The sequence below is a fragment of the Carcharhinus amblyrhynchos genome, chromosome 35 (genome assembly GCF_965287045.1).
Source record: "Carcharhinus amblyrhynchos chromosome 35, sCarAmb.v2.hapA, whole genome shotgun sequence".
Taxonomy (NCBI): Eukaryota; Metazoa; Chordata; class Chondrichthyes; order Carcharhiniformes; family Carcharhinidae; genus Carcharhinus; species Carcharhinus amblyrhynchos.
In genome coordinates, this window is record NC_137358.1 from 11,112,583 (window position 1) to 11,256,761 (window position 144,179).

A 144,179-nucleotide genomic window follows, 5' to 3' on the forward strand; every position below is an offset into this window, starting at 1 on the left:
ATTGCCCCTTAGTGTCCAAAGATGTGTGGGTTAGGTGGATTGGCCATGCTAAATTGCCCCTTAGTGTCCAAAGATGTGTAGATTAGATGGATTGGCGATGCTAAATTGCCCCTTAATGTCCAAAGATTAGTGAGGTAAATAGGTGGAGTTACAGAGCAAGCCTGGTAAGCATCAGTGAGACACAATGGGCCGAATGGTCTCCTTCTACACTCACATTCTGTGTTACTACCCGGCTAGTTTTGAAAACAGCATTGGAATGGGCATTGTAGTGAACAGTACTCATTCACAGCACTCCACCAGAAACATTAGTGTAAACGCAGTGCTGCCCGAGAGGGTTAGACAGTCACCAGGCACAGCACGGTCCAAACAGGCCCTGACATTCTCACAAGATGATCAGATCATATCGGTGTTTACACCACTGAATATTTCTCTGATCAGCTTCGAGATTGTTTTATCGAAAGCTCTGTCGGATTTCCACATCACAGAATCATGGAATTCTCTCTGTCCTTGGAGGCAAAGGACTCGGTTGCCCCAAGTTACCCCTAAAGGGTTGACAGTCAACCACATTGCTGTGGCTCTGGAGTCACATTATTTTATTTATTTATTAGCCATTACATTAACGCTGCAATGAAGTTACTGTGAAAATCCCCTAGTTGCCACACTCTGGCACTTGTTTGGGTACAGTGAGGGAGAATTAGCACGTCCAATGCACCCTAACCAGCGCGTCTTTCAGACTGTGGGAGGAAACCGGAGCAACTGGATGAAATCCACATATGTAGGCCAGACCAGGTAAGGATGGCAGATTTCCTTCCCTAAAGGGATATTAGTGAACCAGATGGGTTTTTCTGACAAGGTCTCATGATCATCAGTAGATTCTTAATCCCAGATTTTTTTTATTGAATTTCAAATTCCACCATCTGCCGTGGTGGGATTCGAACCCAGGTCCCCAGAGCATTAGCTGAGTTTCTGGATTAATAGTCTAGCGATAACACCACTAGGCTATCACCTCTCTGTGACGACAGTAAGAAGTCTCACAACACCAGGCTAAAGTCCAACAGATTTATTTGGGAGCACTGGTTCTTCATCAAGTGAGTGGCTCACACTCAGTACTCCGGTTTCCTCCCACAGTCCAAAGATGTGTGGGTTAAAATAGAATAGAATAGGATCCCTACAGTACAGAAAGAGGCCATTCGGCCCATCGAGGCTGCACCGACCACAATCCCACCCAGGCCTCACCCAACACAGCCCTCTTTACCCACTAATCCCTCAAACCTACACATCTCAGGACACTAAGGGGCAATCTTTAGCAAGGCCAATCAACCTAACCCGCACATCTTTGGACTGTGGGAGGAAACTGGAGCACCCAGAGGAAACCCACGCAGACACGGGGAGAATGTGCAGACTCCACACAGACAGTGACCCGAGCCGGGAATCGAAGCCAGGTTGATTGGCCATGCTAAATTGACCCGAGTGTGAGCGGGGTGGGGGGGGGATTGGCAGGGTAAATGTGTGGGGTTATGGGGGTAGGGCCTGGGTGGGATTGTGGCCGGTACAGACTCGATGGGCTGAGAGGTCTCTTTCTGCACCGTAGGGATTCTCTGTGTTGAAGGCAGACAGTTCTATGAGAGTTGAAGTGTTGCCATCTCAATGGAGGAGACAGCTTCCCTTCATTTCCAATGCAGCTAATAGAAAGCTTTCCAATCAGGAAAGATACCAGCTAAAGCTGACAGTTCAGTCCACACCGCCTGCTGTGTTCAGCTTTATGTGCATCCTCGCTGTATTTCTTAAGCATATGCCTCAGTGCACAGCTGCAAACTCACTCCCATATGGCACTCCATGACTCATGAATATCTTTCCTCGCCTCCTTAGCGCTTCTGATACAGAAACAGTGGATCAAATTCATTGCTTTCGGAGAAGTCAAACTATATTTCCTGAGATGTTGTGGGCAGTTGTGGGCGGCGCGGCTGGCACAGTGGTTAGCACCTGCTGCCTCACAGCGCCAGGGACCCGAGTTCGATTCCCGGCTTGGGTCACTGTCTGTGCAGAGTCTGCACATTCTCCCCGTGTCTGCGTGGGTTTCCTCCGGGTGCTCCGGTTTCCTCCCACTGGTTAGGGTGCACTGGCCGTGCTAAATTCTCCCTCAGTGTACTCGAACAAGTGCCAGAGTGTAGCGACTGGGGGATTTTCACTGTAACTTCATTGCAGTGTTAATGTAAGCCTACTTGTGACACTAATGAATAAACTTTGAAATAAACTTCAGGTGGATTGGCCATGCTGAATTGCCCCTTAGTGTCCAAAGATGTGTAGGTTAGATGGATTGGTCATGCTAAATTGTCCCTTAGTATCTAAAGATGTGCAGGTTGGATGGATTGGCCATGCTAAATTGCTCCTTAGTGTCCAAAGATGTGTAGGTTAGGTGGATTGGCCATGCTAAATTGCCCCTTAGTGTCCAAAGGTGTGTAGGTTAGCTTGATAGGCCTTGCTAAATTGTCCCTTAGTATCTAAAGATGAGCAGGTTAGATGGATTGGCCATGGTAAATTGTCCCTTAGTATCCAAAGATGTGCAGGTTAGGTGGATTGGCCATGCTAAATTGCCCCTTAGTATCTAAAGATGTGCAGGTTGGGTGGATTGGCCATGCTAAATTGCCCCTTAGTGTCGGCAGATTAGCTTAGGGCTAATGCATGGGATTATGAAGATAGGGCTTGGGTGAGGTTGTGATTGGTGCAGACTCGATGGGCCTAATGGCCCTCCTTCTGCACTGTAGGATTCTATGATCTAGGAGCAGGCCATTCGGCCCCTCAAGCCTGCTCTCCCATTCAATGGGATTGCGGCTGATTTGTTTGGGTTGAGTTTCACATTTCCCATCGACCCCCCTCGATGACTTTTGACTCCATTTCTGAACAAGAATCTATCAACCTCTGCCTGAAAAATATTCTGGGAACTTGCTTCCTTTGAGGTAAAGAATGAGAAAGTTCAAGAAAGATCAACTAGGCCTCTGCAATAAATATTGGCCTTTCCAACAATGCCCACACCCTGAGGAACAATGCAGCGAAGCAATGTTCTTGCTGCCTTGACACTGGTATTTCATACTAGCGATCTCACAATGTAGGGCCCAATTATCCCATCACGATCCACAGCTTTTCTCGTGTGTCCGGTTGGGAGAATCGCATCCGCCTTTTTCCAGGATTTGTGCATACACCAGGAATGCATCTCCCGGAGCCGGAGAACAGTCAGAGTCCAGACCACGCTGGAAACCAGGGTAGGGAGGACAGGTAAGTAATTAGAATCTTTTTTTTCAATATGTTTTGCATGTGATTGCCGGGTCTGATTCAGTCTCCCACCCTGCTCGGAGTATATAACTCCAGCGGGGTTCCGACTAGCTCCCCATGTTCGGGGATCTTGTGGGAGACCCTGCCGGAATGAAGGGACGGGCTATCGGGGCCTCCCAGGAGGCGAGCGGGCTGTGTAGGAGGAGAGGGGGGAGGGAGTTCTGCCAAGAGTGGGGCCTGCCTCACGGGTCTGACCCCAGGGTAGGGTCAGCGGGTGTGGGGGGGGGGGGATGTCTGCCCGGGTGAGTGGGGGATCTCCACTGCTGGGGAGGGGGTGGGCTGGACATTGGGACGCTGCAGGGCGGAGGGGTCAGGGCTGGTCCAGGGGTTGCTGTGGGGGCCACGATTGGGCACTGGGGGAGGGTGTTGGAGGGGCAGCACTGCGGGGGGTCCCAGGCTGCCGCGAATAGGCCCCGACCCCTGGGCTTTTAATGAGATTCAGGATTGTGATCTCTGCAAGTGCACAGAGTGCGGAGATCCAAGTCTGAAGCTTCACTGAAATAGATCGAGAACAGTTTTCCCTTAGCACTTTTGGAAGAATTACTCCCGTTATTTCCTGTCACATGACTGGTAGATTTGACTCCTTCTTGGGACATCTCTTGCTCTGTTGTATCCAGAAACACAAATCTGTTGAACTGCGGGTTAGACATAGCTCTCATTACTCTCAGTTAATGGTCATTCTCTTTGAATAAAGTCCATTTATTTGGTTGATTAAGACATCAATAGCTCAGATTCTGCTCGAGCAAATGGCACCAGTGTTTAGTTAACACTTGCGCACGTAACGTGGGTTCCCAAGATTTGGCCAGTTGTTGAAAGTGCACACCTCTACTTTCTCCCCGAGGGAAACCGGGAAGTAGAGACCAGAGGGACCAGGTCGAGAGCCAGCTTTCCAATTCAGCCAATCTGTTTGCGTAACTGAGAATTAACCACGCAAATTCAAGAGAGGGGCAAGTGTAAGGTCACAGCAGGTAGAGAAAGAGAACTAAAAGGAGGGAAAGAAAGAGAGTCGTTGGTGATTAAAGAGATGGCATGAGGAAGGAAAAGTGATCGCTCGACTGAGGATAGAATGGTGCACTTTATGCCCTTTACGCCTGCCATCGGTTTAGCTCAGTTGGCTGGACAGCTGGTTCATGATGCAGAGTGACACCAACATAAAATCAGAGAATCCCTACAGTGCAGAAAGAAGCTACTCAGTCCTTCGAGAATGCACTGACCACAATCCCACCCTATTCCTGTTACCCCATGTATTTACCCTGCTAAACTCCCTGACATTGAGAGACAATTTAGCACAGCCAATCCACCCAACCTGCATATCTTTGGACACTAAGGGGCAATTTAGCATGGCCAATCCACCTAACCTGCACATCTTTGGACACTAAGGGACAATTTAGCACGGCCAATCCACCTAACCTACACATCTTTGGACACTAAGGGACAATTTAGCATGGCCAATCCACCTAACCTACACATCTTTGGACACTAAGGGACAAGTTAGCACGGCCAATCCACTCAACCTGCACATCTTTGGACATTAAAGAGCAATTTAGCATGGCCAATCCACCCAATCTGCACATCTTTGGACGCTTAATTATGCTGTCTGCTCAGCCGAGGCAGTGGGAAGTGTAGACCAAGTCAATGAATGGGAGACTGGTTTGCGTGATGGATTGGGCTACATTCACGATCTTCTGTAGTTCCTTGAGGCCTTGGGCAGAGCAGGAGCCCATACCACATTGACAATATTTAAAAGGCATTTGGACAGGTACTTGGATAGGAAAGGTTTAGAGGGATATGGGCCAAATGCAGGCAAATGGGGTTAGCTTAGATGGGATTTTTGGGTGGCACGGACAGTTTGTGCCGAAGGGTCTGTCTCTGTACTGTAGATTCTATGAACAACAAGAATCAATGTGCTCTAAAACTCCAGTGGAACTTCAACACATATCAATGTTCCTGTGTTATAATTATTATTGTTAGATACATCACTGCTTTCACCTAAATCGCCTCAGATTCTGCACTTTTTTTGTTTGCGTGACAATTGTTAGGTTTGTATCTCAAGTTTGTGCTTTGCAAAGGAATTGTCCTGAGGTCCATGTCTGAATCAATTCGGTTTGCAAATTGCAATGCCTGGGACACAAGTCATGTCAAACACGGAGGCCGTTGCCATGGTGACACTTCAGTGCTCCCTGAGGTGCGTAAGACCCCCAAGAGCCAAGAGGCCACCTTGTAGCTGGAGGAGGTCTTAGTCATAGAGATATGCAGCACTGAAACAGGCCCTTCGGCCCAACTCATCCATGCTGACCAGATTTCCTAAACTGAATTAGTCCCATTTGCCTGCGTTTGGCCCATATCCCTCTAAATCTTTCCATGTACCTGTCCAAATGTCTTTTAAATGTGGCAATTGTACCCGCCTCTACCACCTTCTAAGTATCATAGAAAGTATCATAGTACAGAAAGAGGCCATTTGGCCCATTGAGTCTGCACCAGCCACAATCCCACCCTGGCCCTACCCCCATATCCCTACACATTTACTCACTAATTCCTCTAACCTACACACTAAGGGCAATTTTTTTTAGCAAGGTCAATCAACCTAACCCCCACATCTTCGGACTGGGAGGAAACCGGAGCACCTGGAGGAAACCCATGCAGACACGGGGAGAATGTGCAGACTCTGCACAGACAGTGACCCGAGCCTGGAATCAAACCCAGATTGGGTCGCTGCCTGTGTGAAGTCTGCATGTTCTCCCCGTATCTGCATGGGTTTCCTCTGGTTTCCCCCCACAGTCTGAAAGACGTGCTGGTTAGGGTGCATAGGCCGTGCTAAAATTCTCCCTCAGTGTACCCGAACAGGCGCCAGAGTGTGGCAACTAGGGGATTTTCACTGTAACATCTGAGTTTTTTTTAGTGTCACAAGCCGGCTTACATTAACACTGCAATGAAGTTACTGTGAAAATCCCGTAGCCACCACACTCCGGAGCCTGTTCGGGTACACTGAGGGAGAATTTAGCACGGCCAATGCACCTAACCACGTCTTTTGGAGTGTGGGAGGAAACCCACGCAGAGACGGGGAGAATGTGCAAACTCCACACAGACCATGACCCAAGCCGGGAATCGAACCCGGGATCCCCGGCGCTGTGAGGCAGCAGTGCTAACCACTGTGCCACCCGTGCCATCTCAGTGGGACGGTTCCAAATGGCCCATTAGATAAGACAGCCACCTCCATTCCCTGCTGTGAACTATTCAAGGGAGAAAACACAAGATAAACTTGTAACTTTGAAAATGCATATCAGCTTAAGCTGAACAAAATGCCAGAAGTCTAAACATCACTGCATTAATATTAAATATGAAAAAGGGCCCTCAGGTCATGAAGAACAAACTCTGGCAACAAATGCTTCTCCAACGCTGCATCTTCACCATCTCCATACCATGAATCTTTCAAACATTCCCCCCCCGTGCTGTGTTTCCAAGCCCATCATTAATTGACATCCTTGTTCTATAAACACGGAGGATGTCTCTTCCATGAAGTGTGTGCAGTCAAATAATGTCAGCCCAGAACCTCCCTGAAGAGAAAGCAGCGTTCTTCAGAGGTCAGGCTTGAGTTCAGACAATTCGAGAGCAAAATAGATCGCTTCCAGTTTAGAAGTGGGTCACATACGTTGGAATCATTGGGTGTCCTCGAGCCGAAGAGTGAGAGGAAGATATTAGAGGTAGAGGTTTGGGGAGAGAACTGAATTGAGGGGGGGGAGGGCGCTCGGTGGCACTGCTGCTTCACAGCGCCAGGGACCCAGGCTCGAATCCAGAAACCTTAGGCACACTTTGACCGTCCTGCCCACCATGGGGATTGTAGCGGGTGTTTCACAGACACGCAAAGGTCCATTGACTTCAGATAGGATGTTCTGGCCTCGGGGTGGGGATATCCTGCCCCTTCTCTGTTTGGAGTTTGCATGTTCTCCCTGTGGGTTCCCTCTGGTGTTCCGGTTTCCTCCCACAGTCCAAAGATGTGCAGGTCAGGTGGATTGGCCATGCTAAATTGCCCCTTAGTGTCCAAAGATGTGGAGATTAGGTGGATTGGCCATGCTTAATTGCCCCTTAGTGTCCAAAGATGTGGAGATTAGGTGGATTGGCCATGCTTAATTGCCTCTTAGTGTCTAAAGATGTGTAGGTTAGGTGGATTGCCCATGCTAGATTGCCCCTTAGTGTCCAAAGATGGCTGGTTAGGTGGATTGCCCATGCTAAATTGCCCCTTAGTGTCCAAAAATGCTCAAGTTAGGTGGATTGGCCATGCTAAATTACCCCTTAGTGTCCAAAGATGCTCAGGTTAGGTGGATTGGCCATGCTAAATTGCCCCTTAGTATCCAAAGATGTGCAGGTTAGGTGGATTGGCCATGCTAAATTGCTCCTTAGTATCCAAAGATGTGCAGGTTAGGTAGATTGGCCATGCTAAATTGCCCCTGCACGGTATTAAGAACATAAGAACATAAGAAATAGGAGCAGGAGTAGGCCATCTAGCCCTTCGAGCCTGCCCCGCCATTCAATAAGATCATGGCTGATCTGTCGTGGCTCAGTTCCACTTTCCCGCCCTCTCCCCATAACCCTTAATCCCCTCTCTTATCAAGAACCCATCAACCCACTTCTTAAAAATATTTAGCGAGGCAGCCTCCACCACTTCAACGGGCAGAGAATTCCAGAGATTCACCACCCTTTGAGTGAAGAAGTTCCTCCTCAACTCCGTTCTAAACCGCCTCCCCTTTATCTTGAGGCTGTGCCCCCTAGTCCTACTGTCTTTTTTGAGCGGGAAGAGTCTCTCCACCTCTATCCTATCCATCCCATTCATCATCTTATACGTCTCAATGAAATCTCCCCTCATTCTTCTAAACTCCAACGAGTACAAGCCTAGTTTATTCAGCCTCTCCTCATAGCTCAATCCCCTCAACTCCGGTATCAGCCTAGTAAACCTCCTCTGCACTCCCTCCAGGGCCAAAATATCCTTGCGCAGGTGCGGCGCCCAAAACTGCACACAGTACTCCAGCTGCGGCCTCACCAATGCCCTATACAGCTGCAGCAAGACCTCCCTACTTTTATATTCAATCCCCCTCGCTATGAAGGCCAGCATCCCATTTGCCTTCCTGACCACCTGCTGCACCTGCAAGCTGGGTTTTTGCGACTCATGCACAAGGACCCCGAGGTCCCTCTGCACCGTCGCCTGCTGCAGTTTTTCGCCTCGTAAGTAATAGTCCTTCCTACCATTTTTCCTACCAAAGTGGACCACCTCACACTTGCCAACATTAAATTCCATTTGCCATTTCCTGGCCCATTCGCCCAGCCTATCTAGATCCTTCTGCAGACTCTCCACACCCTCCGCACAATTTGCCGTTCCCCCAATCTTGGTGTCATCAGCAAATTTCGACACCCTGCACTCGGTTCCCTCCTCCAGATCATCTATATAAATGGTAAAAAGCTGAGGCCCCAGCACCGACCCCTGGGGCACCCCACTAGTCACCAACCGCCAATCCGAATAGCACCCATTGACCCCCACTCTCTGCCTCCTATTTGACAACCAATCCTCTATCCACGCTAACACCCTACCCCCAACTCCATGTCCCCTGACCTTCTGCAATAACCTCTTGTGAGGTACCTTGTCAAACGCCTTCTGAAAATCCAGAAAGACCACATCCACCGGCTCTCCTCTATCCACTGCCCTAGACACATCCTCATAGAACTCCAGTAAATTTGTCAGACACGACTTCCCTTTAATGAAACCGTGTTGCGTCTGCCCTATCAAGCAATTCCCTTCAAGATGCCTCGCAATTTCCTCCTTAATGATGGATTCTAACATTTTACCTACCACAGACGTTAAACTAACCGGCCTATAATTCCCCGCCTTTTGCCTGGCACCCTTCTTAAACAACGGCGTAACATTAGCCATTTTCCAATCTTCCGGCACTTCCCCGGAATCCAGCGACGTCTGGAAAATAACCACCAAGGCATCCACTATAACCTCCGCCATTTCTTTCAGAACCCTCGGATGCATTCCATCCGGTCCTGGCGACTTGTCCACAATCAGCCCCTCCAGTCTGTCGAGCACCACCTCTCTAGTAACAGTAATGTCATTAAGACCCTCCAGTCCTACCACCTTTCCATCGCTAACACCCGGCAAATTATTCACGTCCTCCTCCGTGAAGACAGAAACAAAAAAGTTATTCAAGACCTGAGCCATATCCCCATCCCCTACCACTAGCTCCCCTTTCTCATCCTCTAAAGGACCAATGTTCACCCTAGCCAGCCTCTTCCTTTTTATATATTTATAAAAACTCTTGCTATCCTTTTTTATATTAAGTGCTAGCCCAGCCTCATAGCTTCTCCTACCCTCCTTTATCAACTTCTTTGTCAATCTTTGTTGACATTTAAACCTTTCCCAATCCTCTTCTCGCCCACTGCTCTTAGCTACTCTAAATTCCTCCGCTTTTAATTTAACACTTTCCTTCACCTCCTTCGTTATCCACGGCTTATTACCTCTCCTCCTACTGTCCTTTTTGACCATCGGAATAAATTTCCGTTGAGCACCAAGAAAGATCTCCTTAAAGATCCTCCACTGCTCCTCAGCAGACCTACCTTCCAACGCGCTCCCCCAGTCCACCTTCGCCAATTCTTCTCTCATCCTACCGTACTCCCCTCTATTCAAACAAAGGACACGTGTCCGGGAACCCACTTTCTCCTCCTCCATCTGCAACAGAAACTCCACCATGCAATGATCACTCTCTCCAAGAGGATCCTTCACCGCAAGGTCCCTAATTCTACCCGCCTCATTACATATTGTGGTTGGTGTAAACATGATGGGCCAAATGGCCTCCTTCTGCACTGTAGAGATTCTACGAACTCTCTGCTGACGCTCTTCCGATTCAGCCCTCTCCCAGTTTAAGGGGGAGGTGCTGGAGCCGGGGTATTGTCACTGGACTAGTAACCCAGAAACCCAGGGTATCGCTCTGTGGACCTAGTTTCAAATCCCACCATGGCTGATGGTGAAATTTGAATTCAATAATAACCTGGAATTCAGAATCTGCTAATGACCATGAAACTATTGCCAATTGTTGGAAAAACCCATCTGGGTCACTAATGTCCTTTAGGGAAGGAAATCTGCCGTCCTTACCCAGTCTGGCCGATATGTGACTCCAGAGCCACAGCAATGTGGTTGATGCTTAAGGTTAATTAGGGATGGACAATAACTATTTGCCCAGAGACCGATATCCCATGAAAGAAATTTTAAAAACTTCGTGGGGGTGATTCTCCCATCCCAGTGTGCTGCTTTTATAGCACAGCGAGCCAGGAGACACTAATTGAGGTCATTCCGCAAGCTCCCCTCTTGACTCAATGGCCTCCATTGGAACATCACAGTGTTAGAGACCTGGGTTCAATTCCCGGCTCAGGTCACTGTCTGCGTGGAGTTTGCACATTCTCCCCGTGTTTGCGTGGGCTTCCTCCGGGTGTTCCGGTTTCCTCTCAAAGTGTAAAGATACGCAGGTTAGGGGCATTGGCCTTGCCCCTGTGTGTCACGGGGACAAGCTAGGGTAAATGCACAGGGCCTGTGTGGGATTGTGGTTGGCGCTGACTCGACGGGCCGAGTGGCCTCGTTCCGCGCTGCGGGGGGTCCTATGAGAGGGGCAAACGAAATGGAAGTGATTTTCGAAAACAACCCTTCAAAGAAACCTCCCTGCGAGATGGAGACTGGGGTCTGTACAACAACGATAAGTTAATTGCATTCCAGTTTCCAGATGGGTGCCAAAATATACCCTCAAGGTGTCTGTTATTCGATTTGGAAAGGTACAGGATTCAGTGAAGTGAAGACAAAAGGAGAGGACGGTTTATTAGAGAAAAATGAACCATTCGCTGTTGATTCATATCAATCCCAGGCAGTGTACTGCTCTGACAGCAGAATTGGCTCGTAGGGGCTTCTGAGAGAGTGTTGCCTCGCATCCTCCTGAATGAGATGCATCATTCATTCTTTGAAGAGGGAAGCGTGCACATTAATTCTCTTTCCTCTCTGTCCTATTTAAAATGTTTATTCGGAGCCCTGCGGTGGAGTTTCCGTCGGGACTTTCGCAAGGGAGTTGAATAAGTGGGAAAGAGGGGAATAAAACGCAGTTGTAGGACTACTGGGAGAGGACCGGAGTGTGGGATTACACTTCCTACAGGGAACCAGGGCGGTTCGAGAATCCCTCCATGAGATTTTAGGGGAGGCGATGGCTTAGATTATTAATCCAGAGACTCAGCTAACGTTCTGGGGACCCGGGGTTCGAATCCCGCCACGGCATTTGGTGCATTTTGAATTCAATTTAAAAAAAAATCTGGAATTAAGAATCGTTGGTGGCACAGTGGCTCACTGCTGCTCACTCCCCTGTCTCCCCTCAGCATTCTCTGCTCTCGAGACAGCGATCCAGGTCTCTCCTTATATTTCAGATGCAATGCCCCAGGCAACAGGCGGCGCAGTGGCACACTGCTGCTTCACAGCGCCAGGGATCCGGGTTCGATTCCCGGCTCGGGACGCTGCCTGCGCGGATTCTGCGCATTCTCTCCGTGTCTGCGTGGGTTTCCTCCGGGTGCTCCAGTTTCCTCCCAGACTCCAAAGGTGTGCAGGTTAAGTGGATTGGCCATGCTAAATTGTCCCCTAGTGTCCAAAGATGTGCAGGTTAGGTGGATTGGCCATGCTAAATTGTCCCCTAGTGTCCAAAGATGTGCAGGTTAGGTGGATTGGCCATGCTAAATTGTCCCTCAGTGTCCAAAGATGTGCAGGTTGGGTGGATTGGCCATGCTAAATTGTCCCTCAGTGTACCAAGGAGTGTGGCGACTAAGGATTTTCATAGTAATGTAATTGCAGTGTTACTGTAAGTCTACTTGTGACACACATAAATAAACTTTAAACTTACATAAGTCTCTCTGCAGAAAATTCGGATGTTGCCAAATTTATGTTTCGCCACACATCTCAAGTGTCGTCCGGCATCTGCTAACAAAAGGCTGGCAAGGAGCTCCCTAAGTACTTAACTGGCATCTGCCAGTGAATAGGGACAGAAAGACGTTGCTTTGCATTTCCTGTTGCTTGTCACTGGATGAAATTAGAGAAAGGAATTTATGGTAAGGAACAGATTTTGAACAAGTGTCTGGGGAATTAGATGGAAGTTGCTTGGCACTGATGTGAAATGAGCTGGAGGCACTTTTCAAGGAGCCAGACTCCTAGCTTGTCAGGAACGGGCACTAACTTGCTCCTCAAGTTTACGGGCGATGTGATCAGCTGCTTGTGGGGATTAGAAGGGGGTCGCAGAGACAGCAGCACGAATCTGGATGTGCCTCAAAAAGGATGCGCAATAATTGGAGCTGTCAAGACGGCGAGTGCTAAACTTTAAAGGATATTGTTTATTTATTGGTGTGACAAGTAGGCTTACATTAACGCTGCAGTGCAGTTACTGTGAAAATCCTTGAGTCACCACACTCTGGCGCCTGTTTGGGTACACAGAAGGATAATTTAGCATGGCCAATGCATCTAACTAGTACATCTTTGGACACTAAGAGGCAATTTAGCATGGCCAATCCACCTAACCCACGCATCTTTGGACGCTAACGGGCAACTTAGCATGGCCAATCCACCTAACCTGCACATCTTTGGACACTAAGAGGCAATTTAACATTGCCAATCCACTTATCCTGTACATCTTCGGAAACTAACGGCTAATCTAGCAGGGCCAATCCACCTGTCCCGTATATCTTTGGACGCTAAGGGGCAATTTAGTGGAATGGTCATGATAAATTGCTGCTTAGTGTCTAAAGATGTGTAGGTTAGGTGGATTGGCCATGCTAAGTTGCCCCTTACTGTCCAAAGATGTGCAGGTTAGGTGGATTGGCCATGCTAAATTGCCCCTTACTGTCCAAAGATGTGCAGGTTAGGTGGATTGGCCATGCTAAATTGCCCCTTAGTGTCCAAAGATGTGCAGGTTAGGTGGATTGGCCATGCTAAATTGCCCCTTAGTGTCCAAAGATGTGCAGGTTCGGTGGATTGGCCATGCTAAATTGCCCCTTAGTGTCCAAAGATGTGTAGGTTAGGTGGATTGGCCATGCTAAATTGCCTCTTAGTGTCAGGGGATTAGCAGAATAAATAAGTAAGCTTACGGGGATAGGGTGGGATGTTGTCAGTGCGGAGTCAATGGGCTGAATGGCCTCCTTCTGCACTGTAGGGTTTCTATGAAACCCATAATATCTTGAGTGCATAATGTGAGATTGTGAAAACCAATCAATAATGCTTTTAATGAGAATGAGCTTGCAGAGCACCTCAGTCATGGTCTCGCCCTTGGAGAGATGGTCAGAGCAAGGGAGGGACCATGGGGAATGGGTTTATCCATACCCGACACGGCTCGGGTTGGGCGCTTTGGAGTTTTGAGTTGGATTTTTCACGAGGCGAAAATTCACTACAAACTATTGATGCCTCCAGATGTTCATACATTTTCCAAGGCCCCTCTCTGCAACCTGCACAGCTGGCAGCCAAAGTCAAGACAGCTTGTCAGAGGGAGCAAAGGGAGCAGAGCAGGCTAGTGAAATTAATTAGTGTTTGGCTTAGAAAAATCAACTCGGCTGATTTTCAACCTCTGTTCGGCTTCAGGTCAGTGAGTGCAAATCAATATGTCTGTATATGTAACTGTCTTTATGAGTGTGTATGTGTGTGTGTGTGAGAGTGTGTGTGTGTGTATGTGTGTGTGACAGTGTGTGTGTGTGACAGTGTGTGTGTGTGTGTGTGAGTGTGTGTGTGTGAGTGTGAGTGTGTGTCTGTGAGTGTGTGTGTGAGTGAGTGTGTGAGAGTGAGAGAGTTTGTGTGAGTGGGAGAGTGTGAGTGTGTGAGTATGCGTGTGTGTCTGTGTGTGTGTGTGTGAGTGAGTGTGTGAGAGTGAGAGAGTTTGTGTGAGTGTGAGAGTGTGAGTGTGTGTGAGTATGAGCGTGAGAGTGTGTGTAAGTGTGTGTGAGTGTAGGTGCGTGTGAGTGAGAGTATGTGTGTGATTGTGTGTGTGTGTGTGTGTGCGTGAGAGTGTGTGTGTGAGTGTGTATGTGTGTGTGAGAGTGTATGTGTGTGTGAGAGTGTATGTATGTGTGTGTGAGTGAGTGTGAGTGTGTGTGTGTACGAGTGTGTGTGAGTGAGTGTGTGTGTGTCTGAGTGTGTGAGTGAGTGTGAGTGTGTGTGCGTACGAGTGTGTGAGCATGAATGCGAGTGTGAGCGTGTGAGAGTATGTGTGCGGGTGTGTGTGTGTGACTGTGTGTGTGTGAGTATGAATGTGAGTGTGAGTGCGTGAGAGTATGTGTGTGTGTGTAAGTGTGTGTGCGTGTGTATATGTGTCCATGGTGCTGGGGTCAAGAGATGATGAGCAGGGCTTACAAAAACTGGTGTTTGGAATGGGTGTGGGCTGGGGGAGGAGGGGGGGTTCCTGTGACTCCCAGCTATCCAACATTCTTCCCACCAAGAGACCAGTTACTGGCAGCCACTAACCTTTAATTATTAGTATTTATTTATTAATAACAAATAACAGTACAGCACAGGAACAGGCCCTTCGGCCCTCCAAGCCTGCGCTGATCATGATGCCCTGACTAAACTGAAAAAAACCTTCTGCCCTTACTCAGTCTGTGTCCCTCTATTCCCTCCCTATGAATGGACCCATTCAGATGCCTCTTAAATGTTACTAATGTGTCTACCTCCTCAGGCAGCACGTTCCAGGCACCCACCACTCTCTGTGTGACAAACTTCCCCTACACATCCCCCTTAAACTTTCCCCCTCTCACCTTGAACCTGGGCCCCCTTGTAACTGACACTTCCACTCTGGGGAAAAGCCTCTGACTGTCCGCCCTCTCCATGCATCTCATAACTTTATAGACCTCTATCGGGTCTCCCCTCAACCTCCATCTTTCCAGTGACAACAACCCTAGTTTATTCAACCTCTCCTCACAGCCGACACCCTCGGGGCCAGGCAACATCCTGGTCAACCTTCTTTGCACTCTCTACACAAGAGAGAGACTGTGTCACAAGGAGGCTTACATTAACAGTGCAATGAAGTTATGATGTGGAGATGCCGACATTGGACTGGGGTGGGCACAGTAAGAAGTCTCACAACACCAGATTAAAGTCCGACAGGTTTATATAGAAACTACAGCACAACACAGGCCCTTCGGCCCACAAAGTTGTGCCAGACATGTCCCTACCTACTAGGCTTACCTATAATCCTCTATCTTATTAACTTCCTTGTACTTATCTAAAAGTCTCTTAAAAGACCCTATTGAAATCTTGGAATTTTTATTTGGAATTATTGGAATCACGAGCTTTAGGAGTGCTGCTCCTTCATCCGGTGAGTGGAGAAGTAGGTTTCACAAATCTTTGTTGCAATGAAGTTACTGTGAAAATCCCCTAGTTGCCACACTCTGGTGCCTGTTCGGGTACACGGAGGGAGAATTTAGCACAGCCAATGCGCCCTAACCAGCAAGTCTTTCCAACTGTGGGAGGGAAACGGAGCACCCAGAGGGAACCCACTGTGGTGACTTCAGCCAGGCTAATGAGGTTGGCTTGCTAGAGTGTGAACTACCTGATGAATCCTAAATGATGGTTAAATCAGGGAGCCTCATGCTCCCTGTTTAAAGCAGGTGTGTCAGACTCCAAGCCTGCAGGGGGCAGCTGGAGAGCTGACAGATGTATGGTGTAAATAAAGTAACTTGGTGACGGGACTTTCACCTCTGTGGAGTTATTACACCCACGTGGACACGGGGAGAATGCGCAGACTGCACAGACAGTGACCCAAGCCGGGAATGGAACCCGGGTCCCTGGCGCTGTGAGGTACAGGTCTAACCACTGTGCCACCGCGCCACCCTAAACATGTTGGACGGGGAGACAGAAGGGGAGCACCTCAGAGAGAGGCGCAATTGATTGATGCCAGTGTGAAGTAAATGAGGTTATTTTTCAAACTGGATCACTTTACATTTATAGAATCATAGAATCGTAGAATCCTACAGCGCAGAAAGAGGCCCCATGGCCATCGAGTCTACAGCGAACACAATCCCACCCAGGACCTATCCCCATATCCTTACATATTAAACCCACTAATCCCTCTAACCTACGCATCCCTAGACACTAAGGGGCAATTTCTTAGCATGGCCAATCAACTTAACCCGCACATCTTTGGACTGTGGGAGGAAACTGGAGTACCCAGAGGAAACCCACGCAGACATGAGGAGAATGTGCAAACTCCACACAGACAGTGACCCGAGCCGGGAATCGAACCCAGGACCCTGGAGCTGTGAAGCAGCAGTGCTAACCACTGTGCTACCATGCCGCCCAACTCAGATAGTTACACGGGTACGATGGGTATAGACGGATATGGGCCAAATGTGGGCAATTGGGATTAGATTAGGGGTTTTAAAAGGGCAGCATGGACAAGTTGGGCCAGAGGGCCCGTTTCCATGCTGTAAACCTCTATGACTCTAACTTGTGCAATCAAGATGCCTAAATGATGCATTCGGGGCGAACAAGATCTTTCGAAATTCTCTTAAGGAACCCTTCTAAGTGGTCACAGAAATGTTGTGATTGAACAGTCATTCAAAAACTACTTCAGTGCTCATAAAAGTGTCAAAATAAACAAAATCTTAGTTCCCACTTGAACTGACTCCATTAGTGGGGGTGCAGCCCAATCCAACATGTATGATGAGATTTTATTGAATAACTGTATCAACAACCCCTGCTGAGCTGACTCCATTGTGTTGTTTGAAACTTGCATTCATAATGGGATTTTGTTATGCCCCATATAATCAGAATCTTCAGAGTTGAACAAATCAAAACTTTTGAAGTAATTGAAGAAACTCTGCAATCTGTTCAAGTTAATCAACAGCTGAATGGATAGTGGAACCATTGTCTGATTATAAGATTAAATCACAGCGGGCAATTGATACAGTCTAATCTGAATGTCATTGTTGTTCATGAGAAAAGAGCACTTTATCCACTGGATAAGGTACTCCAATGCATCAAGACAATTTTAAACGCTAGTCAATTTAATCATCACTTACCTTTTAAGAACAAAGACTTTTCATCAAACACTATATTAAAATCACAATTAACTCATTACACAGCAGTGGTATTGTGACATGTGAAGTGTTCAATACCTTTAGAAATTAACTGTCAGAATTAAAATTAAATGTTAATTCAAATTAAAAATCAAATTAACCAGCCTGGGCTTCCCCCATTGTTTTGTGACACCTCTTTGCTGCAATGAACCATGCCCCCTTCAGAACGTGGCTCAACTCCATCAAAGCTGTAGTGGGAGCACGTATAAAGTGTCTTGTCCCACAATGGAGCCAGCAAGGTTGAGATGGTTGGGTACAGGCTCATGACTTACCCCATTTCAAGATTAAACCACAGAGAGCAATTGATCAAGTCTAATGTCATTGTTGCCCAATAGAAAAGAGTACTTTATCCAATGGATAATGTACCCCAATGCATCAGAATAATTTTAAACCCTGAAAATTGTTAGAAATGGGATGGAGTCAAGACTTGTACATGACAGGACTGCCTGCCTCTTTTCCAATCTGTTTGAGACTGGTTTGCCCTGAAATGCACGGGGCAAAGAAAGGCCTCACAACAGACTAATTCTGCCCTTACTCAACACCATGCTGACTATCGGATGCCCATTGAAGCTAAACAAAGGAAGGAAATTGGAACACTAGGCCAGTGATTAACACTGCTGCCTCACAGCGCCAGGGAGCTGGGTTCAATCCTGACTTTGGTTGACTGTCTGTGTGGAGTTTGCACGTTCTCCCAGTGTCTGTATAGGTTTCCTCCGGCTATTTCAGTTTTCTCCCACACTCCAAATATCTATGGATTAGGTGGATTGGCCATGCTAAATTGTCCCTTAGTGTCAAAAGATGTTCAGGTTAGATGGATTGGCCATGCCAAATTGTCCCTTAGTATCAAAAGATGTTCAGGTTAGGTGGATTGGCCATGCTAAAATGTCCCTTAGTGTCCAAAGATGCGCCGGTTAGGTGGATTGGCCATGCTAAATTGCCATTAAATGGATTAGCCATGATAAATGTGTAGGGTTATGAGGATAGAGCCTGGGTAAGATACTCTGTCAGAGAATCATTGCAGACTTCATGGGCTGAATGGCTTCTTTTGCACTGTAGGGATTCTATGAAATAAAAAAAAATAGAATTCCCAAACATAAGAACATAAGAAATAGGAGCAGGAGTAGGCCATCTAGCCCCTCGAGCCTGCCCCACCATTCAATAAGATCATGGCTGATCTGAAGTGGCTCAGTTCCACTTTCCCGCTTTCTCCCCACAACCCTTAATCCCCTTGTCTATCAGAAACAGAATCAGAATCAGAATCAGATTGATCAAACAGTTAATTACACAGTGAAATATTTTACTCTGAATCCAGGCAATCCCAAGTAACAATTTTATTTATTCTTTGACCTGGTTACATCTGAATGATGTATTCTTTGACACCCTTCAGCTGAAGGACGTAAGATCCATAACACCATTAGATACAGGAGCAAAATTAGGCCATTCAGCCCATCAAGTCTGCTCTGCCAATCAATCATGGCTGATAAGTTTCTCAATCCCATTCTGCCACATTTTCCCCATAACCTTTGACCTCCTTACCAATCAAGAGCCTCTCTATCCCTGTCTTAAATACACTCAGTGACCCGACCTCCTCTGTGGCAATGAATTCCACAGATTCACCACCCTCTGGCTAAAGAAATTCCTCCTCATTTTTGTTCTAAAAGGTTGTCCCTTTACTCTGTGCCCTCGGTCTCTCCCTCTAACTTCCCCACGTCCACTCTATCCAGACCTTTCATAGACAGGTTGATTCTTCCTGCCATCGAATCCTTACAGTACAGAAGGAGGCCATTTGGCCCATTGCCTCTGCGCCGGCCACAATCCTACCCACCCTAATCCTCATTTACCCTGCTAACCCTGCTGACTTTAGGGGCAATTCAGCAATGGCCAATCCACCCATCTTTGGAGCGTGGGAGGAAACCAGAGCACCCGAAGGAGGGGAGAAAGTGCAGACTCTACACAGATAGTCACACGAGACGGGAACTGAACCCGGGACCCTGATGCTGTGAGACAGCACTGCTAACCATTGTGCTACCCAAAGCATATGCCTTCCGGGCACCCGACAGTAACGAACTGTTTGCAGAAGATAAAATATGAAATCCTTGAGTCTTAACAAACTTCTCTCATCCATCAAGGGGGATTTGGAGCAACCCACAATTTGACAGCACCTTTTATGATCCCAGGACTTCCTGACACACTTTACAACCAATGAAAGACATTTGACGCGGAGTCAGTGTTGTAATGCAGCAAGCATTTTCATGTTTATGAGAATATTTATTGGCGAGATGCCTGAGAGGTACTTGAGTAATCAAAGCTTCTTTGTCATGAAGATAATGATTGCTCTGATAGCGTGTTTTACACTGAAATTACAATCTGTGAACGGCTTTTTTTTTTGCTAATTTGTGTTTTTGTTCCACAGATCCCTTGCTACCAGCTTTCTGTACACCCCACTGCTGCTTGCTCCAAGTGGCCATTCAGCCTCCCTTGATCCGCACTGGATCTCTGAATGAGTAATGTACTTAGATTAAGTTCTAGGTGCCCACTGGTGAGCAACTCACCTCTTGATTCCCCAGAGCCTGTCCACCATCTACAAGGCACAAGCATGACGAAACTTGCAGCTGGAACAACACTCAAGAAGCTCGACACCATCCAGGGCAACGCAGCCCCGCTCCATTGGCACCCCATCCACAAACATCCTCTCCCTCCATCACTGACGCTCAGTAGCAGCAGTGTGTACAAGATGCACTGCAGTAAATCACCAAAGATCCTTAGACAGCACCTCCCAAACCTCGTCCTAGAAGGACAAGGAGAGTAGATACCTGGGAATACCCCCATCTGGACGTTCCCCTCCAAACCAAGCTTGCAAGTTTCGAGTTTATTTATTAGTGTCACAAGTAAGCTTACATTAACACTGCGATGAAGTTACTGTGAAAATCCTTTAGTTGCCACACTCTGGTACACTGATGGAGAATTTAGCATGGCCAGTGCACCTAACCTACACATCTTTGGAGTGTGGGAGGAAACCAGAGCCTCCGCAGGTTACCCACGCAGACACAGGAATAATGTGCAAACTCCGCACAGACAGTGACCCAAGGCCAGAATTGAACCTGGTTCCCTGGCGCTGTGAGGCAGCAGTGCTAACCACTGTGCCACTGTGAGGCCCACTGCAAGTCCCGTGATGGATGGGATAGGAAAATCTTGCCCAAGGCGTGGGGAGCAAGGCAACACTTGAAAAGTACTCTATTGGCTATCAAGCACCATGGTGGCACAGTGGTTAGCACTGTTGCCTCACAGCACCAGGGTCCTGGGTTCAATTCCCAGCTTGGGTCACTGCCTTCATACGCATTTTCCTCGTTTCTGTGTGAGTTTCCTTCCACAATCAAAGATGGGTGGATTGGCCGTGCTAAAATGCCCCTTAGTGTCAGGGGATCGGCAATGATATAATTGCTCTTTAGTGCCCAAAGATGTGTGGGTTAGGCGCATTAACCATGCTAAATAGCAATGATATAATTGCTCCTTAGTGTCCTGGGGTGTGTAGGTGAGAGGGATTAGCAGCTTAAAGAAGTGGGATTATGGGGATAGGATCTGGGTGAGATTGTGCAGACCCAATGGGCTGAATGGCCTTCTTCTGAGCTGCAGGGATTCTGTGATTCTATGAAAGGGCGCTACATAAACGCAAACCTTTCTTTCCCGCTTTGAGGCATTGATTTTGGCATTGGGAAGCGGCTGTTGATGAGAACGTTGATTGCACCCGGCAGCCTTAACACACAACATCTTTCCCACTGCTGGGCTGGCCGCGATCACATTAGTCCAATTTAATTACAAAAATAACCAAATTAATTACAAAGAGCTTCCGTGGCCAGTGTCCATTATTAACTGGGTAACTAAGCGCTGACAGTGAATTACAAGGCTTTAGTTCAATCACACTGCTCTCATCAAGTCACACTCCATAAAAATCAAGCCTTAACACTGTCAGGGCAATCTATCCTTTGAAATGAAGTCACAAGTTTAGCGCTAGGTTAGAGGTGTGACTCGTAACGGTTTTTGGCCAGGCTCTGAATTCCAAGCCCCCTCCCTCCCCTCCTCCCAATCACCCTCAGGATGTCCCGGCTACCGCTGTGTACCCAGGGCTCCCCTGGAGGGAGCTCCCGGTACCACCCTTCCATCCCCCCCGCCCTCCACCACCCCCTCGTCCACCCCCCAATAACCCCCTCCCCCACCCCCACCTCCACCCCCCAAATCCCCCCTCCCCCACCCCCACCTCCACCCCCCAAATCCCCCCTCCCCCACCCCCCAAATCCCCCCTCCTCCACCCCCCCAAATCCCCCCCCCACCCCTCCATCCCCACCACCCCTGCCCTTCATCACCCCCCACCTCCCATTCCCACCCCTCCATCCATCCCCTCCCCGCCAAACCCTCATTCCCAGCACCAAAACCGGAAACAAATCCTTAGAATCCCTTCAGTACAGAAAGAGGCCATCGCGCCTGCACCGACCACATTCCCACCCAGGCCCTACCCCCATATCCCTACACATTTACCCACTAATTTCTCTAACCTCTGCATCTCAGGATACTAAGGGGCAATTTTAGCACGGCCAATCAACCTAACCCACACATCTTTGGACTGTGGGAGGAAACCGGAGCACCCGGGGGAAACCCACACAGACATGAGGAGAATGTGCAAACTCCACACAGACAGTGACCCGAGCCAGGAATCGAACCCAGGACCCTGGAGCTGTGAAGCAGCAGTGTTAACCACTGTGCTACCGTGCCGCCCGTGAAGCCATTTCAAAACTCATCGTGTCACACCTCATCCTGAGAAACACAACGGAACTGCCAAAAAAAAAAATTCAGGGACAGTGGCATAGTGGTTAGCACTGCTGCCTCACAGCACCAGAGACCCAGGTTCAATTCCGGCCTCAGGTCACTGTCTGTGTGGAGTTTGTACATTCTCCCCGTGTCTGCATGGGTTTCCTCTGGGTGCTCCGGTTTCCTCCCACAGTCCACAGATGTGTAGGTTAGGTGGATTAGCCACGCTAAATTGCCCCTTGTAATTGAAAATACGAACTAGACCATTTCTAGACTGTTTGGGGGAGTCCAGAAGTAGGGGTCATAGTTTGAGGATAAGGTGGTAAACCTCTGAGAACTGAGCTGAGGAGAAATTCCTTCACCCGGAGAGTGGAGAATGTGTGAAATTCACTATCACAGAAAGTAGTTGTGGGTGAGAGGGATCAAGGGATATGGGGGGGAAGGCGAGATCAGGATATTGAACTTGATGGCACTGGGCATAATTCACCATCCAGCCTGTAGAGGGAGCTATTGCACATGTGCAGACCTCTGATGCTGCGCATGCGCAATTTCAGTGGCAGAGCTTGAGTTCAAGCGGGAGTTGTCAGGCCCCTGCTACTGCAGGCAGTCCAACTAGCTTTGCCCCCCCCCCCCCCACCTGCACTCGCAGGGACACATTGCCAATCGTGAAATATCCAACCCCCAGGCCCAGACTGATCATGCCCCCCCACCCCCCACAATCCGATTGTAGCAGAGTGTGCAGTGGTTCCCCCCCTCCCCGATCAGGCTGCCCCTTCATGACCCATCCCCTCATGGCTTGCCGCCTTCAGATCACACCCCCTTCAGTCTAAACCCCCTTCAGACTATACCTTCTTCATGCCACACTCCCTTCAGGCCATGCTCCCCCTCTAGATGCCACCCCTGACACTGCCTAGTGGGCCAGGCTTGCAGTGCCAAGGTGCCAGGGTGGCACTGCCAGACTAACACTACACAAGGGGGAGCCCCTTGCTCTTGGCCTCCTCGGGGGGGTCCTCAATGGCCTCCAGTTCCTCTGGTGAGGCCAACTCGATTATCCCCTGTTAGGCGGGAGCAGGAGATTTCCTCGACAGAGAGAACATCTCCTGGTGAGGCCCAAGGCAGGTGAGCCATGTTGGTGGAGTTCTGGGCTCACTAAACAGATGCGAATGAGAATTTTCAGACATTTGAATAATATTTTTCAGCCTCTCACCCGTTCCCAGGGAGAGGGTGACCTTACCGGAAGTCGGGCCTGATCCCGGTTGCTTAGCACCCACGCGATTTTACAGGATCACTCCGCCCACTGATGGGGGGGGGGGGTGGTGGGTAAAATTCCACCCCTTGTTTCTGTGACAGGCAGGCTTGGAAGCCTTCTGAGAGTTCCGAGCGCAGCGACATTCCGTTGGGAATATGTGGAGCTGTGCTTCCTTCTTGATCAATTGGGCCAGTGGGCTGACGAACGGCAGATGGAGTTTAATTTAGACCAATGCGAGGTGACCCCTATAAAGTCACCCCTTCAAGTCTCCTACACACCAGAGAAACAGGTCCCAGTCTATCCAGCCTCTCCTTCTAACTCAAACCAGCAAGTCCCCAGTAGCATCCAAACCTTCGTCACGGGGAACAAAGGTGACAGGGAAAAGGCAGGAGGGTGGGGTTGAGAAACTTATAAGCCATGATTGAATGGCAGAGTGGATTTGATGGGCCGAATGGCCTAATTCTGCTCCTGTATGGAAGTTTATTTATTAGTGTGACAAGTAGGCTTACATTAACACTGAAATGAAATTACTGTGAAAATCCTCCAGTCACCACACTCTGGCGCCTGTTCGGGTAACACTGAGGGAGAATTTAGCACGGCCAATGCACCCTAACCAGCACGTCTTTTGGACTGTGGGAGGAAACCGGAGACGTGGGGAGAATTTGCAGACCCCGCACAGACAGTGACCCGAGGCCGGGAATCGAACTCGGGTCCCTGACGCTGTGAGGCAGCAGCGCTAACCCACTGTGATAAGCTACTTGCGTTGCATTGAAAATGGAAGCTGTTCTATGCAGAGGTGGGCAGATGGGTTTAACTATTCCCTCCCACTCACAGCTGAGTAGAAAGCTGGAGCTGCATTTATGTGGCGCCTCTCTCAACTGTGGGCTGACCCAAAGCAGCTCCCAGCCAATGAAAGAGTCTGCTTTGATGTGCAATTGCTGTTGTAAAGCAGGAAACTTGGCAATCAGTTCAAACACAGCGTGTCTCCATAAACAACAAGGAGACAATGACAAGATAATATGCCTCAGTGACTGAGTGAAAAATACTGCCTTAAAAAAATCATCATTTATCTGCAGATCGAGCTGTGGGGATTTCTCTTACGCTCACCTCCGCAGGCAGGCATAGACTCCGTCAAACATCCCTTCCAAGGGAACGGCAGCTGCCGTCAGCACTGACAGTGCAGCACTCCCTCAGCACCGGCGCTGACAGTGCAGCACTCCCTCAGCACCCACACTGACAGTGCAGCACTCCCTCAGCACCCACACTGACAGTGCAGCACTCCCTCAGCACCCACACTGACAGTGCAGCACTCCCTCAGCACCCACACTGACAGTGCAGCACTCCCTCAGCACCCACACTGACAGTGCAGCACTCCCTCAGCACCCACACTGACAGTGCAGCACTCCCTCAGCACCCACACTGACAGTGCAGCACTCCCTCAGCACCCACACTGACAGTGCAGCACTCCCTCAGCACCCACACTGACAGTGCAGCACTCCCTCAGCACCGACACTGACAGTGCAGCACTCCCTCAGCACCGACACTGACAGTGCAGCACTCCCTCAGCACCCACACTGACAGTGCAGCACTCCCTCAGCACCCACACTGACAGTGCAGCACTCCCCCAGCACCCACACTGACTGTGCAGCACTCCCTCAGCACCGGCACTGACAGTGCAGCACTCCCTCAGCACCCACACTGACAGTGCAGCACTCCCTCAGCACCCACACTGACTGTGCAGCACTCCCTCAGCACCCACACTGACAGTGCAGCACTCCCTCAGCACCCACACTGACAGTGCAGCACTCCCTCAGCGCCGGCGCTGACAGTGCAGCACTCCCTCAGCACCCACACTGACAGTGCAGCACTCCCTCAGCACCCACACTGACAGTGCAGCACTCCCTCAGCACTGGAGCTGGTAAGGTGGATGCAGAACTGGCTTGGTGACAGGCAGTAGTGATAGAAGGTTTTTTTTCTGACTGGAGATGTGTGACCAGCGACGTTCCACAGAGATTAGGAAGAAAATGTCGTTTGGAAATTAAGTTTCAACAGTTGTGTAAATTAACGTATGACAAACAACTCTGTCAAATTCTGGAAAATGCTTATTAGCAAACAAGGCCTTCAGTGAGGCCAATGCTTGTGTATTCAGGATAAGCGACTAATCTAAACCTTGTGTCAGTTTCATAAACACTCCGTTCTCACTCTTGGCCACGGGATGAAAATAAGACTCTTTCAATAACAAAATTTCAAAGATCAAGGTGAACGATAACTGTTACATTTCCTGTATAAATCAACAGGCCACCATGGTGAAATTCATTCTGTCTGTTCTCCTTGCCAGCAGGTAATAAAAGCTTAAAAGATTTGCGTGCATTGCCTTGTTAATCTTCAACAGTAGGTAGTCTGATGAGTAAATTTATGGATGACACAAAGATTGGGGGAGGTGAGGATTGCGAGGAGGATTGCCAGAGGACACAGCAGGATATAGATGGGTTGGAGATTCGATCGAGAAATGTCAAATGGAATTTAATCCAAACAAATGCGAGGTGATGCGTTTTGGAAGGTCTAATGCAAAGGGAAATGGCAGACCACTTAGAAGCATTAACGTACTGAGGGATCTAGGCGTACAGATCCACAGTTTCCTGAAAGTGGCAGCACAAGTGGATAAGGTGACCAAAAAGGCATGTTTGCCTTCGTCGATCGGGGCATTGGGTATAAAAATCGACAAGTCACGTTGTAGCTGTATAGAATTTTAGTTAGACGGTATTTGGAATATTGCATACAGTTCTGGTCGCCACACTACCAGAAAGATGTGGAGGCTTTGGAAGAGGGGCACAGAAAGTGTCACACGATGTTGCCTGGTTTGGAGGGTATTAGCTATGAGGAGGGACTAGACAAATGTGGTTTGTTTTCACTTGAACATTGGAGGCTGAGGGGCAACCTGATAAAGGTTTACAAGATTATGGGAGACGTGGATAGAATGGATAGTCAGAGTCTTATTCCCAGAGCAGAAATGGCAGGGGGTGTGGGTCTAAGGTAAAAGGGGGAATGTTTAAAGGAGATGTGGGAGGCAAGTTTTTTTACACAGAGGGTGGTAAGTGCTTGGAATGCGCTGCCAGAGGAGGTGGTAGAAGCAGATACAATAGCAACATTTAAGAGGCATCTTCACAGTTGCAGGAATAGGCAGTGAACAGAGGGATATGGGTTGTGTAGAGGCAAGAGCTCTTTAGTTTAGAAAGGCATCATGTGTTGACACAGGCTTGGTGTGCCGAAGAGCCTGTTCCTGTGCTGTACTTTTCCTTGTCGGGACAGAGAATCTGGTCCAACTGGTGTGGCGACAATAATCTCTTCCTCAATGTCAATAAAACGAAAGAGATTGTCATTGATTTCAGGAAGCATAGCGGAGAACATGTCCCTGTTTAAAACAATGGGTTAGCTTAGCTTAGCTTAGGGGTTTTAAAAACATTAGCTTAGGGGTTTTAAAAAAAAGGACGGCATGGACAAGTTGAGTTGAAGATCCTGTTTCCATGCTATAAACCTCTATGACTCTAATGGGGATGAAGTTGAAATAGTCGAGAGCTTCAAATTTCTAGGTGTCCAGATCACCAACAACCGATCCCTCTACTTTCCAACGCCTCTACTTCCTCAGGTGGCTAAGGAAATTTGGCATGTCCACTAAGACTTTCACCAACTTTACAAATGCACCATAGAAAGCATTCTTTCCAGATGTATCACAGCTTGGTATGGGCTCCTGCTCTGTCCGAGACTGCAAGAAACTATTAAAAGTTGTGAATGTAGCCCAGTCCATCATGCAAACCAGTCTCCCATCCATTGACCCCTCTATACATCCCGCTGCCTTGGAAAAGCAGCCAGCAGAATCCCACACACCCCGGACATATTCCCTTCCATCCCTTCCGTTGAGAAAAAGAGAAAAAGTCTGAGGTCACGTACCGACCAACTCAAGAACAGCTTCTTCCCTGCTGCTGTCAGACTTTTGAATGGAGCTACCTTATTTTAAGCTGATGTTTCTCTAGCTATGACTGTAACACTACATTCTGCACCCTCTCCTTTCCTTCACTGTGAATGGTATGCTTTGTCTGTATAGCGCAAGAAACAATACTTTTCACTGTATTCTGTATTATACTGTTCTTTATTCTTTGTTCTTTGAAATGGCCATCACATAATGCGTTGGGTGGCACAGTGCTTATCAGTGCGCCACCATGCTGCACCAAGGGATCCGGGTTTGATTCCCGGCTTGGGTCACTGTCTATGTGCATGTTGTCCACGTGACTGCGTGGGTTTCCTCCCAAGTCCGAAAGATTCGCTGGTTAGCTGCATTGGCCGTGCCAAATTCTCCCTCAGTGTACCCGAACAGGTGCCAGAGTGTGGCAATTGGGGGATTTTCACTGTAACTTCACTGCAGTGTTAATGTAAGCCTACTTGTGATGTTAATAAATAAACTATAAAGTCATGCTGCTCTCCGAGGTGTGTCAAAACCATCAAAAGATAAATTACAGACATTACAAATGGTGCAAGGGTATTTAAGTTGTCTACAGAGGGTAAGTTGTATTCTGAGGTGCTTCCATACAATTGTGTTGTATGTAATATTCACCATTTTTATCCAGCTTTTAGCTTAAACACTGTGCAAGCATTCTAATTTAATAAGACAAACAGGGACAACAGTTCAACAATTTCTTTATTTCTGGTACCAACTCAAACATAAACAGTTGCAACTCATTAACTCTTAACTGCACTTTGATTTTAACTGAACATCAATTTTAAGTATTTAACAGATATTACAGAGTTTAGGAAAAACGTTGGCCAAGAAATATTCTTGATGTAGAATCTATTTCCTTCTTCTCTGAAGCATCCTTCAGGGTACCTGTCTTGCGATGGTGTTTGGTGTCTTTCTAGTCATTGCTGGCAAACAAAAGTTAAGCATGTCTTTTATCCACAACCCTCTGCTTGCTTCCAGGAGATTCTCTGTCATTGAGCCAACTATGTAACTGGAAACTGATCACATGGCTCAAACGTCCAATGAAATTACTTGCAAACAATGCCATTACGTTTAATTTACTTGACATGTTCCACACATAAGGATAATAAAATTCAAAGCCACAATGCCTGAGTCAATGTAAACAACTTCTCTGATTTGACCAACGCAGGAAGTTTCAGATCACAGCTCCCAGACCGGAGCCACTCTATGACCTGCACCTAGTTTTAATTATAAGTTAACCAAAAATCCCAGCATGCTTAACTCTTAGCCAGAACAACCATTTTAAAGCCACTATTGCCATTGTTGTTGTTAAATAGTTGTTGCGGTCACATGTATTGGGATACAATGAAAAGTATTATTTCTTGCACACTATACAGACAAAGCATACCGTTCATAGAGAAGGAGAGGAGAGAGAGCAGAATGTAGTGTTACAGTCACAACTCGGGTGTAGACAAAGGTCAACTTAGTGCGAGGTAGGTCCATTCAAAAGTCTGACGGCAGCAGGGAAGAAGCTGTTCTTGAATCAGTTAGTATGTGACCTCAGACTTTGTATTTTTTTTCCCGACGGAAGAAATGGAAGGGAATATGTCCGGAGTGTGTGGGGCCCCTGATTATTCTGGCTGCTTTTCCAAGACAGCGGGAAGTGTAAACGGGTTTACATAACATTGCATTTGTTAATATTGCTAATTTCCTTGCATTTATATAGCACCTTTAATACATACCAAGGTTCCTCAAAGGAACATTACTGGGTCAGATTAGATACTGGATCACAGAAGTAGGTATTAGGACAGGTCATTTGCAGCTTGGTCAAGGAAATCAGTTTTAAGGAATGCCTTTTTGCAAAGGGTTTCAAGTTGTATTGTGGGTAGGAAGGAATGTGGAGTTGAACCTAACAGATCAGGTAAGATTTTATTGAACGCTGGAACACGTTTGAGAGGCCACACTCCTGATCCTAATTCATATGTGTACATGTTCATATGAGGAGCACTGTGGCACTGTGGTTAGCACTGCTGCCTCACAGAACCAGGGACCTGGGCTCAATTCTGGCCTTAGGTGACAGTGTGGTGTTTACATGTTCTCCCCGCATCTACCTGGGTTTCCTCCAAGTGCTCCGGTTTCCTCCCACAATCCAAAGATGTACAGGTTAAGTTGATTGGCCATGGCTAATTGCCTCTTAGTATCCAAAGATGTGCAGGTTTGGTGGATTGGTCATGCTAAATTGCCCCTTAGTGTCCAAAGATGTGTAGGTTAGGTAGATTGGTCATGCTAAATTTCCCCTTAGTATCCAAAATGCACAGTTTAGGTGGATTGGCCATGTTAAATTGTCCCTTAGTGCCCAAAGATGTGCAGGTTAGGTAGATTAGCCATGCTAAATTGTCCCCTAATGTCCAAAGATGTGTAGGCTAGGTGGATTGGTCATGCTAAATTGCTCCTTAGTGTCCAAAGATGTGTAGGTTAGGTGGATTGGTCAGGCTAAATTGCCCCTTGGTATCCAAAAATGTGTAGGTTAGCTGGATGGGCCATGCTAAATTGCCCCTTGGTGTCCAAAAATGTGCAAGTTAGGTGGATTGGCCATGCTAAATTGCCCCTTAGTATCCAAAGATGTGCAGGTTAGGTGGATTGGCCATGTTAAATTGCCCCTTAGTGTCCAAAGATGTGCAGGTTAGGTGGATTGGCCATGCTAAATTGCCCCTTAGTGTCCAAAGATGTGTAGGTTAGGTGAATTGGCCATGCTAAATTGCCCCTTAGTGTCCAAAGATGTGCAGGTTAGGTGGATTGGCCATGCTATATTGCCCCTTAGTGTCCAAAGATGTGTGGGTTAGGTGGATTGGCCATGCTATATTGCCCCTTAGTGTCCAAAGATGTGTAGGTTAGGTGAATTGGCCATGCTAAATTGCCCCTTAGTGTCCAAAGATGTGCAGGTTAGGTGGATTGGCCATGCTATATTGCCTCTTAGTGTCCAAAGATGTGTGGGTTAGGGTGGATTGGCCATGCTAAATTACTCCTTAGAGATGTGCGGGTTAGTTGGGCAGGGTTACAAGGGGAAGGTCCACAGCAGCAATGTGATAGTGGATAGTCACCTTTTCCTGTGCCTCAGAGCGGTGCAGAATGCACCTAAAGGACCAAAACTAATGACTAATTAAAACACTACTAATGTTCTTTACCTTTCTAACTGACATGATTGATCAATACTGGGCCAGGGCTGAAGATTCTTTTTCCCGTGGATTAATATTCCACGTACTGAATTTAAAACAAATTGGTCCATCTTGGGGCTTTCTTTAAAAGTCTGGAGCAGAAAATGCTACTTTGATTTCCAATCACACGCACATTGCTCTGGGTGCAATAATCTGTCATAATTACATCCTGGTGAAATATCGCTGTAAATACTGTAGCAATGGAAAGGATTCATAAAACCAGTGCTCCCTTTTTATGAGCGATGACTCACTTGTTACCAAGTGAAAAATGAGATTTCACCTCCAAAGGTGAGCGGGTTAGATTGATTGGCCGTGCTAAATTGTCCCTTAGTGTCAGAGGGGATTAGCAGGGTAAATATGTGAGCTTACAGAGATAGGGCCTGGGTGGGATCATTGCTGGTGTAGTCTCGATGGGCCCAATGGCCTCCTTCTGCCCTGTAGGGATTCTATTCTAACTGATATAAGCTTGCCATAAGATATAGAAGCAGAATTAGGCCACTCGGTCCATCGAGTCTGCTCCGCCATTCTATCACGGCTCATATGATCCTCATCCCCATTCTCCTGCCTAACCCTGTGTCCCCTTACTGATCGAGAACCTAGCTATCTCTGTCTTAAAGACACTCAGTGGCCTGTCCTCCGCAGCCTTCTGTGGCAGTGAGTTCCCTCAGGTTCGCCACCCTCTGGCTGAAGAAATTCCTCCTCGTCTCTGTTTTAAAGGAGGGTCCCTCCACTCTGAGGTTGTGCCCTCCAGTTCTGGTCTCTCTCACGAGCGGAAACATCCTCTCCACGCCCACTCTATCCAGGCTTCTCCGTATCCTGTAAGTGTCAATTAGATCCATCTCACCGCTCTAAACTCCATCGAGTAGAGGCCTGGACTCCCTGACCGCTCCTCATATGACAAACCCTTCATTCCCGGGATCATTCTCGTGAATCTCATCAGCACCATTCAGGTCACAGGACAATGTGCAATGGGTATCAAATTTCGATGCATTTTGCCTCCCTTTTAATTCCAGGGACCCTCCAACTCCTTCCATCGACACAGCATGCATGGAAATATCTCTACAAATCAGTCCCTGCTTGACAATCGATCAGCACTCTCTTCTTGTGAAGTATAAATTGTTGTTTGCTATGAGATTGGTATTCTCGCAGGCCTGCCTTGCTGAGTGTTGGGTGCAAGAACAAAGTACATCCCTCTTCTCAAGACTACCCCATGCTACAGTGAATGGGCTAAAGCTTAAAGTTTATTCACTAGAGTCACAAGTAGGCTTACATTAACACTGCAGTGAAGTTACTGTGGAAATCTCCTAGTCTCCACACTCCGTGCCTGTTCGGGTACACTGAGAGAGAATTTAGCACGGACAATGCACCTAGCCGGCATGCCTTTGGGACTGTGGGAGGAAGTTGGAGTACCCGGAGGAAACCCACATAGACACGGGGAGAACTTGCAGACTCCACACAGACAGTGATCCGAGCCAGGAGTCAAATCCAAGTCCCTGGTGCTGTGATACAGCATTGCTAACCACTGTGCCACCATGCTCTTAGTGTCCAAGGGTGTGTAGTTAGGTGGATTGACCATGCTAAATTGCCTCTTAGTATCCAAAGATGTGTAGGTTAGGTGGATTAGCCATGGTAAATTTCCCCCTAGTGTCCAAAGATGTGCAGATTAGGTGGATTGGCCATGCTAAATTGCCTCTTAGTGTCCATGGGGTAGATTTGAGAAGAGGGATGTACTTTGTTCTTGCACCCAACACTCAGCAAGGCAGGCCTGCGAGAATACCAATCTCATAGCAAACAACAATTTATACTTCACAAGAAGAGAGTTGATAAGAGAGGGGATTAAGGGTTATGGGGAGAGGGCGGGAATGTGGAACTGAGACACAACAGATCAGCCATGATCTTATTGAATGGCGGGGCAGGCTCGAAGGGCTGGATGGCCTACTCCTGCTCCTATTTCTTATGTTCCTATGTCCAAAGATGTGTAGGTTAGGTGGATTGGCCATGCTAAATTGACCCTTAGTGTCCAAAAATGTGTAGGTTATGTGGATTGGCCATGCTAAATTGCCCCTTACTAAAGATAAAAATAAGATAAAATTTATTTATTAGTCATAAGTAAGGCTTACATTAACACTGCAATGAAGTTACTGTGAAATTCCCCTAGTCGCCACACTCCAGCTCCTGTTCGGGTCAATGGATCTAATCAGCCCATCTTTCAGATCGAGGGAGGAAACAGGAGCACCTGGAGGAAACCCACACAAACACGGGGGCGATCGTGCAAACTCCACACCGACAGTGAACCAAGTTGGGAATCGAACCCAGGTCCCTGGCACTGTGAGGCAGCAGTGTGCCATCATACCCTGAGTGTCCAAAGATGTGTAGGTTTTGTGGATTAGCTAGGCTCAGTGTTTGGGGTGTCTGTGTTGGGGTGGGGTTTGGGGGCCTGGGTAAAGATACTCCGTCAGAGAGTTGGTGCAGACTCGATGGGCCAAATGGCCTCTCCTGCACTGTCGGGATTCTACCTCACGATTTCGAAGCTGCTTCTTCCCAATTGCCCCCACAATTGCCGCTGTGGGACCACCCTCTTCGTTCTTGATGCCCCCCCATGGACTATCAAACCGCAACCCTCACCCCCACCTCTCACCCAAACCCTTCCCCCCACCCCGCCAACTGTCGTTCCTCCACCCTGAGTGGCCTCTCGCTCTCTCCAACCAAGTAACGGGGAGCTGGACGGCCCAGTTGCCTATTTTGGAAGCGGTCGGGGCAGCGTGTCACTGTGATGGACCCAAGGTGCTGTGGCACTGCCATGGGGCGCCTCGGTAAGCGTGGCACAGATGGTGCGGGCACGGGGACGGGTTATCAAGCGCTGGAAGTAATTCTCATCACAGCCCAGCAAGGAGAAATAGATTGATAAATTATAGCGAGGAGACTTAGACAGAACAATTGCTCTGTCACATCGAATAACAGATCCCGCGAGCTACGCTTCCAATTACTCTGCCCTCTGTGGAGAAAACGCCAGTAACTTTTCTTTGTCCCTCAGACCTGGCGTAATGTTCCATCAAGTGGGAGTAAATAACTCGGTGGGAATTATTAAAATAACCCCCGCCCCAGCTGCAAATCGTATTACCCCAGGTTCGAATATCTTGTTCATTTTAACCCCTACCTTAGTGTACGTGACCAGTGCTGGCCTCCATGCCCAGAGGAATAAGGGATAAGGTTAAGGAGTAAGTAGATAAAAATATGAGGAGAGAAAGGAACAGGAGATGAGGGGACATTTCTTCACCCAAAGAGAAGTGAGTCTGTGGAATTCATTACCGCAGGAAGTAGTTGATGCCAAAACATTGAATGTGTTCCAGAGGTAGCTGGATATCACACTTGGGGAGAATGGGATCAAAGGTGATGGGGAGAAAACAGGATTAGGCTATTGAGTTGGACAATCAGCGATGATTGTAATGAATGGCGGAGCAGGCTCGAAGGGCTGGATGGCCTCCTCCTGCTCCTATTTTCTACGTTTCTGTGCTTCTACAGGAGGGGATGCTGAGATGAAGTTCAAAGTTAAATGTTGCAAGTTACTCTTCTCTCTATTATTTAAATGGTAAGAAATTTTAGCATGTTGATGTGCAGAGGGATCTGGGTGTCCTTGTGCAAGAATCACAAGGTTTAAAGTTTAAAAGTTTAAAAGTTTATTTATTAATGTCACAAGTAAGCTTACATTAACACTGCAATGAAATTACTGTGCAAATCCCCTAGTCACCACACTCCAGCACCTGTTCGGGTTCATTGAGGGAGAATTTAGCACAGCCAATGCACCCTAACCAGCACGTCTTTTGGCGGGAAACTGGAGCACCTGGAGGAAAATCACACATGTAGGCCTGACTGGGTAAGGACGGCAGATTTCCTCCCCCAAAAGGAGCCAGGTGGATTTTTCTGACAATCGACAATGGTTTCATGGACTGTGGGAGGAAACCGGAGCACCCGGAGGAAACCCACGCAGACACGGGGAGAACGTGCAGCCTCTACACAGACAGTGACCCAAGCCGGGAATCGAACCCGGGTCCCTGGCGCTGTGAGGCAGCAGTGCTAACCACTGTGCCACTGGGAAGAGAGGAGACATAAACACCATCGCTGTAAGACAGAGTATACCAATGAGCAAGTAGCCAGGATGTAAAGCGTGTGACCAGCAAACATGATGTGGAGATGCCGGCGTTGGACTGGGGTAAACACAGTAAGAAGTCTAACAACACCAGGTTAAAATCCAACAGGTTTATTTGATAGTAAACTCACAAGCTTTCGGGGTTAGCCCCTTTGTCAGGTGAATGGAGAGTTCTGGTCTCAGGCAGAGCATATAACAGCACAGACAGTTTATAGATTACTGATTAAAATGCAAGCCTTTGATTAGCTGTAAAGACTCGCATTTTAATCAGTAATCTATAAACTGTCTGTGCTGTTATATGCTCTGCCTGAGGCCAGAACTCTCCATTCGCCTGACAAAGGGGCAAACTCTGAAAGCTTGCGAGTTTACTATCGAATAAACCTGTTGGACTTTAACCTAGTGTTGTCAGAATTCTTACCAGCAAACATTGCCAGAGCAGCTTTTAGTTTAACCTGTAATGTGGGGTGAAGGAATTGCAGTTGTGCTTTTGTGCTATTGAAGCCTTATAATAATCCGACCTGCTCATCATGCTCGGACGAAGTAGGGAGGGAGCAGGTTCATGTTGAAGAGCATTAAAACCAATGTTTTCAGACAGAATTTAGCATGGCCAATACACCTAACCAGCACGTCTTTTGGACTGTGGGAGGAAACCGGATCAACCAGAGGAAACCCACGCAGACATGGGGAGAATGTACAGACCCTACACAGACAGTGACCCAAGCAGCACGGTGGCACAGTGGTCAGCACTGCCGCCTCACAGCTGCAGGGACACCGGTTCGATTCCTGGCTTGGGTCACTGCCTGTGTGGAGTTTGCACATTCTCCCCATGTCTGCATGGGTTTGCTCCGGTTTGTTTCCACACTGCAAAGATGTGCAGGTTAGGTGGATTGGCCGTGCTAAATTATCCCTTAGTGTCCCAAGAAATGTTAGATGGATTAGCCATAGGAAATGTGTGGGGCTACAGGGATAGGGTGGGGGAGATATGATACTCTGTCAGAGAGTTGGTGCAGGCTCGATGGGCCGAATGGCTTCTTCTGTACTGGAGGGATTCTATGGTCTTGTATGCTTTAAAATGGTACACCCGTAAAACAGGGAAATGGGAATACTGATCGTGTATACTTTAAAATGGTACACCCGTAAAACAGGGAAATGAGAATACTGATCATGTATATTTAAAATGGTACACCCGTAAAACAGGGAAATGAGAATACTGATCGTGTATATTTAAAATGGTACACCTGTAAAACAGGGAAATGAGAATACTGATCGTGTATATTTAAAATGGTACACCCATAAAACAGGGAAATGGGAATACTGGTCATGTATACTTTAAAATGGTACACCCGTAAAACAGGGAAATGAGAATACTGGTCGTGTATATTTAAAATGGTACACCTGTAAAACAGGGAAATGGGAATACTGGTCGTGTATATTTAAAATGGTACACCCATAAAACAGGGAAATGAGAATACTGGTCATGTATACTTTAAAATGGTACACCTGTAAAACAGGGAAGTGGGAATACTGGTCGTGTATATTTAAAATGGTACACCCGTAAAACAGGGAAATGGGAATACTGATTGTGTATATTTAAAATGGTACACCCGTAAAACAGGGAAGTGGGAATACTGGTCGTGTATATTTAAAATGGTACACCTGTAAAACAGGGAAGTGGGAATACTGGTCGTGTATATTTAAAATGGTACACCCGTAAAACAGGGAAATGGGAATACTGATTGTGTATATTTAAAATGGTACACCCGTAAAACAGGGAAGTGGGAATACTGGTCGTGTATATTTAAAATGGTACACCTGTAAAACAGGGAAATGGGAATACTGATTGTGTATATTTAAAATGGTACACTGGTAAAACAGGGAAATGGGAATACTGGTCATGTATACTTTAAAATGGTACAGCGGTAAAACAGGGAAATGGGAATACTGATCGTGTATATTTAAAATGGTACACCTGTAAAACAGGGAAATGGGAATACTGGCCGTGTATACTTTAAAACGGTACACCCGTAAAACAGGGAAATGGGAATATTTGTCTGAACTGCTTAATCCTCTTCACATTTCATCACCGTCTCCTCACGTCTGAAAGTGAGGGGACGCAGCGATCCCAGAAGCTCCACATGCCACTCAAGGTCAAAGTCCGTTCCTTGTTCGTGACTCCAGTTAATCATCGCGCTAATTGCTGTGCGCGCGGGGGGTCTGGGTTTAGTCGCAGGTTCGCTCAGCGCTCTGACAGCCCAAATGAAGCGAGATTGGTTCGATTGCAAACAACGGAAGGCCAGAAATAATAAGGCCAGTCTGGTCGTGACAAATTCCTTCTGTCAAGCCTCCCTGTCTCTCTCAAAGTACCTGATCATCACAGGCTGTTACATTCCGCCTGCCTCATTCCATGTTATTTAAAGAGCGCGTACCACACAGTCCCTGGAGATCGCCACTGTTGCCACCTTCATCAGCTTTCCTTGTAAGATAACCTTGCTGGAGTTTTAAGCGAGTTTTTTTTCTTCATCAGCTCCCAGGTCTTGTTTTGCCTCAGGGGGCTCCGCGGGTTAACAAAAAAAAGACAACAAAATCCAACACTCCACACAAGTTGTTCGACACGTGCTATCTGCCATTTGCCTCTGCTCCTGTCAAGCTGTCTTACAAAGCAGGGCTCTCTCGGACTAATTCTCAACTGGATTGCCATGTTTAACGAGGCGTAAACTCCCTTTTCAGAGCTTAAAATGGGGAGTGGGGGGGGGACAAGCTCCTGTTTTTATTCATTCGTCGCTGGAGAGGCCCTGGGCGCGATACCCTGTCAGAGAGTCGGCGCAGACTCAATGGGCCGAATGGCCTCTTCTGCACTGCAGGACTAATTGCCCATGCACGGTGGCATGGTAAGGTTGGCACTGCTGCCCCCCAGCACCAGGGACCTGGGCTCAATTCCTGAGTTGGGTCACCGTCTGTGCGGAGTCTGCACATTCTTCCCATGTCTGCGTGGGTTTCCTCCCACAGTCCGAAGATGTGCGAGTTTGGTGGGTTGGCCGTGCCCCTTCGTGTCCTGGGATGTGGAGGTTAGAGGGATTAGTGGGGTAAATGCGTGGGGTTATGGGGATAACATCGAGGTGGGTTGTTGTTAGTGCAGACTCGATGGGCCAAATGGCCTCATTCTGCACTGTTAGAATTCTATTTCTAACTGAGTGTCTCACTGGGCTATTTCAGAGGGCATTTAAGAGTCAACCACATTGCTGTTGCTCTGGAGTCACAGTAGGCCAGACCAGGTAAGGGCAGCAGATTTCCTTCTCTAAATGAAGATCTAGCACATATTTACCCTTCTAATATGCCTGACACTAATGGATAATTTAGTACGGTCAATCCACCTCTTCAACTTCACATTGTTTGAATTCAACCCAAGGCTGTGGTGGGATTTGAACCCGTGTCTCCATTACATTCACCTGACTCGGGATTACCAACCCAGTAACCATACCACTACACCACTGTACACACAACAACACAAGAACCAGAAGCAGGAGTAAGGTCCTACAAGCCTGCCCCGCTACTCAACGCGATCATGGCTGATCTGTGCCATTTCTCCACCTCCCTCTATTCCTCGATCTATTAAATATTTATCCACCTCCACTTCTAATGATCCAGCCTCCAACACCCTTTGGGGCAGAGAAACTCCAGAGATTCACCATCCTCTGCAAGAGGACATTTCTACACACCTCAGTTTTAAATGACAGGCAATTTATCTTGTAGCTGTGTGTCCCCTTGGTCAAAACTCTCCCACCAGTGAAAACATCTCACCATCTATCCTCTCAAGCCCCCTCAGGATCTTATATGTTTGAATAAGGTCACCCCTTCACTCCTCTAATCTCCGAGGAATACAGACCCAGGCTATTCAGTCTCTCTCGATAAGACAACCCTCTCATTCTAGGAATTAGCCTGGCGAATCTCCTTTGGACTGCTTCCAATGTTACTACATCCTTTTTAAGGCAAGGAGTCTAAAACTGGATGCAGTATTCCAGGTCAGGCCTCACCAACACAACTGGAATAAGACCCCCCCCAATTTTTAACACTCCAACTTCTTTGCAATAAAGGCCAAAATGCCATTTGTTGGACCTGCTAGCTATCTATGATTGTTGTACTGGAACACCCAGATCCCTCTGTATTTCACTCACCTGCAATCTCTGTCTGTTTAGATAATCTGCCTTTTGATTTATCATAAGACCTCACACTTCCTTACGTTAAAGTCCATTTGCCAGATTTTCACCCAATTTGGTTATATACTTTTTCCCCATTCATGGGATTTGGGTGTTGCTGGCTAGGCCAGCATTTATTGCCCATCCCTAGTTGCCCCTTGTGGTGGTGAGCTGCCTTCTTGAATCGCTGCAGTCCAGGTGCTGTGGGTTGACCCATAATGCCATCAGGGAGGGAATTCCAGGATTTTGACCCAGCGACTGCGAAGGAACGGCCGATACATTTCCAAATCAGGATGGCGAGTGGCTTGGAGGGGAACTTGTAGCTGGTGGTGTTTCCAGGTATCTGCTGCCCTTCTAGATGGAAGTAGTCATGGGTTTGGAAGGTGCTGTCTAAGGACATGATGTTATGCAATGCCAAAGAGTCTAAAGTTGACTTTTGGACTCTATGTTACCACAATTATTGAGCAGATCGCTTGTAAGGAATTCTGGTTGTCATAGCAATGACTTTTTACTCTTGGGGAGGCCACTGAACTGGACTTTGATAGACGCTATCAAAAAAGTATTGCCTCGTTACAAGACTGAACAAGAAAAGCAAGAGAGGTTTATCGATGGAAAGAGGTGAAGGCTTTCCTTGAGTTGAACAGGCTGAGGTGAGAGTGACTGCCCTTGACAGTAAGCAACATCTGACCAAGTGTGGCATCAAGGAGACTTTGCAAAATTGGAATCAATGGGAATCCAGGGAAAAATCCTCCGTTGGTTGGTATTATACCCATTATAACTCTTAGAGGCCAAGTATCACAGTTTCAGAACATCACATTCTCCCCGTGTCTGCGTGGGTTTCCTCCGGGTGCTCCGGTTTCCTCCCACAGTCTGTGCTGGTTAGGGTGCATTGACCATGCTAAATTCTCCCAGGCGCCGGAGTGTTGCCACTCGGGGATTTTGACAGTAAGTTAATTGCAGTGTTAATGTCAGCCTACTTGTGACTAATGAACAAAAACTTTAAAAAAAGCTCAGTGCGGGAGTTCCACAGGGTTAGCCTCCCTGTGGAAGGCCCAAACATCTTTCATCAATGACCTTCCTTCCATCATAAGGGTCAGAAGTGGGGATGTTCGCTGATGAGGACACAGTGTTCTGTAATGTTCGCGGCTCCTCAGATACTGAAGTAATCCGTGTCCAAATGCTTGGCTTATGCAAATTGGCTGCCATTTTGAAATAGTGACCACACTTCGAAAGAACTTGCCACTGGAGCACTGAGGTTGTGAATATGTTGGCATTTATTGCAAATGGAGTATAAAAGGAGAGAAGTGTTGTTGCAATTGTGTAGGGTGTTGGAGAGACCACACCTGGAGTGTTGTGTCCAGTTTGGGCCTCGTTATTTGAGGAGAGTTGTGGTGGCCTTGGCGACAGGATGTCTCCCGTCCCTTAAAAAAGTACCTGGATGAGTACTTGGCACGCCATAACATGGAAGAGTACGGCCCAAGTGCTGGCAAGTGGGATTAGATGGGCGGGTCAGGACATGTCATGTGCTGGTGCAGACACGATGGGCCGAAGGGCCTCTCCTGCACTGTGGTGTTCTGTGATTCGGTGGCAGTTCGGAGGAGGGTCGCCAGATCGATTCCGGAGATGAATGATCAATGATCTGATCGAGTGGATTCTCAGAGGCTTTTTCCCAGGGCTGAAATGGCTGCCACAAGAGGACACGGGTTTAGGGTGCTGGGGAGTCGGTACAGAGATGTCAGGGGTACGTTTTTCACTCAGAAGGCGGTAGGTGCATGGAATAGACTGCCAGCGATGGTGGTGGAGACGGATTCGATAGGGTCTTTTAAGAGACTTCTGGATAAGTACATGGGACTCAGTAAGATAAAGGGTTATAGGTAAGCCTAGTAGGTAGGGACGTGTTTGGCGCAACTTGTGGGCCGAAGGGCCTGTTTGTGCTGCTGTTTTTCTACGTTCTGTGGAAGGGCTCATGTACAGGGAGAGATTAGACAGTTTGGGCTTGTACTCGCTGGAGTTTAGAAGGATGCGAGGGGATCCGATCGAGGGATATAAAATTTTAAAAGGGATTGATAAAGTAAATGTGGACCAAATGTTTCCCCCTTGTGGGGCAATGTGGAACAAGAGGTCACAGGGTACAGGATGAGAGGCGGTAGATTTAAAACTGAGATGAGGAGGAACTACTTCTCATGGCGGGGGGTGAATTTGTGAAACTTGATGCCCCATTGCACAGTGGAGTCTGAATCATTGAATGATTTTGAGAAGGAGATAGATATATTTCTGATAAAAAGAAAGGGATAAGGGGATATGGGGAACGGGGGGGGGGGAGGTGAGACCAGGGAGAGATCAGCCATGATCTGATTGAATGGCGGAGCAGGCTCGAATTTGCAACTTGATTTGATTTGATTTATTATTGTCACCTGTATTGGGATACAGTGAAAAGTATTGTTTCTTGTGAGCTATACAGACAAAGCATACCGCTCATAGAGTACGCGGGGGAGAAGGAAAGGAGAGGGTGCAGAATGTAGTGTTACGTAGCCAGTGTGTAGAGAAAGATCAACTTAATATACAGTAGATCCATTCGAAAGGCAGCAGAGAAGAAGCTGTCCTTGAGTTGGTTGGTGCGTGGGGAGGAATTTTACCAGCCGGTAAAAACACGCGAGAGCCGAGGGGTCAGGATCACACCCGATTTCTTGGCCCTCGCGATTGTACGAGAGCCGGATTTCCAGCATGGCCAGTCTCTCGCCGGGAATGGGCAAGAGGCTGAATAATTTATTTAAATATATTATAATGTGACCTTCCATGTGTTTAGTGAGCCCAGCACTCAATTGTCCTCTTGGGCAGTGCCAGCCTGGCATCATAGCACTGCCACCCTGGCACCTGGGCAATGCCCAGTGGGTGCCACAGCACTGACCACTGGGCTGTGCAAGGGGGTGGGGCCTGAAGGGGGCAGGAGCTCGGGGACATGAGGTCTGAATGGAACCAGATATGAAGGGGACGGGGCATGAAGGGGTGGCACGATCAACGGGGGAGGAGGGACCCACTGCCATCCTGCAATGGGATCTGATCGGGGAGGGGGACCTCAATCGGCCTGGGCAGTGAGGTGGGGAAAGTGGGCCTGGATGTCAGTGCATTATGGGGCTCGCAATTGGCCATGGTCTCCCGTGGTGGAGGGGTCTGTGTTCAGGATGCCTGCTGCAGCAGGGGCCTGACAGCTCTCTCTCTGACTGGTCTGTCAGACCCCTGCTGCTAAAATTGTGGAGATGCAGCATCAGAGATCTGCACTTGCGCGGTAGCTCCCTCTACAGGCTGGCTGGAGTGAATTAAACCCAGCCCACTGCCTGCAGCCCCCGGAAAGAGTCTGGCCCATATTTTCAGTGATTAAGTGAATAAAGTTGGACATGAAAACTCGCCCAAAAACCAGATTAGGAACTCTCCCATTTTCACGCTAGCTGGACACTTAGAATCAATCTTGTAAAATTCCACCCATGGTCTCAGACTTTTGTATCTTTCTCCTGATGGAAGAAGGTGGAAGAGAGAATGTCCGGGGTGCATGGGGGGGGTCCTAGATTATGCTGGCTACTTTCCCGAGGCAGCGGGAAGTGCAGATGGAGTCAATGGATGGGAGGCTGGTTTGTGTGATGGACTGGGCTATGTTCACAGCCCTTTGTAGTTTCTTGCGGTCTTGGGCAGAGCAGGAGCCCATACCAAGCTGTGATACAACCAGAAAGGATGCTGTCTATGATGCACCTGTAAAAATTAGTGAGAGCAGTTTGCAGACACCCAAATTCTCTTCACCTCTTGAGAAAGAAGAGGTGCTGGTGGTCTTCCTTAACTATGGCGCAGAGAGGGATCAGGCAGCACGGTGGCACAGTGATTGGCATTGTTGCCTCACAGCGCCAGGGACCTGGGTTCGATTCCCGGCTCGGGTCGCTGTCTGTGTGGAGTTTGCACATTCTCCCCATGTCTGCATGGGGTTTCCTCCGGGTGCCCCGGTTTCCTCCCACAGCCCAAAGATGTGCGGGTCGGATAGAATAGCCACGATAAATTGCCCCTTAGTGCCAGGGAGACCAGCTCGGGTAAATGCATCGAGTTACGGGGATGGGTGGGATTGTACAGACTCGACGGGCCAAATAGCCTCCCCCTGCACTGCTGGGATCCCATGACAGCTTGACGGTGAGCTGGAAACTTGAAGTTCTCGTCCATTCCTACGTCGGGGATGAAAAGCCCTACTTCTCTCAACAGATGGGGAGGGTGGGGGGGGGGGGCATGTAATGGAGAGCCAGGTCAGAGGTGAAAGGTCATTTGTCTAATGTGCATCCTGACTGAGGTTGCGGGGTGGGGATGGGTGGCGGTTGGAGGAATTTCCTTGGTTTGATTGGTTAGAGCAGTAAACCGATAAGCGTCGCTGGATTATTATTAATTTACGTCAGAGCAACAGCAGAAAGTCAACACTACAATGATTTAAAATCATGAAATAACTATTCTCGAACATTAACCCTCTTAATTATGGATTTCCTTCACCCCCAGAAAGACAAATTGAACACAGATGTTTCTCTGTAGCTTTGGATCCCCCCTGAGACACCGCTCACATTTTTTGTAGCACTCTTTCTCCTCGCGCAAAGGAAAAACCTTTAGCGGTACAGAATTACGAATACTCTTGTAATTTATCTTTAGAAGTGGGCATTAAATATTAAAGCAACGCCTTGCTATAAATAACACACTCAAAGACCAGAGCCTCCTGGAAACCCGGATCTTTATTCACTGTGGGCTCATTAGCAGAGAAACGGCAAAGAAATCTCTCTGCCAAGTGACAGCCCGCCACCACCCCCCCCCACCCCCCACCCCACCTCTCCACAATCTGTCACTGCTTCTCGTTTGTCTTGCGCTGTTAATCGCGCCGTGATTAGAAGAAAAATCATGTTAAAATATCTTGTACAAATATTCGCCTTACTCACCCTGACAGCCTCGCTCCCCTTACCCCCTGAGATCTCGGAGCCTTGTGCCGGAACTCGCCTGCCACGGAATCGGAGCGGGCGAGGGACGGACACCGGAAATATCCGATGACGTCAGACGGGAATTTCCAGTCGCGCTGGGGCAAGGCCGGAAAATCCAGCGTTCGATTTGATTTGTTATTGCCTCATCCCCTATAGCCTGAGGACAGTTGAGAGTCAACCATATTGCCGTGGATCTGGAGTCACGTGTAGGCCAGACCGGGTAAGGACGGGCAGATTTCCTTCCCTAAAGGATATTTGGGAATCAAATGGGTTTTTCCAACAATGGTTTCATGGCAGATACTTAATTCCAGATACTTTTTATTCAATTCAAATTCCACCATCTGCCGTGGCGGGATTCGAACCCTCGTACCCTGGAGCAGTAGCTGGCTTTCTGGATTGATAGCCTGGCGATGATACCACTAGGCCATCGCCTTCCCTAATGGATCATGAATGACTCACCTGCAAACATGGCTAAACTCCAACATCGACAGACGGAGCCTTAGTTTAGTGTCTCATTCTGAAAGGTAACGTCTCTGCCAGTGGAAGTTCAGGTACCCACAGTGGGCCCTGAGCCCAGGACATTTGATTCAGCGATGCCAACCCGAGCCACGGCTAAGGCCACTTTTGGCCGTTAGTGCAGATGTTAAACCCTCTCATAAATCAGCGGTGCGGAAGCCAGACTTAAAGTTAATTATCGAGGCAGACGCTGGTCGTATTTTTACATCCAGAGGTTGACTGCTTATCGCTGAATAAATATTATGGGTTAAGTGACAACCATTGACTCGCCAGTAAATCTCAGTGAGAACCATTAACTGCAGGGAACTGTAATGATATTCCGGAAGGGAACTAATTTGCAGGGCTGTGGGGAAAGTGGGAATTAATTGGATAGCCCTTTCGAAGAGCTAGCACACGCAAATGTCCTCCTTCTGTTGCTGTAATCTGTAACTACAAGATGCATTGATTCTCTATTCTGTGCCATGACTCTCATGATGGGTTATTTGGTGGCTCTGAAATCCAATCTATGATTTGGCTGGATGCCCTGTCCCAGTGCGCCTCACAGTGTCCATGTGCGGTAACGCAGACGACCCCGGAGAAGCCAGCCTGAACCCCGGGAAGAGTTCTCTTTTCTTTGTGAAGGGCTGGGCACCCTGGAATGGGTTCGTCCCGAGATAGGGGCCTGTGTTATTCTCTTTTTTTTTGCGCATTCCCCCCGTGCTCGTGTGGGTTTTCTCCAGGTGCTCCGGTTTCCTCCCACACCCCAAAGATGTGCTGATTGGTGTAACAAATTGTCCCTAAATTAGTCTCCCCTCAATCTGGTTTCCAATGTGGAGTGCCATAAGCGTAGACAAGGGTCATGGGTGGAGAGGGGGGCTCACAGTGTTGAAATGGCGGCGCGGGCTCGTCGGGCCGAAGGGCCTGTTTCCCGTGCTGTGTTGTTCTTTGTTCTTTGATCCCAGGCTAAATGAGGAATAAAACTTGCCATCCGTTTCAAGTCATTTTTATCCCATTCATTCCCAGGATGTGGGCATCGCTGTCTGGGCTACGAGTTATTGTCCATCCCTAATTGCCCTTAAGCTCAGTTGACTTGCTCAGCCATTTCAGGGGGTATTAAAGGATCAACATGTTTTCTTATTCATTCACGGGATGTGGGCCTCGCTGGCATTTATTGCCCATCCCTAATTGCCCTTGAACTAAATGTCTTGCTGGGCCATTTCAGAGGGTAGTTGAGAATCAACCACATTGCTGGGGCTCTGGAGTCACATGTAGGCCAGACTGGGTAAGGATGGCAGATTTCCTTCCCTAAAGGGACATTATTGAACCAGATGGGTTTTTCCGACAATGGTTTCAAGGTCATCAGTAGATTCTTAATTCCAGATTATAATTGAATTCTAGTTTCACCATCTGACTGCGGGGGGGGAAACTGGAGTACCTGGAGGAAACCCCCGCAGACATGGGGAGAATGTGCAAACTCGACAAGGAAAGTCACCCGAGGCCAGAATCGCACTCACAGTGCCAGGGACCCAGGGTCAATTCCTGGCTAGGGTCACTGTCTGTGCAGAATCTGCACTTTTACCTCGTGTCTGTGTAGGTTTCCTCCCACAGTCCGAAAGACGTGTTGGTAAGGGTACATTGGCTGTGCTAAATTCTCCCTCGGTGTACCCGAACAGGTGCCAGAATGTGGTGACCGGGGGATTTTCACAGTGTGTTGACATACTCAGGCACCTATTGGGGCACACCGAGGGAGAATTTAGCATGGCCAATCCACCTAACCTGCACATCTTTGGACACTATGGGGCAATTTAGCATGGCCAATCCACCTAACCTGCACATCTTTGGACACTAAGGGGCAATTTAGCATGGCCAATCTACCTAACCTGCACATCTTTGGACACTAAGGGGCAATTTAGCATGGCCAATCCACCTAACCTGCACATCTTTGGACACTATGGGGCAATTTAGCATGGCCAATCCACCTAACCTACACATCTTTGGATACTAAGGGGCAATTTAGCATGGCCAATCCACCTAACCTGCACATCTTTGGACACTAAGGGGCAATTTAGCATGGCCAATCCACCTAACCTGCACATCTTTGGACACTATGGGGCAATTTAGCATGGCCAATCCATCTAACCTGCACATCTTTGGACACTAAGGGGCAATTTAGCATGGCCAATCCACCTGACCTACACATCTTTGGACACTAAGGGACAATTTAGCATGGCCAATCCACCCTAACCTGCTCATCTTTGGATACTAAGGGGCAATTTAGCATGGCCAATCCATCTAACCTGCACATCTTTGGACTGTGGGAGGAAACCGGAGCACCCAGAGAAAACCCACGCAGGCACGGGGGGAACGTGCAGACCCCACACGGACAGTGGCACAAGCCGGGAATCGAACCCGGGTCCCTGACACTGTGAGGCTGCAGCGCTAACGCACTGTGCTTACCCCCCAGAGTCTTGCCGCCATGTTTGCCTACAGCAGCCGCAGTTCAAAGTGTTCCCTCGCCGGCTGTGACAAACTTCGCAATGTGGGATGAAAAGTACTTCAGAAAGGAAAGAATTTTCCTGTCTTCCCTTGAATAAATATTCATCCGATGTTTCCACTTGAAGTCTTAATTGATGCCGCAGTGTCAGCCTTAATGAGCGATTTTTGGCCCTACATCCGCAAGATTCTGTGGGTTTGAACAATCTCTCTGATCTCCAGTTCTCACTGCTTTTCATTCTGTTGGTTTTTAAACCCTTCCTTTCAGTCCTGTTCATCCTCCAAATATCTTCATGTTTCTCTGAACTGTGTTTTGTCGGAAGTCACATTTTCCTTTCTTTTTGCCTCGATAATAATGGACAGAATCAGGCCATTTGGCCCGACAGTTCCATACTAGCATTTTAGGTCCCCACAACAAGCTCTGCTCCCTCGATGCCACCTCGGCCCCACTCCCTCGCGACTGTCTAAAGGTTTATTTATCAGTGTCACAAGTAGGTTTAACATAGAACACTACAGCACAAACAGGCCCTTGGGCCCACAAGTTGCGCCGATCATAGGTTTACATTAACACTGCAATGAAGTTACTGTGAAAATCCCCTAGTCGCCATATTCCTGTTTGGGTACACTGAGGGAGAATTTAGTCTGGCCAATGCATGTCTTGCATGGTGTGGGAGGAAACTGGAGCGCCTGGTCTGTGCGGTGTCTGCACATTCTCCCCATGTCTGCATGGGTTTCCTCCGGTTCCCTCCCACAGCCCAAAGACGTGTAGGTTAGGTGCATTGGCCGTGCTACATTACCCCTGAGTTGTCAGGGGAACCAGCTAGGTTAAATGCATGGGGTTGAGGGGATAGGGATTGTGGTCGATGCAGACTCGATGGGCCGAATGGCCTCCTTCTGCACCTTAGGAATTCACTCGGAGGAAATCCACTCAGACTCAGGAAGAACGTGCAAACTACAGTGACCCAAGCCGGGAATCGAACCCGGGTCCCTGGCGCTATGAGGCAGCAGTGCTAACCACTGTGCCATCCCATCTGATGAGTGCGTTGGCAACCTCGGTGTCATGTTTGACCTTGAGATACTGAGCACATGTCTGCATCATTGCAAAGATCCCCACCCCCTCCTGTCTTGGCTTATCCACTGCTGAACCCTCAACCAAGATGTAACTGCAGTGGAGGCAGTACAGGGAAAGTTCACTCCACTCATTCCTGGGAGTTTTCTTTGAAGAAAAGTTCATCAACTTCAGCCTAAACCCAACAGATTTCCGAAGGATGAGTGGTGATCTTATTGAAGCAGGTAAGATCCTAGGGGGGTTTGATTGAATGGACCCTGGGAGGATGTTTCCACTCATGGGAGAGTCTAGAATGAAGGGAGGTAGTTTAAGAATAAGAGGCCTACTGTCTCAGATGGAGATGAGGGAAATATTCTCTCTCAGAAGCTGGGGACTCTTCTTCCCCAGAAAGAGGATCACGGTGGCACAGTGGTTAGCACTGTCGCCTCACAGCGCCGGGGACCCAGGTTCAATTCCCTGCCTCGGGTCACTGTCTGTGTGGAGTTTGCACGTTCTCCCCATGTCTGCGTGGGTTTCTCCTAGTGCTCCAGTTTCTTTCCACAGTTACGTGGATTGGCCATGCTAAATTGACCCCACTGTTAGAGGGATTAGCAGGGTAAATACTTGAGGTTAAGGGGATAAGGTCTGGGTCAGATTGTGATGGGTGCAGGCTCGATGGGCTGAATGGCCTCCTGCTCTTTAGGGTTTCAATGAATGAACCAAGGCCGGAATTGAACTTGAGTCCCTGTCTGTGAGTGAGTGAGTGGGAGTGTGAGAGAGAGGGAGAGTGAGTGAGCGAGTATGTGTGTGTATGAGAGAGAGGGAGAGTGAGTGTGTATGTGTGTGTGATAGAGAGAGTGAGTGCGAGAGTATGTGCGTGTGAAGGAGAGGAAGAGTGAGTGTGTGGGAGAGAGAGGGAGAGAGTGCCTGTGTGAGAGAGAGAGTGTGTGAGTGTATGAGAGAGGGAGTGTATGTCAGAGGGAATGTGTGAGTGTGTGAGAGAGGAAGTGTGTGTGTGTGTGTGTGTGTGTGTGTGAGAGAGAGAGAGGGAGTGTGTGTGTGTGTGTGAGGGGGGGAGTGTGTGTGTGTGTGTGTGTGTGAGAGAGAGGGAGTGTGTGAGAGAGGAAGTGTGTGTGTGTGTGTGTGAGGGAGGGAGTGTGTGAGAAAGGGAGGGTGTGAGCGTTTGAGAGAGGGAACGTGTGAGAGAGGGAGTGTGTGAGTGTGTGAGAGAGGGAGTGTGTGAGTGTGTGAGAGAGGGAGTGTGTGAGAGAGGGAGTGTGTGAGTGTGTGAGGGAGGGAGTGTGTGAGTGTGTGAGGGAGGGAGTGTGTGAGTGTGTGAGGGAGGGAGTGTGTGAGGGAGGGAGTGTGTGAGGGAGGGAGTGTGTGAGTGTGTGAGAGGGGGAGTGTGTGTGTGTGTGGGAGGGAGTGTGTGAGAGAGGGAGTGTGTGAGTGTGTGAGGGAGGGAGTGTGTGAGTGTGTGAGGGAGGGAGTGTGTAAGTGTGTGAGGGAGGGAGTGTGTGAGGGAGGGAGTGTGTGAGGGAGGGAGTGTGTGAGTGTGTGAGAGGGGGAGTGTGTGTGTGTGTGGGAGGGAGTGTGTGAGAGAGGGAGTGTGTGAGTGTGTGAGGGAGGGAGTGTGTGAGTGTGTGAGGGAGGGAGTGTGTGAGGGAGGGAGTGTGTGAGTGTGTGAGACGGGGAGTGTGAGTGTGTGTGGGAGGGAGTGTGTGAGTCTGAGGGAGTGTGTGAGGGAGGGAGTGTGTGAGTGTGAGAGAGGGAGGGAGTGTGAGTGAGGGAGTGTGTGAGAGAGGGAGTGTGTGAGTGTGTGAGTGAGGGAGTGTATGAGTGTGTGAGAGAGGGAGTGTGTGAGAGAGGGAGTGTGTGAGTGTGTGAGGGAGGGAGTGTGTGAGGGAGGGAGTGTGTGAGAGAGGGAGCGTGTGATAGAGGGAGTGTGTGAGTGTGTGAGAGGGGGAGTGTGAGTGTGTGTGGGAGGGAGTGTGTGAGTGTGAGAGAGGGAGGGAGTGTGTGAGTGAGGGAGTGTGTGAGAGAGGGAGTGTGTGAGTGTGAGGGAGGGAGTGTGTGAGTGTGAGGGAGGGAGTGTGTGAGGGAGGGAGTGTGGGAGTGTGTGAGGGAGGGAGTGTGTGAGTGTGAGAGGGAGGGAGTGTGTGAGTGTGAGAGAGGGAGGGAGTGTGTGAGTGAGGGAGTGTGTGAGAGAGGGAGTGTGTGAGTGTGTGAGGGAGGGAGTGTGTGAGGGAGGGAGTGTGTGAGTGTGAGGGAGGGAGTGTGTGAGCGAGGGAGTGTGTGAGTGAGGGAGTGTGAGAGAGGGAGTGTGTGAGTGTGAGAGAGGGAGTGTGTGAGTGTGAGGGAGGGAGTGTGTGAGTGTGAGAGAGGGAGTGTGTGAGTGAGGGAGTGTGTGAGAGAGGGAGTGTGTGAGTGTGAGGGAGGGAGTGTGTGAGTGTGTGAGGGAGGGAGTGTGTGAGCGAGGGAGTGTGTGAGTGAGGGAGTGTGTGAGAGAGGGAGTGTGTGAGTGTGAGAGAGGGAGTGTGTGAGTGTGAGGGAGGGAGTGTGTGAGTGTGAGAGAGGGAGTGTGTGAGTGTGAGGGAGGGAGTGTGTGAGTGTGTGAGGGAGGGAGTGTGTGAGGGAGGGAGTGTGTGAGTGAGGGAGTGTGTGAGAGAGGGAGTGTGTGAGTGTGAGAGAGGGAGTGTGTGAGTGTGAGGGAGGGAGTGTGTGAGTGTGAGGGAGTGTGTGAGGGAGGGAGTGTGTGAGTGTGAGGGAGTGTGTGAGGGAGGGAGTGTGTGAGTGTGAGGGAGTGTGTGAGGGAGGGAGTGTGTGAGTGTGAGGGAGGGAGTGTGTGAGTGAATGAGGGAGGGTGTGTGTGAGGGAGGGAGTGTGTGAGTGTGAGGGAGGGAGTGTGTGAGTGTGTGAGGGAGGGAGTGTGTGAGGGAGGGAGTGTGTGAGTGTGAGGGAGGGAGTGTGTGAGTGTGTGAGGGAGGGAGTGTGTGAGGGAGGGAGTGTGTGAGTGAGGGAGTGTGTGAGAGAGGGAGTGTGTGAGTGTGAGAGAGGGAGTGTGTGAGTGTGAGGGAGGGAGTGTGTGAGTGTGAGGGAGTGTGTGAGGGAGGGAGTGTGTGAGTGTGAGGGAGTGTGTGAGGGAGGGAGTGTGTGAGTGTGAGGGAGTGTGTGAGGGAGGGAGTGTGTGAGTGTGAGGGAGGGAGTGTGTGAGTGAATGAGGGAGGGTGTGTGTGAGGGAGGGAGTGTGTGAGTGTGAGGGAGGGAGTGTGTGAGTGTGTGAGGGAGGGAGTGTGTGAGGGAGGGAGTGTGTGAGTGTGAGGGAGGGAGTGTGTGAGCGAGGGAGTGTGTGAGTGAGGGAGTGTGAGAGAGGAAGTGTGTGAGTGTGAGGGAGGGAGTGTGTGAGTGTGAGGGAGGGAGTGTGTGAGTGTGTGAGCGAGGGAGTGTGTGAGGGAGGGAGTGTGTGAGAGAGGGAGTGTGTGAGTGTGAGAGAGGGAGTGTGTGAGTGTGAGGGAGGGAGTGTGTGAGTGTGAGAGAGTGTGTGAGGGAGGGAGTGTGTGAGTGTGAGGGAGTGTGTGAGGGAGGGAGTGTGTGAGTGTGAGGGAGTGTGTGAGGGAGGGAGTGTGTGAGTGTGAGGGAGTGTGTGAGGGAGGGAGTGTGTGAGGGAGGGAGTGTGTGAGGGAGGGAGTGTGTGAGTGTGAGGAAGACTCCATTCTGCGCTTTGCAAGTTCATGAAGCTTCAAACAGCCGCGTTGCTCTTTGAGAAGTTATATAAAACCACAGGAAAAAAACATCAGAACATCAGAAGTAGGCCAATGCGATGCCTGGAGCTCCGACATTCAAACAAATCGTGACTGATCTTTTACCCTAACTTCTCCTCTCCACCCTATCCTAGTATCCCTGAATTCCAAAAGGCTTATCAATACCTGTTTTGATTAGAGTGCTCTGGGACAGAGGGAGAAGGATGTGTCTTTACACCTGTTTCTCATCATTTAACCTGCATTTATATAGCAGTTTCAACATAATAAAATGCACTTCAAAAGAGGATCAGGAAAACGCTACACTAAGAGATATCAGGGTACGTTCATTTTTTTTCCTCATTAATTCAAAGGATTTGGACTGTGGTTGGGCCAACATTTGTTACCCTTCTGAATTGCTGAGTGGTTTGCTGAACCATTTCAAAGTCATTGGCTGTGGCTCTGGAGTCACATGTAGGCCAGAACAGGGTAAGGACGGCAGATTTCCTTCCCTAAAGGGAACTAGATGGATTTTTCCGACAAGGTCTCATGATCATCAGTAGATTCTTAATTCCAGATATTTTTTATTGAATTCAAATTCCACCATCTGCCGTGGCGGGATTTGAACCCAGGTCCCCAGAACATTAGCTGAGTTTCTGGATTAATAGTCTAGCGATAATACCACTAGGCCATCTCCTCCCAGGTGTTGATCAGTAGATCTGAAAAAGCCACCACAGTCATATGTAGGTTAGTCTTTATTAACCCTACGGCCAGAATTTTACCATCCTGCTTGCCACGGGAGTCGGAGCGGGCAAAGGACGGAGGATGGAAAGGTGTGTTGTTGTAAGGCTGGATTTGATGGTTCCTGGACCCGGAATTTAGCATGGCCAATACACCATAGACAAATGTGACAACTTAGCGACGGGGAAGGTAAATGCTAAGCTGGGCTGGTTGGTGTGTTTCTCTGCTGTAAACGCAGTGTACCTCTTGGTGAACTACATACAAAGTAAAGCTCAAGTTTATTTCTCAGTGTCACAAGAAGGCTTACATTCACACTGCAATGAAGTTACTGTGAAAATCCCCTAGCCGCCACACTCTGACGAGGGAGAATTTAACACGGGTAATCCACCCTAACCAGCACGTCTTTCAGACTGTGGGAGGAAACCGGGGCGGCACGCTGGTTAGCACTGCTGCCTCACGTCATCAGGGACCCAGGTTCAATTCTGGTCTCGGGTGACTGTCTGTGCAGAGTCTGCATGTTCTGTCTTTCGGAGGAAACCGGAACACTCGGAGGAAACCCACACAGGCACGGGGAGAATGTGCAAACTCCACACAGACGAGGTGGGAATTGAACCCGGGCTCCTGGCACTGTGGGGCAGCAGTGCTAACCACTGTGCCACCATGCCATGCTCACGCTCGCCGTTAGACTTTTAATTCTATGGTGGGATTTGAACCCGAGTCTCCAGAGTATTACCTGGGCTGGAGACTTCTAGTTACGAAGACAGGTTGGACAGACTGGGGTTGTTTTTCTTGGAGACTGAGTAGGGGGACATGATTGAGATGTATAAAATGATGAGGGGCATGGATAGAATAGACAGGAAGAAACTTTGCCCCTTGGCAGAGGAATCAATGACCGGGGCAGGGGGGGCATTGGTTTAAGGTAAAGGGGCAAGAGGTTAGGAGGGAGAAACAACCTTTTCACCCCCCAAAAAAATCATGAGGGGCATAGATAAGGTGAATGACCGAGGCCTTTTCTCCAGAGGAGGGGAGTCCAAAACGAGTGGGCAGAGGTTTAAGGAGAGAGGGGAAAGATTTAAAAGGGACCCGCGGGGCAACTTTTTCACACAGAGGGTGGCGCGTGTGTGGGATGAGCTGCCAGGGGAGGTGGTACAGGCGGGTAGGGTTCCAACATTTCAAAGACGTTTGGACAGATACGTGAGTGGGAAAGGTTTAGAGGGATAGGGGCCAAATGCAGGCAAACGGGACTAGCTCAGTTTAGGAAGCATGGTCGGCATGGATGAGTTGGGCCGAAGGGCCTGTTTTCCTGCTGTACGTCTCAATGACCCTATGGGTGGGATTTTCCAGCCGTGTTTGCCCCGAAACCGGAAAATCCTGCCCGAGGTCAACGGGCCTTTCCATGGTCTGTCCCTCACCCACTCCGATCCCCATGGTGGGCAGAATGGAAAAATTCCCCCGCAAATCACTAACTGAAAGGGTGATGGGAGCAGACACCCTCGTAACATTTAAGAAGCAATTAGATGTGCGCTTAAGTCAAGACATACAAGGCTATGGGACAAGTGCCTTGGATTGGAATAGTTGGGTGCTTTGTCTTTGACTGGCACAGATGTGATGGGCTGAAGGGCTTTTTTCAGTGCTGTAGACCTCTGTGACTCTATCCACGCATTGGTCTTTTTTTTAACTGAACTAAACCAAGTATAAGATTGGGGGCGGTGGGGGCAGGGGTTGTGGGGGGAGGGGGTGTTGGAGGGGGTGGCAGGGAAGGGTAGGGAGGAGCCATTCCTTGGTCCGCTCCCCATGACGGCGCCTTGACCAATCAGAGTCGGCCCGTCTGGTTTGAACTTGGCGTGTTAACTGCTGCATTCCCCACGGCAACACCTCGACCAATCAGAACCCGCCTGCCGGCGCATCGGCACTCTCTTCCCAAGCAGTAGGAATTGTTGTTGCCTTTTCGGTCGGGAATCGGGCAAGGTGAGAAAACCCGGAAAGTATGTCATTTACTTCAGCGAGTTCCATAACAACAAGCGACATTCCACAAATATAAGATTTCTTTCTTCAATTCTTAAGTTTCTCAGTTAATGTTAATACACCATGAAGCAACAGTCCCTTAAATTGAAACTTTAGCCTTGTGCCAATTATGAGTAGACAGACGCAGCTGGTATAAGAGATGTATTTGTTAAGCCTCCATATTTTGCAGCTCGTAAAAGCATATCTCGCAATGATATGTGACATAATTGATTAATATGTCGCCCGTATCTGACTTAACTGGCAATGAACCCATGAAATATTCCCTCTAATTGGGAGGTGTGGGTGGATGGAACTAAAGACTGGTTTAAAAAAACCTCCCTTATTTATACACATTAACTCAAATGTGGAAAGGGTAATGGATGCCACGCAGCACCAGAACTGGCAGCTTGTTAGGGAACGCTTAGGGAAAATTTGTACGCTGGCGTGAGTATATAAATGTAGCATAGGGAGAGCTTCTTTCTTTATTCATTCAAAGGACATGGGCGTCGCTGGCTGGGCCAGCATTTATTGCCCGTCCCTCGATAGGTCATTTCAGAGGGTGCTCGAGAGTCAACTACATTGCTGTGCTTTGGAGTCCAGTAATCAACAAACGGTTTCACATTCATCAGTAGATTCTTAACGCTGGATGTTTTTTATTGAATTCAAATTTCACCGTGGCGGGATTCGAACCCCCGGTCTCCAGATTGTTTGCACTTTCTGGATTACTCGTTTAGTGATAATAACACCCGGCCGTCACCATTGAACTGAATGGCTCGCTGGGCTATTTCAGAGGGCAGTTGTGAATCAACCACATTGCTGTGGCTCTGGAGTCATATGTAGGCCAGACCGGGTAAGGACGGCAGATTTCCTTCCCTAAAGGGACATTAGTGAACTAGATGGGTTTTTCTGACAATAGTTTCATAGTTATCAGTAGATTCTTAATTCCAGAGTTTTTTTATATTTAATCCAAATTCCACCTTCTGCCGTGGCGGGATTCGAACCCGGGTCCCCAGAACATTAGACAAGTTTCTGGATTAATAGCCTAGTGATGCTTCCATGAGGCCATTGCCTCCCAGGTGTTACAGTGCAGAAGGAGGCCATTTGGCCCACTGAGTCCGCGCCGACCTCAATCCCACCCGGATCCTATCCCCATAACTCCATGCATTTGTCCTAGCTAGTCCCCTTGACACTAAGGAACAATTTAGCATGGCCAATCCATCTAACCCGTACATCTTTCAGACTGTGGGAGGAAACCAGAGCACCCGGAGGAAACCCGCGCAGACACGGGGAGAATGTGCAGACTCCACACAGACAGTGATCCGAGGTCGGGAATCGAACCCGGGTCCCTGGTGCTGTGAGGCAGCTGTGCTAACCCACTGTGCTACCATGCTGCCCAGAAGGGCCATGCTGATGGACTTCTGCATCCTTGTCCCAGTTCACTCTCCCACCCAACTGCAAACTTTGCGATGTTACATTTTGCTCCCTCATTAATATATATTGTGAATAGCTGGGGGTCCCAGAACTGTCTGTGCGGAGTCTGTGCGGTCTCCCCGTGTCTGCGTGGGTTTCATCCGGGTGCTCCGGTTTCCTCCTACTGTCCGAGAGATGTCCGGGTTAGGTTGCTTGGCCGTGCTAAATTACCCCTTAGTGTCGGGGAGGGCGAGCTCAGGTAAACACAGCGACGAGGGTTTTGGGATTCCTGGACTCACGCCGAAATATTCAGCAAGTGAAGGACTGCAGTGAGTTAAGGCTTGCTTAGGGACAAGAGTCTGTGACAAAGAGCCCAAGGGACATATTTAGTGTAAACAGCAGAGGAAAAAAAGTAATAGCAGCAATGAATTAGCAGAACAATTACTGTTTAAATACTGTTATTTAAGCAGCTGATACGTCAAGACTCTGTAATGTTGCTTTGAATGAAATCAAGGAGACATAATTAAAATGACACCCTACAGCGTAATTGTGTATTACATAAATTCGTTCTGCAAAGCTAGCATGTAATAAGGTCAGCGCGTTGCCTGGTTTATTTTGGCTTCTTTTTCACACAAAAAAAAATCAATCAAAATCTTACATTGCCCTCCAATTTCCCCCTGGCCACTCCAATCCGGGGAGCTTGGAGAGGATTTAAAGGAACTGCTCGGAGAAAATAACTTGACTAAGTTAACTGGATTCTCGGAGGCTGTTTCCCAGGGCTGAAATGGTCGCTACGAGAGGACACAGGTTTAAGGTGCTGGGGAGCAGGTACAGAGGAGATGTCAGGGGTAGGTTTTTCACTCGGAGGGTGGTGAGTGAGTGGAATCGGCAGTGGTGGTAGAGGTGAACCCGCTGGGGTCTTTTAAGAGACTTCTGGATGAGTACATGGGATTTAATGGGATTGAGGGTTATAGATAGGCCTAGTAGGTAGGGGTATGATCGGCGCAACTTGTGGGCCGAAGGGCCTGTTTGTGCCGTAGTGTTCTATGTTCTAAGTCTGGTACTGTGTGTGTGTGTGTGTGTGCGTGTGTGTGTGTGTGTGTGTGTGTGTGTGTTTGGGTGGGAGGAGGGGTGGAGGAACATATGTATGTGGAGGTATTTAGCCCCCGCTATAACAAGGATGCGAGGTGGCCGGAATTTTACCACCTGGCCCATCCCGGAATCGGGGCGGCCGAGGCTCGCAAAACGGAATTCTCCGTTAGCATCGGGAGGGACTTAATGCACCTCGCCCGAGCGAAGTCATAAAATACCCCTGGGGTAAGTCAAAAACAGAAAATGATGGACAATGTCTGACAGGAGGGCAGCACGCTGGCACGCTGGTTAGTGTTTGCTGCCTGTCAGTTCCAGGGACCTGGGTTCGATTCCTCGCTCAGGTCACTGTCTGTGTGGAGTTTGTACGTTGTCCCCATGTCTGCGTGGGTTTCCTCCGGGTGCTCCGGTTTCCTCCCACACTTCAAAGATGTGCAGGTTAGGTGGATTGGCCATGCTAAATTGTCCCTTAGTATCCAAAGATGTGTAGGTTAGGTGGATTGGCCATGCTAAATTGCCCCTTAGTGTCCAAAGATGTATAGGTTAGGTGGATTAGCCATGCTAAATTGCCCCTTAGTGTCCAAAGATGTATAGGTTAGGTGGATTAGCCATGCTAAATTGCCCCTTAGTGTCCAAAGATGTGTAGGTTAGGTGGATTGGCCATGCTAAATTGCCCCTTAGTGTCCAAAGATGTATAGGTTAGGTGGATTAGCCATGCTAAATTGCCCCTTAGTGTCCAAAGATGTGTAGGTTAGGTGGATTCGCCATGCTAAATGTGAGGGGTAGGATGTTGGCTTGGTTGGGATGCTCTTCTGAAAAGTTGGCTCAGGCTCAGTGGGCCGAATGGCCTTCTTCTGCACTGCAGGCATTCTACAGTAAAATGTTCAGAATGTGAAACTTGCTACCAAAGGGACTAGTAAAGGTAAGTAACTTAAATGAGTTTATGAGTGACTAAGTACTGTAAATAAATGTGAGGGGAGTCCAGATAAGGAGAAAGGAATAGAAATGGTTTGGAGAAAAGATTTGATGAAAAGGGGAGGGAGGAGGCCCCTGTGAGGGTTAAACATGGACTTGGTTGGTTGGTTCCTGCACTGTAAATTTCTGTGGAAGAAGCAGGTACATGTGACTGGTGGGATGGGAATCTGATTGGCAGGCAGGTCAGAGGTGAGGCCTACAGACCTGACCTTTGAACCCCAATCCACCCCGTGGCCAAATAGCAGCCTCTACGCCAATGGGCGTAAGTCTCACCTTGAAGGAATGTCTTGAGCAACATAATGGAGAAATTAGCTCACATGGTCCCTTAGCATGGGGAGAGACAGTCACAGAGTAACACAGCGCAGGAAAGGCCCTTCGGCCCATCGAGTCTGCACCAACAATATCAACCACTAAAGGTGCGCCAAATCCCATTTTTCCTGCACCTGTCCCGTATCCTTGAATGTTATGATATTTCAAATGCTTATCCAGATATTTTTGAAAGGTTGTAAGGTTTCCAGCTTTCACGACCTTCCCAGGCTGTGCATCCCAGATTCCCAACTCCCTCTGAGTGAAGATGGTTTTTCCCAAATCCCCTCTGAATTTCTTGACCCTCACCCTAAAACTGCGCCCCCTTGTGATTGACAAGGGGAACAGCTGCTCCCTACTCACCGTGTCCATTCCCCTCATAATCTTATCCACCTCAATCATTGATTTGATTCATTGTTGTCACATGTATTGGGACACAGTGAAAAGTACTGTTTCTTGCGAGCTATACAGACAAAGCATACCGTTCATAGAGAAGGAAAAGAGAGGACAGAATGTAGTGTTACAGTCCTAGCTAAGGTGTAGACAAAGATTAACTTAATGCGAGGTAGATCCATTCAAAAGTCTGACAGCAGCAGGGAAGAAGCTGTTCTTGAGTTGGTTGGTACGTGACCTCAGACTTTTGTATCTTTTTCCCAGAAGAAGGTAGAACAGAGAATCCAATGTAAATTCTCCCTCAGCCTCCCCTGCTTAAGAGAAACCAAACTAGTCTCTCCTTATAGTTCAAATGCTCCATCCCAAGCAACCTCCTAGTGAATCTCCTCTGTACCTCCTCTAGTGCGAACACATCCTTCCTAAAGTGAGGTGACCAGAACTGCATCTGCCGTGTCGATGCCCACACACTCAGCCTGTCCAAATCATGCTGAAGCATCTCTGTATCCTCCTCACAGCTCACCCTCCCACCCAACTTTGTATCGTCTGCAAATTTGGAGATAATACATTCAGTTCCCTCTTCCAGATCATTACTATATAATGTGAACAGTTGGGGTCCTGGCACAGATCCCCTCTGTTACCCCACTAGGCACTGACTGCCAATCAGAAAAAGACCCATTTATGCCAACTCTTTGCTTCCTGTTTGCTAACCAGCTTTCTATCCATCTCAAGACATTGTCTGCAATCCCATGTACTTTACATAGTAGTCTGTTATGTCAATTAGGTGAAACTGAACTTTGGTACGGTAGCACAATGGTTAGCACTGCTGCCTCACAGCGCCAGGGACTCGGGTTCGATTCCCGGCTCGGGTCACTGCCTGTGTGGAGTTTGCACATTCTCCCCGTGTCTGTGTGGGTTTCCTCCAGGTGCTCCAGTTTCCTCCCACATTCCAACGATGTGCGGATTAGGTGGATTGGCCGTGCTAAATTGCTCCTTAGTGTCAGGGGGAACTGGCTAGTACTCTAGCTGTGGCCAAGGTTCTGTACAGCTCCAACATCACATAGAATCATACAGTGCAGAAAGAGGCCCTTCGGCCCATCGAGTCTGCACTGAACACAATCCCACCCAGGACCTATCCCCATATCCCTACATATTATACCCAATAATCCCCTCTAACTGACACAAAGGGGCAATTTCTTAGCATGGCCAAGCAACCTAACCCACACATCTTTGGACTGTGGGAGGAAACCCATGCAGACACGAGGAGAATGTGCAAACTCCACACAGACAGTGACCCGAGCCGGGAATCGAACCCAGGACCCTGGAGCTGCGAAGCAGCAGTGCTGACCACTGTGCTACCGTGCCGCCCAAGTTGGTTTGCTCACCTCCTTGCTCTTATACTCTAGTCACGACTGATGGAAGCAAATGCTCCATATGCCTTCTTAATTCACCCGCTCTGGGGGCCATCAGAGAGCTGTGAAGAGATAGTACCCCAAGATCTCTCTGGTCAGTGCCCCTGTGGGAGGGAGGGGTGGGGGAGGAGAAGAGATGACCTGAGGGGGTGAGGGAAAAGGAGGTGGCTGCCCTGAGGAGGCTGACGTAACCGGAAGCTCCAGAGACAGCCCGAACGCAGAAAGCTCAGGAACGCGGTGTCAATTGCTGAGAATTCAGTTTAATATGCGACTTTACCCAAGTGTGGACGTGAGCAGGACTTAAACTATTCAGTGTGCATTATGGGATAATGAAGTGTTTACAAATAGCTTTGATTGATCACATGTGTCTGTTTTTGGCCAATTTGTCTCCCGCTGGCAATTAGATTTCATCTCCATAAATTAATGCGGTTTAAAGTAATCCCATCGACCTCAATCATTCACAGCACCATTTAAACCCCAGCCCCCCTCTCCCCGTTCACTGCGTTGTGTCGCCCCCTCGCAAGTGGCAACATTTTCTTTCAAAGTGAACTCCCGCTGCTAGTCCCTAAGGTTTCCAAATCGTAGAACCCCTACAGTGCAGAAAGAGGCCAATCGGCCCATCAAGCTTGCACCCATCACAATCCCACCCAGGCCCTATTCCCGTAACCCTTCATATTTACCCTAGCTAGTTCCCTTGATGCTAAGAGGCAATTTGGCGCGGCCAATCCAACTAACCCGCACGTCTGTGGACTGTGACCGGAAACCAGAGCCCCCGGAGGAAACCCACGCAGACACGGGGAGAGTGTGCAAACTTCCCACAGAGAGTGACCCAAGCTGGGAATCGAACCCGGGTCCCTGGCGCTGTGAGGCAGCAGTTCTCACCACTGTGCCACCGTGTCAAAGTTCAGTTTCAACTAAACAACATAACAGATTACTACGTACTGTTAAAGCACATGGGATTGCAGACAATGTCTTGAGACGGGTAGAAAGCTGGTTAGCAGATAGGAAGCAAAGAGTTGGCATAAATGGGTCTTTTTTCGATTGGCATTCAGTGACTGGTGGGGTTCCACAGGGATCTGTGCCAGGTCCCCAACTGTTCACATTATATATTAATGATTTGGAAGAGGGGACTGAATGTATTACCTTCAAATCTGCAGATGATACAAAGTTGGGTCGGAGGGTGAGCTGTGGGGAGGATACAGAGATGCTTCAGCACGATTTGGACAGTTTGAGTGTGTGGCCATCTGCATAGCAGATGCAGTATAATGTGGGTAAATGTGAGGTTATCCACTTTGGTAGCAATAATAGGAAGACAGATTATTACTTGAATGGGTGTAAATTGAGAGAGATGGATACTCAATGAGACCTTGGAGTCCTTGAACATCAGTTGCTGAAAGTTAGCGCGCAGGTACAGCAGGCAGTAAAGGGAACAGTGGTTAGCACGGCTGCCCAACAGCGCCAGGGACCCAGGTTCGATTCCCAGCTTGTGTCACTGCCTGTGTGGAGTCTGCACATTCTCCCCGTGTCTGTGTGGGTTTCCTCTGGGTGCTCCGGTTTCCTCCCACAGTCCAAAAGAAATGCTGGTGAGGTGGTAAATTCTCCCTCAGTGTACTTGAACAGGCACCAGAGTGTGGAGACTAGGGGATTTTCACAGTAACCTCAATGCGGTGTTAATGTAGGCCTACTTGTGACAATAAAAACACATAATAGTAAGAATGCAAATTGTATGTTGGCCTTCATAACGAGAGGATTTGAGTATAGGGATAGGGATGTTTTGCTGCAATTGTACAGGGCGTTGGTGAAGCCACACCTGGAGTATTGTGCGCAGTTTTGGTGTCCTTATCTGATGAAGGATGTCCTTGCTATAGAGGGAGTATAGTGAGGGTTTACTAGGCTGATTCCTGGGATGGCAGGTCTGTCATATGAGGAGAGACTAAATCGGTTAGGGGATTATATTCACTGGAGTTTAGAAGAGTGAGAGGGAATCTCATAGAAACTTATAAAATTCTAACAGGGTTAGACAGGGTAGATTCAGAAAGCATGTTCCCCAATGGTGGGGGGAGTGCAGAACGAGGGGTCAGAGTTTGAGGATAACGGGTAAATCTTTTAGGACTGAGATGAGGAGAAATTTCTTCAGCCAGAGAGTGGTGAATGTGTGGAATTCACTCCCACAGAAAGTAGTTGAGGCCAAAATGTTGTCTGATTTCAAGAAGAAATTAGATAAAGCTCTTGGGGCCAAAGGGACCAAGAGATATGGGAGGAAGGGGGGGATCAGGACATTGAATTGGACTAGATCAATCAGGCTTCTATTCACTTGAATTTATTTATTTTTCAGAGAATTAGATTGATTGGCCATCTTAAGTTGACATTGGTGTCAGGGGAGTAGCAGGGTAAATATGTGAAGTTATGGGCTTAGGGCTTGGTTGGGATTGTGGTCGGTGCGGACTCGATGGGTCGAATGCCTACTCCTGAATCTAGTTTCTATGTTTCTAAATCTGAGCTCTTCCAGGCACAGACTGGCAGCGGAGGTGGAAGGTTGGCATTACGGAGTGCCATCCCCTCGCTGGCAGTGGCAGTGTGGCAGTTGGACCTCCTGGACCAGGATCTACAGGAGCCTTGCCATCAGCCAGAAGGCTAATGCAGTACATTTGTGGGAGTGCTGGCAGCGAAGGGTTGCCAACTCAGGTTGGACATGTTCATAGAGGCTGCGTAATGACACCTTTGACGTCCAGGCCCTGAGTAATGCTCAGGCTATCTGGGGTTCAAATCCCACCACGGGCATACGATAGAATTTAAATCCAATAAAACTCTGAAAATTAAAGTCACCACGACCGTGAAACCATTCTTCATTGCCCTGGAGACGATTGTTGACTGTCACTCACCAATGACCTTTAGAACTATACAATCCCTATAGTGCAGAAAGAGGCCATTCGGCCCATCAGGTCAGCACTGATTCTTCAAAAGAACATCCCACCCAAGCAACTCCAATCTGCTGTATCCCTATAACCTTGTTTATTTAGCATGGCCAATCCCCCTAATATCTTCTTAGTGATTGTGGTCTGTGGGTTAGGAAGTTCAGGATCCAGTTGCTGTGGAAGGTGCTAAGGCCACGGGGTTTGGAGATGAGTTAAGTAAGGATAATGGTGTTGAAGGCTGAGCTGTAGTCAATAATTTAAATAGGTTCTGTCTTTCTATCCCTCGAGTTTGATTCGCATGTCTGTTTACGACCTTGCCTCGTTAGTCTTAGTTGGCTTTGATTTTGATTTGATTTGATTTATTATTGTCACACGTATACAGTGAGAAGTATTGTTTCTTGCGCGCTATGCAGACTGTTCATAGAGAAGGAAACAAGAGAGCGCAGAATGTAGTGTTACAGTCATAACTAGGATGTCGAGAAAGATTAACTTAACGCAAGGTGGGTCCATTCAAAAGTCTGATGGCAGCAGGGAAGAAGCTGTTCTTGAGTCGGTCAGTGCGCGATCTCAGATCTTTTCCCCTAAGGAAGAAGGTGGCAGAGAGAATGTACGGGCTGCGTGGGGTCCTTAGTTGCGCAGACTGCTGTTTCCAAGGCAGCGGGAAGTGTAGACGGAGTCAACGGATGTGAGACTGGTTTGAGTCCAGAGGATTGGAAGTATTGCTGACGTCTGGTGAGACAGAAAGGGACCTCAAACCAGGGTTTTGCCAGGACAAGCTGGTGTCTGGAATGCAGATGCTGGCGGGGGGACGTATTCCTTCACAGCCTCACATTTTGCAACCGGCAGACGGGGAAGAACAGATGGCATTTGGACTGCTCTGGATCTGCAGGGCTGGTGCAGGAACAACACTTAGATCAGTCGATAAAAGCAAACTTCCTCATAAAGCCAGGTACGTGCAGTTGGATCGCTCCCTAATATCTGAGATGGATAAAAGGTGCCATCCAAACCGCCTCCCTGTCAAACCATGGTAACGTGTCGGCAGACGGCTTATAACTTTCGTTCGCGCGTGTAAGGCTTGGCTTCAGCGAGCGTCTTGTGTAGGGGGGTGGTGATTTTCACACCAATGCCTCCATCCCGATCGCAAGCAATCTGTATCACGTAAGTGGGAAGCTTAATGCAGAATGTCACCCCTTGTAATACCTCTAAAGGCACAAAACACTAATAAAGGAATCAGATCACCTTGTGTCGCATTGCATACACTCCTCTGCAAATCCGCTCTCCCGCCATAACAACAGACTGTAGTACACAGAAAAGGCAGCTCCCTCCCTCCAGATATACATCATAGAATCCCTACAGCGCAAGCGGAGGCCATTCAGCCCATCGAGTGTTCTCCAAGCCTCCGACAGACAATCCCACTCAGGCCCATCCCCGTAACCCCACGTCCTTTTTTAATTCATTCGTGGGACATTAGTGTCGCTGGCTGGCCAGCTTCTCATTGAGAAAGTGAGAGGGCATGGGATCCAAGGGGACATTGCTTTGTGGATCCAGAACTGGCTTGCCCGCAGAAGGCAAAAAGTAGTTACAGATGATTCATATTCTGCATGGAGATCAGTCACCAGTGGAGTGCCCCAGGGATCTGTTCTGGGGCCCTCGCTGTTTGTGATTTTTATAAATGACCTGGATGAGGAAGTGGAGGGGTGGGTTGGTAAGTTTGCTGATGACACAAAAGTTGGAGGTGTTGTGGATAGTGTGGAGGGATGTCAGAAGTTGCAGCGAGACATTGACAGGATGCAAGACTGGGCGGAGAAGTGGCAGAAGAGGACACAGGTTTAGGGTGTTGGGGAGTAGGTACAGAGGAGATGTCAGGGGTAAGTTTTTCACTCAGAGGGTGGTGGGTGAGTGGAATCGGCTGCCAGTGGTGGTGGTGGAGGCAGATTCGATAGGGTCTTTTAAGAGACTTCTAGATAAGTACGTGGAACTTAGTAAGATAGAGGGTTATAAGTAAGCCTAGTAATCTCTAAGGTAGTGGTATGTTCGGTACAACTTTGTGGGCCGAAGGGCCTGTATTGTGCTGTAGTTTTTTAATGTTTCTCCCACCTTCTCCCTTCGGGAAAAAGATACAAAAGTCTGAGGACACATAGCAACTGACTCAAGAACAGCTTCTTCCCTGCTGCCATCAGACTTTTGAATGGACCTACCTCGCATTAAGCTGATCTTTCTCTACACCCTAGCTATGCCTGTAACACCACATTCTGCAATCTCTCGTTTCCTTCTCTATGAACGGTATGTTTTGTCTTTATGGCACGCAGGAAATAATTCTTTTCACTGTCTAGTAATACACGTGACAATAATAAATCAAATCAAATCAAATCAAAGCATTTATTGCCCATTCCTAGTTGACCGAGGACAGTTGAGAGTGAATCACATTGCCGTGGGTCTGAAGTCACATCTAAGCCAGACCGGGTAAGGACGGCAGATTTCCTTCCCTAAAGGACATTAGTGAACCAGATGGGTTTTTCCAACAATGGTTTCATGGCCATCAATGGACTCTTAATTCCAGATATTTTTCATTGAATTCAAATCCCACCATCTGCCTGGCGGGATTCGAACCCGAGTCCCCCAGGACATTCATGAGACCATAGAACCCCTATTGTGCAGAAGGAGGCCATTCGGCCCATCGGGTCTGCACTGACAACAATTCCAAATAGGTTTTATCGCTGTGATCCCACATATTAATCCACGCTAATCCCTCCAACCTACACATCCTGGGACACTAAGGGGCAATTTAGCACGGCCAATCCACCTAACCTGCACATCTTTGGAGTGTGGGAGGAAACTGGAGCACTCGGAGGAAACCCACGCAGACACGGAGTAGAATGCGTAAACTCCACACAGACAGTGACCCAAGCCGGGAATCGAACCCGGGTCCCTGGCACTGTGAGGCAGGCACTAACCACAAGTGCCACCATGCTGTCCATTTGCTGAGTTTCTGGTTTAATGGTCTGGCGATGATACAAGGTCATTGCCTCCCCTAATTACCCCACTAATACCCCTAACCTAAACATAAAGGAACAATTTAGCATGGCCAATCCAGCTGACTTACACATTATTGACATCAAGGGGCAATTTATCATGGCCAATCCACCTAACCAGCGTGTCTTTTGGAGTGTGGGAGGAAATTAGAGCACCTTTAGGAAACCCACACAGACACGGGGAGAATATACGAACTCCACACAGACAGTGACCCAAGACCAGGATTGAACCTGGGTCCCTGATGCTGTGAAGCAGCAGTGCTAACCACTGTGCTACTGTGCTGCCCCCTATTATAGGCCGGTTCCATTTTTTATATTCTAATTTTTTTTTAATGTTCTAATCATTTTCTCCCAGTCTAAATTTCCTGCTTGATTTTCTGCTATTTCTCTTTATTTGTTGCAGAGGCAATTAACTACAGGTAGAAATGCGTCTTTATTGTCCTCCTTCACTTCCAAGTAACTCATCTGACTCCCCCTGTCATTATCGTGCGACTGGGATTCTCCAGTCCCGCTGCAGTAGATGGAGAATTGGCCAAACGCCAGATTGTCACCAACTGCGGCGGTGGGACGAATGAGATCAGAGGGTTCCAGGCCCACAATTCACCGCCTGTCGAGCCTGGACGTCAACAAGGCAACTGAGCGATCTGGACCCCAGTGGAAAATGGGGGTGAGGGCGAAAAGGAAGCGCCTGCATTTTTCTAGCGCCTTTCACATCTCACCAGGATGTCCTAAAGTAGATCAAAGCCGTTCGATTATTTTTCATGGCTCAGGCACATGTTGGTATGCGAACAGGCCCTTTGCGCACAGCAAGATCCCATACACATCAAATGTAGCAGTTCAAGAAGGCAGCTCACCACCACCTTCTCAGAGGCAACTAACAATAAATGTTGGCTAGGCCCTATTATAGGCCCAATCTGCCAAATCTCTCAGTGTAGGCCTACCCTGCTCAACCTTCAAGTGTAGCCCAACCTGGCCAACCTCCCATTGTTAGGCCCAATCTACCTAACTTCTCAGTCTAGGCTCAATCTGCTCAACCTCCAAGTGTGAGCCCACACTGCTCAATCTCTGAGTGTACCCCAGTCTGACCAACCTCCCATTGTTAGGCCCAATCTACCTAACCTTTCAGTCTAGGCTTAATCTGCTCAACTTCCCATTGTAGGCCTAATCTGTCCAACTTCCCATTATATGTCCAACCTGCTCAACCTTCGAGTGTAGGCCCAGTCTGCCCAACCACCCATTGTTAGGCCTAACCTGCTTAACCTCCCTGTGTAGGCCCAATCTATTTAACCTCCCAGTATAGGCCCCACCTGTCCAACTTCCCAGTATAGGCCCAAACCTCCTATTGTAGACCCAATCTGCCCAACATCCCATTGTAGGCCCAACCTGCCCAACCTCCGAGTGTAGGCCCAATTTTCCTAACCTCCTATTGTAGGCCCAAGCTTCTCAACCTCCTACTGCAGGCCCAATCTGCTCAACTTCCCAGTATGGACCCAATCTGCCGAACCTTTCAGTGTAGGCCCAACCTACTCAGCCTTCCATCATAGGCCCAACCCACTCATCCCCAGGAAACAATCCTACAAATGTTTTTTTTTCCTGGTTGGTGTCAGAGACAATTATAACTGACTCTAAACAACAGTCTTCTGAAACACTGGAGAGAGTGGGGAAGAGTGATTGGAGTTGACACTTGAAGTAGGATCAAGGTTGCTCAAGAAAAGGAGCACTCAGGAGCAAGATAAAATAGCAAAGCACAAGTTACTGCTAAATAAATGTAAATCCTCACATGGGAGTGAACATATAGAGAGTTAACTATCGATTACAGCCTTGTAAAAAGTTCTCAAGTGTAATGTAAACAGTCTCCAGCAACTGAGACATTAACAACACTTTTAGACAGTGCTGTGTCTTCCTGAGAGTGAATGCAAACAAAAGATGTAATCAGGAGAACTTTTCTCTTGCCTTGACAGGCAATTGAGTCACGAGGAGGAGGGGGGGGGGGAGAGGTGAGCCCCAAGTGGCTGCCGGGCCTAGGATTCTCGCACTGCCTGTCACTACATTGTGACATCCTGTTTGAGGCTCTGTGATCTTGCTGCCTCCAGCACTAACATCACAAGAGCTCCAGTATGGAGTGCGCTCAGCCCTATAAACTACAAAGGGCTGTGAATGTAGCCCAGTCCATCACTCAAACCAGCCTCCCATCCATTGACTGTGTCTGCACTTCCCGCTGCCTTAGAAAAGCAGCAACAGAGCCATAGATGTTTACAGCGTGGAAACAGGCCCTTTGGCCCAACTTGTTCATGCTACCCTTTTTTTAAAATTACTAAACTAGTCCCAATTGCCCACGTTTGGCCCCTATCCCTCTATACCCATCTTACACATGTAACTGTCTAAACACTTTCTAAAAGACAAAATTGTACCCGCCTCTACTATTACCTCTGGCAGTATACTTAAGCACCCCACGCATCTCGGACAGTCTCTCTTCTACCTTGTTGTACCGGGGAAAAGACAAAGTCCAAAGATGTGTGGGTTAGGTTCATTGGCAATGCTAAATTGACCCCAGTGTCAGGTGGATTAGCAGGGTGAATACGTGAGGCTACGAGAATAGGGCCTGGGTGGGATTGTGGTCAGAGCAGACTCGATGGGCCGAATGGCCTCCTTCTACACCGAAGGGATTCTATGAAACGTCTGAGGTCACGTACCAACCGTCTCAAGAGCAGCTTCTTCCCTGCTGCCGTCAGACTTTTGAGTGGACCCACCTCACACTAAGTTGATCTTTCTCTACACCCTAGCCGTAACACTACATTCTGCACTCTTTCCTTTCCTTCTCAATGAACGGTATGCATTGTCTGTATAGTGCTCAAGAAACAATACTTTTTACCGTGACAATAATAAATCAAATCAAATCAAATTGCAAGAAACCGCCATCAGAGATAACTCTTCCCAATCCATTCCATAACACCTTATAGATTTAAAGATCTATAAAATTCCAGTAACTGTTACCAGACAAGTCTTTTATGTTTATTAGGGCTGTTTCTGAGCTTTAACCAGCAGTTTGCTTTTCACATCTAGGTCCTTTTCCACTGTTTGCTGGGAGTAAAACTGTTACCCCTGCCATTGGCTGCAGTCTAAAACAGCTCATTTCATTGGTTTCAGTATCCCCTTAAATACGTCTTTTCCCTGTGGTCTCTCCCGAACATAATTAACTTCATCTTTTTATTTTAGCTCTTAGAGTCTAACATGGGTTTGGAAGGTGCTGTCTAAGGTGATTTTACTGTAGTGCATCTTGTAGATGATACACATAGAATAATTGCATCCTACAGTAGGAGGCCATTCGGCCCATCGAGTCTGCACTGACCACCACCCACCCAGGCCCAATCTCTATAACCCTTTGCACTTACCATAGCTACGTCCCCCTGACACTAAGAGGCAGTTTACCGTAGCCAATCCGTCTAACCTACTTTGGAGTGTGGGAGGAAACCAAAGGAAACTCACGCAGACATGGGGCGAATATGCAAACTCCATGCAAAGAGTGACCCGAGGCCAGATATCGAACCCAGGTCCCTGGTGCTCTGAGGCAACAGTGTTAACCACTGTGCCACCATGCTGCCCCTATCTGTTGGTGGCGGAGGGTGTGAATATTCATGGGAAGGGGTAAGAATCAAGCGGGGTTGTTTTGTCCTGGATATTGAGGCCTCAATAGGCCCCGATGGCCTCCTTCTGCACGATAGGAATTCCACGATTCTCTGAGAGGGAGTCACAGTGACAAGTGTCGCCATAAGACAATGAGAAATAGCAAGAGGAGAAGGCTGTTCGGCCCCTCGAGCCTGTTCCCACACTCAGTAGGTTCATGTCTGACCCTCAACCGTGAGACCATAAGAAATAAGAATAGGAGGAGGCCATTCGGCCCATCGGGCCTGCGTCACCATTCAATAACATTCCAAACGTCTACTTTCCTGCCCTTTCCCCGCAACCTTTGATTCCCCAAATAATGAAAAATCTATCCATCTAAGCCTTAAATATACACGAGAGATGAGATTCTCTGACTTCACAGGCATGTGTTTCCCACCAGTAGGGGGAGGGGGCGGTGCATTGTTTGCAAACGGCAGCATTCCCTGGTCCCTCCGCAATCGATTGGAATTCCCATTGATGTCACTCCGAACCAGCGGGAAACTCCCGGGCAGGGGCGGGGAGGATGTGCGCTGTCCCGACAGGACCAGAGAATCCTGCTGGCGTGAATGGCCGGAGGATTCCGTGCCAAGGACTCTGCCCCCACCCTCCCCATCCTCTGTGGCAAGGAGTTCCAGACACTTGGAGATAAAACTAACCCCCCCTCCCCGCCTCTCCAGTCTTAAAGCAAGCAGTCTCACAACACCAGGTTAAAGTCCGGCAGGTTTATTTGGAATCGCGAGCTCGAGGGGCGCGGCTCCTTCAGCTGGAGACTCACCCGATGAAGGCGCAGCGCTCCGAAAGCTCGTGCTTCCAAATAAACCTGTTGGGCTTTAACCTGGGTGTTGTGAGACTTCTTACTGTGCCCCACCCCAGTGTAACACCGGCAACTTAACACCTCAGTCTTAAAGCGGGGCCCCCCTTTCACATTCTGCAATAGCTCACAACGCAGGGGGAGACGGGAAACTATGTTAAATCAGGACGCAAGTTCGCTCTTACCCGCTCAGCCTTCACACACTGGACAAATTGCAAGTGACAACTGGGTCGCAGGGGGTGTCTCTGCAGACGGCTGTTTGTATGCAACATGGGAATCCTTGGCGGATTTTGCTCTCCGTCTCTCTTATTAATAGGTGAACATGAAGTCGCAGCTGCTTCATTGAAATTCTCAGGACTCCTGTCGCTCTCCTCGTGGCCCCCGCCACCCCACTCCCCGTCTTGATCAGACTCATTTCATGCATCTCTCTCTCCTTCAATTTAGAGGCTGTAATGAGACCCAAGCCGCCTGCATATGAAAGGGGTCTTCGATCATCTCTCTGAAAACAGCTCCCAACCACCTGGGACCATGCCTCGCTCCGGAGGGGGGAAGCTGCTTAATGTTTCTTTCCCTGGCCCACTTTGGGAACCGCAGAAGGGGGCCCATTCGGCCCATCAAGCGGGGTGGGTGGGCCTGGCTCGGTGGGCCGAATGGCCTCCAAATGCACAATAGGGATTCCATAATGGGAGTCTGCGCCGATTCTCCGAAAGACCATCATACCCCCAGGCCCACCCATCCTAACTCGGTTACCCCACACATTTACCATGGCCAATCCACCTTATTGGCACATCTTTGGACACTGAGGGGTAACTTAGCATGGCCAATCCACCTAACCTGCACATCCTTGGACAATAGGGGACAATTTAGCATGGCCAATCCACCTAACCTGCACATCTTTGGACACTAAGGGGCAATTTAGCATGGCCAATCCACCTAACCTGCACATCCGTGGACAATAGGGGACAATTTAGCATGGCCAATCCACCTAACCTGCACATCCTTGGACAATAGGGGACAATTTAGCATGGCCAATCCACCTAACCTGCACATCTTTGGACACTAAGGGGCAATTTAGCATGGCCAATCCACCTAACCTGCACATCTTTGGACACCAAGGGACAATTTAGTGTGGCCAATCCACCTAACCTGCACATCTTTGGACACTAAAGGGGAATTTAGCATGGCCAATCCACCTAACCTGCATATTTTTGGACATTAAGAGTTAATTTAGCATAGCCAATCCAGCTTACCTGCACATCTTTGGAGTACGGGAGGAAACCAGAGCACCCAGAGGAAACCCATTCAGACACGGGGAGAACGTGCAGACCCCACACAGACACCCAAAGCCGGAATCGAACCTGGGCCCCTGTAAAGCAGCAGTGCTAACCACTGTGCTGCCCAATTAAATGAGGTAAAACCCTGTCAGTGTACAAAAATCCTTTCAAGATCCTTCACTTATTTCACAAAATGAATTCCTCAAATAATTAACGCGACAAAGGGAAGTTTAAAGCGTTCATTTCCGCTCTGCCACTTTGCAGAGTAAATATTTCTCCGGCCTTTGGTTGGCTCAGATACCTGCTCTGAAGTGATAATTTGATTGGATGGTATCAGGTCGTGGTTAACTGCGACCCTTAGCTCGTTAGAAAGAGTCCTGCAGAGCTTAATGAGGAGGATAATGGTGTTGTCACTTCGTTAAATCTCTTACTCAAGATTCAGGTCCACGATGAGAATCGCCCACATCGTACAGCTCGGTAAAATGGATTTAACTTCTTCCTCACCAAATGAAGGAAGATTTCTGTTAAGTTATTGGTCCTTTTCAGTTGAAACCGCCCATCAATTTACCGTACTGTTCAACCTTCCTGTGTTTGATTATGTGAGTCTGGCCTGATTTCTGCCTGCTGTGCTTGATTAGTAATGTCTGGGTGTGGATTCAGAGCAAAGTGTACAGACACCATGGAAACTGAGCCATAAGGGTGGCACGGTGGCACAGCGGTTACCACTGCTGCCTCACAGCGCCTCGGACTGATTCCTGACTGTCTGCTTGGAGTCTAGGAAGCGGATTGGCCATGCTAAATTGCCCCTTAGTGCCCAAAGATGTGCAGTTTTGGCGAATTGGCCATGCTAAATTGTTCCTTAGTGTCCAAAGATGTGTAGGTTAGGTGGATTGGCCATGCTAAATTGCCCCTTAGTGACCAAAGATATGTAAGTTAGGTGGATTGGCCATGCTAAATTGCCCCTTACTGCCCAAAGATATGTAGTTTAGGTGGATTGGCCATGCTAAATTGCCCCTTAGTGTCCAAAGGTATGCAGGTTAGGGTGGATTGGCCATGCTAAATTGCCCCTTAGTGTCCAAAGGTATGCAGGTTAGGGTGGATTGGCCATGCTAAATTGCCCCTTAGTGTCCAAAGATGTGTGGGTTAGGTGGATTGGCCATGCTAAATTGCCCCTTAGTGTCCAAAGATATGTAGTTTAGGTGGATTGGCCATGCTAAATTGCCCCTTAGTGTCCAAAGGTATGCAGGTTAGGGTGGATTGGCCATGCTAAATTGCCCCTCAGTGTCCAAAGATGTGCAGGTTAGGTGGATTGGCCATGCTAAATTGCCCCTTAGTGTCCAAAGATGTGCAGGTTAGGTTGTTTGTTGGTGCTAAATTATCCATTCGTGTCAGGGGGATTAGCAGGGTGAATATGTGGGGTTATGGGGTTAGGGTCTGAGTGGGATTGTTGTTGGTGCGGGCTCGATGGGCTGAATGGCCTCTTTCTGCACTGTCGGGATTCTACGAGCAGAAAATTGTCGAGACGAATTGGAAATCATATTGAGTGCCTGCCGGAGGAAAACGCTCGCGGCTTTTCACACGGGACAGGACTCCTTCTCCACACTTATTAAAGACAGTGAAATGTTTTTTTAATATTCTTGCCAGTTTTATTGCATGTATGTTCCTGGTTCTCCCACAGGTCCTTACTGTTCCCAGCCGACCGTGACTGAGTTCTTCCGTCAGTAGGAAACTGCCAGAAACTCAGTCCCTGTTTGCCCGCGAGCGTCTGCACATACGCTCAGTCTAGCCTGGCTCTGTGGGAAAATGTCACCCTACGCAGGATCTCAGGAAACTGTCACACTGTCTCGCATTAATTACAGATTATAATCTCGATTATCGGATTATTTGAGTGAGCAACAACGCAATTTTACCAAGGCTCCTTCCCAAACCCACTACCAAGATTCACAGAGTCATAGAGTCCTGACAGTGCAGAAGGAAGCCATTCGGCCCATCGACCCCGCACCCACCTCAATCGCACCTATTCCCGTAACCCTGCATATTCACCCTGCTCACCCCCCCAGACCCTACCAGCCAATATAGGCATGGCCAACCTGCACATCTTTCGGACTGTGGGAGGAAAACAGGAGCACCCGGAGGAAACCCACGCAGACACGGGGAGAATGTGCAAACTCTGCAGAGAGGGTCATCCGAGGCCGGAATTGAACCGCTGCGCCGCCATGCCACCCAAAGTCAGGGCAGCACGGTGGTTAACACTGCAGCCTCACGGCGCCAGGGATCCGGGTTCAATTCCCGGCCTCGGGTCACTGTCTGTGTGAAGTTTTCCTAGGGCCTGGGTGGGCTCGTTGCAGGCTCGGTGGGCCGAATGGCCTCTTTCTGCACTGTAGGTCTACTCTGATACCAAGAGAAATCTGGGAGCACCACCTCCTGGAAGTTCCCCTCCAAACCACTCACCATCCTGATTTGGAAATATATTGGCCCTTCCTTCACTGCGGCTGGGCCTAAGTCATAAAATCATAGAATCCCCGCAGTGCAGAAAGAGGCCATTCTGCCCATCGAGCCTGCACTGACAACACTCCCAGCCAGGCCCTATCCCCATAACCCCACATATTTACTCTGCCAATCCCCCTGACACTAACGGGCAATTTATAGCATGGCCAAGACACCTAAACTGCACATCTTTGGACTGTGGGAGGAAACCGGAGTACCTGGAGGAAACCCACGCAGACACGGAGAGAATGTGCAAACTCCACACAGTCAGTGACCCAGGGCTGGAATCGAACCCGGATCCCTGGTGCTGTGAGGCAGTGGTGCTGACCAATGTGCCACCACATCGCCCAATCCTGGAACTCCTTCCCTAACAGCACTGTAGTTGTACCTACATTACACATATTAGAGCGGGTTCAAGAAGGCGGCTCACCGCCACCTTCTCAAGGGGCAATTAGGAATGGGCGGCAATTTATTTTGCAGAAATAAACTTCATTCATAAAACATCTGAAAAAAACATTTCAAAATGGCTGCCACAGAAAGTGCAGTGATGTTTAAGTTTTTTTATGTGGGTTGTATTTGCACCCTCAGTTGTTTTAATGGTTATTATAAATGGTGTAAGGTATTTAGGTTTGCGACATACATATTGCTGTCTGCGGTTTTATATGATTTAATCTGATTTATTATTGTCACATGTATTAACATACAATGGAAGGTATTGTTTCTTGCGCGCTATACAGACAAAGCATACCATTCATGGAGAAGGAGAGGAGAGGGTGCAGAGGGTTACAGTCATAGCTAGGGTGCAGAGAAAGATCAGCTTAATGCGAGTTAGATCCATTCAAAAGTCTGATGGCAGCAGGGAAGAAGCCGTTCTTGAGTTGGTTGATACGTGACCTCAGACTTTTGTATCTTTTTCCCTACGGAAGAAAGTGGAGGAGAGAATGTCCGGGGTCCTTAATTATCCTGGCTGCTTTTCCAAGGCAGCGGGAAGTGGAGACAGAGTCAGTGATTGGGAGACTGGTTTGTGTGATGGATTGGGCTTCCGTCATGGCCTTTTGTAGTTCCTTGTAGTTTTGGGCAGAGCAGGAGCCCATACCGAGCTGTGATACAACCAGAGAGAATGCTTTCTAAGGTGCATCTGTAAAAATCAGTGAGCGTCGTAGCAGACGTGCCAAATTTCCTTAGCCTCCTGAGAGGTGTTGGCGGGCTTTATTAACTGTAGCGTCTGCGTGGAGGGACCAGGACAGGTTGTTGGTGATCTGGACACCTAGAAGCGTGAAGCTCTTGACCATTTGCACTTTGATGTAGACAGGGGCATGTTCTCCACCATGCTTCCTGAAGCCGATGACAATCTCCTTCGTCTTGTTGACATTGAGGAAGACACTATTGTTGATGCACCAGCTGATCTCTAGCCCTTTACTGTTCTGTGTCTCATCGCTGTTTGAGCAGTTAAATAAAATGATGGAATTTTCAAAATAGCCCCACGGAGAGTAAAATAATATTCAGGTTTTCTGCATAGATCCAGTTAAACTCTGAACTCTCCAGTATAGCTGTGATACATGGAATATTAATAGTATACAAGAGATGGATAATACATTTTTTCAAAAGTGCTCTGCCTTTATCAAAGTTACAAGACCAATGTGCAGAATGTACAAAGAGCCTCTTAATCCATCTGCTTCCTTGCTCCAAAAACCAACCCAAATTGAATCTAATTTACGGTCCACACAGAAATGACATACTGGATCCAAGCTGGCATTGTGCCCATCCCTGGGCTTGACCCAATGCTTGAACATTTTTTTAAAAGGTTTGTTTTTTTTTAGTAAGGCTTGCATTCACACCACGATGAAGTTACCGTGGGTGGCACGGTAGCACAGTGGTTAGCACTGCTGCTTCACAGCTCCAGGGTCCTGAGTTCGATTCCCGGCTCAGGTCACTGTCTGTGTGGAGTTTGCACATTCTCCTCGTGTCCGTGTGGGTTTCCTCCAGTTTCCTCCCACAGTCCAAAGATGTGCAGGTTAGGTTGATTGGCCATGCTAAGAAATTGCCTCTTAGTGTCCAGGGATGCGTAGGTTAGAGGGGCTAGTGGGTATAATATGTCGGGATGTGGGGGTAGGGCCTGGGTTGGATTGTGTTCAGTGCAGACTCGATGGGCCGAAGGGCCACTTTCTGCACTGTACGGTTCTACGATACTGTGAAAATGCCCTAGTTGCCACACTCCGGCGCCTGTCCGGGTACACTGAGGGAGAATTTAACATCTAATCAGGTCTTTAGACACTACGAGGCAATTTAGCATGGCCAATCCATCTAACCTACGCATCTTTGGATTGCGGGAGGAAACCAGAGCACCCGGAGGAAACCCACGCAGACACGGGGAGAATGTGCAGTCCCCGCACAAACAGTGACCCAAGCCGGGAATCGAACTCGGGCTCCTGGCGCTGTGAGGCAGCAGTGCCACACACTGTGCCAACTCTGATCTCAGCCAAAAGGCTGAAAAGGATGGGCAATAAATGTTAGTGTCCCACATCCCACAAATCTTGACAAATACTTGAATAAGATGTAGAATAATTGTTCCGGGTTACTGGAGTGTTTGTATTAATCTGAATTAATGCAGTCTCATTACGTTTTAGTGTTGTCTCTGGGGGTTAAAGAGTAGAGTTTAATAAGGTTGATTGACAACAGGGATTCATGTGACTGAGTGAAGCTAGGCTTATAGAGAAAAAAAACAGGCAGTTTCTGTTTGGATTGGCAAGGAACAGGAGCTCTTCTCTTTCTCTCTCTCCCTCTTGATTGAAGTCTGGGACCTGCCAGAAAATAGACATCTCTGTCCAGAAGAAGCTGGAGGACTAGCAACCCACGCAGGGCTGTGTTTTTCCGAACTGATTTGAGAGAGGAGTTTAAGGTTATAGGGAATATTGCTTAAATTGGAACTAATAAAGATAGGTTAGCAGTTAAGAATTGTATCTTGCCAGGTTTAAGTATTTCAATCTGTAAAACTTATGCTAATTCTTTTTATTATAGTTAAACTGTATTGTCAAATAAAATTTCTTTAGTCAAAGCTTCCTAGTGGGTCAATGGAATCCACACCTGGAGTGAAACACTGTGGATGGAATTTTCCATCCACTTCCACCTCAAAATAGGAATTGAAGGGGTAGTCTTTAACTCCCCAGGAAAGGTGTGGACCAGTCCATGGAAAGTAGTGGGGGGGGAGGTAGTGTGCCACCATTTTAACAACTCTGTCCCATTAAGGTCGATGGTGGCCAGACGCCTAACGTTATTGGACATCCAAATTGGCAGGTTTCTGCCAATGAGCATTGAATCCTTTGAATGCTGCCTACTGAACCTCAGGGAAGTTATCCATGGTCAGAGGCAGATTGTCAGGAGTGGATCTCCATCGAACTTTACCCACCCTGCCCAAGTAGCTTGGCTGAAAAAAGTGTCTATATGCCTCTGTTCAAACCTGGTGCTGATGGGTCGACGGAGCTGCTGACCAATCAGGTTGGCTCTTTAAAGTACGCCAATGTCTGAGACATGAGTGGGCAATCTCACCCTGACACGGTTGAGGTTAACTCCCAGTACAAAATGGCTGCAGGCCTAAGATGGGTGTGGGGGGCGTGGGATGGGCGCTGTTGACTGACTTTTCAGTTGGGGGGGCAAATAACATCCCCCAATTCCCTGCCAGTAAAATCCAGCCCCATGTGTTTAATAGCCAGTGAGTGATGATTGCCAAAATAAGTACTAGAATAGGAGATAAAATCCCAATAGTACACAAAGAGGCCATTCGGCCCATCGAGCCTACACCAACATCAATCCTACCCAGGCCCTATCCCCATAACCCCACATATTTACAGTGCTAATCCCCCTGACATTCGGGGGCAATTTAGCATGGCCAATCAACCTAACCCACACATCTTTGGACACAGGGGCAATTTAGCATGGCCAATCCACCTAACCTACACATTTTTGGACACTAAGGGGCAATTTAGCATGGCCAATCCACCTAACCTACACATTTTTGGACACTAAGGGGCAATTTAGCATGGCCAATCCACCTAACCTACACATTTTTGGACACTAAGGGGCAATTTAGCATGGCCAATCCACCTAACCTACACATTTTTGGACACTAAGGGGCAATTTAGCATGGCCAATCCACCTAACCCACACATTTTTGGACACTAAGGGGCAATTTAGCATGGCCAATCCACCTAACCTACACATTTTTGGACACTAAGGGGCAATTTAGCATGGCCAATCCACCTAACCTACACATTTTTGGACACTAAGGGGCAATTTAGCATGACCAATCAACCTAACCCGCACATCTTTGGACACAGGGGCAATTTAGCATGGCCAATCCACCTAACCTACACATTTTTGGACACTAAGGGGCAATTTAGCATGGCCAATCCACCTAACCTACACATTTTTGGACACTAAGGGGCAATTTAGAATGACCAATCCACCTAACTCGCACATCTTTGGACACAGGGGCAATTTAGCATGGCCAATCCACCTAACCCGCGCATCTTTGGATACTAAGGGACAATTTAGCATGGCCAATCCACCTGACCTGCACATTTTTGGCGTGTGGGAGGAAACCTGAGCACCCGAAGGAAACCCACGCAGACCCGGGGAGAACATGCAGACTCCACACAGACATTGATCTGAGGCTGGAATCGAACCCTGGTCCCTGGCGCTGTGAGGCAGCCGTGCTAACCACCATGATGCCCAACATTTGTTGGATTACTAGCTCAGTGACAACAGCACCTTGCCCTCGCTTCCTGCTTTGGCAGGGTACGATAAAATAGGTGCTGAAACCAGCGTGCCGTGGACTCAGGAGCTTGGCCGGTTGGCGCTGAGGTAAAGCTGAGCTGCGGCTGGCAGCAAGAGGCGATCGATTGAGACATCCTGTCGTGTCTTGATGGGGAGACATTGCTCGAGAAAGCAGCTGTGCCTTTAAGCTGAGACAATAAGGGGTCTGGCTTCACAAGGAGTGCAAGGGCACTGCTTGATATATGTGCGTGACACACCGCTCCTTCCTAACTTCGGGCAGTCTCAACTCCTGATACCAGGAAACAAATGGAAATATTTAGACACGGGTCTGGAGAGGTACCAGTAAATGTCGAAACGCGAGCACCTTTGCAGGCTGTGATGTTGCTGCTCTGAGTAAAGTGCTTGTCGAGTTGCCAGGTGTGTGTTCAGGCGTGAAAGAAAACTGCTTTGCCTTTTTATTCCCCCACTCCCAGACCCTCCACCTACTGCGGGACTGTCAATTAGATTCCCTTCTCTTTTGCGTCTCCTTCCATTTGCTCTGCGGCTCTCCGATCTCTCCGCAGGCAACAACAATCCGTGGGCTAAGGCAGTGGAGCGAAGGCGCAGAGATGTCAGCAGAAGTGGTAATTATTCCCAGGGGACATTGCCCGAGGTTTTGTGAGGAGATGTGTTGTTTGCTTTAGCACGGCGTGGGAGAGTCTTGTGTTTTTTCTCTCTCTCTCTCTCTCTCTTTCCCTTCATTGCCTTTGGATTCAGCCCAAGCCGAACGCTGACTTTTGGACTCCGTTTTGATTACTTTTGACACATTGATTCCCCCCGCCCAACCCCCCACTCCCTACCCCCCTCCACACCAAGCGATGTTCGCTCCCTCCTGAAGCTGTGAGCATGTGTGTCTCCCTCTTCCCGGCTTTTCCCTTCGTGTCCAGCTCAAATATGTAGTTTAGTTTATTAGTGTCACAAGTAGGTTTACATTAACACTGCCATCAAGTTACTGTGAAAATCCCCTAGTCGCCACACTCGGCGTCTGTTCGGATACACCGAATTTAGCACCTAACCAGCACGTCTTTGGACACTAAGGGGCAATTTAGCATGGCCACTGCACCTAACACACACAACTTTGGACACTAAGAGTCAACTTAGTATGGCCAATGCACGTAACCTACACATCTTTGGACACTAAGGGGCAATTTAGCATGGCCAATCCACCTAACCTACACATCTTTGGACACTAAGGGGCAATTTAGCATGGCCAATCCACCTAACCTGCACATCTTTGGACACTAAGGGGCAATTTAGCATGGCCAATCCACCCTAACCTACACATCTTTGGACACTAAGGGGCAATTTAGCATGGCCAATCCTCCTAACCTGCACATCTTTGGACACTAAGGGGCAATTTAGCATGGCCAATGCACCTAACACACACAACTTTGGACACTAAGAGTCAACTTAGTATGGCCAATGCACGTAACCTACACATCTTTGGGCACTAAGGGGCAATTTAGCATGGCCAATGCACCTAACACACACAACTTTGGACACTAAGAGTCAACTTAGTATGGCCAATGCACGTAACCTACACATCTTTGGGCACTAAGGGGCAATTTAGCATGGCCAATCCACCTAACCTGCACATCTTTGGACACTAAGGGGCAATTTAGCATGGCCAATCCACCCTAACCTACACATCTTTGGACACTAAGGGGCAATTTAGCATGGCCAATCCACCTAACCTGCACATCTTTGGACACTAAGGGGCAATTTAGCATGGCCAATCCATCTAACTCAAACCTCTTTGGACACTAGTGGGCAATTTAGCATGGCCAATGTACCTAAACTACACGTCTTTGGACAATTAGGCAGTGCAGAAGGAGATCATTCGGACCATCGAGTCTGAACCATCAACAATCCCACCCAGGCCCTATCCCCATAACCACAGGTATTTATCCTGCTAATCCCACTAACCTACACACCCTGGGACACTAAGAGGCACAATTTAACATGGCCAATGCACATCTTCAGACTGTGGGAGGAAACCGGAGCGAACCCACGCAGACACGGGGAGGATGTGCAGACTCCTCACAGGCAGTGGCCCAAGCCAGGAATCGAACCCTGGTCCCTGTGAGCCAGCAGTGCTAACCATTGTGCCGCCCCTGAATTTTGTCTCAGTTTTGACAAATAAGAGTGGGCTGGAATGGAGAGTAAAATATCGAAAACCTGCCGATGATGTGAAAGTTGGACGGGCGACAGGCAGCGAGAGTGATTTCCATCGGCCTCAACAGGCCAGTGACAGGCCAACAGAACGGACAGACCAGTGACAGATGGAGCTTAATAGAAGTGGCAGATGGAACTTAATGCAGAGAAATGTGAGGTGATGGGTTTTGGCAATAGGTCTCAGCAGAAGCGATATAAACCAAATGACTCACTCTGAAAAGAGATGGTGTGGAGATGCCGGCGTTGGACTGGGGTTGGGGCACAGTAAGAAGTCTCACAGGTTAAAGTCCAATGGGTTTAATTTGGAATCAAGAGCTTCCGGACCTGATCAAGGAGCAGTTCTCCGAAAGCTCCAAATAAACCTGTTGGGTTTTAACCTGGTGTTGAGAGACTTCTTACTTTGAAAAGAGGGTAACAGGGAGAGGTGCAAAAACAGAAAATGCTGGAAAATCTCAGCCGGTCTGATAGCATTCGTGGGGAGAGGATAGAGCCAATGTTTCGAGGCTGGATGACCCTTCGTCAGAACAGAGGGATTTGAGGTTCATTTGCATCGATCTTTGGAAGTGGCAGGATGTATTGAATCATAGAATCATAGAAAAACTACAGCACAAACAGGCCCTTTGGCCCACAAGTTGCGCCGATCTTATCTCTACCTACTAGGCTTACCCTATAGCCCTCAATCCTATTAAGTCCCATGTACTCATCCAGAAGTCTCTTAAAAGACCCTAATGAATTTGTCTCCACCACCACCACTGGCAGCCGATTCCACTCATCCACCACCCTCTGAGTGAAAGACCTGAGATCTCTTCTGTACCTACTCTCCAGCACCTTAAACCCGTGTCCTCTTGTGGCAGTCATTTCAGCCCTGGGAAAAAGCCTCTGAGAATCCACTCAATCAATACCTCTCAACATCTTATCCACCTCTATCAGGTCACCTCTCATCCTTCATCTCTCTAAGGAGAAAAGATCAATCTCTCTCAACCTATCCTCATAAGGCATGCCACCCAATCCAGGCAACATCCTTGTAAATCTCTGCACCCTTTCAATGGCTCCCACATCCTTCCTGTGTTGAGGTGACCAGAACTGAGCACAGTACTCCAAGTGGGGTCTGACCAGAGTCTTATACAGCTGCAGCATTATCTCCCGACTCCTAAACTCAATCCCTCGATTGATGAAGGCCAGTACACCATACGCCTTCTTAACCACATCCTCTACTGAGACAGTCTTTGTACTGAGACAGTAGTTAACAAAGCAGTTGGGATTTTGGGCTCCCAAATAGAGATACTGAGAACTGGAGGACAGGGAAGTTAATGCTGCGACTTTCTAAAGCTCTGCCTAGGCCACAGCTGCATCCAGCCCTGATCGCCTCGCTTTAGAAGGGAGGTAAGAGTGTGTGGAGGAGGAGGATTTATCAGATTGAGTCTGGGGAAGAGGGATTCTATCGGCAAGTTAGGGGTTGGAGAAGCTGGCATTGTTATCCTCAGATCAAATCAGATTGAGATGTGATTTGATGGAGATGTATGTTAGTTCTGGATAACGTGCACAAAGAAGGATCCCACCCCCACCTCACAGATTCCAAACTGCCCCCACCCCTCCCGCACACCAACGCCTCTACTTTCTCAAGAGACTAAGGAAATTTGGCATGTCTGCAGTGACTCTCACCAATTTTTACAAATCAACCATAGAAAGCATCCTCTCTGGTTGTATCACGCTTGGTATGGTTCCTGCTCTGACCAAGACCGCAAGAAACTACAAAGGGTAGTTGTAGCCCAACCCATCACACAAACCAGCCTCCCATCCATTGACTCTGTCTACACTTCCTGATGCCTTGGCAAAGCAGCCAGCATCAGTAAGATCCCTACACATCCTGGACATTCTCTCTTCTATCTTCTTCCGTCAGGAAAAGATACAAAAATCTGAGGTCACGTTCCAACAGACTCAAGAATAGCTTCTTCCCTGCTCAGACCTCAGGCCTTTGAATGGACCTACCTTATGTTAAGTTGATCTTTCTCTGCACCCTAGCTTTGACTGTAACACTACATTCTGCGCTCTCTCCTTTCCTTCTCTATGAATGGTATGCTTTGTCTGTACGTTGCGCAAGAAACAATACATTACACTGTATCCCAACACATGTGACAATAATAAATCAAATCAAACCAAATCAAAGAATCAGTGGGCAACATACCCCCGCCAATATTGGCTGTCCTGCAGCTATTTTATAGAGAAGGCCTCGTGTATTGTCACTGGACTAGTAACCCAGCAACTCAGCTAATGTTCCAGGGACCCGGGCTCGAATCCCGCCACGGCAGATGGTGGAATTTGAATTCAATAAAAAAAATCTAGAATTAAGAATCTACTGATGCCATTAGACCATTGTCAGAAAAACCCATCTGGTTCATTAATACCCTTTAGGGAAGGAAATCTGCCGTCCTTACCCTGTCTGGCCTACATGTGACTCCAGAGCCACAGCAATGTGGTTGACTCTTAAATGCCCTCTGCAGTGGCCCAGCAGTCAAGGGCAACTAGGGATGGGCAATAAATATTGGCGGGTGTGTGTGTTTGTGTGTGTGTGTGTGTGTGTGTGTGTAAGAAGCAGAGTCAGGTCCAGCTGCGATGCTTCCACAGTCAATAAGCTTGCCCAGTTCAGTGCGTGCGTTGACACATTAGCTCAGGCCTGGTTATTCTGTGTAAGTCAGCACCTCCCAGCCTGAAGCAGACAATAACCTGAAGGGGACTAACACGAAGCAGGCACCATGGATTCAGAAACCGCCAATGTCACAATGCTCGGAAATAGTCTGGCTTGTCCTGCCACTGAGGCGTCTCAGGACAAACATACACCACAGTTGACACATACGTGTGAGCTTCACAGTGTAATCCGAGCTGTCAGGCCCGGGTAAATCTGGCGTGTGACGCTTCCAGATTCACATCAGCGCAGGTATCCATCCTGTCAGCTCTTTTCAATCCGTCACCACCACACCGGCCTCACAAGGCAAACCAGCCCAATGAGCATTCACTTCACACAGAACCTGTGAAACACAGACACACACAACTATTCAAACACTCGCATTCTCTTAACACCTTTAAAATAGGACAGAGACACTATCGAGCAAGAGTCTGTCATCGCCTCACATGAATGGTAGTTTGGTTAAAGAGTTGGGCGGTACGGTGGCATGGTGGTTAGCACGACAGCCCCACAGCGACAGAGACTCGGGTTCGATTCCAGCTTCGTACAATCATCTGTGTGGAGTTTGCACATTCTCCCTGCGCCTGCGTGGGTTTCCTCCGGGTGCTCCGGTTTCCTCCCACACTCCAAAGGTGTGCGGGTCAGGTGGATTGGCCGTGCTAAATTGCCCCTTAGTGTCCAAAGATCTTTCAGACTGTGGGAGGAAACTGGAGCACCCGGAGGAAACCCACGCAGATACAGGGAGAACATGCAGATTCTGCACAGACAGTGACCCAAGCCGAGAATTGAACCTGGGTTCCTGATGCTTTGAGGCAGCAGTGCTGACCACTGTGCCACCTTGTATCCACTAACAAAGGTATTTACTAGCAAGGAAAAGCTTTCCAGAAGCTCGCAGCCCCTAGCTGGCCCAGTCCTCTATCTGTCCTTTACCTGAGAGGGCTCCACCTGCTGGGGTGATTAGTTTAGTTCATTTATTGGTGTCACGAGTAGCCTCACATTAACACTGCAGTGAAGTTACTGTGAAAATCCCCTAGTTGCCACACTCCGGCAACTGTTCGGGTTCACGGAGGGAGAATTTAGCACGGCCGACGCACTTAACGATTTTCAGACTGTGGGAGGAAACCGGAGCACCCGGAGGAAACCCATGCAGACATGGGGAGAGTGTGCAGTCTCCGCCCAGAGAGTGATCCAAACCAGGAATCGAACCAGATCCCTGGCATTGTGAGGCAGCAGCGCTAACCACTGTGCCACCGTGCCCACGCACGGTTTATGCACTCTGAGTACCAAATGGCCCCTCAAGACAAGTGACCCTTTCTTGGCTGTGTTGCCTTTAAAGGGACACTGACCACATGTTAACTCTCTCACACTCTACCCACTGTCCTTGCTGCATTCTCTATTCTCCTGACGCCTCCAGCTGGAAACGCTTCGAGTGTGAGTAAATCGTCTGCGGAGATGGGAGAGAAGTAATTATGAATGTGTGCCGTTGTAAAGAACATCACTTAAGGGTCTAATAATTTTTTTAAAGACCGTCCCACATTAGGCTTTCAAAATTAATTTTCTTCAAGCGTGAGAGATGTGAACATGAGATATATATCAAAAATAACACAGAACATTACAGCCACAATATATTCCAAACTCTACGTCGGAGCCTCCAGATGCCTGAGACCCAAGATTTGCGATGTTCTCCCTGAATCTCTCCGGAGAGAGGTTTTCCATACTTCCCGCTGGTGGGATTTTCCATTCAGGGCAAAGCTGAACTACTGCCCCCACCGCCACCCCCTCCCCTTCAACCCGCGGACCATGGCATCAGGGTGGGCTCCATAGTGGCAATACAAGCAAGCCACGCAAAATGTTGTAGACATTGGCGAGACTGAAAGACCCCGCTGGCAGATGATGGTGAGTTACCCCCACCGATGGTAAATGAATCATGGGTGGGGTGGGCTGGTGGTGTGTGGTCCCCCATTCTCTGTCTCTCATAGAATTCCCACGGTGCATTCAACCCATTGATTCTGCACTGACTGTCCGACAGAGTACCCAACCCCAGGCCCCCCATAATCCTCTTGCATTTAGCATGGCCAACCCACCTAACCTGCACATCTCTGGACACTAAGAGGCAATTTAGCATGGCCAATCTACCTAAACTGCACATCTTTGGACACTAAGGGTGAATTTAGCATGGCCAATCCACCAAACCTGCACATCTTTGGGCACTAAGGGCGAATTTATCATGGCCAATCCACACAACCCGCACATTTTTTGACACTAAGGGGCAATTTAGCATGGCCAATCCACCAAACCTGCGCATCTTTGGACACTAAGGGGCAATTTAGCATGGCCAATCCACCTAACCTGCACATCTTTGGACACTAAGGGGCAATTTAGCATGGCCAATCCACCTAACCTGCACATCTTTGGACACTAAGGGGCAATTTAGCATGGCCAATCCACCTAACCCGCACATCTTTGGACACTAAGGGGCAATTTAGCATGGCCAATCCACCTAACCCGCACATCTTTGGACACTAAGGGGCAATTTAGCATGGCCAATCCACCTAATCTGCACATCTTTGGACACTAAGGGGCAATTTAGTATGGCCAATCCACCTAATCTGCACATCTTTGGACACTAAGGGGCAATTTAGCATGGCCAATCCACCCAATCTACACATCTTTGGACACTAAGGGGCAATTTAGCATGGCCAATCCATCTAACTGCACATCTTTGGGCCAATCCCAACCAGGCCCCATTCCTGTAACCCCACATATTTTACCCTGGGAATCCCCTTGATACTCGGGGCAACTTAGCACAGCCAATCAACCTAACCCGCACATCTTTGGACTGCGGAAGGAAACTGGAGGAAACCCACGCAGACACGATGAGAATGTGCAAACTCCACACAGAGGCTGGGGATTGAACCCGGGTCCCTGGTGCCGTGAGGCAGCAGTGCTAACCACTGTGCCACCCAGTGGATGCATGGCTAAATTATAGCTGATCCAACCGAAGTTGACTCTCTGAATAGCCGACTCTAAGCTTTATTGAGACCTCTGCACTGTTTGGGAATAAGAATTGATATTTAATCGCATTTCCTTTTCCTACATTAATTTTTCCACTGCTGTCGATGACATCTTTCCTGACTGCAGTCTCATGGTATCGCTGACAGCTCCTGCAAGGAATAAGCAATTCACAAGAAATGGAGTGTTCAGAGCTTGCATGTTCAACCGTCTATTTAATTTCAGGCATATTGACACCCAGGCAAAAGTGACCAGAATGTAAGTTCTACACAGACTGCTGAAAAAGCTCGCAGTAGCTATGTTTGGCTACTGGGTTGGGAATCTAGCTGACCATTCCTTGCAACAGAAGGTCATTTGGTTATCTCAGTCAGTCTCTCTCCCTTCTTTACCACTGGTTAGCAGTGCTGCCAGGGACAACGCCAGGGACCTCGGTTCGATTCCGGCTCAGGTCACCGTATAACTGGAGCCTGCACGTTGTCTGCATTGAGTTTCCTCCGAAAGACACGCTGGTTAGGCGCCTTCTCCATGCTGAGTTGACCCTTAGTGTCCCGAGATGCGATGGTTAGAGGGATTAGCGGGGTAAATATGTGGAGTCACAGGGATAGGGCCTGGGTGGGATTGTGATCGGCGCAGACTCGATGGGTTGAATGGCCTCTTTCTGCACTGCAGAAGAATCGATTCAATTTGGATTTTAGTCCAGAAGACGTGCTGGTTAGGGTGCATTGGCCGTGCTAAATTCTCCCTCAGCGTACCCGAACAGGCACCGGAGTGTGGCAACTAGGGGATTTTCACAGTAAATTCACTGCAGTGTTAATATAAGCCTACGTGTGACGCCAATCAATAAAAATAGTTTATTTTATCCGTTTGTGGGATTTATTGCCCATCCTTAATTGCCCCTGGACTGAGTGGCTTACTAGGCCTATTTCAGAGGACATTTTTAAGAGTCTGTACCCCCATGTAGGCCAGACTGGGTAAGGATGGCAGATTTCCTTCCCTAAGGGGGTATTAATGAACCAGATGGGATTTACAACAATTTACAATGGTTGTATGATCAGCATTAAACTCCATATTTTCAGATTTTTATTGAATATAAATTTCACCATCTGCTGGGGTGGGATTTGAACCCCCCAGAGCATTATTTTGGGTTACTACTACCACACACGAACACAACCATTTCTTCTACCTACGTTGGACGCTTAAGATTTGCCACTCGACTAGCAATCCAGAAACCCATCTCATGCTGTGTGTACACAGGTTCAATGGCAGATGGTGACATTTGTATTAAATAAAAATGGCAGCAGTATAGAACTGGAAATCAATTAATAAGATCTGGCACTGATAGCTAATCTCAGTAATGGTGGTGATGAAACTATCATCCACTGTTGTTAAACAAAACCCATCTGTTTCATGGATGCCCCTTTCGGGAAGGAAATTTGCTACCCTTGCCCAGTGAGACCTGCATGTGACTCCAGACCCACAGCAGAACGGTGAATAGGATGGCACAGTGGTTAGCACGGCTGCATCACAGGGACAGGGGTCCAATTCCAGACTTGGGTCACTGTCTGAGCGGAGTCTGCACGTTCTCCCCACGCATGCGTTTCCTCCGGGTGCACCGGTTTCCTCCCACAGTCCAAAAGACACGCAGGTTAGGTGGATTGGCCGTGCTAAGTTGCCCCTTAGTGTCCAAAGATGTGTAGGTTAGGTGGATTGGCCATGCTAAATTGCCCCTTAGTGTCCAAAGATGGGTAGGTTAGGTGGATTGGCCATGTTAAATTGCCCCTTAGTGTCCAAAGATGGGTAGGTTAGGTGGATTGGCCATGCTAAGTTGCCTCTTGGTATCTAAAGATGTGTAAGTTAGGAGGATGGGCCATGCTAAATTGCCCCTTAGTGTCCAAAGATGTGCAGATTAGGTGGATTGGCCATGCTAAATTGCCCCTTAGTGTCCAAAGATGGGTAGGTAAGGTAGATTGGCCATGCTAAATTGCCCCTTAGTGTCCAAAGATGGGTAGGTTAGGTAGATTGGCCATGCTAAATTGCCCCTTAGTGTCCAAAGATGGGTAGGTTAGGTGGATTGGCCATGTTAAATTGCCCCTTAGTGTCCAAAGATGGGTAGGTTAGGTGGATTGGCCATGCTAAGTTGCCTCTTGGTATCTAAAGATGTGTAAGTTAGGAGGATGGGCCATGCTAAATTGCCCCTTAGTATCCAAAGATGTGCGGGTTAGGTGGATTGGTCATGCTAAATGTGTTGGGTTTTACAGGGAAAGAGGGGATAGAGGGACTGTGCAAGATGCTCCATCAGAGAGTCAGTGCTGAATGACCTCTTCTGCACTGTCAGGATGCTTTCTACGAACACTTAACACTATAAATAATCATAGAAAGAATCCTTACAGTGCAGAGGAGTCCATTCGGTCTATTAACTAGCAAACAACTCAGTTCAAGAGCAATTAGAGTTGGGCAACAAATGCCGGCCCAGCCAGTGACACCAAAGAAGGAATAGAGGTAGGGGAAATGCAGGATAGTGAGCTCTAGAGAGGTGGCAGAAACATGATTGGGTGGCATAGTGGTTAGCACTGCTGCCTCACAGTCCCGGGTTCTTGGGTTCAATTCCCAACTTGAGTCACTGTCTGTGTGGAGTTTGCACGTCCTCCCCATGTCTGCATGGGTTTCCTCCCCACTGCATGGGTGTGAGAGGGATCCAGGTGCTCCTGTTTCCTCCCATACTCCAGAGGTGTGCAGGTTAGGTCGATTGGCCGTGTTAAATTGACCCTAGTGTCAGAGGGATTAGCAGGGCAAATATGTGGAGTTATGGGGATAGGGCCTGGGTCAGTACGGGCTTGATGGGCTGAATGGCCTCCTTGATTTGATTTATTATTGTCACATGCATTAACTTGCAGTGAAAAGTACTTTTCCTTGCGCGCTACACAGACAAAGCATACCGTTCTGCAGGAAAGGAGAGGGTGCAGAATGTAGTGTTACAGTCAGAGCTAGGGTGTCAACAGACTCATGTTACACATGTTTGTCCAATATGTGCCAGGACATTCTGTGCCCGAATTGGCCTGATCAATCATCTTTGGACACCAGCCTCAAAATGACTGACGGTGTCGATGTCCTCGCAGATGATGATGGACGAACAACAAAGGTGTAGAGAAAGATCAGCTAAATGCAAGGCAGGTCCATTCAAAAGCAGGGAAGAAGCTGTTCTTGAGTCGGTCGGTACACGACCTCAGACTTTTGTATCTTTTCCTGATGGAAGAAGGTGGAAGAGGGAACATCCGGGGCGCGTGGGGTCCTTAATTATGCTGGCTGCTTTGCCGAGGCAGCAGGAAGTGTAGACAGAGTCAATGAGTGGGAGGTTGGTTCTGTTCTGTAGGGATTCTAGGATGGACTGATTGGCCTCCAACCGTGCTCTAAGGTTGAGTGCTACGCCGTGGGAAAGCGAGAGTGGAATTTGTCACCGTCTATATCTTCAATGAGGTGAGATGAGATGAACAAACAAACAGGACAATAGGTGACTGATTGCCTTGCCTTCGAATTGAAAAACGCTTTCAGAAATAGTGAAATAAATTAAAGATTTGATTTTCGCAATGCAAGGAGGCAATTACAATTTACTGCATTGCAAACAAGGCTAAATTTATAAGAAAGCTGAGACGCTGATGAGATGTGATGTACTTAACTGGGAAAATGAATCATTTCAAAGTTCTCAAACAATCAGGTCTGACAAAATATAAATCAGTGTTTTCGGGGATGGCGGCGAGACAGGGTTTGTGGAGGAACACAGCGCTTTGCTGAAGTGAGTTCAGCGATCGTGTACAGTCAGTGAATAGTACAGAACAAAAACTACCAAAAATAAACCTAATGAAATGTTGGTCCCTTGTCTCAAGTGGGTTTGAATACAAAGGCGATGCTTCCGTTTTAGGCTGAAGGAAAATATTGCAGAGGCTGTTATGATCAAGATCGACAGAACCATAGCATCCCCACAGTGCAGGGGTGGCCATTCAGCCCATCTAAGGGCAGCACGGTGACCCAGTGGTTTTTAGCACTGCTGTCTCACAGCGTCAAGGACCTGGGTTCGATTCCTGGTTTGGGTCACTGTCTGCGTGGAGTTTGCACGTTCTCCCCGTGTCTGCGTGGGTTTCCTCCGGGTGCTCCGGTTTCCTCCCACAGTCTGAAAGACGCGCTGGTAGGGCATTGGGCCATACTACAGTGTACCCGAACAGGCACCGGAGTATGGCGACTAGAGAATTTTCACAGTAACTTCATCGCTGTGTTAATGTAAGCCTGCTAATAAATAAACTTTAAACTTAGTTTGTATCTGTTCTCTGACAGAGCATTTTACCCAGGTCCTTTCCCCATAACCCCATACATTTCTCATGGTTAATCAACCTAACCTGCACCTCTTTGTGCATTAGCATTAGATATTAGCATAGATGATGTGAAACCAGCCTCCCATCCACTGACTCTTTCTACACCTCCCACTGCCTTGACAAAGCAGCCAACATAATTAAAGGCCCCACTCACCCCAGACATTCTCTCTTCCACCTTCTTCCGTCAGGAAAAAAATAACAAAAGTCTTGAGGTCACGTACTATCTGATTCAAGAACTGATTCTTCCCCACTGCTGCCAGGCTTTTCAATGGACTTCCCTTGCATGAAATTGATCTTTCTCTAAACCCTAGCTCTGACTATAACACTATATTCTGCACTCTTTCCTTTCCTTCTCTATGAATGGCATGCTTTGTCTGTTTAGCGCGCAAGTAACAATACTTTTCACTCATTGTTAATACACGTGACAATAATAAATCAGATAAAATCAAATCTATATGAGGCGAGTTAAGAAACAACAAGGGGCAAAAGGCATTGATAGGGGTGGTATACAGACCACCAAACTGTAGTGGTAATGTTGGGAAAAGCATTAGACAGGAAATCAGAGACGCTTGTGTTAAAGGAACATCTGTGATTATGGACAACTTTAATCTACATATAGATTGGAAGAGTTAAATTAGTCACAATACAATAGAGGAGGAATTTCAGGAGTACATATGGGATGGTTTTGTGGAAGAAAACATTGAAGAACCAACAAGGGAACAGGCCATCTAGGACTGGGTATCGTGCAATGAGAAAGGATTAGTTAGCAATCTAGTTTGACTTTGATTTTTTTGATTTATTATTGTCACATGCATTAACATACAGTGAAAAGTATTGTTTCTTGCGTGCTATACAGACAAAACATATTGTTCATAGAGAAGGAAAGGAGAGAGTGCAGAATGTAGTGTTACAGTCATAGCTAGGGTGTAGAGAAAGATCAACTTAATGCAAGGTAGGTCCATTCAAAAGTCTGACGGCAGCAGGGAAGAAGCTGCTCTTGAGTCGGTTGGTACGTGACCTCAGACTTTTGTATCTTTTTCCCGATGGAAGAAGGTGGAAGAGAGAACGTCGGGTGGTGTGGGGTCCTTAATGATGTTGGCTGCTTTGCCGAGGCAGCAGGAAGTGTGGGCAGAGTCAATCGATGGGAGGCTGGTTTGTGTGATGGATTGGGCTACATTCACGACCTTGCAGTCTTGTGCAGAGCAGGAGCCCATACCAAGCTGCGATACAACCAGAAAGAATGCTTTCTATCATGCATCTGTAAGTTGTGAGAGAACCCTTGGGGACTAGTGACCATAATATGATAGAATTCTTTGTCAAGTTGGACAATGATGCAGTTGATTCTGAGACCAGGGTTCTGAATCTCAGTAAAGGTAACTACGATAATACAAGGCAAGAATTGGCCATGACAGATTGGGAAAGGAAACATAGGGGACAGACATTGGCAGGGATTTAAAGAACAAATAGGTGAACTCCAGAAGTTATTTATTCCAGTTTGGCAGAAGAATGGTAAGAGAATTCTGGCCAAACCATGGCTTACAAGGGAAATTAGAGATAGTATCAGATTCAAGAAAGAAGCATTAAATTGGCAAGAAAAAGCAATAGGATTGGAAGCGGTTTAAAATTCAGCAAAGGAGGAAAAGGGGATTGATTAAGAAGGGAAAAAGCGAGTATGAAAGTAAGCTATCGGGAAACATAGAAACTAATTGTAAAAGTTTCTACAGATGCATGAAGAGAAAAAGGTTGGCAAAAGTGAATGTAAGCCCTTACAGTCAGAAACAGGAGAATTCATTACCGTGACAAAAGAAATAGCTGAGGAATTAAATTCGTACTTTGCTTGAGACTTCACAAAGGAAGACATGAATAATGTTTCAGAAGTGCTGAGGGAAACATGTTTTAGTGAGGAGTTGAAGGAAATCAGCACTGGTAAAGAAATGATTTTGGGGAAATTGTTGGGATTGAAGGTGGATAAATCTCCAAGTCCTGATAATCTTCATCCCAGAGTGGCTCTGGAAATATTAGATCCATTGGTGGTTATTTTCCAAAATTCTTTGGACTCTGGAATAATTCCTACAGATTGGAGGGTAGCTAATGTAAGCCCCGAAATCAGGGAACCATAGACCAGTAAGCCTATCGTTGGTACTGAGGAAGTTCCTGGAGTCTATTATCAAGATATCATAGTTCAACATTTGGGAGGCAGTGTTTTAATCAGACAAAGTCAGCATGGATTCACAAAAGGGAACTCACGCTTGACGAACCCATTGGAATTCTTCGAGGATGTAACTAGTAGAGTTGACCGAGGAGAACCAGCGGATGTGGTTTATTGAGACTTTCAGAAGGCTTTGGACAAGGTCACACATAACAGACCACTATGTAAAGTTAAAGGAATTGCAGGTAATGTCTTGAGATGGATAGAAAGCAGATAGGAAGCAAAGGGTTGGCATAAATGGGCCTTTTTTTGATTGGCAGTCAGTGACTAGTGGGGTCCCAGAGGGATCTGTGCCAGGACCCCACCTGTTCACATTACATGTTAATGATCTGGAAGAGGGAACTGAATGTACTATCTCCAAATTTGTAGATGGTACAAAGTTAGGTAGGAGAGTGGGGAGGATGCAAAGATGCTCCAGCGTGATTTGGACAGGCTGAGTGTGTGGCCATCTGCATGGCAGTATAATGTAGATAAATGTGAGGTTATCCACTTTGGTAGCAATAATAGGAAGATAGATTATTACTTGAGTGGGTGTAAATTGAGAGAGATGGATAATCAACGAGACCTTGGATTCCTCGTGCATCAGTCGCTCAAAGTAAGTGCAGACAGGGAAGAAGGCAAAAGGTATGTTGGTCTTCATAGTGAGAGAATTTGAGGATAGGGATAGGGATGTTTTGCTGCAATTGTACAGGGTGTTGGTGAGGCCACACCTGGAGTATTGTGTGCAGTTTTGGTGTCCTTATCTGATGAAGGATGTCCTTGCTAAAGAGGGAGTACAGCGAACGTTTACCAGGCTGATTCCTGTGACGGCAGATGGGGAGAAATGAATTCGGTTAGGATTATATTCACTGGAGTTTAGAAAAGTGAGAAGGGATCTCATAGAAACTTCTAAAATTCTAATAGGGTTAGACAGGGTAAATTCAGAAAGAATGTTCCTGATGGTGGCGGGAGTGCGGAACGAGGGGTGTTAATTTGAGGATAGAACAGAGGTGAGGAGAAATTTCTTCACACCAGAGGGTGGTGAATGTGTGGAACTCACTCCCAGAGAGATTTATTGAGGCAAAAAAGTTGTGTGATTTCAAGAAGAAATTAGATATAGCTCTTGGGGGCTATGGGGAGGAAGGGAGGGGATCAGAATATTGAATTTGATGATCAACGATGATCAAAATGAGCCGGCTCAAAGGGCCAAATGGCCTCCTCCTGCTTCTAGTTCCTATGTTTCTAATGTTTCCCCCTGATTTAACAATATGGTGCTTTGGAACGGCAAGCGATTTGGCCATAGGGAATAACTCCTTTAAGACTTACCTTGCATAATTTCGGCAGAAAATGTGCTGACAATCAGTCAGGAGATACCAGCAAACAGATTGCGCCTGCATAACAAAGCTGGCCAGTGAAGTATCACCCCTGATTACACTCATGTCGACAAGTGCAGCCAACTGAACTGGGTTTTCTTTGCCTTAATAATCCGTGAAAATAATTAACCAGTCTACTTGAAGTTAAAGCGAAAAATGCAAAGTCAACTGCGTCTTCATCTCATAGTGAGGCGAAGCGTTTTAATTTAAAATTCTAATTCATTTTCTCTCCCCGGTTTAGCATTAAATTTGTCTCGGTGGCTGAATCAAATTCTTCATAATGAGGGAGAAAAGATTTCTGTTGGGCGATCAGGCTGGTGTGGAAAGCCGTGATAAGGCTTTTCACAGCTTGGTGTCTTTAACCACCTCAGTCCTCCAACCATTTTCACCATTCCAGGTCTCCGAGGTCCCCTATCTCTGGCATTTTATCTCACAGAATCAAAGAATCCCCACAGTGTAGAAGAGACCATTCGGCCCATTGAGTCGGCACCCATTCTCTGATGGACTATCTTACCCAGGCTTCCCTCCCCACCCTGCAGCCCCCACACATTTACCAAGATTCATCCGTCGAACCTGCACATCTTTAAACACTAAGGGGCAATTTAATATAAAAGCCAAATCCTGTGGATGCTGGAATCTGAAACGAAAACAGAAAATGCTGGGTAAACTCAGAAGGTCTGACCATGTCTGTAGAGAGAGAATAGAGCCAATGTTTCGAGTCTGGATGAGACTTTATCAGATCAAAGGGAAATTTTAGCATGGCCAATCTCCCAAAACCACATATCTTTGGACACTAAGGGACAATTTAGCATGGCCAATTCCCCTAAACTGTACATGTTTGGACACTAAGGGACAATTTAGCATGGCCAATCCACCTAACCTACACAATCTTGGACACTAACGGGCAATTTAGCGTGGCCAATCCCCTTAACCTACACATTCTTGGACACTAAGGGGCAATTTAGCATGGCCAATCCACCTAATCTACACATCCTTGGACACTAAGGGACAACTTAGCATGGCCAATCCACCTAACCTATACATTCTTGGACACTAACGGGCAATTTAGCATGGCCAATCCCCTTAACCTACACATTCTTGGACACTAAGGGACAATTTAGCCTGGCCAATCCACCTAACCTATACATTCTTGGACACTAAGGGGCAATTTAGCATGGCCAATCCCCTTAACCTATACATTCTTGGACACTAAGGGGCAATTTAGCACGGCCAATCCCCTTAACCTACACATTCTCGGACACTAAGGGACAATTTAGCATGGCCAATCCACCTAACCGATACATTCTTGGACACTAACGGGCAATTTAGCGTGGTCAATCCCCTTAACCTACACATCTTTGGACACTAAGGGACAATTTAGCATGGCCAAATGGTGCTGTCCCCATGAAGACCACCTTGGCACAGGGATGAAGGCAGGTACCAACCTGCCCTGGCAGAGTGGTAAATAGCAGATCAGGAGGCAGAAATCTTTGAAGTTTCATCCAGCTGGGCACCACCTTGTGCCCACCACGCTTTAGCAATCTGGGTTGGCACTGAGGTGACTTCCCATTGGCATGACAGAAGGTTGAAAGGCCTGATGGGACGCCGGCGGGCAGTGAGTTTTTTATTGAGTACTTGTGAGATGCAAATAATTGGCCAATAGCATTCACCCCAACCCCACCTTGTCGGCAGGTAGAGCAACCCACTATTTACCTGTCAGTGGAAATATTGCGAGATAATTTTCTGACAAAGGCTTTCCAACCTTTTTGGCTCTGGCCAGATTCTCCCAGTCCACCCGCCACGGGGGGGGGGGTTGGGAAAATTCCCCCTAAAGGGCACATGCATGGTGAGGTTAAAGACTAAAGAATGTGCTAATAGCGGCATAAAGGCAATATTGCAAAGCGTTTGCTCACGCAGAACATGTGTCAGTGCTCATGAAAGCAAAGCGTCAGAATGAGAGACAGGTGGTGCTGTGGGGGAGATGGGACAACAACGGAGATGGGAGATGGGGAGGGTGGGAGAAAAAAAGTTGGGTGAAAAACGGGGTTCAAGATGAAGGGGGGAGCGTAACTCCCACTCTTGTGGGGCTTCCACCAATAAGAATCCTGAGTCTCCCAAATGTGACCTGTCCAGGATGTACAACACGTGTGTAATTTAGACATGGAGAGAACGTGCAGACTCCGCCTAGGCAGTGACCCGAGCTGGGAATCGAACCTGGGTCCCTGGCGCTGTGAGGCAGCAATGATAACCACCGTGCCACCCATTTTAAAGTTAATTTATTAGTGTTGCGAGTAGGTTTACATTAACACTGCAATGAAGTTACTGCGAAAATCCCCTAGTCGCCACACTCCTGTTTGGGTACACTGAGGGAGAATTTAGCACCTAACTAGCACGTCTTTTGGAGTGTAGGAGGAGGTTGGAGCACCCAGAGGAAAGCCACGCAGACATGGGGAGAATGCCCACACAGACAGTGACCCAAGGCCGGGAATCGAACCTGGGACCCTGGCACTGTGGGGCAGCAGTGTTAACCACCGTGCCATCGGATCGTCATAAAGGGAAAGGGAGAGAAGTGGAAAGTCGTTCCAGAACTAAGGACCAAGGCAGCTGTAGGCACCAAGGACATGCTGATGAAAAATTGGGGATATTCAAAGCACAGATGATTTCAAGGCTGCGGGAAGTACCATCCAGTCTGCGGCTAATAACTGAGTAGCTGGGAATTGTCCAACTCCCCAGTATATGAGTAAAAGTACGTGGGCAGTGAGTAATGGGTGTACATATAGCAACAGATTAGCAGCCTTTAGCTACCTCTCCACAATTATTTTGGCAAGTCGAGAACCATTGAATTATTAAAACATTTTCTGAGGTTCAAAACTCCCATGTTCCTTATTCATTGATTAAACCTCCTGAGCTACTGTTTAAAATCTGGCAAACATTCCAGATCTTGCGCTCATTGTCAATTACAGGGGAAGAGGTCATTATCTTGCCCAACAGAACAAACCTAGCGCTTCCATGACGATGATTAATACATGGGTTACTGCAAAATGCTCAGTCACGTCCAGCTTGTTTCCAATACCCTGCGTCCGTCTCTCAGCTTGACCTTTAACCTGCCTTGCGCCCCACGGATTAGCGGAGGAAAGGTCTGAAATCAAAGCAGCCTAGATGGCAAATATAGATCATTTGCCTGGGGGTCTTTAAGAGATGATCAGTGAATTTTCACAAACAGGGTTTGACAGTGGAGGCTGTTCGAATGTTTGCAGCAAACATGTATGGTGGCACTTTGGCACAGTGGTTAGCACTGCTGCCTCTCAAAGCCAGCCAGGGACCCGGGTTCGATTCCGCACTCGGGTCACTGCCTGTGAGGAGCCTGCACGCTCTCCCCATCTCTGCATGGGTTTCCTCCAGGTGCTCCGGGTTTCCTCCCACACTCCAAAGATGTAAAGGTCTGCACTCTCTCGTTTCCTTCTCTATGAATGCTATGCTTTGCCTGTATAGCATGCAAGAAACAATACCTTTCATTGTACATTGATACCTGTGACAATGTAGCAACATTGACCATGCTTAGTTACTGTCCAAAGATGTGCGGGTAAATGGATTGGCCATGCTAAATTGCCCCTTAGTGTCCAAAGATGTGCAGGTTAGGTGGATTGGCCATGTTAAATTGCCCCTTAGTGTTCAAAGATGTGCAGGTTAGGTGGATTGGCCATGCTAAATTGCCCCTTAGTGTTCAAAGATGTATAGGTTAGGTGGATTGGCCATGCTAAATTGGTACTTTGTGCTGACGGTGCTACCAGGGTAAACACATGGGATTACGAGATTAGGGCCTTGGTTGGATTGTTGTCAGTGCAGACTCGATGGGCTGAATGGCCTCCTTCTGCACTGTAGGGATTTTATGATTTGCCTTATAGCTAACTGGCGTGAAACTATCTTTCTCTGCTCGAGCTGAGCTAAGTTTATTTATTAATGTTACAAATCGGCTTACATTAACACTGCAATGAAGTTACTATGAAAACCCCTTAGTCGCCACATTCTGGCACCTGTTCGGGTACACTGAGGGAGAATTTAGCATGGCCAATGCCAATAAGACTGTGAGAGAAAACTGGAGCACCCGGAGGAAACCCACGTGGACACGGGGAGAATGTGCAAACTCCGCACAGGCAGTGATGCGAGGCCGGAATTGAACGCGGTCCCTGACGCTGTGAGGCGGCAGCGCTAACCACTGTGCCACCGTGCTGCCCCTAAGGAAACTGGAATGTGTCTTTAGCTAACTGTTGACTCGGCCGGAGATAGCAGTTAGATAGGTAGATGAGGTAAATATACTTACAGTTCAGAACACAGGGCCAGGCTACCCGAAGAATAATTAGGTAAGGAAAGGTTAAATTACTGAAGAGTTAAGCAATGGTCTTCTATTCACACCGAATAAGGATAGCCATTATCGCAGCTGTTTGACTATTAAAATTCTGCTCTTTGGTGGTTCACCAAGCTTTCCACCCTTGTTCGAATTAAACGTTATTCCAGGAATGTCATTGCGCAGGATGATTACTATGATAATAATATTTTCTTTAATATCACCATGAAATAACTCTCGTGCATACCTCTTAATGAACTGTACTGACACTACCATTTATATTACAGAGCTATTCTCCCCCTCCCCCGTTCAATCATCTTATCACAATGAGTTTTGTCGCTAAAATATTAGTTATAATTTCCCAGGGAGGGTTGTTTTATTGAATTGAAAGCTTCAATCTCAACTCTGTGCATGGCACAGGCAATAATAATGGCTTAACCTAGTTCAATAAGCCCCCAGAGGCAGAACAGCCTTCTGCACTGTAGGGGGTCACCAAAGTCCCTTTATTTATAAGTCCGGCAACAGCCTACAGACAACAGCTTATGAAGAGAGACTAAATAGACTGGGTCTGTACTTGTTGGGGTTTAGAAGGGTGAGGGGGGATCTTATAGAGACGTATAAGATAATGAAGGGGATGGATAGGGTAGAGGTAGAGAGATTCTTCCCGCTTAGAAAGGATAGCAGGACTAGAGGGCACAGCCCTCTAGATAAGGGTGGGGGGGGCGCAGTTTAGATCAGAGTTGAAGAGAATTCACTCAAAGGATGGTGAATCTCTGGAATTCTTTGCCCGTTGAAGTGGTGGAGGCTACCTCGCTGAATATATTTAAGTCACAGGTGATAGGTTTTTGACAGACAAGGGGATTAAGGGTTATGGGGAGAAAGCGGGAAAGTGGAACTGATCCACTTCAGATCAGCCATGATCTTATTGAATGGCGGGGCAGGCTCGAAGGGCTAGATGGCCTACTCCTGCTCCTATTTCTTAGGTTCTTACAGAGCGCTGTCAGTTAGCAGTCTACACTTGGAGTGCCAGAGGAACTGATGCACCTTGTTCATTACAAAGCAAGAAGCTCTCTCTCAATTGGGCCCTTAATCAGGGAGTTCATATTCTAAAAGGACCATCTCCAATTGCCTGATTCAAGCTGTTACACCCATGAATGAACTCCTGAGTTGCCCTCTCCCACCACCGCCCCCCCCCCCGAGTGTTGGTGGTCCATGACTTAACCAGCTCCACCAGTGATAGGGGTCTCCATCTTGGGTTTCCAATTGAGCTCCCCGTTGGAGTATAACGCACACTGACCCAAATTCAATCTCTCTTCTCCCTTCCCATGTCAGAGACTCCGATTTTGAATCTTTTATCACCGAGGCTTACTGCGTGGCTTACCTTGTGGAGTTTCCTCGACAAGCGCGGGATCGCACTCAGGTACGACTGCCGAGTATGTGGTTCACTAGATTGATTCCCGAGATGAGGGGCATGCCTGATGAAGAGTGATTGAACGGTTTAGGCTTTTACTCTCCAGAGTTTTGAAGAATCAGAGGAGATCTAATTGAGGTATATAAGATGATAAAAGGTACTGACAAAGCAGACGTGGAAAGGATAGCTCCTCTTGTGGGGCATTCTAGAATGAGAGGTCAGAGTTTTAGCGTAAGCGGTAGCAGATTTAAAACAGAGATAAGGAATCATAGAATTCCGACAGCGCAGAAGGAGGCCTTTGGGCCCATCACATCTGCACTGACTCTGAAAAAGGGCATCTTATTCTCTGTCATCATAGCCCCATGTATTGACCCCACTAACCCTCCTAACTCTAATCTAATCAGTGGACACCAAGCAGCAATTTAGCATGGTCAATCCACCTAACCTGCACATCTTTAGACAGTCAGGGGCGATTTAACATGGCCAATACACCTGACCTACATATCTTTGGACAACTAAGGGACAATTTAGCACAGCCAATCCACCTAATCTGCACATCTTTGGACACTAAGGGACAATTTAACATGGCCAATCCACCTAACCTACATATCTTTGGACACTAAGGGACAATTTAGCCTGGCCAATCACCCTAACCCGCACATCTTTGGACACTAAGGGACAATTTAGCCTGGCCAATCCATCTAACCTACATATCTTTGGACACTAAGGGACAATTTAGCCTGGCCAATCACCCTAACCCGCACATCTTTGGACACTAAGGGACAATTTAGCCTGGCCAATCCATCTAACCTACATATCTTTGGACACTAAGGGACAATGTAGCCTGGCCAATCACCCTAACCTGCACATCTTTGGACACTAAGGGACAATTTAGCATGGCCAATCCACCTAACCTACATACCTTTGGACACTAAGGGACAATTTAGCATGGCCAATCCACCTAACCTACACATCTTTAGACACTCAGGGGCAATTTAGCATGGCCAATCCACCTAACCTGCACATCTTTGGACACTAAGGTGCAACTTGCTAAGTCTGCTCCCTTCACCCGCTATGATTCCCGTAGTGGGTGGGGCAGGAAAATTCTACTCAAATGAGACCTGAATTGCTATATAAAAACCATCTGAATCAACATAAAGGGGGAAGAAACAAGACCAGACAACAAGGCAGCAACGCCCGGAAAGGAAAATAAATTCATTGAACAAAATGAAGGTGGGGTTTATTTGCTATGTCTGAACTACGTTAGGGATTGTGAGTTTTAACAAAAAGGAATGCGCAGGCTTAGATTCAAACTAACAACAACAAAGTTTATTGATGAGCTGCTCTCTGCCACAGCAACGGGGTGGACACTTAAATGCCCTCTGAACTGACCTGTCAATCCATTCAGTTTAAGGGGAATTAGGAATGGACAACAAATACTGACCAGCCAGCAATGCCCACATCCCATGAATAAATATCTTAAAAGAAGCTATATTTAGTTTATTAGTGTCATAAGTCGGCTTACATTAACACTGCAATGAAGCTACTGTGAAAATCCCCTAGTTGCCACACTCTGAGTACAATGAGGGAGAATTTAGCTCCTATCCAGCACGTCTTTCAGACTGCGGGAGGAAACCGGAGCACCCGGAGGAAACCCACGCAGACATGGGAAGAGTGTGCATCCTCCGCACAGACAGTGACCCAAGGCTGGAATCGAAACCGGGTCCCTGGCGCTGTGAGGCAGCAGTGCTAACCACCGTGCCGCCCCAACACCGTATATCACTGTCACTGGATCAAAATCCTAAAATTCCTTCCCTAACGGCATTGTGTGTTTGCCTACCCCACATTAACTGCCACAAGGGCAATTAAGAATGGACAATAAGTACTGGCCTAATCCATCCCAAAGGAAGATTAATAAAGAGAAGCAATTTCACTCCATCAACCTTGACCCCGGCACACAAATTCAATGGGGCTGGACCTCAGATTTATTCGTGTACATGTCATGTCTCACTTGGTCTCATTTCCTTTCTATCTGGCTCTTACATCCTAAACGATCATTGTTCCTTTTTGTTCCAGGATGGCAGTAAATGAAAAAGCCTGTGTTTTCACTAGGGATACAGAGTCATGGGTTTTTTAACGGAAAGATCTGTCACACCCCCGGCCAACTCCCAAATTAATCCAGGTAAGGACGGCAGATTTCCTTCCCTAAAGGGACAATTAGTGAACCAGTCGGGTTTTTACGAGAATCAGTTTCATGGTCATCAGTAGATTCTGGATTTTTATTGAATTCAAATTTCACCGTGGTGGGATTCGAATCCAGGTCCCCAGAGCCTCACCCTGCGTCTCCAGGTTGAGTTCCAAGTCAGGATGGCGTGTGGCTTGGAGGGAAACATGCAGACGGTGGTGTCCTCAGTCAGTGATAACGTCCACTTCCAATTGTCAACTTTTCCCGTGTTGCACGCCTACACCTGGAAGCTGCAATATTGTTGGACGTGAATCCTGGAACCAGGAGCATCGGCTAGGATCACCGGAGTCATATACCCTGCCACTGCTACCAGCGAGGATGGAGAATTTGGCACTCAGCCAAATCTCCACTTACTGCAGCAGGACCAGAGATTCCCAATTAATCCACCTAATCCCTACACATCTTGGGACACTAAGAAGCAACTTAGCATGGCCAATCCACCTAACCTAGACATCTTGAGAACTAAGGGGCAATTTATCATGGCCAATCTACCTAACCTGCACATCTTTGGACACTAAGGGACAATTTAGCATGGCCAATCACCTAAATCTATACATCTTGGGACACTAAGAAGCAATTTAGCATGGCCAATCCACCTAACCTGCACATCGTTGGACACTAAGGGGCAATTTAGCATACCTAAGCCACCTAACCTACACATCTTGAGACACTAAGGAGCAATTTAGCAAGATCAATCCACCCTAACTTACATATCTTTGGAGTTTGGGAAGAAACCTGAGCACTCGGAGGAAACCTTCGCAGACATGGGGAGAACATGCAAACTCCACACGGACAGTGACCTAAGAAATCAAACTCGGATCCCTGGCGCTGTGAGGCTGTAGTACTAACCACTATGTCACCATGCTGCCCATTTGGTTGAGACACTATCTATTTCCCACTGGGGGAGGGAGAGTTTTGCAGTGAACTAATAAATTAAACACTTTTATATATCCTGTACATCTATTCTAAGAAATGGGGCCATTTTGAAAGTAGTGCAATTGGATTTTTTACTTCCACCCAAGACGGAAGTTAGGCATTGATGGTATTTCACCCAATGGGTGACAAGATAGCACAGTGATTAACACTGCTGCCTCACAGCACCAGGGACCCAGGTTCAAATCTGGCTTTGGGCCAGTGTCTGTATGTACTCCCTGTGTCTGCGTGGGTTTCATCCAAGTGCTCCGGTTTTCTCCCACAGTCTGAAAATGGTGCTGGGGCTAGGTGCATTGACCAAATTAATTCTCCCTCATTAAGTACCGACCACAATCCCACCCAGGCCCTACTCCCATAACCGCACGCATTTACTCTGCTAAACCTCCTGACACTAGGATCAACTTAGCATGGCCAATCAACCTGGCCTGCACATAGAACATAGAACACTACAGCACAAACAGGCCCTTCGGCCCACAAGTTGCACCGATCATATCCATACCTACCAGGCCGTAGAACTATCTGTAACTCCCAATCCCATTAAATCCCATGTACTCATCCAGAAGTCTTTTAAATGACCCCAGCGAGTTCGCCTCCACCACCACCGATTGGAGCCGATTCCACTCGCTCACCACCCTCTGAGTGAAAAACTTACCCCTAACATCTCCTCTGTACTTGCTTCCCAGCACCTTAAACCTGTGTCCACTCGTAGCGACCATTTCAGCTCTGGGAAATAGCCTCCGAGAATCCACCCTATCTATACCTCTCAACGTTTTATAAACCTCTATCAGGTCGCCTCTCAACCTCCGTCTCTCCAGGGAGAAGAGACCTAGCTCCCTCAACCTATCTTCATAAGGCATGCCTCCCAATCCAGGCAACATCCTTGTAAATCTCCTCTGCACCCTCTCAATAGCTTCCACATCCTTCCTGTAGTGAGGCGACCAGAACTGTGCACCGTACTCCAAGTGGGGTCTGACAAGGGTCTTATAAAGTTGCAGCATTACCTCCCGACTCCTAAACTCAATCCCTCAAATCTTCCCAAAGGACAATAGATGCCGGCCTTGTCAGCGATAGTTGGAAGCAGTAACTTTGGCTCAATCAAGTTGGAGGCTGGCACAGTGCCAGGAAGCGATCCAGATTGCTGCATTTAACATTGAAAAGCTTCTCTGCTCTTCCGCCAATGAATTCCTGATTTGATTTTTGGAAGGCTCACAGAGAAAAACTGTACAGTCAAAGCCAATAACTGCCAATTCAGGTTAACAGGTTCGAAATGATACCAGGCTGAGTGGTGAAGGGGGCCTGGTGCTTATAGCATCAAGGAAAGTGTGATATATGGGGGCAAGATTTCCTGGCCTTGCTCATCCCAAAACCACACAATCCCGTCCGAGATCAATGAACCTTTCCACAGCCTGCCCCTCACCTGCTCCGATTCCCACGCAGGACGGTAAAATTCCAGCCATAGATTTCCGCCGTTTAAAGTAACCTCTGATCTCCCTGTGAGAATAAACAGTTGAGTTAACTTCAATGATATCAAGACCTTGAGACGTCGAGGTCTTTCGCCGTGTCTGTAAGACAGCATCTCTGGCAATGCAGACCCTCCCCAGCACTGAAGTGTCGGCACTCGATTACGACCGAGATTCTCCGACCTTGTCCCCCACAAGGCCAATCCCTCTAAACTGCGTATCTTTGGAGCGTGGGAGGAAATCGGAGCACCCGGAGGAAACCCACGCAGACACGGGGAGAACGTGCAGGCTCCGCACTGATAGCGACCCAAGCCGGGGATCGAACCCGGGTCCCTGGAGCTGTGAGGCAGCAGTGCTAACCACTGCGTCACCGTTCCAATGGGGGCTATCTTAAAAAGTAGTGCCATAGGGTTTCTTCTCCCTCCGCCCAAGAGGGAATTGGGGCCTTGATGGTGCCTCGACCAAATGGGCGGCACTGTGGCACAGTGGTTAGCACTGCTGCCTCACAGGGACCGGGGTTCGATTCCTGGCTCGGGTCGTGTCTGTTCTATCTCTTATCTACGCAGGTTTCCTCTGGGTGCCCTGGTTTCCTCCTATAGTCCAAAGATGTGCAGGTTAGGGTGGATTGGCCATGCTTAATTGTTCCTTCATATCCCAAGATGTGTAAGTTTGATGAATTAACTAGAACTAAGAGATGTAAGGGGGCAAGTTTTTCACACAGATTGTGGTGAATACCTAGAACGCGTTGCCGGGGAAACTGGTAGGAGAGGATTCTATAGCAATATTCAAGAGGTATCTGGATAGGTACATGAATGGGCAGGGAATAGAGGGATATGGACCACATAGAGGCAAGAAAATATTAGATTAGAGAGGAATCTGTGTCAGCACAGACTTGGTGGGCCGAAGGGCCTGTTCCTGTACTGCTCCTTGTTCTTGTATGAATGTGAGGGGTTATAGCAATAGGGTGGAGGAATGAGTTTGGGTAAGATACTCTGTCAGGGAGTCAGCGCAGACTCGATGGGCCAAATGGCCTCTTCTGCACTGTAGGGATTCTATGATTCCACACTCCCTTAACAAATTGGCCAAGATGGTCTATATATATAACTTACCTGTTATAGATATAGATAAGGTTATCTGTAACTTATTGACTCAGAGGCCAAACTGCTTCAAGCTTTTGGCAGTTTATATATAATCTTCTGGTTTAATCAGGTACAACTGTGATTCTTTCCCTCCAAAGCTGATTAGCCCACATGTCGCACAGCCTAAGGCTTGGCTCCTTAGCTAAAGTCAAACTGATTGGGTTGGTAGAACTGTACCCACCGTGTGTCAGTTTCCATGCTGGCTATGGAAGCATATCCGTTGAACTCGGGTGGGATTTTCCCGCCTAGAATTGGTACAGGGAGGCCATTCGGCCCATCGGGTCTGCACCGGCCACCGTCCTACCCAGGCCCTATTCCCATAACCCCACACATTTAGCCTGCTAATTCCCCCTGACATCAAGGGATAATTTTGCATGGCCAATTAACCCTAACCTGCACATCTTTGGAGTGTGGGAGGAAACCAGGGCACCCGGAGGAAACCCCACGCAGACACGGGGAGAATGTGCAAACTCTGCACAGACAGTGACCCGAGCCAGGAATCGAACCCTTGGGGCGAGCGCAGCCAGAAAATCCTGCCCTTGGTGTCAGGGGGATTAATGAGGGTACATAATTGTGGTTTAAGGGGAATGGGCCCAGATGGGATTGTTTGCGAGGATTGGGCCTGGGTGGGATTGTTTTACGGGGATTGGGCCTGGGTGGGATTGTTTTACGGGGATTGGGTCTGGGTGGGATTGTTTTATGGGGATTGGGCCTGGGTGGGATTGTTTTATGGGGATTGGGCCTGGGTGGGATTGTTTTACGGGGATTGGGCCTGGGTGGGATTGTTTTACGGGGATTGGGTCTGGGTGGGATTGTTTTATGGGGATTGGGCCTGGGTGGGATTGTTTTACGGGGATTGGGCCTAAGTGGGATTGTTTTACGGGGATTGGGCCTGGGTGGGATTGTTTTATGGGGATTGGACCTGGGTGGGATTGTTTTACGGGGATTGGGCCTGGGTGGGATTGTTTTACGGGGATTGGGCCTGGGTGGGATTGTTTTATGGGGATTGGGCCTGGGTGGGATTGTTTTACGGGGATTGGGCCTAAGTGGGATTGTTTTATGGGGATTGGGCCTGGGTGGGATTGTTTTACGGGGATTGGGTCTGGGTGGGATTGTTTTATGGGGATAGGGTCCTAGGTGGGATTGTTTTATGGGGATTGGGCCTGGGTGGGATTGTTTTATGGGGATTGGGCCTGGGTGGGATTGTTTTACGGGGATTGGGCCTGGGTGGGATTGTTTTACGGGGATTGGGTCCTGGGTGGGATTGTTTTATGGGGATTGGGTCCTGGGTGGGATTGTTTTACGGGGATTGGGCCTGGTGGGATTGTTTTATGGGGATTGGGCCTGGGTGGGATTGTTTTACGGGGATTGGGCCTGGGTGGGATTGTTTTATGGGGATTGGGCCTGAGTGGGATTGTTTTATGGGGATTGGGTCCTGGGTGGGATTGTTTTACGGGGATTGGGCCTGGGTGGGATTGTTTTACGGAGATTGGGCCTGGGTGGGATTGTTTTACGGGGATTGGGCCTGGGTGGGATTGTTTTATGGGGATTGGGCCTGGGTGGGATTGTTTTACGGGGATTGGGTCTGGGTGGGATTGTTTTATGGGGATAGGGTCCTAGGTGGGATTGTTTTATGGGGATTGGGCCTGGGTGGGATTGTTTTATGGGGATTGGGCCTGGGCGGGATTGTTTTACGGGGATTGGGCCTGGGTGGGATTGTTTTATGGGGATAGGGTCCTAGGTGGGATTGTTTTATGGGGATTGGGCCTGGGTGGGATTGTTTTATGGTGATTGGGCCTGGGTGGGATTGTTTTACGGGGATTGGGCCTGGGTGGGATTGTTTTATGGTGATTGGGCCTGGGTGGGATTGTTTTATGGTGATTGGGCCTGGGTGGGATTGTTTTATGGTGATTGGGCCTGGGTGGGATTGTTTTACGGGGATTGGGCCTGGGTGGGATTGTTTTATGGTGATTGGGCCTGGGTGGGATTGTTTTATGGTGATTGGGCCTGGGTGGGATTGTTTTATGGGGATTGGGCCTGGGTGGGATTGTTTTATGGGGATTGGGCCTGGGTGGGATTGTTTTATGGTGATTGGGCCTGGGTGGGATTGTTTTATGGTGATTGGGCCTAGGTGGGATTGTTTTATGGGGATTGGGCCTGGGTGGGATTGTTTTATGGTGATTGGGCCTGGATGGGATTGTTTTATGGGGATTGGGCCTGGGTGGGATTGTTTTATGGGGATTGGGCCTGGGTGGGATTGTTTTATGGTGATTGGGCCTGGGTGGGATTGTTTTATGGGGATTGGGCCTGGGTGGGATTGTTTTATGGTGATTGGGCCTGGGTGGGATTGTTTTATGGGGATTGGGCCTGGGTGGGATTGATGTCGGTGCAGACTCATTGGGCCGAATGGCCTCCACCTTCCTCACTGTGAACGAGTAAGAGTGAGGGGCCAACTGCCGACTGCTTCCCAGAGCGGACTCGCTCCCTCCAACGTGCGTTCCAGCCGTTGGGTATTTCCCCTTTAAGAGGGACGGACTGGGCACAGGCTGGTTTGGCCTGGCACGCTGGCCAGCCCCTGTCCGCCAGCCCCTCGCCGATGCGGCAGGGGGCAGCACCCAGCCAAGCTGCCAGGCCAGGAGAAAGCACAGCGTTGGCCAGGTGACTCTGCAGCAGAGAACGGGCAGAGTTAATCGTGTTTCGGAGGGAAGGAGAGGGAGTGGGGTAGGCGACGGTGGCGGTGGGGAGGGCTGCCATCCCATTTAGCCCCCAATTATTCTGCAAGAAACACAGAGGGGGCTGCAGAGACCACAGAGATTCAGCCTCGGATTCCAGTCCCGACCCCGTGAGCTGCGAAGAGCAGTCATAAATAATGCAAAAGCGGTTCAGTTGCCATCCAGGTCGTTTTATTGTGCAGGACGTATAAAATATTCATGCTACAACTTCCAATTTGTTTTATTTAAAGGAAGTAGAGGTCTCTTGTTTTCCGTTTGTGACTCTCTGCATATGCAAGAGTAAAATCCAGTGAGCGCTGAATCGATCACCCCCCCCGCGCCCCCATCGGACCTCCACACGATGAGTCTGACCCACAGTTTCAGGGGCTCTCAGTGCTGTCAGGGACAAGAGCTCCCAGGTGTTCGCAAACCGCAGGCCCCCATTTCCCCCCCTCCCTCTGCACCACCCCCCCACCCAACCTCCGCCCCAAATGCCGATTGGTCAAACCACCTGCCCCAGAACACAGGGTGGCATGGTGGCACAGTGGTTGGCACAGTGCCAGGGACCCCGGTTCGATTCCAGCCTTGGGTGACTGCCTGTGTGGCGTTTGCATGTTCTCCCCGTATCTGCATGGGTTTCCTCCATATGGTCTGGTTTCCTCCCACAGTCCAAAGGTTAGGTGGATTGGCCACGCTAAATTGCCCCTTAGTGTTCAAAGATGTGCAGGTTAGAGCAGGTTGGCCATGTTAAATTGTCTCTTAGTGTCCAAAGATGTGTAGGTTAGGTGAATTGGCCATGCTAAATTGCCCCTTAGTGTCCAAAGATGTGTAGGTTAGGGTGGATTGGCCGTGCTAAATTGCCCCTTAGTGTCCAAAGATGTGTAGGTTAGGTGGATTGGCCATGCTAAATTGCCCCTTAGTGTCCAAAGATATGTAGTTTAGGGTGGATTGGCTTTGTAAATTTGCCCCTTAGTTTCCAAAGATCTGCAGGTTAGGTCGATTGGCCATGCTAAATGCACTGGGTTATGGAGATAAGGCGTGGGTGAGCTCTTTTTTAGAGAGTTGGTGCAGACTCAATGGGCCGAATGGCCTCCTTCTGCACTGTAGGGATTCTGTACAGTAATGGATGCCACCATTGGCATTGCAGCTGGTAGGTGTGTTAAACCTGAATTGGTCATTGTCACATTGTTGTTTGTGGGAGCTTGCTGTGCACTAATATGTTGCCGCTATTTTATAAAGCCACGGGGACCGATCACGGTGTTACAGTATCATGGAACCGCCTCCCTCGTTCCATTGGACTCAAAATCTCGAGATCCCTGAAGGACAGGCCTGGTGGACCTGCTCACCATTTATCGCCACCTCAGGGTGGCAAGAGGGGTAATCTCCTTGACTAATGATTGGTCCAACAAAGAGTGGGCTTCCAAATGTCTCCCCAGTTCTGCTGGTGAAATACCGGCAGTGGTGTCTAGGCCTCAGAACATGAGGGCAGCTGTCGGCCATTTGGCCCTGCGAGCCTGCTCCACCTGATCGGGGCTGATCTTGGTTGTGATCTCAACCTCACTTCCCTCTCTCATTCCCCGCCACCCTCCCATCCCCCACCCCCCCCCCCCCCCCCCCATACGTGGTGTTACCATTAATGAGTTCCCCACTGCCAACTTTTTCCACCGAGGCTAGGGGAGAAAAAAACCCAGAGGGCATGGGTTAAAGGTGAAAGGAGAATAGTTTAAAGGGAATATTAAGGGGGGGGGCTTCTTCACACAGAGAATGGTGGGAGTGTGTAATGAGCTGCCAGATGAAGTGATAAATCCGGGCTCACTTTTAACGTTTAAGAAAAACTCGGATGGGTTCATGGATGAGAGGGGTGTGGAGGGATATGGTCCAAGTGCAGGTCAGTGGGACTAGGCAAAAAATGGTTCGGCACAGACAAGAAGGGCCAAAAGGCCTCTTTCTGAGCTGTAAATTTTCTATGGTTTTGCAAGGATATTTTGGCCTTGGAGGGAGTGCAGAGGAGGTTCACTAGGCTGATGCCGGAGTTGAGGGGGTTGAGTTATGAGGAGAGGCTGAATAAACTAGGCTTGTACTCGTTAGAGTTTAGAAGAATGAGGGGAGATCTCATTGAGACGTATAAGATGATGAATGGGATGGATAGGATAGAGGTGGAGAGACTCTTCCCGCTCAGAAAGGACAGTAGGACTAGGGGGCACAGCCTCAAGATAAAGGGGGGGCAGTTTAGAACGGAGTTGAGGAGGAACTTCTTCACTCAAAGGGTGGTGAATCTCTGGAATTCTCTGCCCATTGAAGTGGTGGAGGCTGCCTCGCTAAATATTTTTAAGACGCGGGTTGATGGGTTTTTGATAAGCGAGGGGATTAAGGGTTATGGGGAGAGGGCGGGAATGTGGAACTGAGACATGACAGATCAGCCATGATCTTATTGAATGGCGGGGCAGGCTCGAAGGGCTAGATGGCCTACTCCTGCTCCTATTTCTTATGTTCTTATGTTTATCCCTGGGGTTACCATTGACCAGAAAATCAATTGGACTCACCACATAAACACAGTGGTTACAAGAGCAGTTCAGAGGCTCGGAGTACTGCAGCAAGTAACTCACCTCCTGACTCCCCAAAGCCTGTCCCCCATCTACAGAACACAAGTCAGGAGTGTGATGGGATACTCCCCACTTGCCTGGATGGGGGCAGCTCCAACAACACTCAAGAAGCTCCACACCATCCAGGGCAAAGCAACCCCACTTGACTGGCACCCCATCTACAAACATTCACTCCCTCCACCACCGATGCTCAGTAGCAGCAGTGTATACCAGCTACAAGATGCACTGCAGCGATTCACCAAAGATCCTTAGACAGCACCTTCCAAACCCACGACCACTTCCATCTAGAAGGACAGAAGATACATGGGAACACCACCCCCTGCAAGTTCCCCTCCAAGCCACTCACCACCCTGACTTTGAAATATATCAGGCTTCCCTTCTCAGTCACCACATCAAAATCCTGGAATTCCCTCCCTAATGACATTGTGGGTCAACCCACAGCACGTGGACTGCAGTGATTCAAGAAGGCAGCTCACCATCACCATTCAGCCCATCGAGTCTGCAGCCATCACAATCCCACCCATGTCCTATCCCCATAACCCCGTGTATTTACCCTATTAATCCCCCTGACACGAAGCAGCAATTTAACAATGCCAATCCACCTAATCCGCACATCTTTGGACTGTGGGAGGAAACCGGAGCACCCGGAGGAAACCCATGCAGACATGGGGAGAATGTGCAAACTCCACACAGACGGTGACCCAAACCAGGAATCGAACCCGGGTCCCTGGTGCTATGAGGCAGCAGTGCTAACCATCATGCGACTCTGGGGCAGAGAATGCGCAGGTTGTAAAAATCCCCCGATCAGTCTGTGTCAGCTCTTTCTGTTCCTCCCAATGGTTTACAATTAACCTGTTCCCCATCCCCAGATATTTCTCTCTTTATCCCAGGACTAATTGGAGAGAAGGATTCTAATCAATTAGGCACTTCTTCAGAAAAGCTACCTGACAAATCTACACTGCCAGGTAAACCCATGCATCATCAGCGTGTTTTTAATTTCCTCTGAGGTCTGAAGAGTTAGGTACCACATTATGGCTGGCTTGGCACTGAACACAGTAAGAAGTCACTGGTTCCCTTCCTGTTGGCGAACATTTCAGCGGTCACGGGCATTCGGCCTCTGGTCTTCGGGTAAACGTTCTCCAAGGCGGCCTTCATGACGTACAACAGCGCAGAGTCGCTGAGCAGAAACTGATAGCCAAGTTCCGCACACATGAGGACGGCCTCAACCAGGATCTTGGGTTCATGTCACACTATCTGTAACCCCCATGACTTGCCTGGGCTTGCAACATCTCACTTACTGTCCTGTCTGGAGACAATACACATCTCTTTAACCTATGCTTAATGCTATCTCCACTCACATTGTCTGCACCTTTAAGACTTGAATAGCAGATTAGCTGCAAAGATTCACATTCTAATCAGTATTCTGTGAGCTGTGTGTGCCTTTATGTGCCCTGTCTGTGATCAGAACTCTCCATTCACCTGACAAAGGAACAGCGCTCTGAAAGCTGGTGGCTTTTACTACCAAATAAACCTGTTGGATTTTAACCTGGTGTTGTGAGACTTCTTACTGTGTTTACCCCAGTCCAACGCCGGCATCTCCACATCTTGGTACTGAACACTCAGGGCCTGTCAAGCAAACCTTGAAAGTAGGCCAGGAATAGACTAATCCCAGCATTGGTGAGAGAGAGAGAGGATTAGGATCTCTGAAAGCACTCTGACCATTTCTCTTAACAGCTCTGAATTAATCATCTCGATATTTCTCCGAGAAGCTGTACAGGGTTGCGAACTCAACAAGCGGGGGTTACCATTGTGTGAAGGACATGCCTCCTTCTTTCCCCATCATGTTGTGCCTGGTGACGAGGGGACAGAATCTCTCCCAGGGAGAGATACGGGGCAGACAGGATACCAGTGGGTCACTTTGAATCATAGAATCATATGGTGAATAACAGGCCCTTCGGCCCATCAAGTCTGCACCGACATCTGAACTGCACAGTGGTTAGCACAGCTCCCTCACAGTGCCGGGGGACTATAGTTCAATTCCCAGCTTGGGTCACTGCTTATGTGGAGTTTGCACATTCTCCCCGTGTCTGCGCGGGTTTCCTCCGGGTGCTCCGGTTTCCTCCCACAGTCGGAAAGTTGTGCAGGTTAGGGACATGGACCATGCTAAATTTTCCCTCAGTGTATCCAAACAGGTGCTGGAGTGTGACAACTATGGGATTTTCACAGTAACTTCATTGCAGTGTTAATGTAAGCCTACTTGTGACACTAACAAATAAACTTTAAAAACTTTATTTGCCAGCACTCGGTCCACAGCCCCGAATGTTATGATACTTATTCAAGGATGTGGGGTGGCAAGATGGCACAATGGTTTGCACTGAGAGCCGGGGTTCAATTCCAGCCTCGGGTCACTGTCTGTGTGGAGTTTGCACATTCTCCCCGTGTCTGCGTGGGTCTCCTCCGGGTGCTCCGGTTTCCTCCCACAGCCCAAAGATGGGTGGGTTGGGTGGATTGGCCATGCTAAATTGGCCTTTAGTGTCGGGGGGTTAGCAGGGTAAATGCGTGGGGTTACGGGGATAGGACCTGGGTGGGATTGTTGGCAGTGCAGACCCGATGGTTTTAGAAAAAATTATTAGGGATAGGATTTATAGTTATTTGGAGTGTAATGAATTGATTAGAAATAGTCAGCATGGTTTTGTAGCGGGTAGGTCGTGCCTTACTAACCTTATTGAGTTTTTTGAGAAGGTGACCAAAGAGGTGGATGGGGGCAAGGCAGTTGACATGGTATACATGGATTTTAGTAAGGCGTTCGATAAGGTTCACCATGGTAGGCTTCTGCAGAAAATGCAGATGTATGGGATTGTGGGTAATCTAGGAAGTTGGATCAGGAATTGGCTATCAGATAGGAGACAGAGGGTGGTGGTGGATGGTAAATATTCATCATGGAGTACAGTTACGAGTGGTGTGCCTCAGGGATCTGTTTTGGGGCCACTGTTGTTTGTAATTTTTATTAATGATCTGGATGAGGGTATAGTTGGGTGGATTAGTAAATTTGCTGATGACACCAAAGTTGGAGGTGTGGTAGATTGTGAGGAAGGGTGTCATAGTCTGCAGGGAGACTTAGATAGGTTGCAGAGCTGGGCCGAGAGGTGGTGGATGGAATTTAATGCGGAGAAGTGTGAGGTAATTCACTTTGGTAGGAACAACAGATGTGTCGAGTATAGGGCTAACGGGAGGACTTTGAATAGTGTGGATGAACAGAGGGATCTAGGTGTGTGTGTACATAGATCCCTGAAAGTTGGGAATCAAGTAGATAAGGTTGTTAAGAAGGCGTACGGTGTCTTGGCGTTTATTGGTAGGGGGATTGAATTTAGGAGTCGCAGTGTAATGTTGCAACTGTACACTACTCTAGTGCGGCCGCACTTGGAGTACTGTGTGCAGTTCTGGTCCCCGCATTACAAGAAGGATGTGGAGGCGTTGGAGAGGGTGCAGAGGAGGTTTACTAGGATGTTGCCTGGTATGGTGGGGAGGTCCTATGAGGAGAGACTGAGGGATTTAGGGTTGTTTTCGTTGGAAAGAAGGCGGCTAAGAGGGGATCTTATTGAAACATATAAGATGATTAGAGGTTTAGATAGGGTGGATAGTGATAGCCTTTTTCCTCGGATGGAGAAAGCTAGCACGAGGGGGCATGGCTTTAAATTAAGGGGGGGTAGCTACAGGACGGATGTCAGGGGTAGGTTCTTTACCCAGCGGGTGGTGAGGGATTGGAATGCCCTGCCTGCTGCAGTTGTAAATGCGTCTAGTTTGGGGGCGTTTAAGAGATCTCTGGATAGGTTTATGGACGAAAAGGGATTGGTATAGGCTAGTGGGTCATTGTTTTTGTAACTGGTCGGCGCAACATCGTGGGCCGAAGGGCCTGTTCTGCGCTGTAATGTTCTATGTTCTATGTTCTATGATGGGCCGAATGGCCTCCTTCTGCAATGTCAGAATTCTACGATACCCCTTCAAGCAGCGCATTCCAAACCATCACCATCCTCTGGGTAAAAAAGGATTTCCTTGCACCCCCCCCAATGCCCCGAAAGCCCCTCACTTTGAACCTGTGTCCCCCTTGTGATTACCCCTTCAACTAAAGGACACAGCTGCTCCTTTGATAACGGACTTAGCTCTCCAGGTTTGATATTCAGTCTGCATCTATCAAACCCAGAGCCGCGCTTTCTGTATCCAGTCCACAGGAGGTTGCCAAATATATTTTTGTCTCTTCCTCCCTCTTTGTTTTATTTTTGGCAACCCCACACCTACCGCATCCGCTGTGAGGCAGCAGTGCCACCGTGCCACCCCACATCCTTTGAAAAGTACCTGGATGAGCACTTGGCACATTGTAACATTCGGGGCTATGGCCAAGTACTGGCAGATAAAGTTTTCAAAGTTTATTTTTGTTAGTGTCACAAGTAACACTGCAATGAAGTTACTGTGAAACTGTAAAAATTCATGCAAAGATTCATTGACCTCAGGCGGGAATTTCCAGTCTTGGGGCACCTGTGGCTGGAAAATCCCATCCTGGAGTCTCGAACATGGCGAGGATGATTGTGAGTCAGACACAAGTCATTATGTCAAGGACAAATTGTTGCCAGGGGAGTATTAGACCAGACAGCCTTTGCATGAACCATTGATGAATGTTATACTTCATTAGTTGAACATGGTTACAGTTCTCTTTATCCTGCCTTCCTGGGTATTGTTGGACCTTTTTAAGACTTCTGCATCATTGCTTGTTGAACATTCGTCCTAATGCCAGCGATGTTTGGCATGCTGCCACGCTTGCTTTGTTTAACGCACCGTGACAGAGTCAGCAAAGTAACTGATGCACAAGTGTAACCAAAATGAAAACAAAAATCTCAGACAGCAGTCAGGAGGCCTTGTGGGCTCGCGTCCCTGTTTGAGCCAGTAGCTCCGGGTTCCAGTCCCACCCCAGGACTTGATGGCCAAGGGAGGTGCATTCATAACGTGGCCAAACAGGCGAATGACAACCTCTCAACGCGCGCGCCAATAGCCGGTGGCAACGGCGGGAGAGACTCCTGGTCAGCCATGCTTGATGTGGAGTGGTATCACTCAAGCTATTAGATATCGCACTTGGAATCTAGTGTTCAATTCTGGTTGCCACACTGCCAGAAGAGTGTGGAGGCTTTGGAGAGGGTACAGAAAAGATTTACCAGGGTGTTGCCTGGTATGGAGGGCATCAGTTATGAGGAGAGATTGGAGAAACTTGCTTTGTTCTTATTGAATAGCAAAGCAGAATCGATGGGCTGAATGGCCTACCTCTGCTTCTCTGTCTTCAGCTTGTTTGGGGTTGAGTTTTATGACCTTTTACAACAAAAAGTGTCTCTTAATTTTGCTCTGAATAACACATTCTACCCACTTGTCCATGAGGCAGTATGGTGGCACAGTGATTAGCATTGTTGACTCACAGCACCAGGAACCCCCAAGTTTGATTCTAGCCGTGTGTTACTGTCTGTGTGGAGTTTGCACGTTCTCCCCATGTCTGTGTGGGTTTCCTCCGGTTGCTCCAGTTTCCTCCCACAAACAAAGGAGGTCCAGATTAGGTGGATTGGCCATGCTAAATTGCCCCTTAATGTCCAAAGATGTACAGGTCAATGGATAGGCCATGCTAAATTGCTCTGTAGTGTCTCAAGATGTTCAGGCTAGGTGGATTGACCATGTTAAATTGCCTCTTAGTGTCCAAAATGTGTAGGTTAAGTGGATTGGCCATGCTAAATTGCCCCGTAGTGTTCAAAAATGTGCAGGTTAGGAGAATTGGCCATGCTAATTTGCCCCTTACAGTCCAAAGATGTGTACGTTAGGAGGATTGGCCATGCTAAATTGTCCCTTAGTATCCAAAGATGTGTACGTTAAGAGGACTGGCCATGCTAAATTGCCCCTTACGGTCCAAAGATGTGTACGTTAGGTGGATTGGCCATGCTAAATTGTCCCTTAGTATCCAAAGATGTGTACGTTAAGAGGACTGGCCATGCTAAATTGCCCCTTACGGTCCAAAGATGTGTACGTTAGGTGGATTGGCCATGCTAAGTTGCCTCTTAATGTCCGGGTGATTTGTAGGGTAAATATGTGGGGTTACGGGGTTAGGGCCTGTGTGGGATTGTTGTTGGATGAGAAATGAGATGTAACCCTTGAGGCTGAAGGGTTCAAGGGATATTGGAGGGGGAAAGAGGGGTCAGGATATTGAATTTGATGATCAGCCATGATCATAATGAATGGCGGAGCAGGCTCGAAGGGCCAAATGGCCTCCTCCTGCTTCGAGATTCTAGATGGCCTCCTCTGATAGCCAGAGGAAATAGGTTCTCCATTTGCCATGGAGTTTGCCATTTGCCAACTCTTCCAATGCACCCAGGCAAACCCCAACTCCCCTCCGCCCCCACTATCTTGCAAAGATCTCGACCGGATCGCCCTTCGATCTCCAATATTTCAGGAGACACAAACCAAGTTCATGCAAGACTGTACCCTATCCAGCGACCATGGTTAGCTAGCCGGCTGTCACACTGAGCTGCGTGCGCGCTATATTTAGCTCATTAATTAGTGTGCTTGTGCTACATTCTTATTGGTGTTATTGTAACAAAGGTATTAAGCCATTAGTTAATTGCTTTGTTGGAAGACCAGCGGGGATTTAATGAAAACACACCAACTGGCGCGTTGGAATCAACCCTCGGAGGAACCTTAACCCCTCGCTGTCCCAGCTTGCATTGGGAAAATGGTCAGTTACTCAACCGACAGCCCCTATGAGGAAGGATAGTGGGGGTGGAGGGGGATTGGGGTTTGCCTGGGTGCATTGGAAAAGATAGGTTTACTGAACAACAGTGGGGAAGCGATGGCCCAGTGGTATTATCGCTAGACTATTAATCCAGAAACTCAGCTCATGTTCTGGGGACCCGGGTTCGAATCCTGCCATGGAAGATGGTGGAATTTTAATTCAACAAAAAGTATCTGGAATTAAGAATTTGCTGATGAAACGACTAAAAATCTACTGTGAAACCCTTGCCGATTGTCAGAAAAACCCATCTGGTTCCTTTAGGGGAAGAAATCTGCCTTCCTTACCTGGTCTGGCCTCCCCAGCCACAGCAATGTGGTTGACTGTCAACTGTCCCCCAGACAACTAGGGAATGGGCGATAAATGTTGGCCAGCCAGCGACACCATGTCCTAGGAATGAAAAACAAGTATTTGGGGACATTTCAATACACCACATGTAAAAATTGTTGTGTAAGATACTCTGTCAGAGGGTCAGTTGCAGGCTTGATGGGCTGAATGGCCTCTTCAGTGCTATAGGGATCCTATGGGTGCATTAGGATAAAGAAAGAGTTGATTTGCTCTCAAAATGTTGCCCAAGAGATACACAAACTGGGCAGGGCTTGAGGAGAACTCTACTGCACTATTTTAGTGTTGTTTTTTCCTTATTGAGTTGAACATTGGAGGCTGAGAGGTAACTTGATGGAAGTTTATGAAAATGATAAGAGGCATGGATAGAATGGCTAGTCAGAGTCTTTTTCCCAGGGTAGTAATGTCAATTACTGGGAGTCAGAGGTTTACGGTGAAAGGGGGAAAATTTAAAGGAGATGTGAGAGGTGATTTTTTTTTCAGACAGAGAGTGGTAAGTACCTGGAGTGAGCTGCCAGAGGAGATGGTAGGGTTTAAGAGGCATCTTCACAGAATCGGCAGAGAATAGAGGGATATGGAGGGAAAACTTTCCCACAATCCCTCGGACTATTGTTTCCAAAGGCTGTAAATCAGGGCTGGAATTCTCCCATCCCGTCCGCCACTGGAATTTTAGCGGGCGGGTTGCGGACAATGTGAAAGCCCATCGACGGGCTGGAATTTCCGGCTTTTACACCAGCGCGGCCAAAGAATTCCGCCCAAGGATACCAAACATTTCTTCGGATATGTTTGGCTTTTCTCCAGCCAATTTCCTCCAGGTCTGCACTTCCAGCTCTGTCTTTAGCTTCAGTGACCAGCATCCTGTTCCAATCGCATTTCCTCTTTGTTCCTTTAACCTCAAACCTCCTGCAAACTTTTAGTTTCTAGCTTCCCTAGAGGTAGCTTTTGTACACAGTACTCCACTGTAAGGCCTTCTTTTTTCTAATACAGACCCTTGCTGTTCTCTCTCTACCTTCCAATCTCCAGCTGCCCTTAATTTCAGTTTAAAACACATTCAGAAAGTCTTTCCACCCTAAAGGTGCCCATGGTTGCGAAGCAACATCTCATTTGTTCTCCAAGCATGTGTTCACTTTTCCATTGTAAATTCTCTAAGCACAATAGAAACACAGTTTGAACTCTTACATGAAACTCTTACTAGAGTTTGTACTCTTTCCAACACAAAACACTAAATTAAACACTTAAGTATATACCTTATTTCCAATATTTGACAATAGAAATATAAATCACTACATCTGTTTATGTGACATTATGATGGTGAGGGTGGGGTTTGGGGGGGAAATCATCAAGCCCTCACAGTGCCAGGGACCCGAGTTCGATTCTGCCCTTGGGTGACTGTCGGTATGGAGTTTGCACATTCTCCCTGTGTCTGCGTGGGTTTCCTCCCAGTGCTCGGGTTTCCTCCCACAGTCTAAAAATGTGTAGGTTAGGTGAATTGGCCATGCTAAATTGCCCCTTTGTGTCCAAAGATGAACAGGTTAGGTGGATTGGCTATGCTAACTTCCCCCTTAGTGTCCAAAGATGTGCAGGTTAGGTGGATTAACCATGCTAAATTGCCCCTTAGTGTCCAAAGATGTGCAAGTTAGGTGGATTGGCCATGCTAAATTGCCCCTTAGTGTCCAAAGATGTGCAAGTTAGGTTGATTGGCCATGCTAAATTGTCCCTTAGTGTCCAAAGATGTTAGGTTAGATGGATTGGCCATGCTAAATTGCCCCTTAGTATCAGGGGGCGATATAGAATTATGGGGGTAGGGACTGGGTAGGATTGTTGGCAGTGCAGGCTCAATGGGCTGAATGGCCTCCTTCTGCACTGCACTCTATGATTGTATGACTGGAAGATTCTGTTAGTGGTTAATGGTGGGCCGTTTTCACAGCGGGAAAACACACTGCAGTGGAGTGGGGAGGTGGGGGGGAGTTGGGGAGGTAGATGTGAGGAGGTGGTGGGGGGCAGGGGGGATGGTGTAAGATCCCGACATTCGCTCCTGGCACTGACATGGCACATTCCCTCAATGCGATGTGTGCATCCCTCTGGACAGAGGTTCAAATCTCTGCAGCCTCTGCTCTGCAAAGCGAGAGTTCTAGCACAGAGCCAAGTTTGACAAGTGACGGAGCCTGAATGAAATGAATTGACTTTGAAGAGCTGTGACACTTCATCAGTAAGGAGTGAAAGAGTTATTGTTCAGCACTTAAAACTGACCAACCTTGATATTGGTGCCGAGCTGGGATCTTTCTGATATATCATTCCACCAATCTTTTTGAGTGCTTAAATAGACCCTTTATTTTCCCAGTAAGTTGCTGCTCTGGTGAGTGAGGAAGAGCTATGTTGACAAAATCAAGTTACTAAACGTGGACAGATTGTACTTTTCAGGGAGCAGCCAGTCCCTGTGACAATTTGAGAATAGCATCTCTTTCCCTCGATTCTCTCATTGGCAAGGTCACCCTATCCAGATGTCTCACAGCTTGGTATGACTCCTGCTCTGACCAAGACCACAAGAAACTACAAAGTGTTGTGAACATAACCCAGTCCATCACTCAAACCAACCTCCCATCAATTGACTCCGTCTACACTTCCCGCTGCCTTGAGAAAGCAGCCAGCATAATCAAGGACCCCACGCACCCTGGACATTCTCTCTTAGAATCTTACAATCCTTACAGTGCAGGAGAAGGCCATTTGGCCCATTGGGTCTGCGCTAACCACAATCTCACCCAAGCCCAGTTAAACACCCTTACCTGAGGGCCAATCTTGTTCTTATCTATGACTACCCAAAATCTTATGGAATCATAGTCGCTAAGACCAAGATATTCCCCCAGTGAAATATCAATCGCCTGGCTCATTCCCCAATACCAAGTCTAGTATGGTCCCCTCCTTGGTTGGGTTGTCAACATATTGTGTCAAAAAGCCCTCCTGGTCACATCTAACAAATTGCCCTCTATCTGAGCCCCCTGGTTGTGAGTGAGTCCCAGGCAGTATGGGGGAAGTTAAAGTCACCCATCACCTTGCTTCTTCCGCACCTTTTCAGTATCTGATTACACAACTCCTCCATCTCTTTGCTTCCCCTTCTGTCCCGTCTAAAACAACAATATCTGGAATGTTCTGCTGCTACTTGTGTCCCTCCTTTAACAATGTCTCCATTATTAGATTATAGCTCATGGCTGATCTTGCACTTTCAGTATCTCACTCCCACTTTCTCTCCATATCTCTTGATCCTTTTAGCCACAAGGGCCACATCCAGCTCCCTCTTGAACATATCTAGTTTAGAAGTTTAAAGTTTATTCATTATTGTCACAGGTAGGCTTACTTACATTAACACGGCAATGAAGTCACTGTGAAAATCCCCTAGTCCAGTTGGGTGCAGGTTAGATGGACTGGCCAGGCTAAATTGCCCCTTAATGTCCAAAGATGTGCAGATTAGGTGGATTGGCCATGCTAAATTATCCCTTTGTATCCAAGGATGTGTAGTTAGGGTGGATTGGCCATGCTAAATTATCCCTTTGTATCCAAGGATGTGTAGTTAGGGTGAATTGGCCATGCTAAATTGCCCCTTCATGTCCCAAGATGTGCAGGTTAGGTGGATTAGCCATGCTAAATTGCCCTTTAGTGTCCAAAGACATGCAAGTTAGATGGATTGGCCATGCTGAATTGCCCCTTAGTGTCCAAGGATGTGTAGGTTTGGTGGATTGGCCATGCTAAAGTGCCCCTTAGTGTCCAGAGATATAGAGGTTTGGGTGGATTGGCCATGCTAAATGTGCAGGGTTATGGGAATTGGGTGAAGGTGTGGGCATGGGTGGGATGCTCTTGCGGAGAGTCGGTGAAGACTCGATGGGCCAAATGGCCTCCTTCCGCACTGCAGGGAATCTATGAATTCTACTCCTCCAAACTATCCGGTCCACAAACTGCGCTCTGTCACGATGCGAGCGTGTGCCTCTTTGAGTTAATACTCCCAATCTCACGCACTGCTGTTTTCACACATCCTTAGACATGCTTGTTGCCAATTTGTGTTGGTGCAATTTCAGCATTGACCTGTTACACGTCACAAACGTACAAAGGCTTTTAAAAATAGCGCAGTGGAAATGACTATTTCGAGCCAAACACACAGATAGTCAGGTGTTAGGGTAGATCTCAGCAAAGAAGGTAGTTTTGGCTTTGGGAGCAGACTGAGTTTTGGTAAACAGTTCGAAAGCCCCTCAGTTTAAACCAGATTCAGCCAATCAACCTGGACAACAATTTACCAATGATGCAAAAACTAAAAAGATCTTTTACATCAAACAGTAGGATTAGACCCATTAGACGGGCGGTGTGATACTTGGCAGTTATCACGCTGTGTTCGGATGCAAAAATATGACAGCGATCACATTTGGAGACTTTTCTAAGCTGGGATCCAGTTTCAGCGTCCGTTTGGCATTCTATACAATGGGTGTTTTTTTTTAATTCATTCGTGGGACTTTGGAGTCGCTGGCTGGGCAGTATTTATTGCCCTTCCCTAATTGCCCCTTGAACTGAGCGGCTTGCTAGGCCATTTCAGAGGGCATCTTAAAAGTTAACACCATTGTTCTCTGGATTCCCATGTAGTAAAAAGTCTGACAACACCAGGTTTTAGTCCAACCTATTTATTTGATAATATCCTCGCAAGCTTTCGGGTTAGCCCCTTCGTCAGGTGAATGGAAAGTTCTGGCCTCAGACAGAGCATATAAAGCACAGACAGTTTAGAGATTACTGATTAGAATGCGAATCCTTACACCTAACCTGCTGTTCAAGACCTGAAGTGGCTGATAATGTGAGTGGAAGGAGCACTGATCACAGTTTAAAGAGATGTGTATTGTCTCCAGACAGTACAGTAAGTGAGGTTTTGCAAAACCAGGCAAGTCACGGGGGTTACAGATAGTGCGACATGAACCCAAGATCCCTGTTGAGACCGTCCTCATGTGTGCGGAACTTGGCTATCAGTCTCTGTTCAGCGACTCTGAGCTGTCATGTGTCGTGAAGGCCGCCTTGGAGAATGCTTACCCGAAGGTCAGAGGCTGAATGCCCGTGACCACTGAAGTGTTCGCCAACAGGAAGGGAACAGTCTTGCCTGGTGACTGTCGAGCGATGTTCATTCATCCGTTGTCGTAGCGTCTGCATGGTCTCCCCAATGTACCATGCTTCGGGACATCCTTTCTTGCAACGTATCAGGTAGACAATGTTGGCCGAGTTGCAAGAGTATTTACCATGTACCTGGTGGACGGTATTCTCACGTGTGATGATGGTATCCATGTCGATGATCCGGCATGTCTTGCAGAGGTTGCTGTGGCAGGGTTGTGTGGTATTGTGGTCACTGTTCTCCTGAAGGCTGGGTAGTTTGCTGCGAACAATGGTCTGTTTGAGGTTGTGTGGTTGTCTGAAAGCAAGAAGTGGGGGTGTGGGGATAGCCCTGGCGAGATGTTCGTCTTCATCAATGATATGTTGAAGACTCCGGAGAAGATGTCGTAGCTTCTCCGCTCCGGGGAAGTACTGGACGACGAAGGGTACTCTGTCCACTGTGTCCTGTGTTTGCCTTCTGAGGAGATCGGTGCGGTTTTTCGCTGTGGCGCATCGGAACTGCCGATCTATGAGTCCAGCACCATATCCTGTTCTTATGAGGGCATCTTTCAGGGTCTGGAGGTGTCTGTCACGATCCTCCTCATCTGAGCAAATCCTGTGTATACGGAGGGCTTGTCCATAGGGAATGGCTTCTTTAACATGTTTAGGGTGGAAACTGGAGAAGTGGAGCATTGTGAGATTGTCTGTGGGCTTGCGGTACAGTGAGGTGCTGAGGTGACCATCCTTAATGGAGATGCGTGTGTCCAAGAATGCAACTGATTCTGGGGAATAGTCCATGGTGAGTCTGATGGTGGGGTGGAATTTGTTGATATCATCATATCGTTGTTTCAGTGATTGTTCACCATGAGGCCAAAGGAAGAAAATGTCATCAATGTATCTAGTGTACAGCATCGGTTGAAGATTCTGTGCAGTGAAGAAGTCTTGTTCGAACCTGTGCATGAAGATGTTGGCATATTGAGGTGCAAATTTGGTCCCCATGGCTGTTCCATGTGTCTGGATGAAAAACTGGTTGTTGAAGGTGAAGACATTGTGGTCCAGGATAAAGCGGATGAGTTGTAAAATTGCATCTGGAAACTGGCAGTTGTCAGCATTGAGTACTGAGGCAGTCGCAGCAATGCCATCGTTGTGGGGGATGTTGGTGTAGAGCGCTGAGACATCCACTGTGACGAGGAGTGTCCCTCGTTCAACTGCTCCGTGTGTGCTGAGTTTCAGTAGAAAGTCTGTAGTGTCGCGACAAAAGCTGGGGGTTCTTTGTACAATGGGTTTCAGGATGCCCTCGATGTAGCCAGAGAGGTTCTCACACAGAGTTCCATTGCCCGATACGATGGGACGGCCAGGTGTGTTTGCCTTGTGTATCTTTGGGAGGCAGTAGAGATCTCCAATGCGGGGAGTACGTGGAATGAGAGCACGGAGGGTGCTCTGAAGGTCCGGATCAAAGGTCTTGATCAGATTGTTGAGTTGACGAGTGTGTTCTTTGGTCGGATCTGTGGGTAATTGTCTGTAGTGTTCCTCATTGTTTAGTTGTCGGTACACTTCTTTACAGTAATCCGTTCTGTTCAGTATGACGATGGCCCCTCCTTTGTCTGCTGGTTTGATGACAATGTTGCGGTTTGTCTTGAGAGCGTGGATGGCGTTGCGTTGTGCTTGGGTGATGTTCGGGGCTGTCTTGTGAGTGCGGCTGATGAATCTGGTGTTAACGCACCTCCTGATGGTTTGGGCATACAAGTCCAGTTGAGGGCAGCGGCCTTCCGGAGGAGTCCAATTGGATTCCTTCCTCTTAGGCTGTTGCACTGTGGATCTCTCTGTCGGCTGTTCTGGTTCATCGACTGTCTCATTGTGTTCGTTGCTGGCCTCTTGGGGTTTGTGGAAAAACTCCCTCAGCCTCATTCGCCTGATGAATTCCTCTGTGTCCGCTGTGAGACTGATGGGGTCCATTTTGGTGGTGGGGCAGAAATTGAGCCCTCGGCTGAGAACTTCGATTTCATCTGGTTGAAGTGTGTAGTCCGACAAGTTGACAATAGACCTCCCTGCGGTAGTGCTGTTTTCTACTGTGGTGCCGGGGGAGGCTTGGTTGTTGCTGGCGGTGATGCCGAGTTTCCATGTAGATCCCATGTAGGCCAGACCAGGTAAGGACGGCAGATTTCCTTCCCTAAAGGGCAATTAGTGAACCAGATGGGCTTTTCCGACAATGGTTTCACGGTCATCAGTAGATTCTTAATCCCAGATTTTTTTTATATTGAATCCAAATTCCACTATCTGCTGTGGCGGGATTCAAACCCAAGTCCCCAGAACATTGAGTTTCTGGATTAATGATCTAGTGATAATACCACGAGGCCATCGCCTCTCTGTGAGTTGGGTTTCAGTCCATACGGAACACTAGACTGAATAAGGGAAGGGTGAATTAGATTAGATTAGATTAGATTAGTTTTTTTATTATTAATACATGTATTAACATACAGTGAAAAGTATTGTTTCTTGTGCGCTATACAAAGTATACCGTTCATAGAAAAGTAAAGTAGAGGATGCAGAATGCAGTATTACAGTAATGGCTAGAGTGTATAGAAAGATCAACTTAATACATGGTAGGTTAGGTGGATTGGCCATGCTAAATTGCCCCTTAGTGTCCAAAGATGTGTAGATTAGGTGGATTGGCCAGAGGAACTATGTGGAGTTACCAAGAGAGCTGGGATGTCAGAGTTTCAATTCTCCATCCAAAGCACTAATTTACAGCAGGCGTTGCAGAGCTTGAAAAATCCAGCATCATGTGAGCATCCGTGTTTTCTGTGCTAAACCTGGGACGGCTATATGTTTATAAGGAGAATCATTGTATTGGAACAGTGCATTTAGTTGTTAAGGTATATACAATATCATGGTTGTTTATTTCTTCTCTGTAATTGGTAGGAGTTAGTGACATTGTCTTATCATACAAAAAATCTATTCTTAAATAAACTTTGTTTGATAAAAGCTCCCCAGTGGATCACTTGGAAGCCAGGCTCAATTTCAATCTTGGGTCACTGTCTGTGCGGAGTCTGCACATTCTCCTCGTGTCTGCATGGGTTTCCTCTGGATGCTCTGGTTTCCTTCCACAGCCTGAAAGACATGCTGGTTAGGTGCATTGGTTATGCTAAAATGCCCCTTAATGTCAGGGGATTAACAGGGTAAATATATGAGGTTACGGGGATAGGGCCTTGGTTAGATTGTTGTCAGTGCAGGCTCGATGGGCCAAATGGCACTGTAAGGATTCTATAATATTATAATTTATGGACTGCCTGGATGGTATTTTACCATCTTGCCCAGCCGAGGCTCATAAGCTCAACCTGAGGCCAATGGAGAATATCGTTCTGCGAGCCTCGCCCGCTCCAATTCTGGGTGGGGCGAGGCAGTAAAATTCTGACACCTGTCGTCCCAGCACCGGCCACTACTCAAGTCTGGCGCTAATGGGACCAGAAAACAGTGGTTAGCACTGCTGCCTCACAGCGTCAGGGACACGGGTTCGATTCCTGGCTTGGGTCGCTGACTGTGCGGAGTCTGCACATTCTCCCCCACGTTTGCATGTGTTTCCTCTGGATGCTCCTGTTTCCTCCCACAGTCCGAAAGATTAGGTGCTAAATTCTCCCTCAGTGTACCCGAACAGGCACTGGAGTGTGGCGACTGGGGGATTTTCACAGTAACTTCACTGCAGTGTTAATGTAAGCCGGCTAATAAATAAACTTTAAAACTTAAAGAGGGGGAGAGACAGAGTGGAGGGATATCCCTTTCACAGTTAGCTCCCAAGAACTGCGTTCAATAAATGTGCTAACATTAATAAATAAACTTTAAAACATTGAATCACACCAGGAGTGAAACATCTCACGCGTCCCCTAGCCAAACTCGAATTGCGGAACTTATAATCCATTCATCTCGGACTTCTTGAAAACACATTGGAGTTCTGACCGGGATTACAACAGTGTGGACATGGCTGGCTAGGCTGGCATTTATTGGCCAGCTGCCTTCTTGAACAGCGCCAGTCCTTGCGGTGTAGGTACACCCACAGTGCTGTTAGGGAGGGGGAGTTATCTGACTGATTCAGCCAGGGGATCATTCCGTATAATCAGCTTTACTTCTCCCTCCCACGGGCTGCATTCTCACAAGCCTGTATTGTAACAACAGCGCCAATGAGTTCGTGGCAGCCTCCACTTCATTTAACTTTTCTCCCTCCCCCAAAAGAAACAGCCACGGAAGATTTGCTGGGGGGGGTTGTTCTGCTGGTAATCTGTGGCAGAGCGTTGGGCTTGCTGAACTGCATTGGAATGAGACAATCAGTGGTGACAATATACTGCCCCTTCCACAGTTAATTGTACTTAATCGGCTTTCAAGGCTTTACTCGTCTGGTGACTGAATGGAAGGCAAAATGATTGCAGTAATTCCTGGAAAATTGATTTGCTCCGAGTACTTCTTGGTGTACATATGTTGAATAGCAACAGTTCTCTGCAATTCTCCCCAGCCTTGCTCCGAAGGACAACAACCCAATGCCAACTTGGAGAATGGCCTGCATCCCATCACTCAGTCAGGTCAGGTTAACTGGCCCTCAGCAGACCTCCCCCCCACCTACCCCCACTCCCCCACCACATCTAAGCAGAGTGTCCAAGATCTCCTATTCCATCAAATGGTGACGACAGCGGTTGTAGTGGGAATATCACTGGCTGGTTAAGGGCGTTACGGATGGCACAGATTGCTGCCTCACAGCTCCAGGGATCCGTGTTCGACTCCCGGCTTGGGTCACTGTCTAACTGGAGTTTGCACGTACCACAGAGCACCGCAGTGCAGAAAGAGGCCCTTCGGCCCATCGAGTCTGCACCGAACACAATCCCACCCAGGCCCTACCCCCATATCCTTACGTATTATACTCACTAATCCCTCTAGCCTCTGCTACCTTGGACACTAAGGGGCAATTTCTTAGCATGGCCAATCAACCTAATCCGCTCCCCATGTCTGCATGGGTTTCCTTCGGGTGCTCTGGTTTCCTCCCACAGTCCAAAGATGTGCAGGTTAGACCATAGGAGCAGAATTAGGCCACTCGGCCCATCAAATTTGTTCCGCCATTCAACCATAGCTAATATTTTGGTCATCCCCATTCTCCTGCCTTTTCCCCATAACCCCTGATCCCCTTATTAATCAGGAACCTATCTATCTCTGTCTTAAAAACACTCAATGACCCGGCCTCCACAGCCTTCTGCGGCAAAGAGTTCCACAAATTCACCACTCTCTGGCTGAAGAAGTTCCTCCTCATCTCTGTTTTAAAGGATCATCCCTTTAGCCTCAGGTTGTGCCCTCTGGTTCTAGTTTTTCCTACTAGTGGAATGTCCGTATGGGAGGTGGAGAGGGGCCTGTCACTGTACTCTGAGATCACCATGCCCTTTCAAAAATAATGCCCCCAGATTTCTGGGTCACCAAGCTTTGCCAGCATGGTTCACATTGGGGAACCAAAGAGCTGTCAAATCCCATTTGGGACAGCATGGTAGCACAATGGTTAGCACTGCTGCCTCACAGTGCCAGGGACCCAGATTCGATTCCCGGCTTGGGAGACCGTCTGTGTGGAGTTTGAACATTCTCCCCATGTTTGCGTGGGTTTCCTCCGGGAGCTCCAGTTTCCTCCTACACTCCAAAGATGTGCAGTTAGGTAGATTGGCCATGCTAAATTGCCCCTTAGTATCCAAAGATGTGCAGTTAGGTAGATTGGCCATGCTAAATTGCCCCTTAGTATCCAAAGATGTGTAGGTTAGGTGGATTGGCCATGCTAAATTACCCCTTAGTATCCGAAGATGTGTAGGTTAGGTGAGTGGCCATGCTAAATTGCCCCTTAGTGTCCAAAGACATGCTGGCTAGATGCATTGGCCGTGCTAAATTCTCCCTCAATGTACCCGAATAGGCGCTGGAGTGTGGCGAATAGGGAATTTTCACCGTAACTTCATTGCAGTATTAACGAAAGCTGACTTGTGACTAATAAATAAACTTTGAACTTTGAACTTTGGTTGGCACGATCAGCTCTTGGCAACAGTTGGATCCTTTTTTTTGCGGGGGAGGGGGGATAGAATCGTAGTCGTTCTCCCAGCCTGAGCCAAGAGGGCAGAGTGGCCTCAGTTCCATTGTAAAACAGGGACGGAGAGAGTTAAAATTTCCCACGCTGCTGAAGCCAAGATGAGGATCCCTTTAACCTGAGGCACAGCCAACTTGCTGTGACCTTATTAAACGGTGTGCGCCTGTAATCCTCAGAATCAGCAGCGCGGTTCACATTCTGCAGCAGGGGGGCAAAGAAACCTTCACTATCTCAGCGAGAACCAATTTGCAGCGATGTCTTTAATCAACAATAGAGAGGGAAAGCTATCAAACTGTCCCCCAGGGCATCCTGTTCATGCACATTGCCTCCCTCCTTCTCCTCCCATTCTCTCACAATCAGTCTCCCTTAACGTGCCCCCTGTGCTGGCAAAGAGACAGTACGCCAGAGTCACAAATTAAACTTTCAGATGTTCGGAGGGCGGTGGGGGTGGCACAGTGGCACAGCGGATAGCACTGCTGCCTCACAGCGCCACAGGCCAGGGTTCAATTCCCGGCTTGGGTCACTGTCTGGGCAGAGTTTGCACATTCTCCCCGTGTCTGCGTGGGTTTCCTCCGGGCGCTCCGGTCTCCTCCCACACTTCAAATATGTGCAGGTTAGGTGGATTCACCATGCTAAATTGCCCATTGGTGTCCAAAGATGTGTGTGTTAGGGTGGATTGGCCGTGCTAAATTGCCCCTTAGTGTCCAGGATGTGTCGGTTAGAGGGATTAGTGGGGTAAATGTGTGGGGGTGGTGGGGATAGAAATCATAGAAAGAAATCATAGAAACCGATCTGGCTCATCAAGTCCGCACCGACTACAATCCCACCCAGGCTCTACCCCCACATCCCTACATATTTTCACATTTCTGAGCACTAAGGGGCAATTTTAGTATGGCCAATCAACCTAACCCGCACATCTTTGGACTTTGGATAGATACTGGGTGGGATAGTTGTCAGTCCAGATTCGATGGTTCGAATGGCCTCCTTTAGGGTTTTTAATGGTTGCTATGAGGTGATTCGAGCCCACATCCTGAATTTCTGGATCACTTGCCTGGTGAACGGACTCAATCACCTCACAGTGGGTATGACGCCATGGCTGACCCGACTGTAACCTCAATCCCTCCCTCACCCCTGAAAACCTTTCATAGTCTGAGAATCAATGAATCATAGGATCACTACAATGCTGAAGGAGGTCATTTGGCCCATCGAGACTACACCGACAACAATCACATCAGGCCCTATCCCCGTGACTGCATGTTACTAATCCCCCTGATACGAAGGGGCAATTTTCTTTTGGCATGGTCAATCCACCATACCTACACATCTTTGAACACTAAGGGGCAATTTGACATGGTCAATCCACCTAACCTGCACATCTTTGGACACTAAGGGGCAATTTGACATGGTCAATCCACCTAACCTGCACATCTTTGGACACTAAGGGGCAATTTGACATGGTCAATCCACCTAACCTGCACATCTTTGGACACTAAGGGGCAATTTGACATGGTCAATCCACCTAACCCGCACATCTTTGGACACTAAGGGGCAATTTGACATGGTCAATCCACCTAACCCGCACATCTTTGGACACTAAGGGGCAATTTGACATGGTCAATCCACCTAACCTACACATCTTTGGACACTAAGAGGCAATTTAGCATGGCCAATCCACCTAACCTGCACATCTTTGGACACTAAGAGGCAATTTAGCATGGCCAATCCACCTAATCTGAACATCTTTCAACACTAAGGGGCAATTTAGGATGGCCAATCCACCTAATGTGAACGTCTTTAGATGCTAAGGGACAAGTTAACATGGCCAATTCATCTAACCTTTCCATCTTGAGACACTCAGGGGTAATTTAGCACGGCCAATCCACCTAACCTGCAACTCTTCAGACTGTGGGAGGAAACCAGAGCACCCGGAGGAAACCCACGCAGACACAGGGAGAATGTGTAAACTCCACACAGACAGTGACCCAAGCTGGGAATCGAACCCGGGCCCCTGGCGTTGTGAGGCAGCAGTGCTAAGAACTGTGCCACTCTGCCGCCCTATTAAGGTGGAGGGGGTGTAATTGTGGGAAGGAGTAATTGGGGAGAAGGGGCATTAGTGTTTGAATAGGCATTTGAGGAGAATCAAACCAATTCTACAGCAGACAGGTCACCAGCAGAGGGCCAAAGTGATAGATTGGCCAGTGGGGAGCAAACAAGCCAGCTGCTTCTCCCAGCTCCTTGACGTAAGTATTCATTGAAAAAAACTGACCATTTTTGCCTTTGATTCCATGGCCCGTTTGAAGACTTGCTGCTTTGGTCATGTGTATATCTGGTTCTCCTGAACACTGCCAGGGCAGTTTAAATTTACAACCAGCTCTCAGGCACCAAAAGCCTCTCTTCCCACTACTTTGCCAATATGGCAGCCTATGAGCATGCTTGTTATGGTCGCCATCTTGGAGATTTAGGTGTCCCGTTCCATGCCTGATAAATAAAAATCTTTCAGACACAAAGACCCACACAGTTCATGCATGATCAATCAAAATATTGCAATTGTATAAGGTATTGGTGAGATATAGAAACATAGAAGATAGGGGCAGAAAGAGGCCATTTGGCCCTTCGAGCCTGCTCTGCCATTCATCACCATCATGGCTGATTGTCCAACTCAATAACTTAATCCTGCTTTCTCTCTATAACCTTTAAAGGCCACACCTGGAGTATTGTGTGCACTTTTGGTGTCCTTATCTGAGGAAGGATGTCCTTCCTATAGAGGGAGTACAGCAAAGGTTTACCAGGCTGATTCCTGGGATGGCAGGTCTGTCATATGAGGAGAGATTAAGTCAGTTAGGATTATATCCACTGGAGTTTAGAAGAGTGAGAGGGAATCTAATAGAAACTTATAAAATTCTAACCGGATTAGACAGAATAGATTCAGAAAGAATGTTCCCGATGGTGGGGAGAGCGCAGAACGAGGGGTCATAGTTTGAGGATAAGGGGTAAACCTTTTAGGACTGAGATGAGGAGAAATTTCTTCACCCAAAGAGTGGCGAACGTGTGGAATTCACTACTACAGAAAGCAGTTGAGGCCAAAACGTTGTGTGATTTTAAGAAATTAGATATAGCTCTTGGGGCTAAAGGGATCAAGAGATGTTGGGGGGAAGGGGGGGAATCAGGATATTGAATTTGATGATCAGCCATGATCATAATGAATGACGAAACAGGCTCAAAGGGCTAAATGGCCTTCTCGTACTTCTAGTTTCGAAGCTTAACTATATAAATGGAAAATGACAGGCTTAATAAAATATTTATGCAGCAAGCAATTCCTTATAAAAACACTGAAATTTAACATTCGGGGAAGAGATGAAATTAACTGGGCCAAATTGCTAAATTTGCAAAAGAAAAGAAAACATAATAATCAGGTGGGCGGGTCTTTAGTTGTTAATGGGCGCCCAGAGGAGGGAAGGACAGATCAAATGGGGCTTATTTCTCTCTGGGCCTTGCTTGGAATTCAAATGAAATACCATCTCCTTTGAAAAGCAGCTAAGTGGCTATTAAACTGCATCCCACTGTTCTCCACGTCCAGTTGTCTCCGCAGCCCGCTGAATCCACACGCTGTAATGAAGAACATAGTGTTACACAGCAGAGGTGGCTTCCACCTCTGAGAACTAACACCTAACCACTCGGGGGTGGGGCGGGGGTGGCTGGGGAGGGGGGGGGTGGGGTTTACCTCACCTTATAGTCAAGTAGGGTGGTGGAGGCAGGCACACTAGAGTTGTTTAAGGCTTACTTAGATAGGCACATGAGCGGACTAGAGGTGGAGGGATACAGGAGACTGTTCTAAATAAGGATCAAGAGCTTTGGGACATCCCTGGGAATCATTTGATTCCTACGGACCTTCCAATGTATTGTATGGCTCACTTCTCTTACCTCTGAGATTCTGGGGATTCTGTAAATGTCTAAGTTTTGCACGTTTATTGATGTCTTTTCTTTCACTTCACAGGTGATTCAGTCTGCCTTGTTGTCCAACAAGGGGCATACACGCGGTGGGCCGTGCGAGGCCTGCTCTTGGATGTTGCTTCGAGAGTTGCCTAGTGCTTCACGTCGTTAGTGTACGCTTAAACTGGGCCATCTGACAGGCAACACGACAGCTCAGTGACTATCACTGTTTGCTGCGCAGATACATGGGTTTGGGACAGTGTCTGTGGGAGTTTGCACATTCTCCCCGTGATTGCGTGGGTTTTCTCCGGGTGCTCCGGTTTCCTCCCACATCCCAAAAACGTGCTCTTACGCTGATTGGTGTAACAAATTATCCCTAAATTAGTCTTCCCTCAATCTTCCCCAATAGGCGTAGACAATGGTCATAGGTAGAGGAGGGCACTCATAATGTTAAAATGGCGGCACGGGCTCGTTGGGCCGAAGGGCCTGTTTCCCATGCTGTGTAGTTCTTTGTTCTTTGATTGTGAAGTAGTACGATCCGTTCTTCAACAACTTCTAGTGGCTAAATCAAAATAACACCCTAACACTCTAACGTCAAGTAATTATTTATCTAACAGGTTAACTAAACGATTAACAAACTAAATAAAACCCTATTCTAATGGAAAGCTGTTTAGGTAAATACTCTTCCTACTTATTAACAACAAAAAATAGAATTTTAGTCACTCTCTAAATTACAACCAGGTTTTGTGCCTTCTGGAATATCTTGGGCCTTCTTTGCTGATTCTTCTGTCTGGAGCTTCTGTCTTCTTTGGTGTTTTCACTAACGAAATGGTGCCTTCTCCAAATGAGGCCACCAGCAATTCTCTCCCTCTCTCGAGCTAAACTCAGAGCTGTTACTCTGGCAGGTGGCAGTTGCTGTCCACTTTTGTCCCACTGCCACTCTTCTCTTATACCTGTGATGACATATCAATATCCCCCACAAATGGTTTGGTCCTAGGTTGCCAAAACCATTGGATTTAAATTTAATAGGTTCTTGGTATCTAAGTGCCTAATTCAAATTGATAGGCCAAATTCAAATAATTCTCATGCCTGAAAGCCTGATGCCTTGGTAACCCTGCTGCTTGGCCTTCCAATACAAATGTTTCATTTTGGGTACTCTATGTGTACTTACTTTTTTTTAACTTTCTAAGCACCACCTCTTAAAGGGACCACACAATGCTTTTTCCCTAGCATTTTACAATCTTGCAAACACTAATCTACAATTACTCCACTCACCTTCGCAACACTAGGAGTATAGGAATTAGGAGCATAAGTAGGCCATTCAGCCCTTCGAGCCTGCTCCGCCACTCAATCAGATTGCCGTTGATCTCTCCCTGTTCTCAAATCCCTCTCCCCTCATGTTCCCTTTAAAATCAGAAATATATCTATCTCCTTCTTGAAACCATCCAATGATTCAGACTCCACCGCGCTACGGGGCAGCAAGTTCCACAAATTAACCCCCCTCTGCCATAAGCAGTTCCTCCTCATTTCAGTATTAAATCTACCGCCTCTCAATCTATACCCTTGACCTCTTGTTCCAGATTGCCCCATAAGAGGAAATATTTGGTCTCAATTTGTTCTATAAAATCCCTTTTAGTATTTTATATACTGCGATCAGACCCCCTTTCATCCTTCTAAACCCCAGCGAGTGCAATCCCAAACTCTCCTCATACGTCAACTCCCTGGAATCTATCCGTGTGGATAAGCTGTGAAGAAACTCACTCATGAAATGGCAAGAGATACGGTCACCATGGAAACGAAGGTAGAGGTGGGACAGATGTGGATTAATTAAGCTTCATCCACTCTGGGTTTTGGGGGGACTGATGATTAGATTCTCACATTGTAACTGAGCACAGCTATGCGTCAAAGCCACTTTTCCTCTTTCAGCTAATAGGTTGCAACTCAATGACGCTGTCAAGCTGTGTTGAGTCGAGTCGTGGTGTTGAGGGACCAGGTTTGACTGAGTGAGAAGCCTTCTTGTCTCGGAGTAAAAAGCCTTGGCCCGAGGTTCGGGCAGTCATAGGATAGAAGAATCATAGAAACCCTACAGTGCAGAGGGAGGCCATTTGGCCCATCAGGTCTGCACCTACTTTTCAAAAGAACATTTTACCCAGGCTCATACCCTATAAACCCAAGCATATACCCCACTGTTCCCTTAACGTGCACATAGTAGGACACTAAGGGGCAATTTAGCATGGCCAAGCCACCTAACCTGCACATCTTTGGACAGTAAGGGACAATTTATCATGGCCAATTCACCTAACCTACATATCTTTGGACACTAAGGAGCAATTTAGAATGGCCAATCCACCTAACTTACACATCTTTGGACACTAAATGACCAATTTAGCATGGCCAATCCATCATTGGACTGTGGGAGGAAACAGGAGCACCCGGAGGAAACCCACACAGACATGGGCCGAGGAGGTGCAGCCTCTACACAGACGGTCACCCGAGGCCGGGATCGAACCCGGCTCCCTGGAGCTGTGAAGCAGCACTGCTGCTGTACCGCCACAGCATTGGACACAATTGGCTACCTGAGGAAGATGTAAGGACGTGGCCTCCGCCCCTTCGTTTCCTCCCCTCACCTTTGAGCTGCAGGCAAGCAGGATCGAGGGGAATTGTGGGGCCTTACTTGACAGTCTCACCACTTCAGTTCAAAACGTAATCTCGCTGGGCGAAATGCTTTCCTTGCATTTGATTCTCAATTAGATTAAAATGCATTAAACAACAGCAATAATTAGAGCTGTGCCCAGATGCAGTCAACAATCATGACAAGTGTTCATTAGCTTTGTTTATAGATGGATGAGGTAGAACTGTATGAACAATACTTACTGAGCTATAGCAAGCTTTCTGCTCTTCATTCTACGTTACTTGCTTCCAATTATCTGATTATTAATTTTTTTTGCACTCAGTTCCCGCTTCGTCACCCTGTTTGCACAGTTCAGTTCAAATATTTGGATAATGACCCTGTTTTCTTGCCCCAAGTCGAGGATATGTAGGCAACTTTGTGGGCCGAAGGGCCTGTATTGTGTTGTAGTTTTTCTATGTTTCTGTGATATGGGAAGTGAACTAAGTCTTTTTTCATGCAGTCACAGATCACGGGCGTCGCTGGCTGGGCCAAGCATTTATTGCCCATCCCTAGTTGCCCTTAGAGGGCAGCTGAGAACCAACCATATTGCTGTGGCTTTGGAGCCACACGTAGGCCAGACCGGTTAAGATCAGCAGATTTCCTTCCCTAAAGGGACATTAATGAACCAGATGGGTTTCTCCAACATTTGACAATGGTTTCATGGTCAACAGTAGATTCTTAATTCCAAATTTTAAAAAAACTTCATAGAACCCTACAGTGCAGGCCCATCAAGTCTGCACCGAACACAATCCCACACAGGCCCTACCCCCATATCCCTACATATTATACCCACTAATCCCTCTAATCTAAGCATCTAAGGGGCAATTTTAGCATGGCCAATCGACCTAACCCACACATCTTTGGAGTGTGGGAGGAAACCAGAGCACCCGGAGGAAACCCACGCAGACACGAGGAGAATGTGCAAACTCCACACAGACAGTGACCCAAGCCAGGAATTGAACCCAGGTCCCTGGAGCTGTGAAACAGCAGTGCTAACCACTGAGCTACCATGCTGTGGAATTCAAATTCCACCATCTGCTGTGGCGGGATGTGAAACCGGATTTGAACATGAGATGAGTTTCTGGGTTAATAGTCTAGCTATAATACCACGAGGCCATTGCCTCCCTCTTCAAAAATCCATAAACAATGATTCACTGCTCCAGTTGTGGCCTCACTGGTGTTTGATACAATTCCAACGTGATATCCTTCCTTTATATTCTACACCTCTGCAAATGAAGGAGAGCATTCCATCTGCCTTCCATACAACCTTGTCTCCTTGAAGTCTACTTGTCTGTCTTGTAGCCAATGAAGGGCCATCACTGTTGTAATGTAGAGAATCCACTGTAGACAAATATAGGGGGGGTGGTTACAGTGAGTGGGCAAAAACTTGGCAGATGGAGTAGAACGTGGGAAATGCGAAGTTGTTCATCCTGGCAGGAAGAATAAAGAATGGAGAACAGCTGAGGAATTCCAAGGTGCAGAGGGATCTGGGTGTTCGAGTGCATGAGTTGCAAAAAGTTAGTATGCAGGTACAGTACGGTGAGACAATGGTTAGCAATGTTGCCTCACAGTTCCAGGGACCCAGGTTCAATTCCAGCCTGGGACAACTGTCTGTGAAGAGTTTGCACATTCTCCCTGTGTCTGCACGGGTTTCCTCCGGGTGTTCCACTTTCCTCCCATAGTCCAAAGATGTGCAGGTTAGGTGAATTGACTGTGCTAAATTGTCCCTTAGTGTCCAAAGATGTGCGGGTTAGGTAGATTGGCCGTGCTAAATTGCCCCTTAGTGTCCAAAGATGTGCAGGTTAGGTGGATTAGCCATGCTAAATTGCCCCTTAGTGTCCAAAGATGTGTGGGTTAGGTGGATTGGCCATGCTAAATTGCCCCTTAGTGTCCAAAGATGTGCGGGTTAGGTAGATTGGCCATGCTAAATTGCCCCTTAGTGTCCAAAGATGTGCAGGTTAGGTGGATTGGCCATACTAAGTTGCCCCTTAGTGTCCGAAGATGTGCAGCTTAGGTGGATTGGCCATGCTAAATTGCCCCTTAGTGTCCAAAGATGTGCAGGTTAGGTGGATTGGCCATGCTAAATTGCCCCTTAGTGTCCAAAGATGTGCAGGTTAGGAGGATTGGCCATGCTAAATTCCCCTAGGAGACGCAACTGTTCCTGTTCTGCCCACCATGAGAATCATAGACAGGGAGGGGGACACAGATCATAGAAAGGTCTGTTGACCTCGGGCAGTCTTGGGGTGAGCGCAGCTGGATAACCCTCCCTTAGGGTCTGATTTTACCACTTTGATTCTAAATGCTGAATCTGGGCATAATTCAGATCTGACTTGGAAACCTGCTCTCAGGCGCCCCCATACACTCTTAGCCTGAAAAAAAAATCGCAGGCCTGAATCGCACTGTGGGTGGGGCTTAGCACGCCCGAAACACTGCAGCGCCAATCGGAGCTTTGAACCGCACATGCCCGGTTGAAAGAAAATTGCCGATCGCGCCCCTGTCACATCGCTCCTGAGCCGCAAAAAGCAGATAAAGCGACCTTGGAGTGAAAAGCGGGAGTGATATCTCCCACAGATATTGCTCCACCCCCACATCATAACTGTCCCCCTTATCGACCCACCCTCCCACTACCCTGACCGAGCGCAACTCCCTGCCCCCCTTCCCCCACACCGGTTGCCCACCGAGTGGCAGCAGACCACCCACCGGAGATCCATCTGTCCTCCCTCCTCCCTCCCACCCTCCACCAGTGAACGATCAGGCCTTCCTCCCCCTCCTCCTCCACCAGAGAACGACCGGGCCTCCCTCCTCCTCCACCAGAGAACGATCTGAGTCAGAGAGGCAGCAGAAGCTCTGAACTCACCCCTTCAGAAGCTGGGGCACCCCAAACAGACCTTCGCTGTTTGGCGCTGGATCTGGATGGGCGAACGTGATGATAAAGGGAGAAATTTGGGCAGCCAACTCCGTTTCAGGAGCGGTTCTGATCGTAGCCATTTTTTGGGCCTTGGTTAAGTGGACATCTACGCGGACGCGGATTGCGCTAATCGCCTCACGCCCAAGTTTTCGCGCCCAAAAACGCAACGGTAAAATTGGGCCCTTAGTGTCCAAAGATGCGTAGGTGAGGTAGCTTGGGCATAGTAAAAATGTAGGGTTACTGGGGCCGTGCAGGGGTTAGGGGGGGGTGGGATGCTCTGTTCTAGACCCGGACTCGATGGGCCGAATGGCCTCTTCTGCTGTTGGGAGTTGGAGTCAGCCATTGGCAGGTGAAAGGTGTGGGTAAGCTCGATCAAGCATAAGGAAGTACTGAGACCCATTTCTGACTGTGGTTTGTGGTTAGGGAGCATTGTGTACTGAATATTGTGTACCGAAATGTCAAGGATTCTGTATATCTGCGATAAATATGCAAACTAAGGATTGGTAACACACTAAATTGTATTGGCACACCAAACTGTAATGCTATTGGTGTTTTACCTGGCTTGTATTAGCTGCAAAATGCCACAAGTGAAGTTGTTTTACAGAATCTGGTTAGAATATCAGAGTGAGACCCACTGTCGACACTTCCCGCTGCCTCGGGGAAAAGCAGCCAGCATAATTAAGGACCCCACGCACCCCGGGCATTTTCTCTTCCACCTTCTTCCGTCGGGGAAAAAGATAAAGAAGTCTGAGGTCACGTACCAACCGACTCAAGATCAGCTTCTTCCCTGCTGCCGTCAGACTTTTGAATGGACCTACCCTACATGAATGGGGAGCAATCCGAGCTCCCCCCCCCCCAGGGGTTCAGGTGGTGCCACCCCCCCCAGGCATGGGCACCCTGGCAGTGCCAGCCTGTGCCCCCGGCACTGCCCAAGGCGCAAAGTGCCCATGTCCAGGGAGCACCTTGGCACTGCCCGTCATGCATGGGAGCAGTGCCAAGGGGGGGGGTGGTGGGGCCTATTGTGGGTGGGGACGAGGGGCAATCAGTGAGGGGGGGTCCGGCTACCACTCTGCCTGGCGATAGGTCTGCGACAGAGGGGAGGCAGCAGTTGGGCCGGGCTGAGGGGGGGTGTGGTTTGCCAGGGGAGGGGGGAGATCAGCAGGGGGGGAGAAGTCTGCGGGAGGTGAAGGGGGGTAGGGGGATTGCTGGGGGTCAGTTGGGGGGGGCTTGCATCAGGAATCAGGGCTGGCCCAGGAATTGTTGTGGGGGGGGGGGGGTGGTCACGATCGAACTGGTGGGGGGAGGGGTGCAAGTTGAGGGGAGTCAGCAGTGTGGGGGTCCCAGACTGGCCAGCGATCGGGGAGTCTGACAGATCGGGGCCACTGCGCATGTGCAGAGTTCTGGAACTGTCAGGCTCAGTGCGAATAGGCCCCATCCCCCTGGGTTATTAATACTCTGCAGTGCACAGAGTACGGAGATTCTGGTGAAAAGCTGAACTGACAAAACAGTTGGGATTTAGATCAGTTTTCCCACTGCTTTTGGGAGAATTGAAGCCAATACCTTTCACTGCATACTAATATCATGTGCAATAATAAATCAAATCTCATCAAATCACTGCTTGTGCACAAGAATTAAAGGCAGAATTTTTGAGTACTCAACGTGCATCGTCTGGCTAATTCTCGACACTGCGCTGTGGGGATTCTGTTATTCTAGGTAATTAAGAAGGTTAATGGAATGTTACCCTTTATTCTGAGAAGAATTGAACCTTTGGCACTGCCCATAGTAGTGCCAAGAGGGCAGGGCCTACTGTGGGCTATATTTTGGAATATACTGTTCAATTCTGGTCGCCACACTACCAGAAGGATGTGGAGGCTTTGGAGAGGGTGCAGAAAAGATTTACCAGGATGTTGCCTGGTATCAAGGGTATTAGCTATGAGGAGAGGTTGGAGAAACTTGGTTTGTTCTCACTGGAGCGACAGAGGTTGAGGGGAGACCTGATAGGAGTCTATAAGATTATGAGAGGCAGAGTGGATAGTCAGAAGCTTTTTCCCAGGGTGGAAGAATCAATTACTAGGGGGCACAGGTTTAAGGTGCGAGGGGCAAGGTTTAAAGGAGATGTACGAGGCAGATTTTTTACACGGAGGGTAGTGGGTGCCTGGAGCTTGTTGCCAGGGGAGGTAGTGGAAGCGGATACGATAGTGACTTTTAAGGGACGTCTTGACAAATACATGAATAGGATGGGAATAGAGGGATATGGTCCCCAGAAGGGTAGGGGGTTTTAATTCAGACAGGTAGCATGGTTGGTGCAGGCTTGGAGGGCCGAAGGGCCTGTTCCTGCGCTGTGATTTTCTTTGATCTTGTAAGAGAAAGGATGTTAAATGCTTCAGGTATTGGTGAGACCACATCTCGAATAGTGTGCACCGTTTTGGTCTCCATATGTAAAGAGGATCGTAAGTGTGTTGGAGGAGGTTTAAAGGAGGTTTATGAGATTGATAGCCGGAATGAGTGGGTTGTCTAATGAGAAAAGGTTTGGAGAAACTGAGATTGATTTCACTGGAAGGAGGGTGAATTGATTAAAGATTATTAAAACCTGAAGGTGGATGTGGAAAGGATGTTTCCTCTTGTGGACGAGTCTGAACTGGGGGGAACCATTTTAAAATTAGCGGTTGCCTTTTTAGGACAGAGACAAGGAGAAATTTTGTGTCTCTGAGAGGACTGTGTTTCTTGTTGATTCCGCTCAAAGATCCCGCTGGCAGGAATGGCCAATAATTGACTCCAACTTTGTAACTGCTGAGACATCTCATTATAATGCAAACACGTTCTAAAACAAGGCATTTTCCTGTCTAGTCCTGGTTCTGATTTTGGGGCCACTCTTTGTGTGAGGGGGGTGCGGGGAAGAGATTGTCATGGAAAGCTTGATGGACCAGCCAAAATTTCCGTTGACTTTGTTCGGGAGTTCCCTGCCCTGTGGCAGTCGGAACCAGGAAAATTTCAACCAACGTACATCCGGCCCAGAAAATTGCACAGTAATATCAAAATTCTCGGGAGCCTCCAATCAGGATCTCTGCCTCTTTGTCCATAATATTAAATCCGGGGAATTCCCCATGGAAGAGATCAGGAAAATTTACCCCACGGAACCTAACTGAAGATCATTTGGAATTCAGAGCAGTCCATTCAGCCCTGTGATCCAGGCTGGTCCATGAGATATTTTCCACCTATCGTCTCATCCTGTCAACATATCCTTCTATTCCCTTCCCCATCTTGTGTTTATCCATCTTCCCGACTGTAACACTACATTCTGCACCTTCTCCTTTCTTCTCCCCTATGTACTCTATGAATGGAATGCCTTATCTGTACAGCGCGCAAGAAATAATACTTTTCACTGTGTCCCAACACAAGGAACAAAGAAAATTACAGCACAGGAACAAGCCCTTCGGCCCTCCGAGCCTGCACTAACCATATCATAAGAACATAAGAAATAGGAGCAGGAGTAGGCCATCTAGCCCTTCGAGCCTGCCCCGCCATTCAATAAGATCATGGCTGATCTGAAGTGGATCAGTTCCACTTTCCCGCCTTCTCCCCATAACCCTTAATCCCCTTGTCTATCATATCCCTTGTATATCCCTCGATTCCCATCTTATTCATGTATTTGTCAAGATGCTCCTGTGCCAATGTAACAACAAACAAATCAAATTAAATCAAATCAAGAGACCCCTCCTCATTGGCCTCGTTTGTGGTCAAGAATGATCCCTGGGATAAAGAGTGTATTGTATGAGGAACGGTTGAGGACTCTGGGTCCGTACTCATTGGAGTTTAGAAGGATAAGGGGGAATTTTATTGAAACTTACAGGATACTGCGAGGCCTGGATAGAGTGAACGTGGAGAGGATGTTTCCACTAGTAGGAAAAAGTAGATTATTTAGTAGCAAACGCCACTAGCTTTCGGAGCGATGCTCCTTTGTCAGGTTCTCCCACTTACCTGACAGCGCTCCGAAAACTAGTGGCTTCTGCTACCAAATAAACCTGTTGGACTTTAACCTGGTGTCGTGAGACTTCTCACTGTGTTTACCCCAGTCCAACGCCGTCATCTCCACATCAGGAAAGACTAGAACCAGAGGGCACGACCTCAGGCTAAAGGGAAGATGCTTTAAAATATAGATGAGGAGGGATTTCTTCAGCTGGAGAGTCAGCGGAACTCTTTGCCGCAGAGGAGGCCAGGCCATTGAGCGTCTTTAAGTCAGAGATTGATTGATGAGGGGATCAGGGGATGGGGATAAGGCAGGAGAATGGGGATGAGAAAAGTGTCAGCCATGATTGAATGGCGGAGCGAACTTGATGGGCCGAGTGGCCTAATTCTGCTCCTATGTCTTATGGCTTTGAAAAAAATCAGTCACCTTTGCTGTTCGGTTAAAAACATTTTTTTCCTCGTGCCCAATGCTCTCTGGCCTTCCCTCTGTGACAGCAGATTTGAGACTTGGTATGAGTCATCACATCAGGAGAGAGAGACGGTGAGGCAACTGCAGCGAGAAAAGAAATATCAGG

At 48.0% G+C, this 144,179-nt stretch overlaps 2 long non-coding RNA genes across 2 annotated transcripts; both read left to right on the forward strand.

Moving 5' to 3' along the window:
- The first annotated feature begins 3,141 nt into the window (after positions 1–3,141).
- Positions 3,142–19,792, forward strand: LOC145361749 (uncharacterized). The gene is made up of 3 exons (XR_013889861.1): positions 3,142–3,273; positions 12,262–12,450; positions 19,584–19,792. It is a non-coding gene; the product is annotated as an uncharacterized LOC145361749 (long non-coding RNA).
- Positions 19,793–39,586: 19,794 nt separating this feature from the next.
- Positions 39,587–113,006, forward strand: LOC145361743 (uncharacterized). Its single transcript, XR_013889859.1, has 3 exons — positions 39,587–39,684; positions 102,747–102,852; positions 112,769–113,006. It is a non-coding gene; the product is annotated as an uncharacterized LOC145361743 (long non-coding RNA).
- The last annotated feature ends 31,173 nt before the right edge of the window (positions 113,007–144,179 follow it).